Source organism: Gavia stellata, chromosome 24, assembly GCF_030936135.1.
Source record: "Gavia stellata isolate bGavSte3 chromosome 24, bGavSte3.hap2, whole genome shotgun sequence".
Classification (NCBI taxonomy): Eukaryota; Metazoa; Chordata; class Aves; order Gaviiformes; family Gaviidae; genus Gavia; species Gavia stellata.
In genome coordinates, this window is record NC_082617.1 from 11065513 (window position 1) to 11209237 (window position 143725).

At 39.9% G+C, this 143725-nt stretch overlaps 5 protein-coding genes across 6 annotated transcripts; 2 read left to right on the top strand and 3 right to left on the bottom strand.

Moving 5' to 3' along the window:
* Window positions 1-2462: 2462 nt before the first annotated feature.
* C5 (complement C5) lies at window positions 2463-31236 on the bottom strand. The gene is made up of 41 exons (XM_009809789.1): window positions 31172-31236; window positions 29946-30138; window positions 28846-29008; window positions 28167-28237; window positions 27451-27542; window positions 25267-25349; window positions 24694-24784; window positions 24266-24371; window positions 23383-23509; window positions 22913-23028; window positions 22622-22822; window positions 21815-22018; window positions 21121-21330; window positions 20789-20938; window positions 19753-19882; window positions 19376-19441; window positions 18583-18783; window positions 17849-17939; window positions 17283-17359; window positions 16498-16637; window positions 15589-15810; window positions 14935-14995; window positions 14239-14328; window positions 13760-13972; window positions 13535-13610; window positions 12485-12644; window positions 11914-12009; window positions 11470-11641; window positions 10412-10617; window positions 9454-9606; window positions 9030-9092; window positions 8128-8209; window positions 7421-7472; window positions 6627-6729; window positions 5403-5477; window positions 5201-5306; window positions 4914-5000; window positions 4448-4537; window positions 3845-3928; window positions 2867-3005; window positions 2463-2592 (listed from the first exon to the last, which is right to left on the bottom strand). The coding sequence occupies exons 1-41, from the start codon at window positions 31234-31236 to the stop codon at window positions 2463-2465; spliced, it is 5037 nt and encodes a 1678-aa protein (XP_009808091.1).
* Window positions 31237-36097: 4861 nt separating this feature from the next.
* CNTRL (centriolin) lies at window positions 36098-70214 on the top strand. The gene is made up of 42 exons (XM_059828779.1): window positions 36098-36142; window positions 37627-37768; window positions 38513-38699; window positions 38795-38988; window positions 39812-39868; window positions 40743-40862; window positions 41749-41974; window positions 42448-42557; window positions 43583-43777; window positions 46335-46488; window positions 47151-47371; window positions 48059-48235; window positions 49219-49353; window positions 50804-50949; window positions 51418-51625; window positions 52584-52763; window positions 53075-53254; window positions 53827-53943; window positions 54377-54521; window positions 55259-55398; window positions 55882-56068; window positions 56325-56635; window positions 56954-57162; window positions 57342-57534; window positions 57905-58035; window positions 58170-58310; window positions 58430-58556; window positions 59057-59221; window positions 59998-60157; window positions 60879-60994; window positions 62067-62284; window positions 62696-62853; window positions 63114-63187; window positions 63866-64054; window positions 65020-65245; window positions 65556-65761; window positions 66062-66202; window positions 67579-67854; window positions 67967-68029; window positions 68594-68797; window positions 69140-69247; window positions 69715-70214. Exons 1-41 carry the CDS (start codon window positions 36102-36104, stop codon window positions 69236-69238), a joined length of 6669 nt encoding a protein of 2222 aa, XP_059684762.1. The 5' UTR covers window positions 36098-36101; the 3' UTR covers window positions 69239-69247; window positions 69715-70214.
* Window positions 70215-71095: 881 nt separating this feature from the next.
* RAB14 (RAB14, member RAS oncogene family) lies at window positions 71096-88077 on the bottom strand. Its single transcript, XM_059828800.1, has 8 exons — window positions 87940-88077; window positions 79777-79835; window positions 78335-78388; window positions 76632-76809; window positions 75409-75475; window positions 74421-74508; window positions 74066-74096; window positions 71096-73184 (listed from the first exon to the last, which is right to left on the bottom strand). Exons 2-8 carry the CDS (start codon window positions 79826-79828, stop codon window positions 73007-73009), a joined length of 648 nt encoding a protein of 215 aa, XP_059684783.1. The 5' UTR covers window positions 79829-79835; window positions 87940-88077; the 3' UTR covers window positions 71096-73006.
* A 9914-nt stretch (window positions 88078-97991) lies between these two features.
* GSN (gelsolin) lies at window positions 97992-125628 on the top strand. Of its 2 annotated transcripts, none has more exons than XM_059828685.1 (17): window positions 97992-98010; window positions 113300-113501; window positions 114456-114610; window positions 115744-115905; window positions 116138-116287; window positions 116571-116660; window positions 117607-117739; window positions 118205-118293; window positions 119119-119334; window positions 120159-120292; window positions 121101-121191; window positions 121695-121865; window positions 122816-122990; window positions 123268-123392; window positions 123941-124018; window positions 124676-124736; window positions 125221-125628. In XM_059828685.1, exons 2-17 carry the CDS (start codon window positions 113309-113311, stop codon window positions 125388-125390), a joined length of 2193 nt encoding a protein of 730 aa, XP_059684668.1. In that variant the 5' UTR covers window positions 97992-98010; window positions 113300-113308; the 3' UTR covers window positions 125391-125628. The 2 variants fall into 2 exon arrangements, with proteins under 2 accessions (XP_059684668.1, XP_009813793.1); XM_009815491.2 differs by lacking the exon at window positions 97992-98010 and adding an exon at window positions 111889-112070.
* A 1986-nt stretch (window positions 125629-127614) lies between these two features.
* On the bottom strand, window positions 127615-143648 carry STOM (stomatin). Its single transcript, XM_059829063.1, has 7 exons — window positions 143315-143648; window positions 136171-136274; window positions 134915-134987; window positions 133110-133192; window positions 130371-130574; window positions 129748-129882; window positions 127615-127851 (listed from the first exon to the last, which is right to left on the bottom strand). The coding sequence occupies exons 1-7, from the start codon at window positions 143646-143648 to the stop codon at window positions 127660-127662; spliced, it is 1125 nt and encodes a 374-aa protein (XP_059685046.1). The 3' UTR covers window positions 127615-127659.
* Between the last annotated feature and the right edge of the window lie 77 nt (window positions 143649-143725).

Sequence of the window (143725 nt, forward strand, 5' to 3'; positions counted from 1 at the left end):
AAAGCAAGCTTTTATGCATGATACAATGCCGTGGACATACCTGGGCTTTCTTTAAATTTAACATTGAAATCTGTTCCATTAAGAATACTAACCAAATATAATTCCATATGAGTTCTGAATATTATTGTAATTTAAGTTATGCTATTGTTACTGTTAATTGTTCAAACAATTTTTACCAAGACTGGAGGGTTAATAGCCAAAATACTGTCTTTCTAAAATACAAGCAGTGAGAAACATACTACTACTTTTGAAATAGTCTATTTTCTCTATGCAGATGGGTGACATACCAACACTATCTCTCAGAAGAAACACCAAATGCAAGAACATCAAAAGTATTTAAAATTGGTTGAAATATCTCCTATAACAAATAACAATTAAGTGTCTAGAAAGAGGACTTACCAAACTGGTTAATGACTGAAATTCTTAGCACATCATCAGCAAAGGGAAACTCTAGATTTAATCTCTGTCAAAGTGGGACTCCCCTGTATCACATGCTTGGTTTTTCATTGTAGTAGCATGACTATTTTCTTTTTAATACTTCATTTAACACTGCCTTCTTTTAACCTTAGACTAACAACATTTACATTAGTGTAAGTGGATTTTTTTCGTATTATTAAGAGACTGAAACAGCTGCAGGAGGGTATAATTTCTACTTTTGAAACATAAAAATCAAGAAAAGATGACATTTTCTTGATAATGGTTTTGCAGAGCAAAACATCACAGGCAGTTCCACTGTTATGAACATGCAAATTGCAAAATAGTTATTGTATTCTGAATATTGGTCTTAATTAAAAAATACCTCTTATAAAGCAGAAGGCATTTTTTTTTTTTTATCATAACAGGCCTGGTTTGACAATGATGTATAAGCAAAACAATTAGCACTCTATCTAACATAAGCAAGGAAGACAAGGTAGCAGACTGCCCAGCTTGTTTTAATATAACAACAGACTTTGCAAAAATATTCTTAAGTAAACTAACATACCCCTTAAGATCTTCCTAAGTTTGAGATAAGTGGAAAGTTATTGTGTGACTTTATTATTTGTAAAATATCAAGGTTTTTATGAAAAATAGCTTTGCTTTTGCAGCATACCTATGCAGCGCTTCAGAAAAATGCTTTTTGTCTCATCAGACAAACTGTCATGGCATATCCAAAACATTCCATTGGTGGTTCTCAAAAAAAAAAATTCCTTAGAAAACACTATTACTCCCCTGAATATACTACTACCACTTCACAAATAATAACTGCCTGTGCAGATTCAACAAAATTGTAATGAAAGTTCTCTCTTTTGTACGCAAGTAAGATTTTAAAAAGCTTCTTCTTGAATGTTTTACTTATCTGGAGAACTTTCCATGCCAAAATGCTCTGCAGATGACAGTATCTTCAACACACCTAAGCATCACTTCATAACTGAAATGTCACCAAATATAGTTAAGGTCTTTCTGACTGTTTTTTAACATCGTAACTTCAGTTTATTGATTTATAAAGAGTTACGTTGCCCGTAACAGTTTCAACCTACAGAATATGAACTGTAAGCTTCCAATATGTTTCATTTCCATTGCAGGGGCTGTTTGTTTGGGACACACTGCAGTGTTTCAATACACTGTTAAAAGTAGGTTTTTGCATTTCAGACATGGACTGGAAGAAACCAATTCATTAAAACTTAGTAAATCTTCAGGACTGTTTAATATAAAAATCTATTACTCCAACCACATATTGAATGAAAAATGTCACTCAACATGTTAAGATAAATGCCTGGATACTAGGCTGGGTAAAAAAAAAAGCAAGATTTTGTCATCTGCAGGACTAAAGGAACTAAAAAAGCTCAATGGGATCAGGAGTACCCGGCTTCAGTATGGCTCTTGGTATAATCTAAAATAGCTTTAGCAGTCGTCTTCCATCATTCTTACACTACAGTACTTCAATGAAGTTGGAAACTGAACGTTTAAAACAGTCACTACAAAGGAACTGGGGCTGCAGTAAGGTTTTTTTTCCTAAATACTTGGATGCTATTGCGATAGGATAGATTTTTTTTTTCATTTGCTTGGAAATTAAAGTTGTAACAAAATTATTTTATAAACAATTTTATTTTTGCCTTTTTTTCATGAAAGAACGGTTATGTTTTAATAAAACATCAGATTTTAATACTTCTAAGTGTTATTCTGGCACAAGACAGTATTTTCCCTGTTTGTTTTTACAGTCAATCCACTTCACTTCATCTGACTTCAAGTGTCTTTGCAGTATTCTGCGTTATTCTCCCATCCAAGCCTAAAAATCATATTTTGAACATTACTATGTTATAAGAACATGGCTATGAAATAGAAGCAAAGACCATTTTTCAAGATGAACTACTCATGAATGTTAAGTTCGGAAAAGAATTACTAAATAGCTGAGGATTTTTTTTTTTTTTTTTTTTTAAATGAGATTTGATCTATATTTTTAATTTAAAAGTTCTCCAAGTAAATCAACAGCCACTGATGATAAGATCTTCGGCAAAATCTTCCATTGTATTTAAAAACTCCTGACAAAATGTACATGCTGTATTTGAAGGCCACCACTCAATCCAAGTCCTGGAGTCCAAAGGGTACTGGAATCTAAGAAGACAACAGAAAATGATCATTTTCTGCTAAAATTTGTGGAGGAAAATGTCAAACAAAAAAACATTTACCATAATGAAATTGCTTGCTTTGTGTTCGTAATCCTGTTTTAAATGTACACATTGGAAAACACACTGTGTAACAATTGGTTGAATACTTAAAAAATTACATCAATTATATACTACATAAGAATTATTACATACAAACACTTGCCACTTCACAGCACACTTTAAGATTAAACCTCTGCATATTCTGATAGTAAATTACTTACTTGAAATTGTAACCAATGCTTATCTTTAAGGCTTCTTTTCCCATGATCAAATACTGCTCTCCTGGGCTCAATTCAACATCCGTACAGGTCTTCTTTTTAACAAAGGTTATTTCATTATTTTTTTGAGCAAAAGCCTGCCCTAAAGTAGAATGTCAAGAGTTGGAAAATTTCACAGAGAGAATTTCTAGTCATTCATATATGAGACAGGAAACACCAAAATGTTTTACAGTAGAGCACAGCCAAGGGATCTATTTGCCACTAGTTATACAACAGGAAAATTTGATTATATCAAACATGTTTCTTGTAAAATATTTTTAAAATTAAATTTGAATAGTAAATAAGCCTCATGCACATTAAATAATTTTATATTATAGTAATATAATAGTATACTATACAAGGGCATATCGGGTACTTAAACTCAGAGGAAAAAATGAGTATCAGCTTCAGTTCCGCAGGACCTACGAGCAGCTACCTCTCCCCAAAGGTAAGACAGTGAGTGCCCAAGAGCATTCTGAAGTCCTTTCTCCCAGAAGCAGAAACATGCCCAACCTACAAAAATCTAAGAAAAGTTAAGGCATGGCATATCCTTGCATATTACTCTACTTTAATCACTGTATATACAGTAAGGGAGGGCATTCTGTGGAATGAATGAGACATTTAAACGACAGCTCACAAATGTAGTAATTGATTATGGAATATGTTCACCTTGTTTTGTCACATAAAGGACATTTAACTGATTACAGTTTAGGTTTGTTAACAACAGCTGTAATACAGAAAAGGTGTTTAAAAACATCAAGCAAAGACTGCCCTTCTTAGGACACAAAAGAATTCTCAAAGACTGTATTTGAGACTTCGGTTTTCTACTCTCATGGAATGACTAGGTTTGACTGTTGATTTTTGTCAGCTGCTTCACTGGTCTCAACCAGACAGCTTTTACTCGAAATATATTGATAAATGGATTAAGAACAGGACACTCACCTCTTTTATAGAGATCCAGAAGAGCTGCAGAATACTTTACAAAAGAACCTTCTTCACTGCGAGATAAGATGTTCACTTTATAAACTGCAGAACAACACAAAACAAACTTTTTGTTATTACTTGTTCCTACAATACATACTAAGTACCTTACAGATGCTCAGATGGAGAATACGACGTCGCTTTACAATACTAATTTCTGGGAAAACGATGGCTATAGCTATATACTGTATGGCTAAGAAATATTAACAAGTTCTACCCATGCTCTCATCTGATGCCACACAACTTCCTCTGACCTCAAAGCCACATGATCACATTACAACAGTACCAGGCAAGAGAAACACAGTGCTTATTAGTGGAACTCATCAGATCAGGCTTACTGGTGCATGAACCCTGGTTATGTGACTTTTATTCAGCAGAGGGTATGGGCAGCACTTACTCTTCTCTGCTCCAATATATCATCTCCATATACTGTATGCCACCGTCAAGCCTGCTGAATTTTAATCACTGAAGATCTAATTGGAGCAAAATGTTTTGCAGCAGTAGTAAACAAGTAAACACTTCAATCTGAGCATGTGAAACAGGTAATGACAATTCAAATATTACCATATGCAATATCATTCTGGCATGCAGCTTCTCTCCTGGTATCAGCAGTTATTGACCGATCTAGTCTCTCTTGTACTTTACTACACTCAGCTACATTGAGAGAGAAAAAATCCATTGTTAAGACAATGTCATCACATGTCCTCATATAAAACATCATGAACCTTGACCTGTTTGGGATAATCTACTGTAACTGAGAAACACCGTAATTATGGGATTGCATGCTGGAACAATGACTATTGAAAATACCAAATAACACCCTCAGTCACCTGAACTTAATCCAGTCACACATCCATTATCATACTGCACACATGGTTTTTAATTTTTTTTTTAATGTAAAATTTGGCGAGGACAACAGCTGTGTTCTTATGAGGATTTTTTTTCCTTGTGTTTAGTGTGGTTTTGTATAAAGCACTACACTGCATTTTCCCACCCCGTGAAACAGGAAAACATCTTAAAAACAGTTTACCTTCCATGCATTTGCATTCATCTCCTTCACACAATCTCACAAGTTTTTCATTTCCATAGGGGTTATAAAATATAGTGCACCTTTTATCTACAAGATCCAAAAAGAAATAATAAATACATACAGAAAAACAAAGTTCAAGATGTCAGCACTGAAACTTTGTGAGTCAAAAGTTACCCGAGTTTAAAATAACAAGGATTAAAAAGCTGTTGAAGAAGGAAAAATGTAGCCTTTAAGGAGGAATAAAGAGTTAAAAGACAAACATGAATCTGAAGACATGTCACACATACCTGGTGCATGATATTCATACACAGTGAATATGGCAGGATTTAGCATTCCAGCCTGGAAAAGCTCACTTATTCGGAACTCAACACAGAGAAAATTATTAGCTGGCACCTATTTGAAAGACACATGAATTAAGGAGCTCTAAAGGAAACAAAATTATTCCAAAGAGTTGAAGTAGTGCTTACAGTTACGAAAAGGGTAACATACAGAGTCTATCTGCAGAATAACATGCCCATCTTTTATTTCATAGTCTGCTATCAACTGATCAACTCCACTTGCAAGCTGTAGGGGAGAAAAACAGAGAAAAATCTTTTATATAAGTTAAACATTTTTGGATGATCTTGAAGGTTTTATAATCGGTAGCTTTAACACAATTCTGAAATGTAAAAACCCCTTATTTTAGGGTTGTCTCTTTATGATGCTCATACTCTCACTTGGTTTTTTGGTTTTCTTTTAAGGAAATTATCCTTTTACTTATTACATGAAGATAGTGAAGAATTACTTGAGTCCACGTATAGTATCCTATTTCAATCTTTTAACTCCAACTCTGATTGCCTTTAACTAAAACTCACACGCTTGTCACAGAATCACAGAATCACTAAGGTTGGAAAAGACCTGTAAGATCATCAAGTCCAACCATTACAAAAAAAAACCCCAAACAAACAAAAAAAACCACACAAAAACCCCACCACCACCCACACACAAAAAGCACCACACAAAAAACCACCCACACCACACAGCATCATGCCCATCAAGCCATGTCCCACAATGCCACGTCCACACGCTCCTTGAATACCTCCAGGGAGGGTGACTCCACTACCTCCCTGGGCAGTCTATTCCACTGTGTTACCACTCTCTCAGTAAAGAAATTTTTCCTAATATCCAGTCTGTATCTCCCCTGGTGCAACTTGAGGCCATTTCCTCTTGTCCTGTCACTAGTCACTTGGGAGAAGAGACCAGCACCCACCTCTCTGCAACCTCCTTTCAGGTAATTGTAGAGAGTGATAAATAGGAGCTGGATGACCACAAGCACTACAGTTAAGATTCAGTTCACAAACTTTAGCCAGCTAACAGTTAGGTGTGTACACTAACAGTGTTCCCTTTACAGTTAGCAGATACGGCATCTCCAGACGTTGATTCACACTACCCTAACAGATGACAACCACTCTCTACCCGCTCTTGTCTTTCCACTAACAACAGAGGGAGCCTAAATGTCAAACTTTAACTAGATGTCTAGCTTCTGACTCTATCAAAAATCCATAATCTAGATTTAGGTAGATTATTTTCATTAGTATTAGAAGTGTTAGAAGCAATGAGGACAAAATGATATAAATCTGCACTACTACTCTAACAGAAAAGGATGAAGAACAGTAAATATTATAGTTCTGCCAAAAAAACTTCAGTAAAAGAAAAAAGTTCTCTAATACTTACAGTAGATAAGTCTTCTGTATTTGCTTCCAATCCACTAACCAAACCTATGTCCATCACGGCATGAGCAGACCCTGACTGCGGCTCTCTCACACCGGGCCTGTACCTAAAATAGATTAAAAATAGTATTAGTTAAACATAACTGAAATTAAAAAGGAATCTTCAAATGTGATCCCAGAAAAACCTAAGGAAAATTCTACCAACATTTAGACCACAGTAAACCCGTAATGAAGCAAACAGTCCAGATGAATCATTTCCGATTTATGCCAATATCATGCATAAAGAAGCTTTTCTTAGTATTTATGTTCCAGCAGAACCCATATATAAGTTAAAGAAAAACTCCCTCCCAAAGAGACCTTTGGCTCTAATTCTTTTTACACACATACATAAAAGGGAAGAAACAGGAAGAAAAGATCAGAAGACCATGTGCAATTCTTAATAAACAAAAACATTTTAATATCTTAAAGAATAAAATAAATTTATATTAAATATGTCAGTTAATGTAATATTAAAACAATAACTAAGAAAAAACAAAAGACCAGAAAGCCTTTGTAACATTCTTAGATTAATTTCATAATGCATACGTAGACCCACAGTGCATTTGCTTTGCACTGCTCCAATTCCTTAACATGTCAGCTGGGAATTCCACCTTTGCAAGGAGGAACATTGAATGTTAGGAAATCCAGGACATTTAGAACCAGCATTTAGTTAAATGAAACCTTTAAATGCAAAACAGTGGCTCAATCACTGGGAAAGAAAAAAACCAACCAACCAACCACACCATCAGCTGTACTTACTTTGCACAAGCCTCTAAGCGCCCAAGTGGCTCACCATCTTCTCTTCTGTAACCTTTTCATATCAAGTAGAGTCAAATAAGTAATTTTATAACTCTTTAGAAGCAGTATTCCAAAATTCTCATAAAGCATTTTCATAATTGAAAGATAATTCTTTAAACTGTTTTGGTGGCTATTTTTATAGGAACTCACTGTCTAGCCACAAACAAGTAACGTTAAACTTCTTTTATAATTCAGGTGAAATGACAGCTTTAATGCTTAGTGTACTGTATTGTGTACTTATGTTATTAAAACTACTTCATGGCAAAAGCTCAGAATGTGATCATAAACCCTGTTGTAACTGGACTAGAATTCTCAGTACCTTGTAGAACTCACTGTAACACCCCCCCCCATCCCACATCCTATTTCTTTCTTCTGCTAGAAGTTTGTATTCCTCACTCCCCCAACTGCAAAAACTCTTCCACAAATGCATAAAAATGTACCTCACAGAAATACATTCAAAATTAATTCTATTCACAAAAAGGCAATAGTTTCAAGAAGGGCTAAAAAGGCTTCTAGAAATTTATTTTCCAGTTTTGCATTTCGAAAGTGGCAGAATTTATTACAGTTTCATTCTTAATAAAAATGACTGTGTTTAACAAAGTAGGCTTTTTTCCTCCCTCCCTTACACTGACCTGAGTATTAATATTTAAAACCATATTAACCCTTACCATCATCTCTCTTTGGAACAATCTTCAATTCAAAGTTACATGACTCTTCAGAAGTACCGATTATATTATATACTGTCCTCACCTACACAGATACAAATAAATTAGACAAAACAGAAGTATTAAACAATCCTCAAAACTGGCATAAAACTGTGAAAACTCATAATACAGAGAATATAATACTAGTAAAAACAAGTCTGTACAGCATGATTAGTTTTGATGGACGCAAAGCAGAGTAAATAAATGATCAGCACAGGAATAAATGGGGAATTCCTGAGAAAAACCATACCACTCTTGCTGGTCGTATTTACAAGACTAAAAATAATATCCAAACAAGTCCTGATATTTTATTAATATAAATACTAGTATACAAGAATATGTACATTTCAGATGCTATTAAGTTTGATGCTAGAAGAGGCTATGAAAGATTAGAAGAAAATATATCACGGCATCAGCTTAATATTTAGGCATACAAAAATTATTCCTTTAAATATTGCAAGAAAACAGTTTCTCAATGACATAGCTTAATAAACTAAGAGTAAACCAGAATAATAGATAGTTGAGCAATTTCTCAAAATTGATCACTAAGTTGGGTCTTCCCTGTTTGGTAGTCTAAGCAGAGACAGTAACAACTGATGAGCATTAAAACTAAGTCAATCATCTATTTAGATTCATGGAACAGAAAACCTCTGATGCAAAGGAAAACTTCACAACTTCTCTCTCATTAGCCATAAGTCATACAATGGCTTGTACTTAATCTAAAATATAGCCATAATGACATCCATCATTTCAGTCTAAAGGTAAGGGCAACAAATGGAATAGTTTATGAGAAATTTCAGTTTCTTTTTCAATGTTGATATTAACAAACCAGAGATTCCATTTAAAAAAATTGGTTGTACGCTTACATTTACTGTAGCTATGCCAGTGCTGCTTCCAGTGCTTACATATATGTCATCATCCAAAGGTACCTAAAAGATTGATGTTAAACAAAAAGTTTTAAGTTAATAATAAAGATAGTGCTATTAGCAACAATTCAGGTCAGATGATCTGCTTGTCTTTTCTACATTTTAAATACATATTAAGGCCCGATGCTACAAACAGATTCTACAAAAAAAACTTCATAGGAACAAGCAGAGATACTAAATTTAAATGAATATTCAAATGCATTAAATTTAGCAGATAAGCAAAGTCCTTAAACATTTGCTATACTAAATTACTACCAGTTTATCAAAAGAAAAAGCTACTTTAGTAACAATTTCAAAGTTCAAATAATTAACAAGTCGCTAAGAATTCTGCTTTCATTTTTCAAAAGCAATACTATTTACTCACTGTCATAGTTCTTCCCACTAAATTATCTTCTGTCAGTTTAAACAGATGAAGGTCTCCATAGTTTTTGTATGCTACCTTAACATTCATGTCCAAATTAAGCCGTTGGACAAGAAGGGAATATTCAGTCAAGGCCTCAAGGGCATTAATTGTGTCCTGCCAGAAATCAATTACAGAGAATTAATTCCAGAAATTTAAAAAAAAAGTGAAATTGTATTACAAAGCCATTTATTTTCTGCCACTTAAACAAGATTATAAATAATGGTAACCATTACTAGCTAAACAGCTTAGCATTGTCTCAGCAGTACACTTAACATGGTGGTAACATATTTAACATGGTGGTAACATATTTAACACTATACTCATAGACATATTTGTGCAATTTAAAGAAATGCATGCAAGTACTAAAAAGGAAGCAAGCAAATAGCAATAAACACAGCACTCATCAGTTTCTTCATGGATTTTTAATAATTTTAAAAAGGGAGGTTGCATGAATTGGAATATTCTATATAGTATGAGTAGTTGGTAGCGTATTAGAAATCTGGCAACTTCCACTTGACTTTTAGTCTGTTCATGCATAGTAACACAGTTTTTACAATGAAAAAATGCATACCTTCTTACACTGCATTCCATTTTTGTGGAAAACATGAACAACCATGTCATTAAATGAAATATTCTGTTTTATAAAAACTTGGGAAAACAGTTTTCCTCCTATGATTCTTTTCATTCAGCAGATCTGAAGTCAGTGGAATCAGCTTGCAAACTTCTATTTCTAATAGACTTCATGAAAAGAAGTCGTATTTCCCAGAGACAAAGAATATCATGGCAACAGAGTCATGTGATACTAGTGCCATACATAGGACATCGAAGTTGTCAATGTGGTCATCTAATGATACTACCCTCTTAGGACGTCTCAGATTTTGGTACTTGAAGAATGAGAACAAAATATATAGAAGCTCACCTGAGTTGAATAAAATCCTCCACCATATCTTTGTTCTTCAGACAACCATTTGATGATTGGATTAGCATAGTTTTTGTCCCCTCTTAGCAAAGTAGTAAGCAAGGCATATGCTGTAGTTTCAACCATTTCTGCAGTAACAGAGCTGGGAGTGTGTTGGTCTGTTGTTTTGAAAGTATCTTTCCAAAAACGGTAAATAGGAGGGTCACCTACAAAAGTATAAATGGAAGGTTTCAGATTGAAACATAGCAAACAGCTCTCTCCAGACTACACAAGGTGAAGTATTGCCTACTCAGGTCAAGGAGAAAAGGAGGAACTCACTCTGTGTTTAACAGGAGATGAAGATACACTTGTCTTACACTAGGAAGTCTGACGTTTATACTAGAAACCAATGACAAACAGACCTGATGCAAAACATCTGATGCATACCGCAATATTGCTGGTCCTGAACAGTGATAGAGTGGCCAAACAAAGAGAATACAGATTATTATTTTTTTTTTAAAGCCACTTTCAACAGACAGGACAAAGCTTTTCTATTCCAGTAGAAATCGTTACTTGGCAGAGAACAGTCCAAGTCCCTTGCCTGTGACAAAATACACTAAAAAGGAACAGCATTCAAATGAGACTACAAAGTCCCTCATCAAACAGTGAGAAGTTAAGAAGAAAACCCAACACAACAAAAGTGAGGGCAGTGGCAGATACTCTGAGCCAAGGAAGAGAGTGGACACATCATAAGGATGAGGAGGCAGACAAAAGGAATCCACTACAGATACCTGCGTAAAAGGAAAGCCTATAGAGAGAACAAACATGATACAATGGGGAATGACAGAAGCCTAGCTGACTTGCACACTGCTAATGCAATTACACTGTTGAAAAGCTGAAAGCAGGGTTCAATCTAGCAACAATACTAGGCCACACAAGACTAAAAATTCACTTATGCCAAAGCAAGCATCACCGAAATTCACTCTCCAAGCAGTGCCATCAGAGAATTAAAAAATACTAAAAGAACAGCCTACCTGAGAGCCAACTACAGTACAGACTCTGAGAGAATTTAATAATACCTATGACAGATGCTTCCTTCTTCAGTGCAGAGAATGCCAACCGTGCAGAGTGATGGTTCAAATCCACAAGAGCTAAAGCATACGAAGTTATTGCCATAGTAAAGGGGCTTTGAGCAGACTGCACATTTTTCATCAAATAATCTCCTGCTTTATTTTTAGCATCATGGATTTTCTGAAAAGATGAACAGGCTACAGCTTACTAGACTTATTTTTAAAGAAACACATCTACCAAGACAGTACAGGTATATATAGTATCTTCTACAGTATATCTTATTATAAAGTGATCCAGAATTTCATTATTATTCTTTTACTGATTTTGAAAGACAAAAGACTAATTAAGCAAATAAATCTTAATCTTTGAAATTGAAAAAAGCCTCGTGAAGAAAATGGAAGAAATTAGAATCCCAGAACATGACAGCTGGCAGAAATAAAAGTATTATTTACCTGAGTAGGACATATTTTAATTGACTTTTCAATTCCAATAACAGAAAATGCTGTGAGATACAAAGATTTTTCTTCAGCTTCTCTAGGTAATGTACCCTACAAAATCAAATATGTAAACATAATTAAATAGGAACAATAGTTAATTTAAGTAAATTTTACAGTTTAGGTGAGGAAACAAATAGAAATTCCTGTAAGAAATATCAGTTTGTTTTAACCTGAAAATATGTTGACTCTTTTGAAGGTAATAGCTTATTTGTAAAAAAGAGACAAAATTATATAAACTTATTGGCAAATTAGGACTATTACACTGTAAAATCAACCTACATAATTTTTTTCTAAATATTAAGAAGTGGCAAGCAGCTACTTTTAGTGGGAAAAGATAAAGATAAAGGTTTGCAAGGTTGTGCTGTTCTTTAAATGAATTTAGAAAAATGCAAATTTAGCAAAATTGTCTTGAATAGGTGTTCTGGTGAAATGCAGCCTAAAATATATCTTGCATTCCTAGAATACATGACCTCCTGGTAACTTCAGCTTTTACTGCACACGCACAGAAAACATTTGGTTTTCATACCTGTAGTTTCACTGGTTGGTAATTTGAAAATTCACTGAATGACCCATCTGGCATTTGACAGTTATCAATCAACCACAGAAGTGAATTACAAACAGAAATTTGATCAAGATTTATATATTGATTAACTTGTCCGAGAATCCTTAAAGCAAAAGCTGTCAACCTGCCAAGGAAATCAAACAGATCATACTTGTTTTGATTAGCAGATACTACCACATTGCTAGAGGCTAGACACAAATTTGTACTATTTATGATTTAAGTATGCTACACACTCCCACAGTTCAAAGAAATATCGCAGATTAATTTTGAATCTAACCTAACAAACGGGCAATGATTACTCAATTTTAAATTAGGATCAAATTCCACGTTTCAGGATATTAACTCATTACATCCCCAGAAGATTACTTTTTCTTATGCACAGAACTTAAGGAAGATGCTTTTGAAGCATCTTATTCCTTCCTTTTATAAGCCAACTGCATTTGCCATTGTGAAAGGCAAGACAGTGACTACATATTTTGCCTAATTTGTAATGGCAGATTCTGTTTTCCATAAACAGTACTACCCTCCTGTTTGATAGCCTTTAAATATCATATTTGTGTGAACAAAAGGTATGACTATTTTGCCCTTGCTCATGTCCCTGTACTTAGCTTTCCTTCTTCAAAGTTGGGGTGCAACCTTTGCCTGAGCTTATGATTCTGCAGGGAACCAAGGTCTACACAGTCCTTTTGTAAAATTCCCAAAAATTTTTGTGAAAGTCCCAAAGAAGAGGTTTCAAAACTGAGCAAAATCCTACAAATTATCTCGTGTATGCCTACTCCTAACCATTGGCCCGACTTGGTTGTAATGGTGTGAACTATGGACACAAATAAAAGATTTAGCAAGTGAAAACCAGGAATCAAAAGATATTATTCAAAGTTGCAAGCGCCATTTAAATCCACCATCAAGCTCACCTCTCACGCTTACTAGAAAGTATCACCCTTTAAAAACTAGTTGTAATATGAAAGCAAACAAGCCTCCTCCATCCATTCCAATCAAAAGACCTTTTTAACTCACCATGTGCTAGCTTGCCCATTCTTCCACATGCTATACGAGAAGTCAGAATTTCTGAATGACGAGATGCTTACAACTCCTAAGGGATATATTAGGCAGAAAATAAGTTATGGAAAGAGATCTATATTAAAATTGTATTTGCTCACTCAGATATATCATCTTTCTCATTCAGCAAAATTTATGCACCTCTACAACTCTGAAGCAAGAGAAGCAGCTATATTTTTCTACCTTCTTTCATCTTCCTCCTCATTTGAGTTCTTGAAGTTAAGGTTTCAGGACCCAGTAAATGCCAGTTATGTGACTCTTCCAAGTAGTGAAACACATAAAATACTGGGGCAATGCTCATAAACTCTGCCTCTGCACTGCCCTTTGGCAGATTAGTAAGAATACTAAGACCACTAGGACTGAGGATTGTGGCAATCGCTTCACCCATAAGATGTCCTATGGAAAGAAAAAAACAAAATTTATTTAAATGAGAGATCATGAAAACGAATCCAAGGGCAGAATCTGACTGATACTTATAAGTGATCATTCTTTATGAAGTATTTAAAATTTGACACAAAAAGATGATCTGCAAAGCCTTTTCTCAAAAGAAGGAGAACCTAGGAATAAATTCAGGCAAATTTAAATAAAGGAGTAAGTGGAGAAAAAGAACATATATACAGAAAGTACATAGGCAGTAGACTAAAAGTTTCAATTCAATTTACCTTTTACACTGACACTTCTATCAATTTTTGTTTTAGGGACCAGATTTAGTGGGATTTTATATCGAAATTCTTGTCGTCTCTTGATTGAACCTATAATTGAAAATGTATATACATCATGCTGCACAATCTAAATCAATAGATGATCCACATGTAATAGCCAGATTTAAAGGTCACAACTATCTGAGAAGTCAGCAACAAAAATACCTATGATAACATGAAAACTAGAAATATGCCCAAATGCACATGCAAACAATATCGGCCTTTGAAAAAGAACACATGCAAATACTTTAATCTTTCTTTTGCCTTTTTTGTTAAGAAAAAAATCTGATCTGGACCTAAAACTTTGTGTTTTCAGATTCATCTCTGGTTAAATGGGAACATACTCTATTTTCATTAATAAAGCACCTGCTCACTGTTTTTCAAGCACACTGAGAAAAGCTTAGTATTATATCATAGTAAAAGATATATATAAAGGTTCCTTTAAGAAATTAATCCAAGAATTTTTTTGAAAGACTAGCTATTTTGAGATGGATTAGTCAGTCAATGAAAGGACAGGAAATCCTTGGAAGGGACACATGAAGAATATTTCAGGAAGGAGAAATGCCAGTTTTTTCACATTACAGAAAACTTGATCGTCATGAATCAAGAATATGGAATAATGAACAAAGTAAAGACATATATGATCAATTCCCTTACCATAAACACCCTGTGGATCCAAAGTGAAACCTGCATGAAGTTCTTTTGTAACGCCTTCTGGCTGAAATCATTAAGAGGAAAGAATCAGAAAATCATACCACTTTTCCTTAATCAAATATATTAGCTGAAACAACAGTTTAAAACCATACTATTTTTGCCTTCTATATAGCCTTCTCTGTAGTTGAGCTTTACTTAACTGTTCTACATCTATTCTACATACATTTAAGCTAGTGTTCTATCTCCCAAAATTCTTGAGAAAATTTAACAAAAGATTTAAATAAAAGCTTAGGAAAGTATAAAATTACAAAAAAGTGTTTTTCAGTGAATCATGCTTAAGCAGTTGAAAATCTGAATCAAGTAACTTAGAATACAGTATTCTCCTTGCTTAATAAATTATACTCTATCTATTTATATACATAATCTTTCCGACAATTCTTGTAATCAAGGTTTAAAAATGTGCGTACTCAAATACTCAGTCATGCATCTTTCCACTGCATACACCTCAGCGAATTCAACGACACCATGTGATATTTTGGATTCTGATAGTATTAAAATAAATCAATATTTATATATTGATTTAATACATTTTTATTTCTTGTGACTGAATCAATATGAAATTCAAAAACACTACAACATTCTGATTTTTTTACTTACCATTACACGTAATGTTTTAACAACAGTTTCGCTGTTCCTGGCTGTCAGCAATGTAAAGTTGATAGTGTGAAGACCTAATTCCAAAGGAAGTATTCTGAATGTAACTGCTGACGAAGAACCACCATCTAAATTCTTAAAATTACAATTGCGTATCCTCGATCCAGTAGTTGCAAAATCTCCAAAAGAACAGATGCCATTGCCAGCTGCTATTTTAACACAGAACTGAAACATTGAAAGATTTTAAATGTTTCACTTCCATGACAGGTACAACACCAAAGAAATATTAAAGGCACTGAAATACTATAATGAGCATTCTATTACTGTAATACTCTTTTCTGTTTACAATGAGCAAGTGTTACTAGCTTTGGAATGACTATTACTTCCACTAGACACACTAACAAACGTTCATTAGCAACACCAGGGAACCACTATACTAGATTTCATACACATACCTGCTTCATACATGTACCTTTGCACGCTTTTCTTGAATTTTTTCAATAATAATTTTGCACTTCTGTTGGAACATAATTCCTTAAAAATAGTCCTTTTATATTAAATCCCTAGACAATGTAATCTGTGAGCTCTGGAGGAGGTCATTAAAGAACAATCCCATCACTTTTTGACACTGTGTCCAAATAATTGGAATAGAAATATTGTATTTTAACTTTCATGAAGCAAAGTCACTAGGCAAGAGCATAACAACACTGTAATCAGGGGAATAGCTGGAAATTAAACAATTAATAATTGGATTTCATTGTTACACAGTTATGTAGAGCATACATAACACTAGCTGAAGGACTGGAGACATCTGATCCAAGGGTCTGTTTATGCTGGTATACTCGCAGGGGAAATGCTTTTTTAGTTTATTATGTTAATCTTTCCGTAGAACCCACTAAGACCACAAATTACCTTAATTGCAGAAGCTCCATAGTTATAAACTGATCCTTTTAACTCAATTTGTTCTCCTCGCACCACAGAATAAGGAACATAAACGCTCAGGAAGATATCTTTTACAACTTGCACTTCCAACGGCGTAGTAACACATATACCTAAGAAAATGAAAAACATAAAATCTGGCTCTCTTATCCACCCTTCTGATAAACAAGTTTGGAAAAGTCTTCATGCACTTGTCACCTTTACTGATGACTTATTATTTTTCAGTATGTACTTTGAAATTGTCCAAGCTTTTTTAAAAGCAACCAGGCTCTTGCTTCCTGTTCCAAGTTGCCGTCTCCCACTCTTTACACATACTTGCTGACATACCAGTCCTTTGGGCTGCTTCTTCTTCCCAAAGCGAGAAAGAAATTTTCTGTTTGGACTACCATATCTATTGGAAAATTTGTTTCTTCCTCTCCTCAAGTCCCTAAGCTATTGACAGCAGGACACTGTAAAGTTATGCCAGGGAAAAATCATTGACTATTTGTTCTTATATTCCTCTTAGCCATTTATTATAGGCCACTGTGAAACACAAGATAGGCTAGACAGACCTTTGTTTTCCCAGCCGCTTACATTCATAACAAGAAATGAAGTACTTTCCTTAAAATACGTATTTTGATGCTTTCTTTTCCTCTTTATCAACAAGAAAATGAACACTTTAGAACATACCTGTCAACTGTAATGAGAGGTTCTGCAAAATCCAAACGGAAAAGCTCCCTAGTTCTTTAGCTACAATCTAATTAGGTTGCAGTACCTACCTTTATCAGAAATGCCAACACCTTGTACTTCCCAGGTAGTCAGCGAATCAGGCAAGGTGATAGACAGAGTCTTTGACCTGCGTTTAGAAGTGTTAGTACATTTATACATTATCAATAGCCACCTGTTAACACCAACAGCTAATCAGCACAAAGATAGTACATACCCGGAGCAACTCCTGTATCTAAGAGAAACTTAGGTAAGACAAGATATGAGAGCATATTTAGGAAACAGGACTTCTGGATTTTTGTTTCAATATGAGAGCATATTTAGGAAACAGGACTTCTGGATTTTTGTTTCAATAAACTTGGGTTTAGTCGACTTTACAGAAGCTGGTGTTTAGCAAGGCTGAAAGTGAAAGGAAAAGTGACTCAACAATCTGGGCACCAGACAGCATATCCTGCACAGAGGAAAACAGGGCAGGAATAGTTTGTTTGTGTAAGACTGCATTTTAGCACACATCCTGGGTACAACTAAGGCTACCCAGCTTACCTCAATTTTAGCATTTACTTTCTAGAAAACTGATGACTAAGTCAAATGTTGGTAACTGATTTCAGAGAAGTAGTACCTTGGAGAAACTTGGTGAACTTCCCATAACCAGCTTTCAGGGAAGTAGCTACGGACTTCTGCCTCATCCAGTTCCAAGACAGCCTCAAAATCTGAAGAACAGAAATAATGCAAGTAAAAAAACCCAAAAAAACAACCACACCCACTACCGGCCTTCCACCAATGGCTTCAAAATCATTATCTTTTGTGATACTGTATTCTGCTTACTTGCCTCACGTTAGTCCTGATAACAAGAAAAAAAGGTATCTGAATACCCTCAATCAAAAGTCTGTGTTAATCCCACTTCATCTATTTACACATGTAAATACCTGTCCAATATCTAGACAGATTAACTTGTTAACAAGCAGTTATAGGGAGAGAATGGGAGACAAGAAATTTCACACTCCCACTGATCCATGTTACCCATCGGCTGTTTTGGGCCTGGGCAAAGGATTCAAATTTAGCATTCAAGTTTAGCATTGCCTTCACAGGCAATGATGCTCTCTTATTGCAGTTCTGCTTGTTCTAAGTGTGGGTGAATAGAATATAGCTTTTAACAGAATAAAGAACTGCTCTCCTACCCCTCTTTAGGAATAACACAACCAAGGTCTTTGGAGACCAGTAAAATTCTTTCTGGAATAACCCTGACAGGTAATAGGGAGGGGTTAATAGATTAACAAAGCTCTGTATTTACCCATATTCTGCTGGAAGTGTTTCACCACATATCCACAGGAGAGTTAAAGCTCTTGTACTTACGCATTCTTGCCAATATTAGAAGCTTATTAGGCTCCTCCTCCCGCAGCCTGTTTGCAAATTCACAGCAATCTCTGAATGCAGAAATGCACTTTTCATTACTCCGAATTCGCTGAGCTCTATCACTGCAAGTCTCAGCAACTGGATATGCTTTTACTCCAGCCATGCAGCATTTTCGAATTTCTGGATGTACATATTTGGATGCTGAAATAATAATAAAATAATTCCATTCCTTGAGATGAAGTTTTTATTTCCAAATGCATCCTAACTTGTTATACTGAACGTATTTTTAAAACTTGCAGAATTTCAGTGAAGGTACAGATTTGAGGGTGAATATAAACTTGTCATTTTTTCAAAAGCTAGTGATACACACTTAATCACTACTATTCTGAATTAAAAATATAAATTAGATAAGAGGAGTTTTATTACATTTTAAGATTTAACAGTCAAAGGTTCTTCTGACAGGCTTGGACCCTGGCAGGTGGTCAGCGGGAAAGACTGCTATATGGTAGTACTGTGAGTTTTCAGGCTATGTCTCTTCAGAAAAAGAAAAGATCTTAAACATATGCTGTATTTTCAACGCGTACTTAAATCTTGCTGACTTCAAATTCGGCATATGGCTAAGAGGCTTTATAAATGGGGTCCTCTCTAAAGTCATCTTCCATATTTGTCAGTCTCTCTCCACTACATTAAGTTAATAACAATAATTAAAAGTAGTAAGCAAACACTCAGATTCTTGATTTCTAATGGATGTGATTTTTTAAAAATAATTATATATTTTAAAAGATTTTAACACCTTCTTTGAGTATCCGCTCCTTGAAGTCAGCCCGTTTGGTTCTTAAGACTTCATTGCAAGTTTCATCTGTTCAAAAAATAAATAAGTACAAAAGATATGACCACTTTGTCATAGCATAGCCCACTTAAAAATAATTCCATAAAATAACATTCAAAATTTGGGAGACTTTTTTTGTTTACTATTTTAATTACAGAAAAGTATTTTCATTTCAATTACAATAACTGATCCACAAGTCATAATGTCTTCCTCCCTCAAAAATCATTAGTATATGTATTCCCTCTTAATTTAATGAAGTTCCAACATAATAACTGAGAGTCACAATAGAATATTTCAGAAAAGAAAATCCACAATTTCATGCTTAAACCAAAGAAATATACCTGCTTCATTTGAATCATCAGCATTTGCATTAGTTAAAAATGTAAGCCCAGCCATTCGGAATACATCAATGTTGTTCTGTCCTCCTCCAGCACCACACCCAAGGTCACTCTTTTCCAAATGTAGCATTATCTGAGGAAAAAACACAGCAGCAGCTAACTAAAACGTGGAATAGATCATATGATGAATGAGAGAGTTAGACCTGCAGAAAGGCCACTTTAGTCTGGAAGATGTCCTCACAATACACTGAAGAATACCATTTAGCAATATTTGAGCTAATTCAAGCACCAGCACCATCACAGCTGCTTTCTTGTAGCCCACATCAAAGAGTCATGCAGACGAATCAAGGTGGAATGCTTCACGAATGTGTTTATAACAATTCTGATATCCAGATCAGCTTATTTAAAACCAATTCAACAGTGCTATAAAACAGATTCAAATGATCCAAGGTTGGTGCAAAAGTGCTCTCCTATTCTTCTCCTATGTATTTTGTATCTGACTGTTCTGAAGTATTAAAATACCACCAATGTTTTATCATAGGAATGGAATTCTTTCAGTGACAGATGATATGTAGGTTTTACTTCCACACACAAGTATCTAAAATTCTACAAAGACTGAAAACCTCTATAACCCACTGAACATAATAGCATTTACCATATCATTCTACCAGTATGCCTCAAAAACGTAACCTGAAAAGATTATAGGAAGAACCAAGTAGGAGAATGTAGTCTCCATGCCTCTTTGATCAAGGAACTCTCTAACACTGCAACCTATTTTTGGCCAAGTCTGAAGGCTTCTGATGAGACAGTTCAGATCTGCCTTTAAAAGCACAATTTACTTTTACCGGAAATCAAAATATTGTAAACTAATTCTTTTTATAATTTTGAACTGTCAGATTTAAACCAGCAAGTTTTATTCTGGATTTAATTGCTCTTCTGCATATTTTCAGGCTTACTGAATGCATGACATATAATAGCTATCTGAATATGAACATGAAACAAATAACAACTTGTTTTGCTTTTGTGGCTACCACTTAACTTTTTCCATTGCTTTCTTTCCCCTTCCTGTGACTCCATATACTGCCTTGTCAATAGATGACAAAGCAACAAAGGAATTGAATTGTGTTTTCATGTTAAGCGATACAACTTCTGCTGGGTTCAGTATCTGTTTGCTTGATTGCAGCTTAATCTGTAAATTGAAAACAAATATTGGTAATTGTAAAAGCACATTGTTCCAAAATAAATGCATGTGAAGGCAGACACTGTAATTGAAGTCAAGGAAGTGTTAAAGAACTTGTGGAAGTCCAAGTTAAAATCTGACCATAAAATGAATGCACAACCACAAATTTTAGTGCCTATTTTGCTACTCACATCAAGACTATTCCCACACTTCTGTTCCACGTTCAGCCAAACTGAATCAGCTACTAACTCAGCAGTTTCTTCTCCCATGACTATGTAGTAAACAACAAGACGTGCTGAAGGAACCATTTCTTGGGTTATCTGAAAAGTTAGATGCTCATATGCCAAATCCTCAGTTCTCTTTTGAGTTCCAAAGCTTACTATCTTCCCTTTTGACATAATCTATAATAGAAAAAAGATGGAGAATATAAAAAACCAAATTTTATCTTTAATATCTTTCTTACATGTAATAATTACTTGTTTTTAGATATAATCTAACACACAAAAATGTGTTTGGGACCAGTGGGTCTAGTTCAAGGGAAGGCAGCTCTCTCCCTCATGCCCTGAAAAGAAGTGCTGTCTCTGTGCATCTTTCTCTCCCTCTCTATTTCAAGTCCTGAAATAGCTCTTGAGACTAGCACTACTTGTTCTTAATCTCAGTCTACGTCAGATGAGAATACAAAACAATGGAGACTCAATATATAATTTAAACATGAGACCGTTACCAATGTTTTACTGTAAGACTGACAGATTGTATATGGAAGGAGCATTGTCTGAACCGCATTTATTCTATGTTGAGGATAGTTCTTGATTGCTGATGTTTTTCATCTATGACCATATATTAAATCACAAGTCAGTATTTTATGTGGAAACACCTGTTACTTACCAAATAGCTGTAGTGATGTATTTTATGAATATACCGACTATGTGGATATACATTAACATTTATGAAATCCCCTACTTCTAGTATTTCGTGGCTTGAAGCCCAGTCGATATATAGATAACTCTGACTTAACGATGAATAAGCTTTTGCTTCATAGGTTTTACTTGCTTGGTTTTCATCTGAAAGATGTGGATCTGCAGTTTTTACCTGAAAAGATAATAAAATGTCTGAAAAAATTTTTAGTAAAGAAGGAAACAAACACTGCGTGTCCTGACTTTTGAATAGTTTAAGTACAGAATTATACTTAAGAAGATAAATAATTACAATATTAAAAGCATTCTCAAACATATTATTCAGAGGTATTAATAAATTAAAAGCCAACACACAACTTTCATGTTTTCTTTAATAAAGAGATCTATAAATATCAAGTCAAATATAAAATGGTAGTCTAGAACCACATACATAAATAAATAGAGCAGAAAAGGTTAATGATATGCCTCCCTACAAAGTGAGGGAAGCACTCTCAGAGATTTGTTTTCACACAATTAATTTAGATTTCTTGTTTAATAATTATTATGAAATAAATATGTGACAAATTAGGATATTTTGTTTCAGAACAATTTAATAAACAATTTAATAGAGAAGTAATGTTTCATTATAGCACTTGCATTTCATAACTGCTTATTAATAGTCTCTAAGTCTATAAATTCTTAACTTTTGAGTGTAATATCTTCCCATTAGTGTTGTACATTTGCAAAAACACAGAATTAAACCCTTGAAGACATAAATTAATGAAACGATTTAACTCACTTGAAACTCCAGTATTTTGCTATCAGATGGGATATTAACAACAAACAAAGCAGTTCCATCATTCATGCTTGTTTTCCTTCTCCCAGATTCTGAACCCTCTGCTAGCAACTCAGTCTCATCCATTTGCTCACTCAATGATTTTGCAGTGACAGTTACAGGGACATTTCCAACAAAGCGATCTACTGTATCTTTCACCTGCACCTGTTCGTCAGAATAAGACTATAAGAATAAGACTTCCACACTATGGGTTTTATGTTGTAATGCGCAACAATACTGTTTATGTTAACTAACCTTAATGCGGAATGGAAGTCCAGGCTTCACAAAGAGAGGGGTGGCAATCAAACTCAATTTGTAAGGAGATACAGCAAATCTGACTCCAGCAAATTCTGCTTCACCGCTGAGGCCACCTAACAAAATATTATGCCCTTTTTAACAATCACATCCTAGAGCCTGTATTTTCTCCACTTGCCTTCAAAGGGCAGCACAACCTGTCTGTTATAGTGAAGTCCTTGCACCTAAAGAGTCACCTCCTAGCACTGTTGTGAAAACAAATAGCCAAAAAAAACCAAACCCCAACATGTAAACCCTGAACATTTTTACAGTGACGGATGGGCTGTTCTTCCTTATAAGTTTTTGGAAGAAGGATTTCTGAATACTAAAGAAAGTCTGATACTAGGAAAGTTATCCATATAGTTTTGTTTTCTAGTACTGTTTACATTTGCAGATATGTTAAAAAAATAATCAATTAAAAAGCAACTTACCTGTAGACTCCAACACTGATGCCACAATATATAAGTATGACCCATCCAGTTCTTCTAGACTTTGAAACCCTATAAAACTCACTGCTTTCTTACTGTTAAAATTGATCTCAGCAACTCCATTTTCGATCTGGAAGGGATATATAAATCATTACTTTACAGTCAATAATTTAGAAATAATGTATAGATACACTATACACAATTTCTAACTTCAACATGTTTCTGTTCATTGTCTATTTTCAGTGGAAATCAAAGTTGGAGATGGAGATATTTTAATGAAGAATAACTCTTTATTCCCTAAAATTACTGATAATTAATCAACCAATGGCACATATTGCAAAGTCTGCATGCAGGCCCAACAAGAGGTAGGAATAACACAGAGATATCTTCACTAAATGCGGAAAGATAATGCCTTTTATCATTCTTCAATGACTAAATCAAGAAGGCCAGACGAAATGAGGGAGGGATAATTGTTGGAGAACAGACTCCCCATAATACACCAATACAATTTTGATCTGTTTGTCTTCTATCATGATTTCGTATTACTACATCGATCCTGTATTTGATTTCTGTTGTTTATTCTGTAATGGATAGCATAAAAGTTATTTCACAGAAATTTCAACCACACAGTTTGCTCAAGTGAGTAACTGAACCAGATTGAAATTACATTCTGTCTCAGATGCTGCCTCTGAGTTTCATTTTAAAGTGCATTTCTATGACCCTGATGATAGGGTTACATAGGAAAAGTTGACACTGAATAGCTGTTGATGTAAACTAGGAGTTGGAACCCATTCTCATCAAGTTTAATGGGAAAACTTCAGTGGAATTGGATCAGTCCTGAACTAAGCATATGAAATCTGCACAAACTAGGCTTGCTTCTTCTTACCCTAGTTACATGCATTGCACGAGGCATCATTCTTTTTCCAGTGTCTTCAATTATTCCAAAACGAAGGAAAACATCAGCACTTGCAAGCCTTTTATTATAAAAATAGCTGAGAACAAAACAACAATATAAATGCTTTTAAGATTACTTTAATGGCTGCAACAAAGCATTCGTTTTTGAAGAAGAGTAACTTCCTAGGCAAGAGATAGAAAACAAACGTCTGCGTAGCTTTAAACATTTCTGTTGAAAAACAATCACTTTGTAAGAATTTTAAAAAGGGTCACTTAGTTCTCTTACAGAGCAGAAAGGACTGTGATGATAGGGCTTCTTGAGGAAGTAAAAGAGGAAACTTCTGGACACGGGAGAATCATTCATCAGGTAAAGAAGAGGAGATACACACATATTTAGAAATCAAAGCCAAATTTCCTTACCTAGCTTTCACCACAATCCTGAAGTTCTCAAATTTATCAGAACTAATAAAGTTACTTTCTGGCTCTATGATGATGGAAAAGCTTGGCATTGCTGAAAATTGAGTAGAAAAGAAAGCGACTTAGACGTGGTTTTATACAGTAAGCCACAGGTAGTCAGAAAGACGCCTCTGTATAGCCATCAAAGAATCATGTCCGTTTCAAGTGATTTGAATTACAATATTATAGCCCCAAGACACAGCTGTCAGCTTGCCCACAGTGAAGCACACGTTATAAAGCCCTAAGTTATCTGCCATTGCCCTGGCTTCACATTTTGCATCAGTGCAACTATGTCAAGATGACGAAGCGTACTAAAGAATAACTCTATTTAGAGGAAAGTTGTATTAATACACCGATGTGCTTGAGTAGCTTGAACCGACATTGCTACTTGGCATTACACTGCCTCCCATTGCTGTGTATACGCAGGCCAACATTATTTCAGGCATTTCTGCATTTTCTTCCCCTGTGTTGTATAGCTGTTCTCTATAAATTTCACTGAAAAAACATATAAAAATGAAGGTTCACGGCACATCTTACCATATTCCTTAACTTCAAATTTGGCAACAGCTGAGGTTACGAAATTCTTCTTATACTTGGCTTCAATCTTCCAAATTCCATACCTAAAAAATGTCATCAAACATTTTTTAAGATGAAAATTAATGTCAAAGACAAAAATTAATATTACTACTTCACAATACTTCATGTCAATAATTATTTAGAAATAAAAATTCTGCACCAAGTTTTTGCACATGTTCAGTGCCTACTTTGAGAAGATTCTGCTTTGATATTTTAATAATTATTTTAAACTTACTTTAAAGCATTGAAATAAATTAGAAAAGAATATGCCATTACTTATACTATGACTACTGTCAGAATTTTTTGGCTTATAGTTAGAAGCAGAGACACATTTTCAAGACTGCAAATGTAACCAAGATCATGAAGACATTATTTGCTACCTTCTTTCACTTGCCAATTGCCGCTCCTGAAGTTAGACAAATGCCTGTTTGTGGCTACAAGTCTGTTTCAATGCGGTCAGCAGGATTAGTATGTATCACCTACCTGATTTACCATAATTTGGATGATGTTTCTTTGCCACTAGAAGCACTCAAAAGGCACTTGCTTCATTTCAAATTGCTTTACTTAAACGCACAGAACTTCTATGGGCAGAGTATATCTAAATGTGTGTATGTTCCTATCCTACCATTCAAAGAAACTGGATCTCATTTGGTTTAATTTACATACTACATCCATTTCATCTCTGCCAGTTTTGTAACATAGCTAAATTTGCTCAATGTATGTGAAAAAAGTAGACTTTTTCCCTAATAAAAATAACCATGGCCAGAGGGTACGACCAATTATCAATTCTTTGGTTAAATAAAGGCAAACTCAATACACTTACCCCATTTGTAAGGTTATAAAGGACAATAATAAAGAATTCAGAAATTCCACAAAAAAGCAAACGTTATAAGGAAAAATTTAGAGTTCAAGTTGGATCAAGAAATTAATAATAATTTGACATATACATACTATTAAAAAGGATTAAGCATGTTAGTTATCTTCTTGCATAGACAATCTAAGCTGTAGTTCTAACATGCAGTACCTTGTACTTCAAAAAAAAAAAAAAAAAAAAGGGAGTCCTTCACATCACCATCTTAAATGATGTAAAACAAAGCAACAAAGCTCTACTAACAAAACTTTGTCCTGTGGCCAAAAGCAAGTGGTTCACAGTGATTGGATCTATCAGAAAGGTCATCTTGAATAAAGACCATGTTCATCTACAAGCAATCAGATCTTGACTGAGAACGAGTACATGTATCTACACTGAAAAATGTATTTGTGAGATATACTAGCCAAGAACACGCTCCAAAGGACTCATGCAGACTTCTATTACGGTCCTTCTCTCTCTGACTAGAGCACTGAGGCACAACTGCCATTTACATAATAATTTAGAGAAAATCAGTTCCCACAATCTTTTGGCTGTATAGCACCATGATAAAAATTATGCAAGTCTACTGTTAACAGGTACTTAATTTCAAGAAGGATACAAAATTAATTTTTACCCAGACTGAAATTATTTCTAATTTCCTGATGAAAAGTAAATCAGTCAAAAATCGATTTTTCAAGCACCTGCTCGCATCCTTCTGCCAACTCAGTGAATCTTCAGCACCCTCTCAAGACTAAAAGGAGAACTGAAGAGATATTTATTTTGTATGCTGCTGTTACTGGAAAAATGCTGGTGATTTGTATGAATATATGTATGAAATATGCATGTTTCCCCTGTTTGAAATCAATACATCTTTGACACTGTTTCTATCTCTACAGTAGAAAGCTTTAGTTTTTATTAATCTTACTTTTTAATTGAGGATGACAAACCTATCACTAACTGTTCTTTAATTTCAGTTTTATCACCAGTATTTTCACTCACTACATCTCCTCACTTTCTCTCATTACAGTGAGCATATGCCATCTATTTGAAAACGCAGAGAGTAAGCTTCCCACTTCACTTCAGGAGACAAATGTTAGTTTGGAAGTCAACTGAAAAGGACCATACTTGGTCACCAGTTCCTTATTTATACCATGGTTACACACTACGTGAAATGTTAGAAATCTCCAAGTTTCAAGTCACATACACTCCGTGTATCAAGCAAAAGACACTCTGACAGTCTTTAAGAAAAGGCAGTATTACATCAATAATTCTCAAAAAGCATTAAATAAATCTACTTAGGATTAGGAGGAATCTTGAAGTCAGGAAAAGAAACTATTCCAGTAAAATCTTCTTCTTCTATAATATCCACTTTTACTCCTTCAGGATCCTTTAAATTATAACAGGAAAAAATCAGCAGTTACAGATCATTCTTTTCAAAAGGAAAATCTTCATTCAGTGATTTCAGTGGGAGCCTGGCTGTAACACATTTTTCTGAGAGTTTTGCCCATTTCACAGCATGAAAATATAAACATTTTTAGAAACAACTCAGACTGAAATTCTGATAAAACATTCTACCATGCTTCCAACAATTAAAAGCTGTTACTACACAATGCTTAAAATTGCTAAAAAGTTACTGTAGTAATAACCCTACTGTTAAAGGCTAAAAAATATAGTATACTAGATATTATTTTTATATCTTAAATGAAATAAACAACAATATGAAAACCATATATTATTAAAATTCCCTCAAAAGTCCTTTCCCCAGATATTAAAGATTTAATTCATATTTTTTCTTTTTTTTCCCATTCTGTAACAACTTCAGATGTAGGACTTGAAAACCTCTATCCAACTGTGCAAAGTCATTTTTAGATCTTTTAAAAGATGTCTGGCTACCTGCTAACACATCTAACAGTTTTATTAAATATTGATTGCAATACCGATTTACCATCTAACTACATTTATTGTTTTTGTGATCTACAGAATATTAATACTGAATTCAATTACAACTTACCACAAATGTTAGGACAGTTTCTCGCCGAGCTGGCTGCAGTTCTTCATTCAGAGAGTAAACCCTGACTTTCACTGCAAGAATTATTACAATAAATCTCAAAGTCATACCATTCTAGAGATTTAAAAAACAAACAAAAAACCCACAACCCCAACCTTTTATCCTTACTATGTTTTTAAGCTTTTAGTATTTATAGAATGCTCTTGACCTTCTGTCAGTATGGTGTCCAAACAGCATTTATTCGTCCTAGTAACAAGAGACTCTGCATCACCACTTTCTTTACATTGAATCGTCACAGTGCAATATAATTTTTTACCATCACAGTCCTAGCAAATCTCTTCTCTAGGAAAAGAGCTCAATCTACATGAAACCAACGATTCAGTCATCATTTCTTCACAAATATTTTTAACATATTCCCAGGAAAATCTTTCACTCTTTGTGCCACAGATTAGTCATTTGGGGTGTAGAGAGCAGGGACTGTGAGGATATTGGGAGAAGTGATTAATTTCTACTGTATGATTAAATAGTTCAAAATATTATTCTACTGATTAAGAAATTAAATAGCAGCCGATGACAATACAACATAATGAAGAGCTTAAAGGACATTTAAATCCTAATTCCTTGGCAAAGTCAACAGACTTTAAAAATTAAGTATCAGCCAAGAGAAATAAGCATTATTTACCTGACTGATCAGGAGTATAAATTGGTTTGTCTGTATGAATAAAAAGAAACCCATTCTCGTAGGAAACAGGAATTTTTTTTAATCTTGTAAAATGTGGAGAAACAGCTTCCAAATACACATACTTGACTGAATCCTCTGTTCTTGGTATATCTATTGGTTGAAGCTGGGGGGAGATGAAATAAAGATTTTTAAAGAATATTAAAATATTTTTCAAGTATTTTTTTCTACAGTATTTTTTGTTGAGAAGAGTATCTAAATAGCAATTACTAGCCTGTTGTTAATTATTATTAAATAAAAACATCAACACCCAGAAGGGCTTATTCTTGCTTACACCATAGATGACGGTCTGGAGTATTAAGCTACAAAAAGATATTTTGAAATTTTGCATTTTATTTATGTCCAGAACTAAACTAGCAAAGTGCAAAGCCCAGTTATGAGGTTATGAGAGTACAAATTGTCAGACTTCCATTTATACACATGATGAATCTTGGCCACACCAAAGTTGCTGTTGTGGTTGGTAGTTTGGCGAAATAGCTATTTTCAGTGAAAAGGAAAACTGGGCGAGAAGCATCTCCTGGGAGGCATCATCCAAGATAAAACTTATTGGTCATCAGCTCTCAGTAAAAATCTATTTAGCTTCCCTCAGTCTTTGCTTCAAGCAAATCGGATAAATAAAGCTTTATGGTGAAACCTGGGCCCCTTTGGAGCTTGTCACTGACAAACAAGACCAAGTCTTGAACCTCAGTTTAGTTATCATTTTGGCTTACTCTGAACACTCAGATGACATATCTTGTCCACATTCAACACTCCCCCATTCTCTCCCTTCTTATTTTTTAGAGTTATGCAACTATGATAATGTTTCTAAAATAGCCTGAGTGTATGTTTAACTTTGGAGTCACTCCTTTACGCTGATTTTATCAAATGTAAATTCAATTATTTCAGACAAACTAAAATGAAATAAATTACATGTGGCAAACAGAAATTGGGGCACAAGGCTTCCCATCCCAGCTTAAACAACTGAAAACTTACCATAATCTTTTTTAATACTTATAACTAAATGTCACAATAAAAACACTGCAAGAAAAGTCTGAATTCCTTACTGTTAAAGTTACAGCATCTTGGAATTTGTTGGCTGGAGTTAAAGAAATGCGGCCAGAAGAATAAAGAGCAAGCTTATCAGGAAAGCTTCTTATGGCAATATTGACTGGAAATTCCTTCTCATAACCAAAAGCTTGAACTACGACTTTCTCAGATGCCCCAACTCGGAAGATCTTTGGTGCTGTAAGGACATAACTGTATATGGAATATAAAACAATAAAAGGGTAATGGAACTGTATTTCTTTCAGATTTTTTACTTCCATTTGTAATTCACTTACGTACACACCATTAAAGCAAACAAGATAATCAGACTGAGTTATTCTAAGACACTAGTTAAAAACAGTAGAGCCCCGGTCAGAATAATTTTTATGAAAACTGTAATGTAACATTACCAAGTAACAGCTTAGGTAGAGTAATGTTTGTGGATTTGATTTTGCAGACACACAAAAGGCTGTCTACTAAAACAGGCTATTACATGGAAATAATTATTCCTTTTGACAAATTAAATGCTGAAACGCTAATCTTCCAAATAGTACACTTGTGTAGTTCTCCCATCAGTAAAGTTCTTACTGAAATAAATGGGGCAACTTACAGTAAAGGCCAATGCGAATAAATTTTTGCAGGATTACTTGGATTTCTTCAGTGCTTTATCAACTGAAGTATGCATCATTCCACAAAAGCACAAGCCAGGCTTTAGTACCTGGCCACATAATGTATCTAAAATATATATGAAGTGCCGTTGAACAACACATTTGCTATATGTGCATCTTCTTTTTCTGAAATGCCAAAAGCACTTAGGTTGGCTGCTTTCTATACACCATTGTTAATAGATGTAAGAATCAAAAAAGCACCGCTAAGTACAGTTGTAAAATACACATTTAAGTAAGGGGGTTTCATCAGACCTGTAGCAAAGTATCTGTCTTCAGGCACTACAGAAACGCTAATGAGCACCAGCTTTATTCCTTAACTTTTTTGCAGGTTTATCTTGTGGCACATAAGGAGATTACTCTACCTCTTTCCTTGGCAGCAAATACAGTAATTCCAGAACCGTCAGTCCTTTTTCTAGCATTAGTCCTACATACACTAGTGAGAATTTTGCTTGAGAAAACACATCAATTTGGACAGTGCCTTTTGTATTGGCGCTACTTAAATTCTGCATCTATTTACCTAAAATAGCGGATAACAATCAAGTAACATTTCCAGTAAATTCTATATTTGCTTTACTTACGTTTTCTCTTGGCTAAAAGTTCTTCCAGAAAATAGCAAAACAAAAAATAATATTAAAACAGTCATAGCGTCTATGACAACAAACAGCAAAACATAGATACTAATGATTTTGGATTAAACTCTGTTTGGCTTCTGCTGTGGATGAACAGAAATAACACCAACACATTTCACTCATAGTTAATAATTAATTGCAGATCATGTTTTACTAAAACATTATTGCCCCCTCCTAAGGAAGCCAGCACAGCTGAATTTAGGAATTTTTTAATTTACCGTTTCAATTTTTGAATACGTCCAGAGCAATCCTACGTCAGTCCTAACTTTCTGTCTGTTTGATAGCTACATTAAAAAAAAAAAGTTTTCAGAGGTAGTGAAAAAAACCCCAACAAACAAAAATTAGATTGTCTTTCAGAAAATAATTTTTATTTAAATAAAAGTTATTTTAAATTTGCATCTGAAGAAAAAAAATCATTTAAATTATATAAAATATAATGCGCTGATATATTTAGACCAGAAGTTTCCATTTTTTGTTTTGAAATAACTCTTCACTTGCAAATTTCTGTTAGTCATTTGTATTCCTGATTATGCCAACTTTCTGAGTACTTCCATTACAATAAAGCTGCGATATGAAAATATTAGGGCACCAAACATCTACAATGTATACTATTTTAAACAGCATTTGCAAAAAAACCCTTGGCGACAAAACCTTTGCATGCCTGATAGCTAAGCATAGGACCTCAACAAATAAGTTTATGAAAAGTTAAACTAAAGTTGTGCAAGAATTCTCAAGTTTAAACAAATACTGTAGTCAACATTTACGGGAAAGACATTTACAGAACTATTTCTGATCAATAGAAAATTAAATTACAAGAAGGCTAGCTTGGGCTTCTCAACAAATGTAATAAACTACAAGGGAAGCAACAATATATAGAATAAAATGTTACAAAATATAAGGTGCTTAATATCATTAAAAATAATAGTCCAAATACCTATTACTAAATACCAAACAATGAGAATTCATACAGTAAGTTTACATGGGTGGTACATAAACAATAAGGAGCAAATAGTAAATAACATTGGAAAACATTTTAAAAGCCTAATAATATCCTGAAATTATGTTTTTTAAATCTAATCATGTCCCTTCCTATTCTTTTTCAGATACGGCCTACTGATTTTTCAACACCACATTTAACACAGTTGTATAGATTCAAAACTAACACAGCCCAAAACCATTACAAAAGATTTATTTAAACACCTGTGTGAAAATAGTGGCAATTTAGCCTACTGCATTGAGTTGATCATCATCAAGTGCAGCGTGTATTTCCAATGCTACGTACAATGTTCCAGAGTAAAACCCATCTACACACTACTTTACACCGACAGGCTAACATGTGATCCATACATACGGATAAATAAAGCACGGACAACAAAAACAACGATCACGAAAGTAGGTTTTGTTACTTATACAGTGACTTGGGCTTTAATTAGAACAAAACCCCTCAGACTCTACCCCTCCGCAGCTGAGGGCCGGGCAGAGGAGAGACAGCCGCCGCTGAGGTAAAGCGCCCGCTGGCGGCGGGAATAGCAGCAAACGCAGCGCACGCGCCGGAGGGGCCACCACCGGCGGGAAGGCTGCGTTAGGGAGGGGCGTGGCTTCGCGAGGGCCTGCCCCGCCCCTTCCCCGGGCCCGTTCACCCCTCGGCAGCCAACAACTAGACAAAATGGCGTCGGCTCGGCTCCTCGCGCCGGGCTCTTAAAGGAGCCGCAGCACCGCGGGCCTGGCGGCCGGTGGAAACGACGAACGGTCGGCGGAGGAAGGGAGGCGGGAGAGAGGAGCGCTGAGAGCCGGTGCCTTCACTCGGGGTCGCCCAGAGGCCGCCCTGCTTGCCACTGCCCCGGTGGCTGCGAGCGGGAAGCGGTGAAACGGCGTTACCATGTCAACGCAGGTAATCAAAGCGGAGGCCTGAGGGGAACCGCCCTCGGCGGGAACCGGGATCCCCCTTCCACAGCATCGCTGCTCCCCGGCCGCTTCACTGCGGGCTGGGGGCACGGCGCTGCCGCGCAGCCCGGCCCCGCGTAGGGGAGCTGTGCCCGGAGCTCAGCCGGCAGCACCGTGCCGCTCTGGGTGGTCGCCATTCTGCCAGGTGCGGGCCGGCCGTGGCGGGAGGGCGAGGAGAGGCCGGTGGCTCGGCTGTGGTGCCCGCGGATGGAGCGGCCGCGGCGGGTGTGCAGCCGTTAGCCGGGGAGGGAGGGAGGGAGCTGGCCGCACCGCGGGCCCCTCTGCTCCCCGCCGGGGCGCGGGGTACAGCCGGGCACGCCTCCGCGGCCAGGGCAGCTCGACGCTCCCCCCTTCCCCGCCTCTTCCAACGTGAGATTTTTGTCGTGGTTTTCATTGCAAGGGCACAATCTGTTCTCAAGAAACCGGCTGCATTAAAACGTCTAACTGCTCTCCTTAAAACATAAAGAAACTTCCCAAAATAGCTTTTCACTGTCTCACCACCATCTTGCCCCCTCTCTTGCCCCTTCCAGTCTCAGTTTCCTGGCCTTGAATGAGTTGTGCCTCCAAGTATCGGATAGACAAGAGGGTCCTTCTTTCTTTCTTTCTTTTTGAAGATTGAGGAAAAAAATGCATTTTAGTGAAGAAAATCTTCTCAACTTAAGACACAATGTAACTCATATAGCTCAAAGGTCCCTTAAAAGCATATGTTTCTATCTTAAAGACTATCTTAAAATGTGCTTGTTTTGTTTACTGGGTCTAGGTTTTAGTAAAAACCTGCCCTTTGAAGATGGTTACTACAAGGCCTTTCACGCACTGAACATGTGCATGACTGCTTCTACACTTACCCTAGGGAAATATATTCGTCACTGGGGGAAGTTTCTGTTAACATTCTGTGGAGTTTCCCAGGCAGTCACGGACTAACTTGTTTGCAGAAAGAGGAGCACTGTTGGAATGCCAGTGCTAGACTGATTTTAATTTTTTTTTTCTCTGTTGCCTTTTTTTGATTGTATTTGCTCTTCTAGCTGCAAAGTGGGTGATTTCTAGCTTTGGTAAAAACAATTGGGATCCTAGTCCTCTCTTTCTGTCCTCTACCAACTATGTTAGTCTGAGTTGAGAGTATCTCCAGACCTGACAGACTATGTGTAAGCCATAAATTGCAGGACAGTTACAAAGATGAGTTGCAGAACAGAAAGCAACTTCAGCCAGTTCCTGGTGGTGTGCTGTAGAATGGTGTAATTAAAGAGGTATACCATTCCTCTGAGTATGTGTTAGCCCATGAAAACTGGAAGCTGCCACCCATTGGAGAATTGGCTTAGATGTGTTTTTTTGGGACCATATCATTGCTGGAAATATTTTCTTATGCTAAAAAGACAATTTTGATGGCATGCAAACCATTAAGATTTAGACTTATGTACAGACTGATGTTTATTTCTGTTCTTCCAGATATTGGTCATATGATACTTGGTATTTTTGGCAATGAAGAAAGGCTTGGTAAGAAAAGCATTATGTAGAAAAACACAGATGTCAGCTTTTCGGACACCTAGTTCAATGTCTCCTGTCAGTTCAAGTACCAGATCACCATCTCCTCTTGGCCAACAGACATCTCCATCTGCTTGCAAAAGCACGGAGTGGAGGCACCAACAACTTGATGTTACAGCAGAAAATGTAGAAACTGCTTTTGAGTATAAGTTTCATAAAGGTATTGTACATACATCTATACCAGCAGTTATTTATACTAAAAGTATAAAAAGCCAGTGTTCTGTGAACTGTATGATTAAAGATTTATGATCTGTTGGAAAGAACCCTGAAACGTTTGCTTTCATCTTTTGGTACTCAAATGTGGAAACGATAGTAATGAAAGCTGTGTAGAATAATGAGACTTTTACTGCTTACATTCTGTGCCTGGGGGAAAACTGGCAAAGGGAGATGCATTCTGTGCCTGGGGGAAAACTGGCAAAGGGAGATGCATACTGTGCCTTTTTCAAAAGGCTATACCTGCTTACTTTAACATGTCATTTCCTGTAAATGCTTGTGGTGTGCTGTTTCTTCTCATCCCTCATGAAGGGGAATAATTTTCAATGTTTTCCCAGTATTCAGTGTGAGGTAAAAGACTAATATAAAAATCGCCAATTCTTTCACTACTGAAGGTAGTTTTTTCTGTTTAATTTTAGATGAAAATGGTGTTAGTGCTGGAGTTAGATACATTACTGAACCCCTTATAAAAGGTCTGTCAAAACAGGAAAATTTGTCATGTATAAGCTCACTGAATCTTTCTTCCCCAAAGGATGGGGACAAGAAGTTTAAGGTAAGTTATTGAAAATAACGGGTAATTAAAGTTAAAAATCCATTTTGGTTTATTTTTTAGTAAAGGTCTAATTTTAAGTGGATGTATACAGCTATATTATGTTAGCCTAGTTCTACAAGCAGCTTTTATTTAAAAAAAAAAGAAGTCAGTGGAGACTTGTGCAAAAGAAGAAATTTTGGATCACTTAGAATGAAGTTTAGAATGCCATCCATTTGTGTAATTTTTTAGCTTTTGGATTGTGCTGGGTTTCATGGTGTGTTTTTTTTTTTTTTTTAAAATGGCAATTTCCCTTTTTTTGTGTAGATGAGACTGGTCCACTGTAAATTTAAAATCTAGTTTTCCTCTTCTAATACTATAGAAGACTGTACCTAAAGCAGGGGTTTAAAATGCAACAGTGAAACTGTGATTAATAAAATGTTAAATACTTTGTATTTTTTAATGAATAGATGGTTGTTAAAAATAGAAATCTGCCTTTCTCCTTAAAAAAAGATGAAAACTAATAAAGCTGTAATACTAATGGATTAATTTTCTGTTCTATAGTACATAGAAAACTTGGAAAAGTGCTCTAAACTAGAGACACTAAATCTTAGTAACAACCAAATAGAGAAGATTGAGAAGCTGGATAAACTGATGAAGTTGCGTGAACTCAATTTGTCTTGCAACAAAATCAGGTAAGCAGAAACACTAACGGTTTTGGTATGCCCAGGTACAATAAAGTTGCAATTCTCTTATTGTTTAAGTGAGTTTTCTCACAGGTGTGAACAGTTAAGGTGACTTTCCCATCAATTGTATATCAAGACTTAACAGGCTTTGGCGAGATCTTCTTGAAAAGCACAAGCTCTTAAGTATTAGAAAGGTAAATAGTTGTGGGAGGTGCTGTTAGTGTACTGTGGTTGCAGTTAAACTTGTATTCCTAGGAAATCAAGCCAGAAATGCAAATTTCCAGATACCATAATGAAGAGTGTAGAATAACCCAATTAAATGCATTAAAAATTTAATTAAACTTTTACTGCATATTATTGTGGGTAAATACAAGAAGTTTTCTTTTAGGAGAGGAAGCTGAATGGGCTTGATCAGGCAGGCTGTAAACTCACTAAATTGCTTTTTCACTTTCACTGTTTTGAGTCTGGTATCTTTTCTGAGTGGTATAAAAATGTTGAAGAGTAGTGGCTCAGGTAATAGCAAAATTCTTTGTTTCCTTTAATTTTTCTGTTAGTGGTTGATCTTTACATGAGACTGACTTTGCAGTAGACACACTGCAATTTCAGTAGAGAAGTTAACAACAGGAAGTAAGCAAGGCACTAGCATTTTTACACATTGCATTCGCACAACTTCCTCTCTCAACAGGAATTGAAACGGTCAGAGTAGCTTTTAGCTACTGTTGTATCTTTTCAGACTTTAGTTATATATGGTTGGTTCCTACTCAAAAAATAGCACTGTCACAAGTGCACATTCTATTGTACTTTGTTATAATACTTGTATCTTTAGATAAATGCCCCAGTAGACTAAAACCTAGTATGTTTTCCTCACTAGCTATATAGTGTTTTAATGAAAACACTAAAAAATGCAGTTCTGCACACTGTCACTTTACAGTTGATCCTTCCTTTGTATGGAAACATGTATGTAGACATGGCTCTTAGAGACATGGTTTAGTGGTGGACTTGGTAGTGTTAAGTTAACGGTTGGACTCAATGATCTTAAGGGTCTTTTCCAACCTAAATGATTCTATGAGTCTATTCTATGATTCTATGAAAAAAAAAAAAACCTAAACCCCAAACACCTTTACTTTGGTTCATCTGTGTCCCATAACATTCTCAGAAGAAAAGGGGAAAAAAAATTCCATATTAAAATGGAATTACCACCCATTACATCTCTTAACTTTAACATTAAAATAATTTTAAAAGTAAAGATTTTGCCACAGTGAGCAACAAAGTCTTGCTGTGAAATTATTTTTTTTGTCTTCATGTAGTACTTGGAAGTAAGCTGGTGTAATTTAATTTGAATTGTGAGTCCATGGCAGTAAACAACTGTTTTTGCTAATCTCTTGGATGATAATTATTTGAGACAGATTTTGCTGTAGTTATCCATAATGCCTCAGTTACGCTGTAAATTTGCTATGCTTCATGGTAAGTTATGTTTTTCTTCTCATTTTCAGTAAAATTGAAGGTATAGAACATATGCAGAATCTACAAAAGCTGAACCTTGCAGGAAATGAGATTGAGCATATTCCTGTGTGGGCAGGGAAGAAACTGAGATCCCTGCGGATCCTTAATTTGAAACGGAATAAAGTATCATCAGTAAGTGATTATAGTTAGGAACAATAATTGTTAATGAAGTGAACTAGTACATTTACATTGATTTTTGACTTACCTGAATAATTCCTGAGTGTCTTTGTGGAAAGTCTGTTGTGAAATACAGCCATTGTGAGGCTAATAAAGTTGTTTATCAGAAAAACTCTCCTACTGTGCCAGCTATTCAAAGCATAAACCTATATTATGTTGTTGAAGAAATCATAAGTTTTTTGAAACTTAGGAAGAACTTGGTGAAAATGTGAAGACTTGCATGTTATTGGTGGTGTCCCTCATGACAAGAATTATATGGTTTTGGAGACCTGTAAATAATCTATTTGCTTATATTTTTGTATTTAGGACATGACTAGGTTTACTTTGGTGGTCCAGGTTAATTTCCATGTTTTGCAGCTACAGAAGGGTATCTATGAAATGAAATCACTTAATATAGTTCCTGAAGGAATCATGCTACTTAGGAGGAGAGATGAACCAGCTTTGTTTGAGTACTCCTCATGACAAAAGCTCCCTTTTCTTATGAATAAGTCTGGGGGAATGGAAGGTTATATATATCCATAATCATAGTACTGTGTATTTTGGTAGGTTTTTAGAGATTCCACTTTAGCATAAACGTCAAAATAGATCCTTTGAGATGGACCAAACATAAAACATTCTGTACAATCAGAAATTCAGTAATTGGGGTTTAATTGTTCTTGGAAGGATGTCTAATCATTGTTCCATTTGTCTTTGATTTAGCTCCATGATATAGCTAAACTAAAGCCTCTACAAGATCTGACTTCTCTATTCCTTGCTGATAATCCAGTTGTAAGCCTGCCTCACTACCGCCTGTACACCATATTCCACTTGCGAGCGCTGGAAAACTTGGATGGACAGCCAGTGACAAATCGTGACAGGCAGAAAGCACTAGAGAGGTTTAATTTAGGTAATAGTAATGTGTTAGAACTAAAGCGAATGACACAAAATTTAAGTTTAGAAGGAAAAGATTTTCCATTCGAATTTTTCTATTTTGTTTTTCAGAAGAGATAGAAAAATTAGAGAGAGAGTTGGAAAACACAGTAAAGGAGATGGAGAACCTTAAACTTAACCAGTCCAAAGTGCTTGAGCAACTTCACCATCAAGATGAGGTCAACAAATCATTAAAAGAAAAGACTTTGCAACAGAAACAAAGCTATGAAGACCTACAAAGGGATCTGGACACTAAAAATGAATTGGTAAGACAATCACTTGCACTGAGTAAATATTTGGAATAGTTTTGTTGTCAGGAACAGAGTTGTAAATATGAGAGCTCAAATGGCTGGAGATTAAAGAGATACAAAACTTAGGCACCTCAACTTTTTAGAGAGTGATTATTCCTTGACCAGTAGTTCTTCAATATTCTTTCTGTGGAAAAAAGTAAGTATATTGAACCAGCAATCAGTATCACTCTCATAATGTATGGTTTATAGTAACTTACTTGTCTCTAGTAATGTTGTTTTGTTTATTTAAAATTTCGTCAGTTGATGAAAGGTTAAGTATCCCCTAGCTGCTAAATTGCGGATGTACTGAATCTCCTGCGTTGTCTGGACTTTAAAATGCTGCTGCAATAAGGGAAAAGATTAAACGCTTTTACAAAAACAAGGTGTATGTCAGTAATACACCTTGATTGTTATTTTGGGTAATGTCCTCTAGTTTACTTGTACTTTATTCACGTAATCCTAAAATCTTAATGTTTGACAAGCATTTTATAGCTACCAATGAAAGATATGAGAGAAGTCCTATTGACTTGAGAGTGCTTGGTTGTGAATGACCTGATGGGAACTTAATATATTGGCTTTTATCTTACTTGTTAGACTTGGCTTCTGAAATTTTATCCTTCAGAATCTCTATAGCTAATATTTCTATAGCTGTTTCTTCTGTGTACACACACACACTAACCAGCAGCCTATTTCTCAAATGTAGTTTTCAGTATAGTGAGATTTAGCAGCATATATTTTGCAACTTAACCCACTCTTATCCTTTGGATGACAAACTTCGCTTGCGTCTTTCTTCCTTTAGCTGGTGTATTGGTTTGTCACAGTTCCCTTTCCGCAGAGCCTTTATTCCTCACTAAAGGTAGCCCCACTGTGCTCCTGGGTTGCATGGTTATTTTTATTTCTAGAATTTATTTGCATGTTTACGGAAGTAGGATCATTTGTATCAAGTGTTCCAGTGAGACTTTATATTCACTGTTTTGGATGCAATTTTCTCGATTTTTCTTTTTTTTTTTTTCCTTCTCTGAAACACAGTTAATTATTGCGTGACATGTATCAGTTTTTAAAATCTTTCTTTAAGCCTTTCCTTTATTCCAGTCTGTTCTATTTCTTTTCCTCCATTAGTTCTGCTTTCCACTGTCTGTTGGAGTTTTGCTGCATGTTCTCCCTCAGGTATTCAGCGTGAAAAGTTGATTTGAAAAGAAATCACATGATGGACCTTTAGTTAAAAAAACCAAAACCCACCACCTCAAAACTTAACTAGCACAAGGTTAAGCTAAACTGAAATGCATAGGCTTTATACACTTGACAATTGAGATACTTTGTTTCTTTTACAGACAATGAATGTTAATAGTTCTCGCTGCTCATTGGTAGCAGTAAATACATTTGTTATTTGGCATAGATTTTGCTAAAGGATTGTACCCAAATTATTTTTTATCCTAAGTTAGTGACAAATCTATTTTCAGCCTTTGCACGTAAACTTAAAAGGCCTTTCATGTGATCATTCGTGTTACATTAATTGTGGGGTTTTTGTCTGCTCTTAGTCATCATATTGTATCTTGTAATGAAGTTGCACTTTATGATATTCTTGATCCAAAATACACCATCTTAACTTTTTCTGATGTGAGCTTTGTTTCTAAGTTAATGTCTTTGCCCTGCTCTCTATTGAATTGGAATGTATGTGATAATGATTACACTTGAATGAATGCAACTTACTTTGTTTACTGGTTTATTAGTTAAAGCAGAAGACAGTGGAGCTGACCCGAGCTTGCCAGAAGCAGTATGAATTGGAGCAGGAACTGGCGTTTTATAAGATTGATGCAAAATTTGAGCCGTTAAATTATTTTCCATCAGAGGTAATAATTCTAAAATAATAGACCTTTTTACAACTGTTTCTCTTGCTTTTCAAGTTGGAAAATAGAAAACTTAGTAGTTTTTCTATACTCCTAATAGATATTGCTTTATTAAGAGTTATTAGTTATGAAATATTAAAAAAAAAATTTAAAATCATGTTAGAAGATTTGAACTAAACTGATTCTGAGTGACATTTGATGTGTTGAATATTGGTATACATACCTAGATGCATATGTTTTAGCTAAGTAGAGTCAGTGAACAAACATTTCATTCTTATTGTTAACCAAACAAATGGTAGTCCATCCTACTGGCTTAATTTTGGGGGGCCTTTCACTTGGAGAAATTCCACAAGCGAGAATGTTCTTGAGTTAGGTGTATTAGAATTTCTGTCCTTTTTCTGTTGTGTTTTTTTTTTTTTTCCCTAGTAGAGCTAACCTCTGTCATACTTGCAAAAACAACTGTAGAGATACCTGAATGAAAGGAGTCTGCACAGGGAATGTAAAGATCAGTAATCATTAACTGCGAATGATTTTTTTAAGTTATGTTTGAGTAAAGTTTAAGTGCAACAATGTAATGGACAAAGTATAATCTATATTATTAAGTCTAAAATATTAAGAAAAATTCCTCCAGTTAAATATCCATTTGCATTACACATTTGCAACAAACCGATCATACCCCAATTGGATTTGTTTGGTTTTAATTCCATTATAAAATAACAAGAATGACCAAGGCCAAACAAGTCAACTGTAGTCAGTTTTCTTCTAATTATTCTAATTACAAATTGGTTTTCCTTTATATGCTTGTTACGAGAATTAAATGTATATTATGAGTTGACTGCAACCATATTTCCGAGATAGATACAAAGACATACTGCTTCATACATTTCAGGATGTTGAACTTGATAATGTACCTGGTGAAAGCCCATACATTGGTAAGGCCAGGTATAAAAGAAATATGTTTATAAGAGAAGGCTACATAGCTAACAAAGCTAAGCAGATGGAGATTGGGAAAATGCAACTAGATGAAGATGACTTCTGTGGGAAATCCCAGCTGAAATTGCAGCTCCAAACTCTAGATGAACTACTAGAGGGTAAAGAAAAAAACATTCATTCAGGTAAAATCTTAATTTTTATTTGATAAAAATTAGAATATATGTATCAGTATAGTTTGTTCCACTGATTAAATGCTTGACACATATTTGACATAAGAAGAGCAATAGTGTGTCAAAGGCTGTAAGTGCTGTAATTTCTAAACATTGTACTTGATGTATTTTGGGTCAAAGCTGTTACAATTTCTTTTTGCTATTATTTTAAGATAACTTGGGATGAAAGGATTAAATATTATTGAAAAGAGAATGCTAAGTAGGTTTCATATTTGATGCATTAATTTAATTGTATAAGACTCTTTAAAAAAAAATTTAGACATACTTTTTGGGAAACCAGAATGTATTAGCTTTGATTATCCCAGTTTTAAGAAAATGCATCCTGGTTAACGTGTTAACAGAAAACATGCGTATCAATGTTATACAGAATATCATAATGTATTTGGGTTGGTTTTTTTTGTGTGGTGGTTTTTTTTTGTCTGCAGCACAAAGAAGATTAGAAGAACTGCAAAGTGCAATAGGAAATGCAGAGCAACAAGTTTTGAAAGTAACAGGGGAACTGCAACAACTGGAGGATGCTCTGGCTCAGAAAAAAGTATGCAAAGAAGTTGTTACGTGAATAGCAAGGGAAAGTGTTTGAAGCAGTATTGATATAGAAAATATAACTTGTTTTTCTCCCCATTCTGTTTTAAAGGGGCCATTGTATATACGTAAATCCATTTGTCATGCATCAGAAAAATCTTACAGGTTTTAGATAGCTTATTTATAAACAAGCTGTCAGAGTTGTAGTGCAATTAACAGCATCTAAACATGCTTGATGTGATGCTGCTGCTGATTGTTAACTTTCCTCAGAATGCTTTGGAAGAGTATAAATATAGATTTGAGTACCGCAGTAAGCAGACAGTTAAGGGTCACTGCATGACGCAGCAGGAGACTTGGATTTGAATTTGAACTTACCTTCTGGGTTCCAATAACCATGAGCTTATAGCACCTTTAAAGGCTTAGTAGATGGAACGGAAAGTAACAGAGCAATGTTGCAACATCGTAAGTGCTGATGACATGACATAAATGTTCACGAGAGAGGAAGTTTTACCTGAACCTCTCAGTATAATTGTGTGGATAATATATCCTGATTTATCAGAAAAGGCCTTTCAGGAAGGGCTGTAACTGTAAACTTGCCTTAAGATCAGTAACGAGGATCTTTCACATTTTAACTTAAGAAGTCGTAACTGTGGGAGGGGGTGGAAAAAAGACATTCCAGGTAGTCTTCTTAAGACTGCAAGAAGGAATTATACAAGAGACTTTTGAAGTCTTGTTTGAAAACAAAACACTTCAGGATGATGGTCAAAATGAAGGTTTTGGCATTTCCCGGTATGGTAGACGAATGTTATAAAATTTCTAGTTACCATATGCAAACTGTCTTTTCTGATTCTTTTGAGAAAATCCTAGGAGTTTTTGTTATCTTAAGAACATAAAGAAGATTCAAAACAATGACTAGATCATTTTTAGACAACCTGTTAGGCTAAACTAGCAGTCTGATTTAACTTTTTAAAAATGCTCTTGATCAGATGTGTATTTCTAATTAAACTATTTTACCCAACCCCCTAATGGTATCTCCAGTTATCACAGGCCAACAAGGAAGGTCTTGAACAGCAATTGAGTGAAAAGATACAAGTCCTGCATCAGCTACACAAGGAGGCTTTAGAACTGGAAAAACAAATGGAGAAACAGAGAAGAGAAATAAGGAAAAACCAGAAAGAGCTTGAAGACTTGCAGAGTTCTCTTGTGTCTGTAAATCCGGAAGATCCAAGACATGTAAGTAAAACTGAAACCTTAAGTTTTTATGTATTCATGTACTGAGAAATGTAGTAAAGGCTACTTTAACAAATTGCCATTCATTTGCGCCTGTTTCATGAATTATATATTCTTTTGCTATTTATCAATTTCTTTAGCTGTTATATGAAAAACATACAACTCCTCACAATTAAAAACAACAATAAACCAAACAAAAAACCAACTTTGGTGAAACACTTGGACAACTAATTTTCAATGCAGTTGCTGTACAGCATGGTAAGAGGACAACTAATTTTCAATGCAGTTGCTGTACAGCATGGTAAGAACTAATCTTTATGCTTTGCAAAAACATGCTGTGCAGAGCCTTGGAGAAAACTGCATAAGAAATCCTTAACACGTATTTTTGTAGAATCTGGCCTTAAAGGTCCGTGTAACTGCTAGAGGCCTATAGCCAAAGTCCTGCTTTGGCAGAGAGCTCTTGCGTTGGCACAGAAGTCTGTTCACAAGGGTCAGCCTAGAAGAAATCTCTGGAGCAGCAGATGCAGCTCACCTGGCCGAAGTGGTGACAGCTTATATTAGTAGTCCAGCCAGTGAACTGCAGACAGCTGAAGGCACCAGCAGCTTTGGCTTTAACTGTAGACCGGCATCCTAAAACTAGAATAAATTTTCAGTAAATAGTTCTAATGCTGAAAAGATTTATGCTGCCTTTTTGGTGGGACTAATGCCCTTTCTCTGCTGTCACGTACAGTCCTGTCATTACTGATAGATCCAGCGAGCTCTCAGAGATGCATGTTACAGGGTTACACAAAGCCGGATGCACCCAGAAGAGCTCTAGCTTGATAGTCTCATTTTCCGATCTCCAGGGAAGCAAGACTTTTGATTTCTGAGTTATTACCTGTGTTGAGATACAGCAAACACTTAGAGAAATTTTAAATTAAAATGAAATGGAATTACTTTTTTAATAGTGTTTTTAAAAAAGCTTATGTGTTTTTAACTGAGGGCTTTTCAGGCCAGCTTGATGCTTTCAAGTATGCAAAGGAAGAATTTTTATGCTTGGCTCCTGTTTTCAGCTGAGGCCTGCGAAGACTTTTAAAAAATGCATTTTGTTCTTTTTTCGCCCCCCCCGCGCTGTTCAGTCATAGAAGGGCTGTGCGCGTTTGGGGCAGGATCCCTAAACTAACGGCCGGGCCCCTTCCAGGGAGCGAGCCCGGCCCTTCCCGCAGGCCGGCCCTCGCTTCGAATCACAACACAGGAAGCGCTGGCCGGGGCCAACCGCCTGCGGAGCGGGGAGCGGGGAGCGGGGAGCGGGCCGGGCGAGCGGCGCCGAGCGCCGGCCCCCACGCTCCTCCGGGGCTGCTGGGCGAGCAGAAGCCTTCGGAGGAGGCGGGAGACTCTGCTTAACTGCTTTCTGTGCTGAAGATACCGGTCCTTTAGTCAAATGAATTCTAGCTCAGGGGTGGGGCGTTTCGCATGTGCTATCGGAGGAAGAAAAGACAAAGGCAAAGCTGTAAGTGTTTGGCTTTTTTAAACCGCGCTCTTGTGACATTCAGCAGCTGCGGCAAAATGACTCAGCAGCAGCACCTCTACTTGGGTTTTACTTGTTGAAATTTCACTTTTGAAAGCCGAATGGTAGTTTGTCTTTAGCAAGGTGACAAGCTGCATTGTACTAACGTGAATGTTAAAAATAACTTCCGGTTTAATACATTAAAAATACAGAAAGCTATGTTTTTACCCATTACTTTTGTTATAGAAGCAACTTTATAAGTGATTTTTCTGAGAACTTGTATTTAAAATTTCTACTGCCAGCTCGATTTATTTTTTTGAGTAGTAAGAAAAAGGTGCTGTTTATCATGATGGTATAATTCTGCATTTTTCCAAGCTTTCTGGCATTTGAGTCATTCATGAGTAACTTCATACCAGTGAGAAACAGGTAGCACTATACTGCGTTGATAACAAAGTTTTGTGTACAGCTGAAACAATCAGCTAAATTCATACTAAATACACAAAGTCCTGACCAAAGTCTGTGTGAGCTGTGGGCACGGTGTATTTCCCAGAAATATTTAAAAAAAAAAATAGTCTGCTTTAAGTAAATCTTAGCGATAAAGTTGGCGTGACTTGCTGGTTGTTCAGAGTATTTTCCTTCGGGTGGTGACCTGACATGTTCTAAAGCATCATCTGCTGTGAAGGCAATGCAGGATGACAGGATTAAAGCTTCTGGAGAAAATCATGTTTGTTCTTGACTGAAAGAGGACATGGTTTAACAAAAAGTAAAGGCAGGAAGAAAGGTAGTAGCCATGAGTAATAATTTATAAATGCAGGCCTTATTAATCATGCCTGGGCAAGGGGGAGACTACTAATGATGCTGTTATTAGCACGGATTTCTTGCCTATCTGGGACTCTTTGTGGGGAGTAACGAGGAAAGATAACAAAAAAACCCGCAAGCACCACAACATATGCTGCACTTGTGACTTTTACTGCCAGTAGTAAGACGTTGCATAACTGAGCTAAAAACTTGATTTGGCTTTTTTAATCTGTATTGACATTGTCCCTCTTCACCTTTGCAACTGTTAATTTACAGGCTCACATGAAAGCTCAAAAAGCAAGTAAAGAACAGCAGTTTGATGTAATGAACAAACATTACAAACAGCTTGAGAGTCGCTTAGATGAAATGCTCTCTAGGATTGCTAAGGAAACCGAGGAAATCAAGGACTTGGAGCAACAGCTCACTGATGGTAAAATTTTCTTTGTGTCTTACAGTATTTCTTGTACTTCGGATAACATGACAATTGAATTGAGGATTCAGTTTCGTTTATTTTTGCTTAAATGAAACACAGAGTATGTAGTAAAAGGCTGAAAAACTATTGTTAACTGATCTAAAAGGAGACTTTGGGTAAATTTTTTTTAGTATGTTCCCCTCACTTGTACATTGTTGGGGAAGGTAGTTTGCAGGGGTTTTTTTCTTTCCTTTTTTTTTCTGAAGGTGGAGGGAAGTTTTGGAAACTGACTTAATAAAGTCAATGAACTAAATTTATGTATACGTTTACTATACACCTAGTCTATGTGAAAGTAAATATCCCAGAACAGAATATGAATACACAAACTGAAACAAAATTGATTTAGGTGTAAAGGTACAAATATCATCTTAGGTGGGAGGCAGGAATGCACAAAGAATTGCAGTTTCTTTTTAACTCTTCCAGTGGTCAGGTTAATGCGGTAATATGGGAACTCCTAGCCTTTAAAACACAGGCATTTTCTGGTTGAGTTCTGGTTACTTGTTATTATTACATATTCCAATAGGTGAACATCTTAAAGAATATGAAGAAGGGCGGTTTTGTTTGTTTTGTAAATAAGTGTGGTTTCTTAACTATCTCAAATTTGTTTTGCATTTCTGCAGGTCAAATAGCAACAAATGAAGCACTGAAAAGGGATTTAGAAAGTATTATCATTGGATTACAGGAATACCTGGAAAGTGTTAAGTGTCAGGCAAAACAGGCCAATGACGAATGTAAGGAGTTGCAGAAGGATAAAGAATCTTTGCTAGAAAGATTGGCGGATCTAGAGGAGGAAAGAAACAACCTGGAAATAGTTGCCATGGATGCAGAAAATATGAGAAAAGTAAGGCTTAATACTGTGTTTCTTCCCAAATTCAGATACCTAAGAATAAACTTGAAAAAAATAAGCAAATTACCAATTGGGAATAGCAAAGCACAGTTCATTGGGCAAAATAATTTTTTGATATGGTAACTTTAATTAGATGTGCCCATGCACATTAAGAACCGAATTCAGCCTTTAAAAACAGTTGCAAGAGACATACAGTAAATCTGTACTTTATGGAAGATGTCTCAGAAAGGCAGGCTTTACCTTTCAGACATTACTAAAAATAGATTTGCAGTCAGTATCATAGCGAATTGCATTAGTAAAAACTGTCTGGACACTAGCTGAGGATGTGCGTATTACTAGCTTCTATCTGTCCGATCAGCCAATTACTTAGAGAGCTGTCTTAGCATCCTGAAAAGTATTTTGTAAACCTTAATATTGGGGACAAATGTGTATCACTGTAAGCTACACTTTTCTAACATGAGTGTAGATTTTTGTAGTCTGTCACATAGCATTACCTTTGTACGTAGTAGTGCCACCTAGCTTTAAGTTTTAACGTTTAGTGAGTAGGGTTAGTGTCTATTTTGATCTATCTGCTGTCACATTGATGATGAGTTCCTGAGTAACAGAGGAAGAGAGGCAATGTACTCTAAGAAATCCTGGCTCTCCTGTGTACATACTTCTAAAATGAATGTAAAATTCCAGGAAATTACAATGCTAGAGAGTGCACTCCAAGAACAGCGAGAAATAAATGAATCACTTAAAGATGCGCATGGGGACATCAGTGCCTATGAGGCTGAACTGGAAGCCCAGCTAAGAGACAGAGAAGCTGAAGCCAATCAGCAAAAAGAAGAATTGGAAAGACTGAAACAACTTAGCCAGGTAAGAACAGAGCTCTTGTGCTGCCAAAGGGATAATCTACCCCGGGACGAGGGACGACCAAACTTTCCCCCATACCACATCTCCAACGTTGACTTGCAAATAATTGTTGGTGTGCCCCCAAATGGAAGGTGGTATCGGTTTGCTAGGATTTATAACTTTGCATTGAAGCAAGGTACAGATCATTTGGGGACCTTATAGAGAATATTCGCCATAGTTTAAAAGAAGATAATAATCTGCATCTTTTTGGAAAGATACAACTGTGCACACATCAAAGAAGTGACACTAAAGCAGTCCTGTGAAAAGTAGCAGGTCAAAGACAAACTTTGCCTTTGCTCTTTGTAGTAGAAATTGAGTTTTATAGCAAATCTTCTTATTTTGTAATATATTATGAAGTAATAGCTTTCTGCTGGGGAAGAACAATGTATGCTTTAATTTGTACGGCCTCATTTTATCTTACTGTTGGGGATCCTCATTTGGATTTGTGGATGATGATGATGTACAGTAACTACTACATTGTTTCAGCTTCCATTCGTCTGAAATCAACATGGTGGGATTTTTACAAGATGTATTCCAACTGCACGTTCCAGACTGCAGGCAGAAATGAAAATGCAGAACAGTAAAGTGTGGTGTTCTGTCCCCAACCCTTCCAACTCTTTTAGTTTTGATGTTTCAGGAAAAACTTGGAAGCTCCCTGTAGAACACTGGTAAAATATAAATCTGTCAGTTACCTGGTGGGTAGGACATGCTCATGCTAGGTCTAGATTAGAATTTACAGTACCAGTCATGATGATGAAGATGATGTTTTAGGAAATACACCTGTTATGTATATATGGTGATGGGTTAATTTGGGATGGTTGGGGTTGTTTTGTTGGGTTTTTTAGGAGGTGGTGTCATTGTTTTAAGAAATACAGCTGTTGTGCTTTTGTGTGACAGGCTGGGGTTGGGTGCGGGGATATTAATCTGAAGGTTTTCTGTGTTTGTAGATGGAACTGTCAGCCCTGCAAGCTGAACTTGAAAAAGAAAGACAGGCGTTAGAGAATGCTCTGACCAAAGCACAACTAGCAGAAGAGAAGGAACAAGAAAATCACAAGCTCCTGTCTCAGTTCAAACAATTGCAGGTGAAGTATTTGTTGCCTTTAAAAAGTTACCTGATACAGAGTATGTTTCCTCACTCCCCCAAGGGGAAAGTGATAAGAATTGTAAAGGATTCTGTATGAACCTTGTATTGTAGTTCAGTAGTATTTATAACTTTAATTTTCTCTTCCAGATACCCTACACCATAGTCTTTTATCTGTCTATTTTAGATATTTGGATTGACCTTTGAAATAATTTCAGAGCTGCTCAGTTATATTGCAGAGGAATTGATAAATTGTTGTATGTATCTTAATTTGCCACAAGCTTCATCCAGTACATGTCAGTAAGAAAACTGTTTGGATGCAGAAGAAAAAAACTGATCCAATACCTAAAGCAGAATTTATTACCTCTGTTTAAAGCTGTGAGGAATCTTGCTTAATTGCCACAAAACAGTAATGGCATCCAAGTACAACAGGCAACAGAGCTTGTGATCCTTGAACTCACAGGCATTTCATGAACTGCATAGGTGTACAGAAACGCCTCTACTTTTAATATAGTGTCACAGATCAGTGCCTTATCTTAACTGAGATTAGAAACTGAGTGTTCCTCTTCCTAAAGCTGCTGAAAGGCTCAATCAACAGGATTTCTCTAGGCAAGAGTAATATATTAGGTTCAAGAGCTTCAAAATATGGCTGGCAAAGAAACCCCTTTAATTTTTTTTTTTAAAGTGCTGAGTGATTAAAGCAGTTTCTACCATTGTGGGAAGGCTGGGTTCAGTCCTTCTTTGTATCCATCAGATAGATCCCTTTTTCCCATATCACATACTCCTCAGAGGATACAATGACCGCCAGAATAGAATAATTCAGTTGGATCGGACCTACAATGATCATCTAGTCCAATTGCCTGACCATGTTAGGAAGAGCTTATAAAGGATCAGCTTATAAAGGATCCTCACCAGACATTAGCACTATCATTTTTGCTGAAGCTTGCCCATGTGCAGAGAAGCGTTCAAGACCAATGGGGTCAGGACAAGTGTGACTCCTTGGTCTAGTGGCTGGGACACCATCTGTAATTGTTCCATCCTCTATTGTGGATAGATAGTGTGACAGGCTTGTGTATGTCACTGGACTTTGTTTCTCTAAAGACAGTACTTCCTTAGTTTAAGGAAAGGAAAAGATAATTTTTGAACCAGCATTTAAATATTTTTCAACATAATCTCTGCCTTTCAGTTTCCTTTGTTTTGGGTGTTCTTGTTTTGTTGTTGATACTGGTTCAGGCCATGCTGAAAAAATGTTTGGACTCCTTATTTAAGAAACAGAAAAAGAAGAAAAAAAACCAACAAAAAAAACAAACAAGCAAACCCCAACCCCTAAAAAACCCAACAAGAAAAACCCCAAAACAGATCTAGGTATTAAAAATTCTAGCTTTTACCATTTGTGCATTTGTTTACTTATGGTTGTGTGGGTGGGGTTTTTTTGTCTGTTTTTTTTTTAGGGAGACAATAATATCCTGAAACAACAGCTTAAAGATCTTCAGAATCAGCTAAACCATGCGGTTGGTAACTTAATTCATCCTGAGGAAGTCTTAGCTCGTATAAATGAACTCAAGCAAAAGCTTCAGACAGGAGTTGGAGAGATTAAGTGAGTAAAATAAAAGTACAAACAGTGTTAGACTTGTGCATGTGAAAGTGGTAAGTACATGAGAGCGAAAAGGTACCTGTGCTGCATCCTACTGAGTGCAACTTGGGGCAGTTCAAACATGAACTTCAGCACCCTGTGGTTGTTGAGAACATCACCTGAGCTCAGTAATTACATTGCTGGGGGAAATATGCAGTCCTCTTGGGTTTCACTGCAAGGGACAGGGCAAACTTTTTCTCCCCTTTGACCCCAGCAACAAAGAATGGTAATAAACAAAGACAAAATGGTATAAATAGAGCCAGGGTGGAGGTCCGTCTGTGCAGTGTAATGTGTTCAGTGCTGCACCTGAATTAATTTACATTGGATGTCTTAAACTTGCACTATTGTATTAGGCTTTATTATTTCAGTATCTGGTATCACAATTTAAAGTCATTATTTTCTGTCTTGGAACCTGGATTGTTTCTCTTTCAGATGTCAGAATTCAGCTGATGTTTTAGGGAAAAGCCTTGCAAATCTGCAGAAAGAATTTAATGATATCCTTGCTGGTGTTCAGAGGGAAAAAGAGAAAGCATGGGCTAGACAGAGACAATTGCAGGAAGAAATGATATCCCAGCAGGAAAAACTGGAAGAAGTACAGGAGAAATATAGACAGGCACGTATCAAAACAACAAAAGCAAGAGTAAGACAATTTCAGCTTAGTCTAAGAGCATGCAACTTGCAGCTGAAGGATCAAGTTTCGCTAAGGATGTAGCTCTGCTACCCTCTGTCTTTCAGAGAAGTATGATTTTACTGAAGGTAGACAAATTGAATACATCTGCTTGTCAGAAACACATTTGACAACTCGCATCAGAGCAGCATGCTGTTACTCATGATTAGGAATACTAACCATTATTAGAGCTTTGATTTTCCTACTATGCACAAATGTGTGTCATGTAGTAATTTGTATTAGAAAGAAACCCTCTAAACAGGCAACAGCTTCTTGAGAGAAAACAAATAATTGACCGCTTCCATGCTGTCTATACTGTGAAATTCTGGTTAAAGCAATAAAATACATCAGCCATTCTTGCTTTCTTTTGATTAGTGTTAAATTGGATATTTGACAGAACACATGCTCCTTTGCAACCTTTTGTTGGCTTTCACTATATAAAGCTTGCAAAAATGTTGCTTGGAGAAGAGTTTAATGTGCATTAAAACTTCCACAATCAATCTCTAATTTTAGTTGTATAACAAGGAGAGTCCCACTTTTGGTGTTCACGTAACAGTGGAGTCTATTATTTTATTATTTTTTTATTTTATTAATAGTCTTTATGACTTTTGCCTGATTATTTGGTGAATTAGCATTCAGACTCAATGATATGTCTCGGAGGCAACAAAGAGTTTAGTTATAGGTAGAAAAATATAGCCAGTAACCTCCTGGAAACATCACTATACATACTAGTACCAAAATAACTTGGGTACTTTTAAAATGTAATAGTTACAGTGGCAAAGCAGTTGTTCTTTCTTTCTCTTCTGGTACAAAGCATGCTGGTGAGTGCATTTCCCAAAAAAGTTATTTCTATAAATCATTAAAATTGGGTGGCTTTTGGTTGAAAAAGTATATATTTCTGGCTACTCATTTTAAACTATTTCACTTATAGGTTAAAGCTGAAAACAGGCAGAATAAGAACAAGGTCCATCAGTTAGAGAATGAAATTCAACACTTACATGAAAAAATAAAGAGCATGGAAGAAATTCAGGGCCTTGCTGATCAGCAGCTCCAAGAGGCAGATGAAGAGAAAGAGACTATTCTTGCTCAACTGGAAGATTTAGAGAAAAGGGTAGGAATGAGTAAGGACAAGTCCATGCACTGCGTTTGATTGCTCAGTAAAAGAAGATTCAAAACCTTCTGAATTACTTTGCTTTCTAAGATAGATCAAATACAGAAAGGAACACAGAGATTAAATATAACATCTTTCTTTTCCTTGAATTTTATTGGTTGTCCTTGCTTTAGTTTTTTTTTCCTGTTACTTCTACTCATACAATACAAAATGGGATGTTTGTGGGGAAAAAAGTCATATCAACAGAAAGCCTTTCTTCCATGCTGCTTTTTACTTAAAACTTATAAATCCTATTGTTTTCCTGGTTTCAGAAAAAAATAGAAGATGCCAGAGCACAAATGCAGTTTGTCAGTCTAGATAAAGAACTGAAGGAATTGAAGAGAGCAATCATCACTTCAGATAAACTGGCAGCCACAGAGCTCTCCATTGCTAAAAATCAGCTAAAGGCTCTTCATGGGACCGTTCTCAAAATTAATCAGGAGCGAGCTGAGGTAAATCAACATTAATTGCTTGTATATAAGCAGTGCTTTCTAATGCCATCATAATGGGAGCAGTCCTGGTGTTGTCTTTTTAAATTCAGCTTCAGTGCTTTATTCTGAATTGTCCTGCTGCACAAGGAGCTCTTGCTTCGGACAGAGTCTCACCTTGAAATACAGTAGATGAATGCCTGATTAAATTTGGGTATGAACAGGCGTTCTTGCTGAGTGTTAGAAGGTGAGGGAGAAGCACGTTTCATCTCATATTAACTGAAAGTCAAACAATAGATAATACGTTGTTACGTAAGATAGAAAAGCAAAAGAAGGGACTATGGAAGTTTGTTCTTACACTGCAAGTTTTTAAAACTGGGAACCATTTTTGGCTACATACTAACATCTCCTCTGTAGAAATACTCTAAAGTTAAAGGAGAAATACTATTTTACATAAAATTTGCCAGTTTCTGGAATTCCAGAACAGACAAGTGCTAATGTTTCTTACTAGTCAGTTTTTCAAAGCTGCATGAGACATCTGCAAGCTTGTGAAGTATTCTTGCAAACTAAAGCTCAAACTAAAATTTCAATTTTAGGAGATTGAGGAAGCCGAAGAGTTCTGTGCTGAGGCAGCTCGTGCAGCCCGTGATCTTGCCAGAGCAGAAGCAGAAATAGAATTGTTACAACAGCTCCTCAAAGAGAAGGAAGAGCAAGTAGGTTGCAGTGATGTTTGCTCTATATTATAGGAGGAGGATAAAATACTTAGAACTATTTAAGTGAGTTTTTGGAAACACCATGTTTAGAGGTGCCTGCCCCGCCCTTTTTCCTCAAGTTTTGCCGAGTCACAATGTTCTTCCCTCCCCTGACATCTGCCAAAGAACAAAATGAAAACTTCACTGACTAGAGTAGCTGAGTTTTAAGGAAAATTATCACCTGTTTACTCAAATGCCTTTACGTGGCTATGTCTGTAAGCCTCCATCATATGAGGGGATGGGAAGAACAATTTTGTTGCATCAAAGTGGTACATGCGTTTTGCTAGATGAGCATTTTTGTAGGGATGGGTGAGCATGTTTGAAAAAAAAGTTTTGGCACAATCTAATTTAAACTGAAGTGTTTTGTTTTCATTTAAACTTATGTTTTAAATAGTTTCAGCATGAAATGGAGAAGGCTGGTGAGAGGAATGTTGCATCAAGCACTCAGAAGTTTGAAATTGATAAATTAAATGAAGCTATGGAGCAACAAAAAGCAGAAGTTAACCGTTTAAGACGGTTGTTGGATAATATCGGGACAGGTAATCTCTCTTTTCTCTTCACTCCTTGCAGATAAGCATGGATGCAGAATCTTCTCTATAATTCTCGCTGTTTGATTTGAGAAGCTGTTCAGACCTTCCTGTACAGTTCCTATACAGGATACATTCAGTCCTTAAATCACTGTGCTTCAGTGGATTCCCTGTATCTATGTATGTGAAGCAAACAGCAAGATAAAGTGCAGTTATGTGAAGTGTATGGGTCTTTGCTTCTTCAGATACGAAGAATGGAGGAATGGATGGTTAAGGACCAGCACTGGCACTAGCACTTTTAGGTTTCTAGCTTTGCCAGCTGACATGCCATGTGATCTTTGGAAATCTAGTAAAGTGTTGCCTCAGTTTGAAAATTAAAATGACAGCATGTTAGTTTTCATTAGTTTGTATTAACAACACTTTTTACAACTATTTAGAAAACACTAATTGTGTTATGCATTCAGTTTATACTGCTCTAGAACATTGTCAGAGACCTATATAGAAGGAAAAATGAGCATCAGTTACCTGTATGTGAACTTCTATTTCTGCAATCTTAAAATTACAAACTTGGAAGGGCCGGTGTATATCTACATCACTATTTAATAACGTTTAGTTTGTTTTGCCCAGCAATTCATTTTTTTAAATACTGTTTCAGAGTAACAAGATAACAATGAGGGAAAAGCAGAATGCAGTATTTATGACTTGATTATTTGCCTTATAATGCCTATAAAACTGTGATAAATTTACAGGTAACAAAGATGAAATTGACAACTTACAAGATGAAATTGCGGCACTCAAAGATGTGCTTTCACACCAGAACGATTATATCACCAGCATAGCAAATCCATTGAAAAGAAGGGGATATTGGTATTACATGCCATCATCACAGGTCAGAAATAAAAATCCTGTTATGTGGAAGTTAATTTGATACGGGAAAGTCTATTATAAACTTGCTAGGTCTGGGAACTTAAGAAAAAATATTGGCTGGCATATAAGAGAGATACTGAAACAACACATAGACAAACGTTCCCCGATAAAGCCTATTACTTTCTAGTAATAGGAATATAGTATATGTAAAATTTGGAGACATCTATTCAAAATGTAGTACTGTAAATTCATTTAGGTAAAGGTTGAAAGGGGACATTGCAGACAAACATTTCTTGCAAAACAGCATTTGTCTGAATCTAAAAGAAATGTTGTTAAAATATATTTAGTGCTGTCTTTTAAAGCAGCATCATACTTGGAAGTGAGAGAAAGCAGAGTATGTATAGCCTGTTCTTGAAAAATCAGTGCTTTCGAACGTCTACAACAAATAATTTATTTTACATAATTTGTTATTTCTAGATTAACACGTATTCTTTTTTCTCTTTAGGCTTCAACTCCTTCTTCCCGCAGCACAAAAGATTCTGGAGTTTGTTTACTGTGTTCTGGCACATCCCCACCCAGAAGAGGGTCTGGTCAGGACAGGCAGTGCAGGAAGGAAGACTTGCCCAGTCAAGGAGGATGTTGGGTTTATTCACCAGTCAGAAATAGATTGTACAAAACAAATTCTGGTAAAGGTAAGTCAGTCTTACAGTCTCAAAATGTTTAGGAGTGTACTAAAGATAGACTTGCTTAGAGATTGTGGTGTGTGGTTTGTTTTTTTATGTGCGTGAGTGAATTATAAATGTTTATTACTGTTGAACTCATTTTTCAGTTTAAGCGGTGTTTATTACATTTTTGTACATTACATAGAATGTGTGTTATTTTAAAGTGTGCATTTGAAGAATATCTTTTTACCGAAAAGTGATTAAAAATAACTTTCTTTTGGTAAAGATAGAAGAGCGAAAGAAGATAGCGAAGGAGATGAAGAAACTCGTGTTCCCAAAGATCCTCCCTTTGTACCACCACCTGGTACAGTTATTTACACAGTCCTTCCAGATGGTGCCCCTGTACCACAGGGAACTGTGGTTTATGGCCCTCCACCTGCAGCAGCAAGTGGAGGTTCAGTTGCTCCTGGATCTGTCATCTATGGCCCACCTCCTGTGGGAGCCCAGGTTGTTTATGGCCCTCTTCCTCCAAACTTCACTGTCCCACTCATTCCTGTTGGAGTGCTTCACTGCAACGTGCCTGAACATCATGATTTGGTAAGATACAGAGCTGTAAGCTGCATGTTTAACCATAGGCAACTGACTTATGAATGGATTAGGAGCATCTTTTAACATATGCTTTCTTGGAGGAAAAAAAAGCAAAAACCAAAACCTCATTTTCACAGATTAGATTAGTCCAGTTTAAAAAAAAAAAAAGTCTCTGCTAGGAAGGTTCTGATCTGAGAGAGCTTGCTGATGAGAATGCTCTATTTTCAGTGCTAATAGGCTGGTCTTTCTATCTGTAGCTGCTCCCATGTCTCAGGAGGACTGAAACAGAAAATAGGTCTTGATTTTTGTTCTGTTTCCTATATGTAGGAGAGTGAAGTCTCAAGACTAGAAGACACCGTGTATTATTTGAAGTCTCGAAAATACAAAGATAAGTGGTCAGAGGCAGCTGAGCATAAATGCAAAAAAGAGGTGGAAAAATTGCATCAAAACATTGAAGAACTTCTGCATGAAAGAGACGAGTTGGAACATGAAGTAGCAGAGCTACGAAGAGCAGCTCAAAAACATAACAAACACAAGTAAGAATATTGCACTAGAATGCATTTAAAGTAAGCATGTGGAAATACCTAAACTTTTTTCCAATAAAAGCCACTTTTGACTTGTTTACAATTAATGTAAATGGACTAGAACTTCAAAGAGGCTCCAGACCTCTGGCATTTTGTATTTTAATTCCATGTCTTTCTTCCTGACCTTTTAGGGACTTTATTGAAGGGTATACTGATAACCTTATTGCAGAATTGCAGTTAGAAAAGTCTCTTAAACATCATGAAGATATTGCAGATGAAATTGAATGTATAGAGAAGACCCTCCTGAAACGGCGAGCAGAGCTTAGAGAGGCAGATAGGCTGCTTTCAGAAGCTGAAGTGGAACTTGAGAGCACACGGGGGAAGGTAAGTAAAACCACAACTCAATTTGTGTGTTGCGTTAAGATTGTTTTAAGCAGAGGATTTTGTTTGTCTAAGCAGTTTATTTTCACTTGGATAACCTGCAGCCTCTTAAAGTGCTTCTATTTGAAAATAAGTCATGGGATAACCTGTGCTAAAAGCAAATGTTGCAGTCCTTCTCAAAGAGGATGAAGCTTTTCTGCTCTGGACAAGAGAGGAGAAAAGGTTCTACTTCATGGTATACAAAGGGAGAAAGCTCACATGGAATATTTAGGCCAAGAGGAGGTCATCTTTAGACAGCTAATCTGCAGGTTATGGATGTGGAAAGCATAAGGTGGGAATGTATTGTCTCAATTATCTTCAATTTTTGCTCTAGACTAAAGACACTATTCAGAAGTACAATCATGCCAAACGGCATTTGTCCCGTACTGAAACTGAGGCAAAGGAGCTAGAGCGAAGGGCTCAGGAAATGGCCATTAAACTTGTGAAAGCAGATCAGCAATTAAGGTACACTGTTCTTGTGAATTTGTATCAAATGGGGATGAGGAGAAGAACAAGATTCTTTCAAATATCAAGATGGTGCTTTTGGAGAGGGAGAGCTGTTAAAATGTTAATATGAAAAGACATAAATGCTTCTTCAGGTTATTACAGGCAGATACAAGGGATTTAGAACAGCATAAGAGGGAACAAGAAAGTATTTTGAAAGAAATCAACAAAATGGTGGCTGCAAGAGACTCTGAGTTCCAGTCATTAAACCAGAAGATAGAAATGCTAACTGAAAGGTAAGTATTTTTAATTCACCGTAAACTGTATTAGATAAAATAAAGATGTCCTCCTCCAATAAGTTGCTGCGTAAGGTGTTCTTGTTTCTTTTGAGTCATGTTTTTATCCTCACTGTCAGTCTTCAGAAGCTTCAAGGAGATATTAAAGTTGCAGAAGGTAATGAAGAACATCATCTCCAAATCCTTAGAGAAGCAGAAAACCTTCTTCAAGGCAAGAAAACTGAACTGGAAAGGTTAAAAGATCAGGTAAGGCTTACCTTACTAACTCCGGGCTATCAGTTTTGTTGGTTTTGAGGTAACTGAAAGCTGAGGAGAGTCTTAAGTTCTAAACTGCCTTGTCTGAAGAATTCAATTCTTAAGTTTATTTCAATGTTGGTAATTTGAATTCTCCTTGTTTTGTCTCATATGATCATATGATCCCAATCTTGCTGGCGTTTCTGTATAGTAAATGCATAGTTTCTGCATGTTACTGCAGAGTTCTCTGACAGTTCTTACTGCATTTCAGAATAAGAAACTTAACTGTCTGAGGTACAGGACTGCACTGTCCAGATCAGAACTCAGTCTTTAGTATTGGCTATATTAGACAAGTTCAGCAAATGATCCCATCTCTGATGGATCCTTACGTGTTAAGCAATTCAACTAAATCTCTGGCAGGGAACAGTGTACTGCACTTGTTGTTCTGCAGGTGTGTAGCTACAAAAAGAAAAGCCTTCAGATGCTTCTTCTGTTAAACTTCTACATTGTAGATTACTGCTGAGCAGCAAGAGCTCTTATTTCTGGAGCAACAGTTAAATCAAAGAAAAGAAGAGCTCCGTGTCCTTCAAGACTGTATTTCTCAAAAGAAAGGTGACCTCAAAGAAGCTCTTCGAGATGGAGAGACTGAAGCAAATGAAAAACTACGCCAAATAAGAGTAACTTTTCCAAATGAGTTTTCAATTCATTATATCTCTGAAGAACAGCAAAAGAAAAGAAGTGTCAAAAACATCCCATAAAATTTCTACAAAATAGTTTTGCTTTCTATGACCTTGCAAAACCCACTGAAAAATAGAACAAGCAAGTTTACAGTTTTGTGTGACAAAGAGCTTGGTCCAGATGCACAGCTATGAAGTAGAGCTCCCTAGTTCCAGTAATATTTACAGAACTGGTCCCTTGAGAACTAAACTATATTAAATAGAAGTCTCTGAATGACTTACTGTTGCTGAGACAAGCAGCTTCTAAAGCAAGTCAGCCTGATCAGCGTGTGTAAAACACAATAAAGCTGGCGTAAGTCAGCTGTCTAATTCCATCCCCATTTACCTAGAAAGGATTCTGTAATTCTTTTCTGAAATGAAGTATCAAGGTTAATTACATTTTGTGGGTGGTTTTATGGGGGCTTTTTGTCCAACTACCTGTTTTAGGGCTTAACGTATTGTTTGCCTGAGTGACTGTTCTGGTCAGACTTGTAGATCAAAATCTTTGCAAGATTACTAGTATAAATTGTCAACAAGCAAGACTTTAATTTAAATATTACGTATTTTTTGTTTGTTTACACCATTACCTGTAACTATAAACTCTGGAATTAAATTGACCAGAATACTGGTTAAAGTATTTTTTAATTTTATAAATATTTAGAACTTCTATTTAAAGGAAAACTTTATTTAAAATGACAAATAATGGCATTCCTTTTAACACTGATATATTTCCACAGGAAATAAAACTACTTCTGGAAGAACTTAACGTTGAGAGGAAAGAACTGGATGTCCAGATTAATGAGAAAAGAGCACAGCTTTCCTTCATAAAGAAGGATGTTGGAAAAGAGGAAGAAAATCTTCAAGGAATACTTGGGCAAATTACCAGGCATAAGATAGGTATGTCCCAGTATTTTGTGCGGAGTGGAAAGAAACACATTCTGAGCTCTTAGTTGTACATTGCTGCAGTCTTCTGTTCCTTGCTCCTTTTTAAATGTTGTGAATGACTGCAGAGAAAGAGTTCCCTGTAATTCTCATAGTTTATAAAGAGCTGACTGATACCCTTTGCTTAAGTTGAGGCAGTGCTTCGTGCTGCTTTGTATTTGGGACGGGAGTTTTCCGTGCCAGAGAGAAATGCAAACAAATTTGCTGACAGGACTGATCAGGTAAGTTCACACTCGAGCACTGTGTGGTTATGAGGTATTAGCTCGTTGTGCCGCATTCACAGAAGAAGAATGAAACAGCGGGATGTGTGGGGAAATGGGGTAATCTCCTTCCAAGCAGTTACATCCTGTCAGATTGGGGGAAGTATGAGCAGTGGCAGTTTGCAACTGTTGTACTTCTGAAATATTTTCTTCCATTGTTTAGCAGTCAGATGCTCTGTCCCAGACTAACTCCCTAGGGAGTAGGAAGAGCAGGAGACCTAGGGACCTGCAACTTGCTGGCAGAACAGCATCAGATATAATACCTGGTGTGTCTGACGCAGCAATTGAAAATGTGAAGAGTTTTTACAGGAATGATATCAGTATAGTGTCTCTTAATTTTTCCTTGGTGCCTTTTTTTGCAAAGAGAATACATTTAATGTGCTTGTAATAACCTTCAATTTCTTTCATCTTACTAGAACTGAAACATGTTCTGGAAATGCTGGAACTTGAAAACAATGAACTTCAAGGTTTGAAACTACAACATGACCAAAAGGTCAATGAGCTAGAAAAGGCCCAGGTTGCAATTCTAGAAGTAAGTATTTCTTCTGTAGCTAATATAGTAACTGGAAGAAGAGATCTGCATATTCTGTGGTTCTGTTAAGAGCTGGGTAACAGAGTCCCTACACTTTTTAAATCAATCAGTTTCTAGTCTGATTTCAGCTTATAGCAGAAAAGTCTTAAGTCTGTTTAGGCCTTTTAAAATAATGGAGAGAGGGCAAAAAGACAGAAGGCTCTTCTGTGGCTGTAGAATGATGAATACTGTTTTCTTAGCATTAGTTTCTGGAGTCTTTTTATCTGGATTCTATCTGTCCTCACTTGCAAAGAGTAGGCGTGGAAGACAGTTTACTAACTCAGCTGGATGATCTTCTCTACCATTAAAAAGGTATTTTAGCTCAGCTTGTCTCTCCTCTTTGACGAATAAAGACAGACATTCAGCTTCGCTACCAGCAGGCAGAGAGATCAGCGGCATCCGCTTGGCAGTCTCATAGTAGCTACAGGATTGTTAGGTTGGAGTCCAGGATAGCCCTCCTTTACTCAGTTGTGTAATGCCAGAGAATCCAACATGAGTTTGCTGAGAGCATTTATAAGCATATGTAAGCAGATACTGCATGCTGCTTACTTTTTAAAAGACTTTACTACTTCTCTCTGTACTCTTTCTGTGAAGGACAGGGAGAAGAAGGGACCAGTCGATATGCTTGGTACCTTTCTGTTACCACGCTTAAAGTGGTCACCTTACTACCTTACCTGAGCATGTCGCAGCCCTTAAAGTGGTCATTCTCTCAAAATCCCTGTGATGAAGGGATGTGCTGCTCTCATGGATGGGGGAAAAATGGTGGTTAAACTATGATGGAACAAAGAATTGTACCCCTACCTTCCAGTCCTCGTGCTCATATTCATCATAATCTTCATCATAAGTACACTCAAATTAAGCTGGCACTTTAAGCAGTTACCCTTGTTCTAATGCAGTAGTTATAGAGGGCACTTGAGCCTGTATATGATCTCTGTGAATGAAAGCTTTTTAAACCGCTGCAGCTAAAGATGTTAATAACTTGTTCTACTCCTTGACCATATAAATGTGTTGTTCACAATGCCTTCTTTTGTAGGAGAAGTTAAAATTGGAGAATATTCAGAGATTATTTCAGTGTCAGCAAGGGGAAGTAGATTGGCAGGAACAACTACTTGAGAAAGACCGTCAGGAAAATGAACATCTGGTTTCTCAAATGCGCACTCTGCAAAATAATATTGAGTCTTTGAATAAAGAAAAGGAAAAGCTTGAAGTCGACTGTCAGAGTTTGGAAAAGAAGTTGTCACAAACCAGAAGGTGGGGGGGAATATTTTTTTCTGCAAAGATCAGAAGTGATGGGAAGTGCCTTGAATGTCTGTTTATCGTAATTAAAAATATAGCTGTAACTTTGAGGTGCCCAATTATACAGAATATGCTGTTCCTTACATCCTGCCATGGTTTTATTTTAAGCATGTCTACAGCAGACTTACAGAAAATACTCAGCAATGAAGCTGATGAATGCAACAGCATTTGTTACATCATAGCAATGCAGTGAGAAACGTTATGAAAAGCAAAATGTTAAGTCTTGGAACAGGACAGCTGTCTTGCTGTTAGACTACTAAGTAGCATCACCTTGAGCTGAGAGAACTTTTACTGAAATGTAGTTGGTTTTTAGAGTCTTCACCAAGTACTTCCAACAAACCAAGAATATGTGTTCACATTTTACAGAGACTTAACCGCTACTGAAGATAGCAGCAGAACTGCATTGTCCAATGTAGAAAAAATGGAATTGGATGTTAAAAACCTGCAGCAGGAGGTAGATCTACTGAACAAACAAAAAAAATCACTGAGTGGAGACATTATTGTTGTACAGAAAGATCTTCAAGGTAAAGATAAATTTTTGGTTTTAAGCTGTAACACATTTTAAGAGAAGTTGTGTTAAAAGACACACTTTAACTATACTGTATGATATTAAATATCCAACATGTTCCAATATCTACAGGCAGAAAGTATTTAACATGTCGAAAAGATGGAAATTTTAGAAACTTTTTCTATTGTTTATTCCTTATTTATGAAAAGAAATAATTTATTTGTATAGGTATTTCAAATTGCTGATTTTGAAATCTGTCGCCAAATATTTTTCTAGAAAAAAAGGAAGAACTAGAAACACTGAAAGGAGAATTAAATGACTCCAGGCAACAGCTTCAACTAGTAGAACAGGTTAGTTTTAGTGAAATATGTACTTACTTTCAGGTGGTGAGTAGACTGTTGCACAGAAACAAGGGGTGTCATTTATCACAACGGTTGACAGTCTGTCACCTGTTTTTCATCCAGGCACACTGGCTCAAAATGAGACACTTGCAGAGCTAATAAACAAGGGCTAGTTTATTGCCTTGTTCTTGCTGAGTTTGGAGTGGTTTGGCCTACAGTAGGTGCCTAATCAAGTGAGATTTCTGGTTTGGGTTTTATGTTTTAAGTGGCAGCTGTGATGATTCTCCTAGTCGGACTGTTATTGCCAACTTAGAGTGTGTGGCTTTTTTTTGGTTTTTGTTTTTGGGTGGTTTGGTTGTTTGGTGTTTTTTTTTTTTTTTCTGGATTTTTTTTCCTGAATTTATCTTTTTTCTAGAAAACCAGGCACAGAGCCAAAATCACCCTGGTTTATTGTTTTTTAGGAAGAACATACTTTTTTTTTTTTTAAAAAAAAAAGCATCATCTTGTAGCTTTTTATCTTGTGGTTCCTACTGTGATAATTCACTCGCTGGCTGGTTTAAATGGAAGGCAATCTTCAGTGTGATTAGGGGTGATCAGTTATGTTCTTTCAAATGCAAGCCTTTCAGCCAGAGAGCTGTTAGTTTTACCAGCTGGTTATGTCACTTGATTTTATGTTTTATATTGCAGGATTTGAAAGAAAATACAAGGCATCAGGATGAGTTGCTTAGAGAGCAGGCAACCCTGAAAGAAGATATCCTAGAGTATTTAAGGAAACGTAAGGATTGCCAAGAGAGACAGAAAAAGAGGGAGAACCAATTGCAGCAGCTCCAGAAAGAGATCGAAGAGAAAGAAACAGAACTAGCCAAACAAGAAGCGGTAATGAGCCTGCCGACTTGCCTCACTTTTGCCTGATCTCTAAAAATAAGACAGGCCAAAAAGTTTTGGGTGCAGGTTTACAAATAATATACCAGTGCTTTAAGAAACATGAAGCCTCATTTTTAGAGGAATAGCAGTAAACAAAGCTTCAATGTTGTTACGTTTTAGTGAAAACTAGTGTGTCACAACAAAGGACGGTGTCTTCCTTCTTGGCAGGGTCATCTTATACTGAAGTTATACCAAAACTGCTGTAAAATCAGCACTGACCCCCGAGTGCAAGAAGGGCTAGTGCAGTGGAAGGCACCGTGCAGTGTTGTGTCTTGGCTGCAGGTGCAGCTGATATGGGTGAAGAGATGGACTAGTACAGATCACTCTATAATTCTGTTTTGTCAGCTGCCAAGATCTAGCAGCTGGGTATAGTTCAGAGAGCTTCTTCCCATGCTGTCGATTTCTCTTGGGAGATGAGCAAACTGTGTAGTGTACCTGAAGTGCTACGATGGATTTCAAGTGAAACGAATCAAAACTTAACTCCAGCTGCATTCTGTAATTCCAAAACTAAGCAGAAAAAATTTCAAGGCTTTTTTATCCTGAAGTTTCCTTTTGGTTTTGAGTGGATTGCTATTGGCAGCTAGCTTTTGTTCTTCTATTCTGTAGTATTTCTGTGCAAAGCCTATCAGCTGTTCATGAAAATTAGGGCTTAATCATATGTCCCTGTAGTAAAATAATTAACTTATGTTGGCTGAGCAGTTTCAACAAAGTGTTAACCAAAAGAAAAACTGAGGGAGCTGTACTGAAAATAAGAGAGGCAAGAAAAATTGCTGAACTTTTTTGTCAGTAGGGAGTATTAGACTACGTTTCTTTCCAATTTATGCTGCTGTAAGTTCTGTGATGTCTTTTGGTGATGGTATTTGTTCCCATTGAGTTGCTACTACTTAAAGCTTGAAGTCGTGGGGTGTTTTTGGCAGATTCTTCATCGCCTCAAGCAAAATTCAGAGCGTGAAGGAAAAAAACTGGAAGAATGTACTGCTAAAGTGAAAGACCAGAAAATACTATTGGAAAAGGAACTAACAGATCAACAAAAGAAACTGGAGCAGGCAATAGCAAAAGTAAGGCTGGCAGAAGAAAACCTCAGGAAGCTGGAAAAGGAGGAGTCCCGATGTGCAGCACTTGAAGAAACTGTCAGAAAAAGCAGTAAGATACATTGCACAAATAAATTGTTACCATCTATGGCTTCTAAGTCTAATGAAACCAACAAATATTTCTGTTAATCTCACTTGGTTTCTAATGCAGCACCTGGATTGGCTCTTGATCCTTAAATTGACTTGCTCAAAGAACTGAAATTCTAAAGCCAGCTGGTGTTCTGTCCCCTCTCACCTTGTGTCAGTGTTTTTACAAACCATTGCTCAGCAAATTAATGTGTTTGAAAAATGCCTCATGTGTTTGAAATATGCCAGGAGACTTACATTTCTGCTAATCCATTTTAAAAAAATGTTCATTACAGAACATCAGCTCTCAGAAAAAGAATTACAATTACAACAAAAAACCAGAGAAATACAGTCTCTTCAAAAAGAACTGGAAGTCTCCAACTCTGAGGTAAACCACCTCCAAGATCAAATAGCATCAGAGAGGAAAAAAGCAGAAAAACAAATCTTGAGTCTAAAAGAGGCAATGAAAATGCAAAGGATGCAGCTTGAAAGAAAACTGCATGTAAGTCCTGGCTGAGGGGAGAGTGTTTGGGGATTTGGGTTATTTTTAAACTGCAAAATGGTAGAACACCCGTTTTTATTGTAGGAGGAACAAAGTAATGCATTAACTTCATTACTAGACAGAACTTGAGGCAACCAAGCTCCGGTATCTCTAGATTGTGCTGCAGAACAGCTCTCCAGTTACTATTTAATGCTGTTTCTGCCTCTCAACTTGAAGAAATTGTGTTACGTGGGTTCTCTTGATTGATTTTTCTGCAGTGGATGCTCACAGTAAAAAGGCGATCTTTCTGCATTTTCCTAGGAAAAAAAGCAGGAAAATAACTGTTTGCAGAGTGATAAAGCAACTGCTGAACAAGTAGCACACAATAGCCATGAAAGAGCCAAGCACCTTATTGAGAACCTTGGCCAGATCCAACAGGACTACAGGGATCTCCAAAGCCAGGTATAACTGAGTGGCCAAATGCAGGCGGATTTGAGGGAAAGCTGCATCTTCCAGACAAGTTTTTATTGTAGTGGTTTTGAATCTCTTTCTCTCCACTGTATCACGGTTAGAAATAGACCTGCTTAAAATTGCTGTGTGATTTTCCCAAATTTGGGAGAAGTTAAGCCTTGTTAACAATCAGGAGGATCAGGCAGCTCAGTAATCCTGGTTTAAAAATGAACACACCAACTCCAGCCAGTCGGTCATGTGCAGAGTTCTCGGTGTAAGGCTGCCAAGCTCTAGAACAGTATTTCATTCTTCAGATCTTGATTGCCGTGGCGCAGTGGCACAACTGTGTGGCTGCCTCCCTGTCACATGGAGCATAAGAGGCACTGGAGAATTACTGACACTAGGAAAAATTTCTTTCCTGAGAGAGTGGTGAAGCACTGGCAGAGGCTGCCCAGGGAGGTGGTGGAGTCACCATCCCTGGAGGCGTTCAAGGAACGTGTGGACGTGGCACTGCGGGACATGGTTTAGTGGGCATGGTGGGGTTGGGGTGGTGGTTGGACTTGATGATCTTACAGGTCTTTTCCAACCTTAGTGGTTCTGTGATTAGGCCAGGTCAAATGGATTAACCCCTCGTCCAGTAAAATGATGCCTGAAAAAGAGACCATGTTCTTTAGAGGTGGGCTGAGTGTGGAGGGGGCTAGTCCTAGTTATTCGTGAAGAGTAATTAGATTTGGATGCTCCCAAGACACATAGCAAATGCACCATAGTGTTTGCTGTCAGCTCAGTTTAGGCAAGGCTTCAGTCAAGAATTAGGACTCCGGCTCCTGTTTACGTTAAGGTTTGGCAATAGGAACATGGCATAACTAGAGTCATAATTTATGCAAATCACTAAATGTTACCAATGTTCAAAGTTACTCAGTAGACACTTCACAACTTGTTAGTGCCAACCTGCGCCAGCATTTTCTTCTTTTGATACTACTTTAAGTTAAAAGGTGATGCCATGTAGTCTCATTCCTTCTAGTCCTTTAATAAATCCTTAATAAATTGTTTCTAAGCCCTTTAAAAATAGGGTCCTTCAGAGAAGAATGCTGTTAGCAGCTAGAAAGCATTTGAGGAAGACTATGCAAGACCAGAGTATGAACAGGTTTAAGTTAACTGGTTGTGTCGTGGTCACTTCAGCTTCGTGTATCGCCATCCGAGGGGCTTCATAGGCAAAGTTAATGTCAGAACTAGGGCTGCATCTGATCAGAGGTCTTGTGATTTCTGACTGCAATAGTCAAAATGTAAACAGTTCAGAAATAAGCCTTGTTCAGTTACACAGGAAAATCCCTCTGGATTGATGAACTTGTAACGTGACAGCGAAATGGTGAGATTGTTCTATGATGCAGGTTAAAACTCAGGAAGACCTGGAAAAGAGACAAAGGGAAATTGAGAACGCAGCAACGTTGCTTGAACTGGAGGTTGAAGATGAAATTAGGATGGGGTTTACATCTTCAAGCCCATCTTCTCTGGAACCGTTGGAAGATTTGGAAGCCTCTTCTGAAGTAAAGGGAAGTCTGCAGTGGGAATCTGATAACTCAGAGGAGACTGCTCTGTTTGCTACTGCTGACAAAAGACTCCTCTCAGTGGAAGAGAAGTTGAATTTTTCTAAAGTCTTCTTAATGGTAAAATGCATTCAAAAAGTATCATCTGCTGCTCGTGCTGCAGCTGAGCACGTCAGTACAGGTACCTTCAGCCGTAACGCTCTGTTGCTGAATGTGCTTTTGTTTCCAGAAGGATGAACAATGGCGTGGAGAGGCGCTCCGAGAAAAACTGCAGCATCGCGAAGATCGGCTGAAGGTGGCACAGCTCTGCCCAGGCCTTGGGTCCCCCTCAAAAGAATCTCAATGCCCCAGGGGTGGGGGGGCCTTCTCCAGCTCTGGCGTACCCCTCTGTACATACTGATGAGCTACAGAGTGTCTTTGGGTGGGAACAGTAAGAGAAAGCCTAGCAACTGCATGTTGTATCAAGATTAATAAGTTTAATTAACAGTTAATTGGCTTTTTGAGTATTCCAACATGATTCCCTCATTTACATCGTACTGTAGTATATAGCAGCATGACAAGTGACAGTTCAGGAGCACCCGTGATCCCTTAAAGCACAGGTAATGGCCACGTTTAGGTAGCACACCTCCCTTGCTCTCTCCTCAAGCAGTTCATGATAAAGGCCACAAACACAGCGCTTATTTCTGACTTGGGAGGAGGTGAACTATTTAAAAATAATTTGCAGACCCATTGCCATTTGCTTGTGGTTTGAGACTCCACCACTGCATCCCTATGGCTTGGCTTTAAGGTCATCAGACTTCTTAAATACAGTCTTGAAAATGACACTAGCTGGCTATAAATAAACTACTGCTGTGTTTAGGCTCAGCTCCGGCAGTGCATGTCCAAGCAAGTGGAAGTGTTGATCAGAGGAAAGCGGCAAACAGAAGGCACCCTGCACAGCTTGAAGCGACAGGTTGATGCGCTGGATGACCTGGTCAGCAGCACTTCTGCAGATGCACAGTTTCTAGCCCAAAGCTCGACTCTAGTATCTCTTAGCGATGCTCTGAATTTAACAAAACCACAGGTAATGCTCTGCTGTGCGCAGGAATTCTGGGTTTGGGGGTTTTTAATAATTTTTAGCTCACTGGTAGTCTACTACAGCCATATGCTCGCCCTCTTAGAGGCACGCAGGGGTTTTCTGAAGGTGGGGTGATTGTACTGCACGCTTGGTTACTCTGGCAGTAGCTAGCGTGATTGAAAAGGGTATGTTTTCCTCAAAGTTGTTTGGTTGGTTTGGGTTTCTTTTTGCTTTACCTTACCTTTTGTTCTTAAAAATTCCAGATTTTTGTTTTTTAAAGATTAATATGACTCTGCTCATTGAAGACATTAATTTATTACTCAGCCTTACTTTTACTGCTTTTTCTAGGCTACTCTGAGAAGACTCGCACACCTCCCCAGCAGGCCAGCGGCTATTTCGGTGGCGTCTCACATGCTGCCTTCCTGCTCACAAGGGATTTCTCAGTAAAGCCCAGAGGTGAGACACAGCTTCAGCCCGGCTGGAGCTTGGTGCCGAGTCAGGAGTGTCTGGAAGGCTGAGGCTTGTGGGCTGTAGGTGGTGGTAGCCCAAGGGTGGGCATGGATGTAGGGCTGTTCTCCCACCATGTTCTCCCTTTCCTGGGTAAAGCATTCCTGGGATTGGTATCCTGGCACTCAATGCTGTTTTGGCTCTTAGATACGTATTTTCAGACAAATTGTGGGTGAGAGCTGCTTGGGAACTCTCCTGTGATATGGAAAAACTACAGCTGTGTTGACCAACTTAAACATTAAGCTACTGTGATCCTTGATCTTGCAGTAATGCTTTTCTGGCTTTAATACATGTATAGCCTAGCGTCTAAGTTTCAGTTACAGCTAGTTACAATACTGGCCTGGTACTTCCTTGTTCTTTTGTCATGATTTAAGTTAAAAATATGTATGGCAGCTCTTGAAGCTTTTCTTCTACAGGTGCTTCCATGAAGCCACCAGCATGCAGGAGGTCAGCAGCCCATCAGCACAGCCGTAAGTGCTGCCAAACAGGTCAGACCAGGCGTGATCTCCTGGCCCTGGGCAGAGCCCAGTGCCTCAGCTCTCCTCTTGGCAACCTCAGACCTGCACCCTCAGTTACTTCTACCTCGCCATTTCACAAGCCTTTTCTAAAGAGGCATTTGCCACGACTGACAAACAGCTGGCTGTGTGGCCTGCTCTGTACTGTGAAGTTTTTGTACAACTGAATAACTGAGCTTTATGTATATAAGTTCTTTAAAAAAAACTTGATTTAAATGTGGATTTAAATGTGTCCAAAACAACCACTTCTATTTAAGTGTAGGTATTTGTCAGTTTCCACTTTAAAGAAAACTTTTAATAAGGCCAGAGTTGTCCATGTACCTGTTGTCAAATGCATGGAGGTTTTAAATACAATTATTTTTGAGTACTTCCTTAAAATAAACTTCACTGTGGGATGCTTACTTTTATCCAGGGTTGTTTGTTTTTTTAAAGGTGTTCTCAGGGATACACAGCCACATGCTCTGACTCTGTAGCTCTTACCTGCAGAGGGTGGGAGTTGTCCAGTATCACTATTTATGCAGTTGTAACCACTGCTGGCTACTGCATGTAAGCGTTCAGCTGCCTGCCCTTCTCTGAAGGCTTAGCTGTATCACTCTGCTGGAGCATGTGCCATCATTAATGGTTCTGTAACAGAGTTCCAGGCACCTCCCTCTTTAGTGGTGGAAAAACCACTTTGTAAAGCCTTCAGGCAGCAGGAACAAGGCACCACAAAATACTGGACACATCATGTCCTAAAGAACATCTCTTCCCACTCCAGCGGGAAATCTGCACAGAGTGACTCTTCCCCACCCTTTCCAGCTAGATGGGCTATGATATCATTCTCCATCTTGCCCTTTCTCATCTTCATCATTAATACAAACTTCTATGCAGCAAGTGTCACCTAGCAACTCTATCACATTTCACTGGGAATAAACAACCCCAACTAGCTCCAGCCCTTTGTTCTGGGCTCTAGAAGAGGCTGGTGGACTCCTCTGCTGAAAAGCCTGTGAAGTTTTTACCCCTTCAGGTCCCTGGTGAAGGTTAAGCACAAGCAGTTCAAGCACTAACACCGTCACTACAAGGAATTCTTGCATAACCTTGGGCAGCACTTGCATTCCTCTTCCCCCAGTTGAATGAGATGCTTTTCTGGAGAACAGAAGGCCTGACTGCAGCAAGGGGAAGCGCCTGCTTGGCAGCTTTTGCAAGCCAGCTGCTGCAACCTCAGACTGAGGAGTGAGAACAGCAGCAGCCCCCAGGAATGAGCCCCCTCAGCAGGCGCCAGAGCAAATAACACAAGCCCCTGTAGTTTATCTAGATACAGGTACTTTATTTACAAATATTTAGATTAATAGCATTGTTACATCAAATGAGGAGTACAGCAGTCCAAACAAACGCTTTCTGTGACAGAAACAGTAAGACCGGCTGTAACTTACTCTGGGAGTACAGGTATTGCACCTCAACAAGCTGTAGGCATTAGAACATTGACTCCACGGCAGCAGCAGGTCGTGGTCCCTGGGCAAACCCTTTGCAGTACAGCCTCGGTTTAAGCAGGATGCATTAGCTGTAGATCTTGAACACACCCATCTACTTAAGAATATTAGTTAAAAAAGGACTAACCAGACAAAACAAAGGGACAGTGCACAAGTTACCCAAATCCTATTGTCTGCACATTCCAGTTTTGGCTTTTATTGAACATTGACTGTACAATACTCTGGTACCACTGTTTACTTACAAGTCTGAACATTGTATAGTTTTTAGTGTCTAGAGAGGCATTTTAGGACTACTTTGTATTTTAAACACTGCAGTAAGACTAAAGGTGGACATTTGATTGTGGTTAAGCACTTACCCCCTCCCATTTTTAAACCCTATGTGCTAGTTTCCAGGTGAAACATGGCAGTACTGGATGTAGAACCACACATTCCAGCCTGATGCCACAGCAAACCCCACACGTGGTTCAGCAACCTCCCCACGTGCACCGTCGCCACTTGACAGGGGTTGTGTCACCCCATGGAGGATGGACTCAAAGGCTCAGTGAAACAGCCCAAGTCTTAAACCCTCACACGGGGCTGTTAGAAAATACAACAGTAGTTAAAAATCCCTAGAGAGCACGTGCATTGTTCGGACTGTCCAGTTCAGCCTCTGACCATTTAGAAAGGTAAAGGTATAAAAGCGTAAGATGTGCAAGAGACCCAGCCTTTGTATACGATGCAAGGCAGGTGATGAAGCCCAGTAACACAAAATGCTTACGGAAGAGAAAAGCACGTTAGCACGCTGCCGACTGCACAGAACAGGATTAATAAGATGGCATAGGTATACCACAGTGCAAAGATGAGACAGACTCCACTAGTGTTAGTTTCCGCATCAGGATTTGAGCTCCCCCAGCACAATGTCCGCTGTCGGCACGGGGAGTTAAGCCTGCATTAGTGATCTGCAGTCACAGCTATCTCTGTACTAACGGGGCAACGTGCTCACATACAGGTCATACTGTACAAACCGGTATTTTCTTATATACTGTTCTAATGCCAGTAATCATTTTCTTCATTAAAATCATATACACAGGATGTATTTAACTGTTAGCTCAGTTCCTTCAAATTTTATACATATTTACGTTCTGTTAACAAAGGTAAAGGATAAAAGTGGCAAAAAAATGACATAAAGCTATGAGCACAAGAACAAATGGATTGTTTCCCTGTGCAAGTCGTACGCTCCTGCGCCAGCCCACCCCGACCCCCACCACACCCCACAGGAATTCTTTCACCAAAAGCACATTGTTACAGAGCCCCTGCTACCATCGGCAGCCATTTCACAGCAAAAACTCATCCTTTACTATGGACAGCTCTAAACAGTTAGAGGTGGGGAAGAAAGGCCAAAGAACCGTAAAATTAAACCGTACAAGACAAAGCCCTGCGGAAGTGTAAAATCATGAGTCCAGCATCAGTGCTCAGTTTAAATTATGTATCGGTGACACTATCACAAGGACAATCAAGAAAAAAAAACTTCTAGATTTACCATGCAGGAGAGGTTTTATTACTCTACTTGCCTTTGATAACCTGATTACATCTAAAGTTGTTTAGCAGTTTAGTACTGTGTTAAACTTGTCTCAGAGTTTTAATTAAACCCAGTAAGATGTACAGAAGACAGGGAAGCAGTCAAAAGCACCGCTTCTGACAGACAGAGGTGAAAGGTCAGAAATGGAGCCATGAAACAGAGGTCACTAGCAGCCGCAGCCTTCTCTCTGGGGCTGGGGTTCACTGGTTAGTCGCCCCCCCTGCGGAGCCGATGGTTTGTGCTGTACACCCGATTCTGCAGCGTTCAGATCCAGGCTTCCATCTTGGATATTCTGGTAGATTTTCTTGGCAGCCTCCAGGAACGCGTCCTCAACGTTCTCTCCGCTATGAAGAAAGCGGCAGGTGTTATTTAGGCTACACTTCAGCAAAGCAACGCAGGTTACGGAGGCAGCTGGTTGGACGCCCTTGCTGGGATTTGACAGGTCACCAAGTAGGAGCTGCTACCGTGCCCTCTTACAGGCAAGGGGAGCTCACAGTACTTAAAGCGGACATACCACAAAGTTTGACAGCCTATCCTTGGGACAGCCTTTGATAGGGCAATTCACTCCCTAGCCATGAAACCTGTTAGACTAGCCAGGAATAAAAAAAAAAAAATACACACCAAAACACTGAGTAGCAAAAATAAGCTAAGGCACCAAGTCACATACACAGAGCAGTTCTGAAAGAGGCTGAAAGACAGGGGAGCTACTACTAAAGCAAAAACCTTTTTGTTAAAGAGTTCCACGAAGACAGACACCAGCTGGAACCACATCTATTAGCATCACTGGAGATCTGATCCCCTGCTTTCCAACAGGCCCCCCGTTGACACAGCCTGCCACAAGCACAGTGCAGCAATTCCTCCCAGCGACCAGAGGGACTGGCTGTTGCTACAGAACTGGCGTACAGCTCAACACATCCAAGGCAAGGAACGTCTAATTGGGAGCTACTCTCACCCACATGTACATATTCTATGCTCAAACGGTATCTTAAAACTAAATCAGCTGACTTGAATTCGACGAGTCTTTGCCTGAAATGTAGCGAGAGGTGTAATTTTTAAGTTACCTTCAAGTCAAAGCTGACATGATAATGACCTAAAAAATGGGGGGGGTTTTTGCACTTGTAAAACCCTACTGTACCTGAACTCTATGGCTGTACTTAGTCATAACCAGTATGTTCCTCTTAAACAGATCACATCTGAATCATTACTCTAGACAAAAGTAACTTACGTTTTTGCACTTGCTTCAAGGAACAATAAACCTGTTCGGAAACAGAGGTTTAACAGTCAATGCATGACATACTTCAAACAGCCCTAAGTCAGTCACATCAAGACCTTCAGATTACATGCAAGACACTATTTTAGTACTAAACAGTATTTTATGACTAAGTTAAGGCATCAGGACACAAGCTGATTTCTGGAACTAAGCACAGTTAGAGTTAAGCCAGACTATCTGAGGTGCAGTAGAAGTTTGTACATATAATTACATTACTTTGGCAGCGTAAGCTTGCAGCTATCAATGCTGAAGATTCGCTGTAACATTGCTATCTTGTAGAAAATGTAAAAGCTCAAGAGAAAAGACACACCATTTTCTTCAGCAAATTGTTTGGCTTCTTCATATGTAACATCCCTCTGTGCTTCCAGATCTGCTTTATTTCCTATGAGGATTATCACCTAGTTCAGAAGGGAGAAAATTAGTCTAAAGCTAGTAAGCTTTTTCCCTACCACCCTCATTATTAGTAAGACAAAAAACCACCCACAAAAGGAAATATGCAGAAAAGTTTAACTGCAAAAGCCGTGCATCTTCAGGAATCACTGCTCTAGCAGTGCCCGCTCTGTACAGTCAGGAACAGCGTCTCCCGCTGTCCCTTTCAAAGGCTTTCAGCTGTTCTCATGAGATGAGGTCCTAAAAAGCAGTAGTCCTACTCTTTATTCATGAGAGTTGTACTCTGAACCACTTCTTGCATTTGTTTAGTCATCTGCTAATCCAGCCAGAATCTTTAAAAGTTTTCTTTCATCACAGCAGAGAGTCCTCCCATGAGCTTGGTGCTGAAGTAATTTAGGAGCATTCAGAAAAAGACTGAAGGACAACAGTTTTGTGGTATGGACAGAGAGACACAGACGAACCTTCTTCCCCTATCCCTCTAGAAGACCTGGCCAGCTTTTGCTGAAGATCAAATTTAGATTCCAATCTAAGATGAGGTAGCCTTCACCTCATTACTACCACAAAGCAAGAAGTAGTAACAAAAGTTAAGGTCTGTCCAGAGTTCATCACAATTTTGTCTCCAACTGCTGAAAACAGGCCCCTGAAAGGCAAGTAGCACAAGACTTTTAGAAGAAACCATTGCTTTCCTGCACAGGAGCCTACACTTTCCCTCCAGCTGCAGTAAGGGAAGAGAGTCACAGGTACAGTGCAAAATGGGGACAGCAGGATAACTCAGAGCTAAGTCACTCAGAAAACACAGGCAGCTTTTTTAGAACACTGCTACCCCTGCAGATGCTTTGGCCTAAGCCTTCCACCTCATGCTTAGAGATAAGCAATCTTGGTTTTAAGCTAAATAAAGTCCAACTTACAGTATTTGGATTGGTGAGGTTCCTTGCATCTGTCAGCCAGCTGCTTAAGTGATTATACGTACTTCTTCTGCAAAGAATCAAGTGAGTACAGTTTAAACTACGGTGTTTTTTAAAATACGTAAGGGCCAACAGCACAGTCAGCATCCTTTAAACACACTAACATCTGCCATCCCTACTCTTCTCTCCATCCTCAAGAAGGACAAACCAGCAGCATCTTCTTTGGACTCACACCAAGGTTTCAACAAGTCAGCTTTAAACCCACAGAGCAACTCTTACACCACAGGTGGGAAGACAGACCAATTCACACTTCTGGCACATGGTAGTTTTACCATCTTCACAAGGGCAATATTTATATTGTTTTGTGTAGAACACATTAAAGGATTTCCTGTCAACTACTCTTACGGAACACTGTACAGTGGAATAGCATTTTGGTAACAAACAGCACATAAGATTATTTATGTTTTGCTCAAGATTTAAGCGAACAGAAGATATACCTGTATATGCAGAAAAAAAGAGGTGCTTAAAGAAAATCAAGAACAGCCCCAGAGGAAGATGGGAGACGTGTGAAAGCAGAAGTATTTCATGTTACACATCTGATTAATTATTCTTTTAGCAGCATCTTTAATTTTCATCTATGAAAAGAAGGGAGGACAGCTTCTATGCAGCCTCATTTTGTTGGAGGACTAGCCCATGAAGAGGCCCAGAAGTCAGACTTCTCCGACGCTCTCATCCATACAGTCTGCTACACACGTTTACATAGCCCCCTGCAACAGAGGTAATATTCTGTCCTGTGCCTGCTCCAAGAACATTCCTGCCAGGTAAGCAGCAGTATTCGTTGCCTCCCAGAAGGGAGAAATCCATGCACTGAAGAGCAGATTTTTAAGTGCAAAGCCTGTTCTTTAGACAACTTCAGCACAGGCAGCCAAGGCCTGATATGGTAAGATCCTCAGGTCTGTCAGCAGTGAAGTTTTCCAAGAAAAGCAGCTCACATAATTCCCTATGTTTCATTTTCAGCTCTGTAAATACTTAAAGTATTTAGATAAAGAAGCGTGGTAAGCTTCACACAACAGGGTACAAATCCATCCAGACAGAGACAGAGTCCTTTAAATCTAAGTCGAGGGGACAGACAAGACAGCACATGTAAGGCTGTGGTACCCAAACAGCTTGTCACACACACACACACAGAGCTACGATACAAGATGTACCAGTCCCCAGCACCTCACCTGGTAATGTCGTACACCATGAGAGCTCCTGCTGCTCCTCTGTAGTAGCTTCGTGTGACAGCCCTGAATCGCTCTTGTCCTGCTGTATCCCAAATCTGTAGTTTAATTTTTTGGCCACTAACTTCAATTATTCTTGTGCCAAATTCAACACCAATTGTGTGGGGACAGTCCGCCATAACTGTCATGAAAAATAAGAGCAAAGATCAGATCTTTCTAGTACGAGGTTGCCTTCCTACAAAGATATTACTATCACCAGTTTTCAGTTATCTTTAATAGATTTTCAGTCTCTAAGAAAGCATTTTTACAGCTACAGTACCCAAACTGTATCACTTAACCAGAAATAAAATGAAGTATTTCCTCAACTGCTGTTAGTTTTAAAAACAGTTATAAAATTCCTTGCCTTCTCTGATGCATGTACACTGATGCTGTTTGGCCATATATATCAGAAGGTATCAAGGCAGTTGATTCTCAGTCTATCCTTGCAGAAACGGTTAACTATTTTAATGCAGTAGGAAAAAATAACTTTTAGGGAATTACCAAGATACAGTAAAAGTCTGTAACACGACTTCAAAAACAAACATCCAAGTTGTTTCAGACAGGGTAACAGCATGACTGTCCACAGGAAAATGCCAGTTTCATAAGTAGCTATCAACACAGCAAGTCAAAATCCAAAAGACAATTTCTAGTTATAATTAGCTCATCTTTAAGAAAGATCAAGAAAATACAGAAAGGATGAGTACCTATTCAAGCTATGTACAGTTAGTGACAGTCTTGTAGTAGAGGTGTTTGGCATGTTAGCTTGTTCGGTTGTACCGCTTCAACTTAACACTGACAGACTAAGAACAAGACACATCCTCATCAAGAATTTGACCATATGCAAAGTAGTATTTAAACAATTGCCTGATCCTGGATTTTGATTAAAAGCAAGTTAAAAAAAAAAATCCTATTTTTACTAGAGCACAGGAACATTTTAAACTGTAGCTTGTACCCACTTATTGCCGCATCTTGAGTAGCACATGGTAAAGACTAACTTTGTACTAATAAATACCTACAGACTTATCCATTGAGTGTGAGCTACATGGGAAGTCGTAAGAGCTAGTAGCGGCTGCAATCTCCAATGCAACACTCATTAAGAACTGAAGCTAATTCTTAATTAGTCATGATAGCATACATGAAAAACATTATAGTTGAGACAGACTGCAGAAAGCTTTAGACACCATCACACAGGGCAGCCCGAGTGTCATGAGTCACAGCAGCTACGGAGAATGACAGAGCTACGTAAAGTGTGCAAACAAAGACTCAAAGACAAAAAAGAAACCTTTTTTTCTTTGAGTGCTTAAAAGCACTAAAAACCTCCCAACTGCTTGCAGTTCAAGCTACACCAATACTGAAAACATGCAGGTTTCAGGCAAGAAATTTCACTTTGTTCCGTATCAAAATTCCCCGGAAAAGCTGTAAAACTAGACATGGTCTTCCCACTCATCACAGGTAGGATTGACTGAAGCAGCAGTTTTGCCATTGCTACATCAACGTTTTGTTTCCACATCTGCAGGAAGTCAAGCCAAAAATCTGACTAAGTACAATAAAACCCATACAGATTAAGACAGATGCCACATCAAGCTCATGCATGACAGAAGCAAAAAGGCAGGAAAGAGAGATGAAGCATACCAGTTAGAATAAATATTGTGAATTGAAATACTCACACTTCTTTTCTGTAAATTGATGAAGCAAACAGGACTTTCCTACACCCATGTCCCCTGTTACAGAAAGAATAGTTAAGGCTGACACCACATCATTGTTGTAACAAGCACGTTTTCTTCACTCCACACAACAAAGGGTACAGAGACAGGCAGCTGTTCCCTTCTCAGGCCTAGTGGGCAATGTTTGATACCTGGCTACGGTCCTTAAATTTATCAACTTTTGCACTATAGTTTTGGTAACAGGTACAGGGTTGCAAGCAAGGGTGGAGCAGAAAACTCAAAAGAGAAGTTAACTGTATTACTAATTTTACAACTGTATTTTACAAGGTTATGAGAAGTAGACCTGTAAGAAACTGAAATGTAAAAATACACCTTTTGAGTGTTTGTCCTGCTCCTGTCTTACTTGCAATGACTGGTAAGGACATCAGAAACACTGACAACCAACCAGAGCGCACTAAGAAATTGCTTCACTTCCACTGATCCACTTACACAATGCTAATAGTGAAAAATAGCAAGATCTTTTAAGAACCAACTTTTCCACAAGCTGAAGCTGTCACAGCAGCCTGACTTACAAACCATTACAATAAGATTGCAAATCACTTACACCTACACAAGATCATTAGGAATGAAACAATTAACAGCAAGACCAGTTCTTCCAGGATAGTAATAAATGCAATCAAGTCCCTGACTCTAAACAGCCAAAGAAGCTGCAGCTAAATGCAACATTTAAACACAAAAATATAGCCTGACAGAGGATTAGAAGCCTGTCTAAAGCAATAGATTCCAATTAATACTTGTGTCCAACATAGATTCTAAAACCTTTGAGACTAATGATGCCAGGCAGTCAAAGAGCTACAGCAAATCTGAATCAACAGAACATCCCAGTTGTGGTGACTCCCATTTCAGTTTTTTTCCCCCCCATTCCCACTGGATTTAGCAATTTTTCTAAATATAAACTTGATTTGGGGAGAAAGGGACCAGAGGCACATGTTTTTAGAATGCCTTTTTTTTCCTACTGCTATGCAGAGGGCCAAGCGTTATGGCCCTAACAGTGAAGATATGCAAGAATACTTAAGTATGTATGTCAAGAAGAACGGTTATTTTTAACAGTAACTCAGCGATAAAGTGAACTCAATACAGGCACTGGTACTTGCCCCACTCCCAGTTCACCTGCCACCAATCACAGAGCTATAATTCTGTCACACTCAGAATTACAAAGTGGCACACAAAGGCATTTGCCTTTATATTGTCAGCTGCTAAAGCTTTAGCGCAAGTGTGGTGATCTGTGAGGGACTGAGGTTGGACAAGTAACTACTGAAAGTATCTCTACTATACAGCAAGTAGCACGCAAGAGAAGTCAGCGACAGTAGAGCCACAGGGTTTGTAGGTAGGCTGTCACACATATACACATTGACATAAACAGGTATGTGCCCAGTGATACTTACCAATAATGATGTACTTAAAGATGTAGGAATAGTTGTAAGGTGCAGTTGCCATTGTGGCACTAAAACAAAAAAATAGAACACATCAGAACTGCTACTTGTTCACCAAACTCCACCCAATTAATCCAATTTAGTTTATATAAGCAAACAAAACCCCCTTCCCCTTCCTCTCCCCCCCCAACTATCCTTTCATTCACAGTTCAAGTTTGTATACTTGCCCCCCAGCCACTGAATTAGTGCCAGAGACATTCAGCAAAACTCCTACATCAATTGCTCTGAACCCCTCTCAGTAAGGCCTCTAAGTAGAAACATGCTCTGCGTAGTACTGATACTCATTAAGTCTTTCTGTATAAAACTGAAAGCTGTTGAAAGGCTCCAGTAGCTTTTTGCTTTGTACAGAGTCACTGAGTAGACCAGCACTCGCTAGCCAAACAGCTGATACATGAACTGAAAATAAAATCTGACTCCAAAAGAAAAAGCTGAAGAGGTTTAACAAAACTAGCAATTTGGAACCTGCAACAGGAACAAAGGAAACAGTCCAGCTTACATCAAACACCTAAGAATTACTCAAAAGAATGCTGTAGTAGCCTTAACTGGGGTCTGGACTACTACATTTCCACGTCACAGAAGTGGTACAAGCCACAAATCAGATGTTCAGGAAGTTAGTTAACATCTCTGTGGCTTTGTCAGCATCCTAGCTTTACAGCAAGGCTTAGCAGTTTCTCTTTTTTAACCAATAGTCAAAATTAGACTGGGGCAAGTACTTCCAATATTCCAGAGTTTTCTTATGCTTTCCTAGATGTAGGAGGAATTACAACTGGCTTCAGCTGAGTAAACCTGCAAGGAGCAATAGCTGACTTGCCAACTAATATGTCAGTTAACCAGAATTAGAAGTCTACACAGCTCAGATATTGCCAGTTAACATAAAGGATGCAAAATGCCTGCTTTTGTCCCACGTTTTAAGTTAAACTAGATATAAGGTGATCAGTTAAGCAAGTGGAAAATTTCTGCTAGGAATTCACCATTTTCTTTCCTGGTCCTGCACGGCAGATAGCCAGCCATCAGAAAAACACGGTACTTTTTATAAGGAACACTGCTTTAGCCTAGAAAGATTTTCAGTCATGTGTCATTCACATGACAAATGAAACCGGTACTGTAGAGAAATAAAAATGCAGGAAAGCTTACAAGCCTGTAGCTTTTTCCAAAAGCAAAGTGTTGTTTCCTCAACCACAATTAATCTGTAACACTGTAGTTGTAAGAAAGAAGGTGACTGACAACAAATCTCAGTCACAGTACGCAGCCAACAGCCACCACTTCGCACAGCAGAGGTTTAAAGCAAATGCTCTTATCTAGACCTTGGAGGGGGAACAACTCCAACAGGCAGATAAGAAGAAGGGTTTACTGTGTGCCAGTCGCTGATCTGCACCTTGCCTTTCCTTCACGCTTGGCTCATAATATGGAAACTCAAGTCCTTCTACCCCAAGCAGTATGCAAAGAATCTACGCTAAGTCCTATATATACACACACACTGTTCTACTAAACCAAGTTTAATCCAAGACAGTAAACAAAAGACAATTTTGGACAGTAATTCTTTATGTGTTGGCAAGATAGAACTCCACACCAAGTGCTGCACAGGTTCCAAGAACAGTCATTTCAATCAAGAAAATTTCAGAGGAAACTCTTCTGCTGTAGTAGAGGGAAATCTCATGCAGCTGTCCCACACCACCTTTGTCCTCCTCGGACTCTGGCAAATAACCGCTCAGTGGACAGACCACTTCTTACCGCTGTACCAGGTAAGAATTCACATCCATGACTGAAAAAACACACTGCCCTTTACCAAACAAGCCAGCAACTTCACTGCCTTATTTCCTGGAAGATTCGAGTTATAGTATCAGCTTCAATACGTGCACTTATTTTCAACTACCAGCAAATCAAGGCAAGTAACTGCTCCATACCGAGTTCAAAATTAATGTGTCATTGTGGAAACATCCAATACTTCAAATCTTCTGCACACATCTTCACATATTACGTTCTTCCTCTTCTCCAGCATGTCCCAATAGCAGTAACATTCAAACTGAGAATCTTCTGATCCAATCCACTTGTTCTTACAGGATACTCAACTTGCCACTTGCTTTCTAAGTAAAGCTAGGGGGACTGTATTCATGGCTCAATTCAGTTTGATAGCAGACAAGGTTAAACTGGAGGATTACAAGGTATGTAAGTGGAAGTAAAAAAAAAGCTTGAAAAGGCCATTTTATATGTGCAAGTACTTCAGGAGGACAGCATGAACTGTACTATTTTCCACAGAAAACAGGTGGGTGCCACAACCACAATACAGAAAGAAAGACAAAGACACAGAGCACTAATATGCATCTAGTCCGAAAGATCTACGGTGCATTCCAAGGATGGTAATATCTAGTAACTTACACTGTTTTTAAAAAAAATTCAGCATCGTAAACTCCCAGATAGGGAACCACTCGTTTAGCTATGAAATCTGTCCTGCAGAAACCCAGGTGACCTTCTCTTCCTTCATACTACTAGTTGGCTAAGGAATGCTAAGTACTCAGAAATACTCAAAGAAGTTTCATGTTTCTGAACACATGACTTTACAATATTCCTGTATATACCAAGTGAGGGGAACACATCTCACTATCCAAGCTTGTAAGCAGCATCACTGGATGATGAGGGAAACTTTTTTTTTTTTAAAAGAATGGACAAACTGGGGACTCAGTGCATGCCATATCACTAACTGAATTCAAAATGAGTCTCTCAACTGGAATCTTTACTGCTGAACATACACCTGTGTTTATTTGACAGACTGTTTTTGCTTGCTAAGATATGTCAGTTTTCATTATATTCTTTAAAGAAGTCTAATTATGCTATTTCAATATAGAAGAAACTGTCACTGCTTTGCAACATATGCATTAAAATCAGTTCCCACTTCAAAGCAAGAGTGAGAAAACCAAATTCTGTGCTTGGCAACATCATCTGCTAAGAAATGGGTGAGATGGGAGGACCAACTTCAAGCCAGGTCTCATTGTTAAAACTTCACCCTCATTCTTACAGTGACATTAGGCCCTTAAAGGAGGCGAGAGATACCACACCCCACTGTCTACAGCCAGACCTAGCACACTCTCCACAGCTTAAAGAAACGGATTAATAGCAATACCGGTAGATAAATTCACTCGTACGATGAGTCCAGACCTTCTCTCAAGTCCCAGAGAGTTGCTGGAGAAGTTATCATGCCCAAGAGACATACATACTGAAAGCTTGCAGAAACACAGATACCAAGTTTAAACACAATTTTGGAGTTAAACTGGAAAAAAGCAACACTTTGGTATTACATTTATTCCAAGGGTGATGTTACAGAAAAGATTCTGAAATACTCTCAATTATTACTAAAGGTCAGGAATCTTTTCTGGAGAACAGATGCCTTTTTTAAAAAAAACAACCAAATAACAAACCTTTAAACACTCAAATTCCAGTAAGGATAAACAGGAATCCAAACTGTACTCAGATCTTGGATTAAAACTGATATTCCAGAAGAACTCTGTGCTGAAGGGGAAAAATAAATGCAACAAACTAAACACAGATGCCATGGTGAGAATTCAGCCTTAGAAAAGTTACAATCTCAGCATTTACTACAGATGAAAGAAGGAAGTCTAGACAAGAATAGTGCACAACAGGATTCAGTAAACAAAAAATATTAGCTACATGTTAATGCAATATGCTGATAGCATCAGCCATCTGTAGAAACTGTAGTTCTACCTCCACTTCACAGCCCTCTGTTCCAGACACGTGAACCTTAATAATCCCAACAAGGGGGTTTGGGGTTTTCCTCTCGGGAGAGCACAGGGACAAGAACTGCAGGACTGCAAAAGTTGCACATTAAATATATGCAACTTACCTTCAGCCACAGCTGACAATTTACACAATGTGACAAAGTTAACCAACCATGAATTTACTGTTAACAGAAAGTAGAAGAAGTTTAGCCTGGAAGCTTGGTCTACCTGCCATCTTCCTTCTGGGAAAGTCTGCCAACTTATAACAAGTTTCGGCTCCCTTTTCACAGGTAACACTTCCCCAGAGTTTAGAGCATTATTTCAGGATGGCAACTAGCCAGACGATCATGCTTCACTATACACAGATTGCTGCTAGTTTCAAAGCCTATACAATTAATTTCTGTATTACAGTTAGGACTAGAAATTTTACAGTGAACAGTGTCACCACAATCCATTTTCCATATATCAACTTCTCCCTCAGAGGCATCTTTTTATTTTATAAAAAGTTAAAGATGGCCTTAATGAGATACTAGTGACACCTACGTTTCTTCCTCTAATCAACAAGCACTACACAGGTATTTTGACATCTCACTGAAGCCGTCTCTCAAGTATCAGCATACATCTGTACAAACTGAGATAAGGTTGTTCTAGGCGCATTGCCATAACATTCTTTATCAGAATAACATAACTGTAAATATCATATCCAGACCAGCTTTCGTGAGACCCATGCAGTTCCTTCTAGCTCAACTCAAGGACATGGTCAATTTTAACTCCTCAATGGATATTATTTGCACAGAGAAATTTCACAGCTTTATGCTCAGCAGGAAGCAGGTACGTTAGTAGAAGAGACTAGAACCTGTACGCACAGGTTTTATTTGACACTGCATGTGGTTAATACCATCAGCTGGCCAATCCACACAGACATGATACCTCTGAAAACAGCTATCAGCTTCAAACTGAGGACTATTACATGCTCCCCTTAAAAACATACCACTCTGCAGCCAGAGGACCACTGTTTAGTTAGTCTGAAGCAAGAAGCATTTTGCATTTCATCTGGCCATCTAGGTGTTCTTTCAGTCGTTCCTCAAAGATGTGCAACAGAAGAGGATCTCACAGTTGAAGTCCAGTTCCCTTCTATAAAAAGGTAATGCCATCACAGCATTCCTTTCACAAACTGAAACAACTTTTAAAGAGCTGTTAGTTTTTTCATTTGGAAGAAAATATTAGTTGCATATAAGGGGAACTGTATGCAACCAATAATAACTATTATTTAGAACAGCTTCTAAATCTACACAAAATGAATAGGTAGTTATTCTCTTTCCCAGGGCACAATCTTCCTTCTCTTCCCTACACATTTACGTAGATGTTAATTAACAGTGAACACTGAGAAGAGATCAATAAGGGGGGGTGGGAAGAACTGGGGAGAGGTAGAATTGTTTCAATTCATAATCACACTATTCCCCTGATGAAGACTTTTGTCAAGAACACAAAACAACACAGTGTAACTGGTACTTTACCTTAGAAGGCTGCTAGAAATACAGTCTATAATTGCTTCAATTGTGGTCTTCTGTAAAATCACACCATATTGGTAACAAAACTGTTACTACTTTCCAATTAATACACCCAAGCAGTAAATTCCCATAAGTCTGTTGTCCATAGCAAGCTATGAGGTATATTACAATTAAATTTCATTGTGGTTCTATGACTTCCACACACCAAGGACATTTAGGTCTTCCTAAACATATAAACATCTCTGCCCTCTTTAAGATGATGGCCCCACAGCCTCCCTGGTCTGTTTATTTATTTATTTTTGCATGCTTGTCTTTAAAAAGCCCTCTTCTGAGACTGATCCCTGAGGAGTCTCATTAGCAGCCCAGTACTTTCTCTTTCACGCCTATCTGACAACATCACTTGTTGCTGGCCAGTTCCTCTCTCACTCTTCAGCTCTCTAGAGTCATCCTCTCTAGCTTTCCCCATCTGGATTTCATTAAAGCATCTGATTAGCACAAAACAGTAAATTTGGCTGAACTGATCTTTGATCAGACAGTAACCTGACAAGCTTCTTATGATCTGCTGTTTAAGAACACTTTGCATCTCCTCATTATTTCCATGTCCAGTTATTCTTCCTCTGAAAGCACACAAGGCCTGCATGCTATTGGGCTCAGACTAACAAGCTTGCAGCTGTGCAGAGCCCTGTTTCAAGCTGTTCTTGAAGAAGTGCATTTGCTATATTCTTTAATCATGTAAAACACCATAACTCAGCCTGAGGCCTAGTACATATTTCTAAAGACTTCACAAGCCTTCACTTCTCTTCCTATATGAGAACTTTGACTTTATTTAGTTTTAAATCAAGGCTATGTATCATACTATCTTCACTTTCTGATTTTCCTCAACAGCTCTCCAGTCATACACACATTGTTTTGGTTATCCTTTTAATGGTTTCACATCCTGCTCCATCAAGTTCCTCCATTTTGTTTCCTAAACTTCCTGCATTTATATGCACACACCTCATTTCTTACTAACCACACCCTAGCACCATAGCTAAATTAAATATTGCATACCTGTCCTCATCAGTAAGAGCACTTTCTCTGATGTCCATTCTCTCAGCCATAGCTCTTTACCCATTTGTATATCCTCATTTATTCTATTTTCCTCTTCCTATAAAAGAGTCTAACCTGTAGCACACGTCTGCGTTCACAACAGGAGAATCAAGTTCCAGAGGTATCAGCTAAGTTTAGGGACTGCAGAAACCAGAGGAGTTTTGTTACAAGTCTAACAAATCACAACAACATGCAACTGTCTGGAGTCACCACCTTGGAAAACACAAGAAGTCACAAACACATTTTAGAAAAAAAGTCAGTAAGGTCTACCTCCTTTGTTGCAGAAAGATACAGCAAAAATGAGAAACAATCATACGCAGGTTCCATTAGATGCACAGGAGTAAGCAAGTAATTTTAAAAGCTCTATTTACATTTTAAATCCTAGTACCTCCAGTATAACAGGTTTGTTTCAAGCCGCTGTCCTTCACAATAGCTTTTTTTTTGTTATTCACAAAATGGAAAAAGGAAAATAGGAGCTTCTTCTTTCCACTCAGATTTATGACATTTTCAAATCCCTACAGGAAGACAGCAAATTCCTTTTTAATCCATATTAAACTATCTGGTATTTAGTTATTAAGTCCCCCAGGGTTGAGATTTTCTTCCCATTCCTGAGCAATGCCCAAGCACAAGAGGCCCTCAATCCAAACCACGATAGAAATCAATCCCAAAACCAATGCATTCTGTATGACAACATCCAGCTACTGGAAAAGCTGGACTTCTGACTTGGGGTCTGAAATGATTTAGGATATAGGCAACCTGAGTAAGTCTTGTTCACAAAGGGGTACTTTTACCTCTGTGGAAAAAAAAGTCAAAGAACAACATAGAACCACTCTGTTTCAGAGGCCTAGAAAGCAAAGTAACCTCCCGAGCAATAAAGCCGTTGCCAGAGAGACCCCAACGCAGACAGACACCTTTTCCTGGCTTCACTGTAAGGATAATCAAGTACAGTTTTAATTCAAGACAAAGCTACCCACAGACGTTATAGAAACCTTAAGAGTGTACTGCCAACAGGGAATAGACAACTAGGTGAAAGAACAGAACTTCATTCCTCTGTTTAGTCCGAATAAGCACTGACAAAAGAAAACAGAGAACAAGACTAGAATACTTTCGTCACTTTCTCGACTAGGAAGTGGCATTCCCCTCAGCCCTCACTAAAGTTATTTTTCTGTCGAAGTTCATGACAGCACGGGTCAGTGTAAGAATCAGAAGTATGGATAACACTGCACATCAGCCACATACACAGTATAACATATACATGCAGTAAACAGCCCACGTGCAACTGCCACTATTAGTAAGGGGCACGTATATTATACACCGCATGTGCACGAGTGCTTGATGGTGGCGTGTTACACAGGGAGTGTGCAGTGCAGAGGAGGACCGGGAGGCGGTGGCGACAAACAGTGCAGCAGCGGCCTAGCTCCTGCCCAGCCAGCCTCACCCTCCTCGGTCCCAGACAGACCAGCAGCCCCCTCCGCTTTCTGTCCGTCCCCGGGAACGAGGGCGGCCAGACCCGCCGAGGCCGGGGGCCAGCCCGCACCGCCCTCGGAGGTGGGCAGCGGCACACTGACGGGGAGGGCGGCCCCGACTAGGCCCCGGCGCGGGGCAGCAGCAAGAGGAAGTGTCCCCACCCGGGCCGGGTGGCGGCCGGGAGTCTGCCCCGGCTTGCCGGCGAGAGGGCGGCGCGCCCGCCCGAATGGAGCCCGCCGGCGGCCGGGGACCGGCGCGGGGCCTAGTGCTCTAGGCCCGGCCGGGCAGAGGGGCGCCCCTCCCCGGCTCCTCCGTACCTGGGTTCGGGGAGCGGGTGGTTGTGCAGCGTGGCTCTGTCGGCGGCAGCCCGGTCCCCCCTGCGGGCACTGTAGCGCTCTGCTTCAGGCTGGGCAACGGCCGGGCCGGGTCTCCGCCTCTCTCCGGGGCTCCCTCAGGCTCGGCTCCGCTGGCTCCACTGCGCCCCCATCACCCCCCTTATCCAAGATGGCGGCGCCCCTCGCACGGGGTTTCCCCTCCCACTCTCGACGGGCGCCGGGCTGCACAAAGGTGGGCGCGAGAGGCCGCGCCGGAACCAATCGCGGAGTCCGCGCGCCGTAGCCGCCCCGCCTCCCCGCCGGCGTGCGGGGCGGGGCGGCCGCGCGCGCCCGCGCTCGCCGTGCCTGGGCGCGCGCCGAGGGGCGGGCGGGAAAGCGGCGGGCGGGGCGGGCGCGCGCGCCCCCTCAGGCGGCGCCGCCTGCGCGGGTGCTCGCGCCCCCTCAGGGCGGCGGCGGCGGGCAGGCACCTCGGCCCGCAGCGCGGGGCGCGTCCCGGCTGAGGCCGCGGGTGGGGGACAGAGGGAACGCATTTAGCACTGAAGGACACCTCGGCTTTCCCAGCTTCTCGTGGTGGAAAAGTGGAGCGATCCGCCCGGAAGCCCCAGCCCGCCAGAGAGTCCTGCTGCCCCTTGGCCCGCGCTGTTCCCGCTTCCGAAGTCACTGCTGCAGCTGCCTCCGAATTGTTACAATTATCTTCCAATTCCTATTTTTAGATAATCTCGGGAACCAGGAACATTCATAAAGTGTAAAAACAAAGACTCCCAAGATATTTCACGCGCTATCTAGAAGGATGACTTCCATGTTTCCCGTCCTGCCTCAGAATCCCTCCAAAGCCGGTCTCATCCGAACTACAAACTCACGGTTACTGAGGCGCGGTTATTTGTTCTGGGAAGGTACAGACAGGAGCCGCGTGCTAAGGTACAGGCACACCGGACGGTTATGCTCCAGCAGAGTCCAATATCCAGAATCTCTAAGGAATCTCTACGCCCTGCATAAAAACGCCTTCCATAAAGAAAAACAGACGGGTCATTGTCTTGGCGGACTTAGGAAGGTTAGCTTTACAGTTGGACTTGATGATCTTAAAGGTCTTTTCCAACCTCAACGATTCTGTGATTCTATAATCAGCGCAGAGAGCTCTGTTTCTGTTTCCAGTTTCCAGTAAAATTAATATGATATCTCATTTCTTTTACAATGTCCTGTGAAACGCTCTAACCAGTTTGTTAATTTTGGCTTTGATTTTTTTTAAACAGGCTTTTTAAACACTTGTGGCAGGCAATACCTAAAAACGCAAGATGCTGCACAAATCTCACAGCTCATGGGATTAAAAAAAATATTAAGTGGTTGAGGAGGTGAAAAAAATGTAATAAAAGTAACATTACAAGGGATTCTACGTATAGCCAATTCAATAAACTTACCCAGATTCTCAGCACAGCATACAAACTTTCATTGTATGAACACAGAAATTACAGAAACATTTAATGAGTTCAGACATTCAAAATTAAGACTCCTGGTATTCCAGATTAATATTTGGATTTTTAGTTTTATATTGTGTTTAACCAAAACTCCTTTGCGATTGTCTTTTTTGGAAAGCTTTAGGACATACAAACCTGTCAAAGGCAGTTACATCTCTATTTAAAGAGAAATTACCAGGAGAGCTGCTAGAGGGCAGGCACACAGCGCGCTTTCAGGGGATGGTTTCTGCTTTTGAGAACGAACAGGGCGCTTCGTCAGCTTTGGTGCCACAAAAGCCAAGAGCTTCAGTGAAAGCAAGTGGAGGGATTCTACTTATTTTAGAATTGAGAGCTGATTAGGGCTTAAGTGTGATTGAAAAGACCTAATGGTTCTTCCTGCCCAAATACATATTAGACATTGAATCTAAACAATGTGATTTCCTCTCCTAACAGACTGCTAGAGGACAATGAGGATTTTATTTCAGTCCCACACATGATGGAAAGCATCAAATTCTGTTGCGTATCAGTGTTCCAAGATTTAAATTGCCCCTTCCCATAAGGCAGCATGCCACCGATATTAACATTCCTATGGAAATCTCTTTCTGTTTTCCATCTCCATGACCATGACATTACTAATTCCATTTTCTTAGCACAGCAATGCACAGGGAATCCTCTGCTTTCTGCAGTGACTGTTTTCCATGAATCACCCACCCCCTAATTATTACTCAGCCCCTACCAGGGAGGCACTGGATGCTGCACTCCACGTCATCTGGGCAGAAGGCTCTTACACAAGGTGAAAAGCACAGATGAAAAACAACTAGATTGGGTTTTTTTTTTACATCTACATGATACCTAAATAAATCAATCTCTGAGTAATAAAAACAAAGGACTCAGTAGAAAGATTTAAAATCTGATAGCAATCTACTACAGTTGTACAACTACTGTCAGTTATTTTCAGGGTCCTAACTTTTAAATGGATAACACTGTGCAACAGAAACGTTTTCAAGTTTTGCAAGACCTTATATGGAGCGACTTTTACTAGAAAAATAGGTCAAAACAAGTCAGTAAGAATGATTTCCACAAGAGGGAGTCTTTAAACGGAAAATGATCTGACTATTTTGACCCAGTTACAGTTTGGCTTCCTGTCTTTAAAAAAATACAGTTCCTTTAAACATTTAGTACTTCCCCAAATATTATTCCATTAACACGAACACAGTAACATTTGCTTAACAGGTTTTACCATTCAAAATTCTTAAAACATCCCACAAAAATCCATTGACTACTTTTCTATTTGTGGTTCAGTCCTGGTAGACTTAGTCCACTCTGCAAGCATAGACAACGGCAGCTGGCTTTCCTGTCGGGTTTAGGAACCCCGTCACCCTGTTCAGAACTTCTCGCCTAATATAGCAGCAGAACATTGCACCTCTCCTGCGATGCTAACAGGACAGCACTTCTCCCCTCCAGCAGCCACAGATACATCTTCAGGATTACTCAACAATTCCCAAAATCACTGTAATGGTTGTAGAGAACATATTTTAATCCTGAACAGAAATTAAAAGCAGGTTTGGAATATAATTATTGTTATTTCTTATCTTCAACAAAGAAAATTAGAAGCTGTTACCTAACTATGAGTAAAATCGGTTAATCTGAAACTCATATTTCTGTGATCTACTCCCAAACATATTTTATATAAAACTGTCTTCAGTTGTCAGATGAGGTAAGAGGCAATACCGATTTGTTTTAAAGGTTCTGGTTTTGAATCATTTTGTATGCTTTTATCAAATATTCCTACAAAGTTTAAAGTACACAAAAGATGTGAGCAAGACAGAAGATTGGGTAATGGCATCTGTATTTCTTCTTTGATTCTTTTATTCTTGTGAGTGCTTGAAAGCCTGCAGCAGATTTTCAACAACAGTTATTGAGAAAAGGCTGACTTCAGCCTATTCATTCTGAACATCTGGACAAAACCTAACAACAGTAATTAAAACCCACTAAATTGGTAACAATATGAAATTGCTCGAGATGGAATACTGCCTATCGTCCCACCCTTCTTTGTGGATTTCTGCTAGGTCAATACAGCCTGCTCTTGAAAAGCCTTGTCTACGTGTCTCTTTCTGAAGTCTCTGTCAAGAAAGAACGGCATCCAAATTTTCTGGTCACATGAGCATTGCTCTTGGATTTATTTTTTTACCACAAACCTCAGGAAAAATAAAGACTTGGAGTTAATACAGTTGATAGAAGGTTTGAGGATTCTGTTCTTTTCAAATAAATTACATACAATGATCTATAATATCTGCTTCCTTGTTTTAGAACGCATCCTTGTAAAATACTTTTTAAATAATGATACATTACATGTCAGCATTCGTGAAGAACGTGGAATTGAACGGTCAGAAAGTTACAGTCATTTTTTATCCAAAACACTTTCTTTTTACTGAGGACAGCAGCAAGAAGGCTTGCTTTAACCACTCCGCTTGGCCAGAGACACCTCCAGGCTGGGAAGTTTTGGTCCTTACCCAATCTATTCAATCCTTGCCAAAGTCTGCTGTCAGCTACCTCCGTATGATCCTGCTACCCCTAAAGTCACTGGGGGCAAAACACAGCGCTCTCCCATTCCTGGCCCCAGGAAATACAGACCAGCGGTGTATCGCACAGCTTGCTTACCACACATGTCTGAGACTGGAGGAAAAGGGTCACCATGCCTTCTCCAGGCCTCTAACACTCCTTTTTAACATAGCTCAGCCCGAGGACCAATGGACAACAAAAAATGAAGCAAGCACATTGTAAGCTTCCAGAGCAGAAGAGGACTTACATCTGCTTTATAGCTGTTCCTACGAGAAACACTCAGTGATCCCTTTGCAACAAGCTGCTTTAAAACACTCTAAACAACCAATTTTTTTTTTTTTTTTTGCAAGACTCTTTGGCATTTCATATCCCTACTGTTGAAAACTGTCAACTCTATTATTTTAATCCTACAATACATTCCCTTCCTAGTATTGTTCCAGACATTCTCTGAAAACATAATATTACTTCTTATATTTTCAAAATTCTCTACCTTTGATATAATAAAATGTATTGGATCTACCTATTACACTATAATTAATAGTTTTTCCAGTAATCGGGTTTATTATTATATAATTCCAAGTAAGTGCTTTCAAAACAAAACAAAACATAATCCTCACAACATTCCTATGAAGCGAAGTATTCTAATCCCCATGCTACAAACACAAAAACTGAAGATCAGTGTGATTAAGGGCCTTGCCCTAGGACACAAATACACCAAAAAGACAGAAATAGACGCCAGGGTTTCTGATTCCTAACTCCCTGTTCAAACCACGGCTATGCTCCCACTTTGCTGGGACCGTTGCTTTAAACAAATCACTGCCTCTCAGTCAATTTTGTTTCCTCTATTAAAATAGATTTTCACAATGAAAACAGCAAAAAAATTAAGAACAATATCATGAACTTCTATAACATTGTTCACCCAAGAAGCTTGAGAAACTCCACGATGAAGATCTTTTAAAGCCCCTGTGAGGCAGTTAATTTACTCAATCACTTTGTGGATCTACAGACCTACAATGCCTTCACGGCTCAAAGTGCACGTGCACAGACAGACATAACAGCGAGGCGCCATTAAACTAGCGAGCATTTGTCTTTCCGCTGCAACCCAGAAATTTTCACACACTCATCAGCATCTGAAAATATTAAGAGCTGACAACAACAAAGAAATGCAGAAAACAATGTAGAAAAATACATTTGAAATCACAGAGGAAGCAGGCCTTCCCCAGTTCTGTATGCATGGAAAAACTAGGGAACCTTGTGCGTGGCAGACAAGCTCAGCAACTTAGAGTAAAAGCAAATGTCAAACAATTGGTCACTAGTTCCTTATTTGCAGTCACGACAGCTGCTGTGAAGTCATAGCACAGGAACTCAATACTGCTATCACTAACCCAAGTTTGCTTATCCTACAGGAACTATTACTTCATACAGTGCAGTAGAAACATTATTATAATAGAAATGATCCATGAAGTGCAGCTACAGAAAACAACCACTGCTGGCACTTACAGGGCAACATGGAAGCAGTAATTAGCAACAGTTAGGAAAATACGTTACACAGCAGCAGCGATGACCAGATTGTCAGAATTTAAACTGTCACATCACAATCACAGTCAATAAAAAGGTAGCTAAAGTAAGGTATGGTTGTTCAGACTCGGTTTGTCTGTCTGTCTTCTTCCCCTGAACTCCAACTTCTTTTTCTGGCTTTCTTCAAGTTTATGTAGGCAAATACAGAAAGAAGCAGCATGGAATTTTTCAGGAACTCTTTTGAAATATACTTCTATGAGAGTTGATCACATAACACTGGATTGGTCTGAAATGACTCATTGGTCTTGTATTTCGAGTTGCTAGGTTCTTCTTTCATATCTTACCATTTCAGGTCTGTGGTGTCTGTAGAAATGTCCCTGTGGTCAATTTTTTTTTTAGTTCCTTCTTTTTTTAGTTCCTTCATCTCTTGTAAAATAGGTAGCCCAAAATCATGTTTTCACTGGCACTTATACAATCTCAAAGCTTCAAATTAAACTTATTAATAAGTTAAGAAAATTTGGGCGAACCGTAATTCTGGTGTAAGTAGATGCAGATCACTTGGATTCCCTCTGTTAATGTTGTATTTCATTGAAGGCAGGGAATGGAAGTACAAAATGGAAGCATACCGCTTTGCCTGCCTGCCTGCCTTTCAACACTAACTTTCAAGCATGGCTTTCAAGTACACATAGCAGTGACTCCAGCTGCCCGGGTCAGTGCTCAGCATAACTCCTTCTGTCCTCACTAGAGCTAAAGCTGAGCTGCATTGGCTTTATTTGACTTATTTTGGAGATCACATTTACACTCTGATGTCTGGTTCACTTCTCCTTTAGTTTAATCCTCAAGGCTGCATTCAAGCTTGTATGCGTCATTTAGCAAGTAGCTTATATCTTAGCACCAAAAAAAAATTGTTACAGCAACAGAACTGTCTGCAAAATACCAGCATCAGCCTTTCAAAGACATGCAAGTTGTGTGGTTTTCCTGGCTGATATGACAACATACCCATAGACCAGATCTTAAAAGTGGTGAAAGAACGTGTGAGTCAATTGTCTTGCACCAATCAGAATTAGATCCATGCAGAGCTTCTCATGAACAGAAAGCAATAATTGAGGCTAACAACAAATACCTTTAGATATTTGTGCACAATTTCAAGGTATTTTCTTGCTGAAGGCCAATTATGTAGCAGTACTTTGCAAGTGCAGAACGTAAGGCTGGCAGCACAGGGCAACAGTTTGCCTCAAAAAGTTTACGCCCTTCTCCTTCACAGTGAATCCTGAGGCTCTTCCAGACATCAAGATACTATCTTGATTCTGCTTCAGATACAGATGTAATTCCACATCCCACTCTCTGTAGTGAGAGAGGTTTCTTCCTGAAAAGCAACTATCTCAACTGTTTCAGCACATAAAGCTCACATTTTTACATGGTCAACAACACAGCTGTAGCTGCATTTCCAGCTGAATAGGTTTGTTGTAGAAACTGGGACCTAAAATTTCCATGGAAACATTACAACTGTAACAATCCTTTTTTTAAAAAATAAAAAAATAAATTGAACACAGTCTTTTTAAAAGGTTGAATCATTTTACATTAATCATATTTGACTGACAGTTAAAGAATTTTTGGTTTAGCTGTGTAACGATTATGTTATAAATGCAATTCATATTATGCATTATAATATGCCTCTTTTTGATTAAGATCAGAATGAAACATTTATGTTTGAAATGAAAACACATTTTGAAAGAGCAGAATTTCTCATAGTTATTAGCTCTAATGAGGAGCCCGTCCCTTTGTAGCTCTAAATAGTACCTTTGCTTGATATGAACATGATGCAGAACATCAGGTAGATAATTTGTGAAAACAGAATCCGTGTGACGGTGTTAACAGTGTTAGTACCTCTTTGTAATGTATGTTCCTGATTTAATGAAAGGCTTACTATTGCCCTGGTTATGCACAGTTCTACCAGATCATAGAATCAAAATGGCAGATAGTTTTTAGCCCTTCTAAAATATTCTGGATAATAATGGTCTCATAAAAGGATAACAGCAATCTTCTTCAGTTACAGCGATGACAAAGGAGAAATATTGACCATTGGCTTTTATCATTAACCATGTCATTGTTATGTTTCCATGCAATTCCAGCAGCAGCTGAAGGCATTGTTGATGGCACAGAAACTGTTTTTGTAAAAACCCATACCAGGGTGGCACTGTCTCGGTACAATGCTTCTCTCAAGAACACAAGACTGTTCTCTGATTACATGATGTAGAAAGAAAAACAACAGGCGTCTGTGGCCTGCTTGTCTCAGATTTACCACAACTCACTTGTAGTATCTAGGAAAAATACATTAAAAATGCAAGAAGTTAGAAATTTCAGTTGTTCTGAGTAATGTTGAAAATATATTACTAGCTCTCAGATGAGCTACCGCGTACAACGTTTCACAAAAATTGGTTAATAGTAAATTGATTTTTAAGAATCGTGTTCCTTTCTAGAGCTTCAACACAGCCATGGGAGGAATGAATCTGCTCTGTATGATATATACCAAGTACCTGAGCCATAAAGTCCACGTCTTCGTGTGTGTAGTGTTATAACTCATCTGCTGCTGATAGACTTTGGAAGTTAAACGTTATGTGAAATTTCTTAGGAGCCTGAATGTGTTATCTAACCAATAATTAGAACTTCTGTTACCCATGTTATCCCAATCTGCCTACCAGATGCGTATACACAATATGCCCAGGGGCACTCACTCTTGCCAAGAAGATATTCTGGGGTACATTGTAGCTAGCAAACATCAAGTATTATCTTCACACAGCTCATGGCCAAAAAGCCATCTATGTATATATGCACACACATATATATCTGTGCATGCATATACACCGTATCTTAGACAACTGGCTGGAGGGAGTCTGCTTCCATAAATAGGTGGTAGGAAGGAAGCGGTTGCTGGCCGCCATGGCAATCGCCAGGGCCAGCCCCAGCAGTCCTGCTGGTCCTCCCTCCCACCATTGCGGGAAGCAGGGATCGCAGGCTATGCACATATACTAAAGCCTCCCAGACCACACGACTGGTTTATTATGACATTAAACCACTGTATCGTAGAATGATGCTTGATTAGTGACTGTATACTCTGTATGGAGACTGTACTACAAGTTTCTTGTACGTGTGCTTTTGTATGGACATACCAATACTTGGATGAAAGTATATAAAAACAAACAAGAAAACTCATACAACAAATGAAATCATTAAAACAGTATCTGGAATTGAAAAGGTGGGAAAATGTGGCAGAAGCAAACCCATTTAGAAGAACTCAGAGTAATGTATCAAGAAATAGGGAAATACTTGCCAGTTAGTGCAGTTTTCCACACCACAAGCAAAAACTCATCTAAACAGAAAAAAACCCAATCCATCTGCCTTGGATGTATTTCATGAGACAGGGATAAAGCCAGGAAAAAACTAGTAACATCCAGAGAAGAGAACAAACCTCAGCATATCTTAACACACTCAAGTTAAATGTATGAAAGAAACGTGGAGAAGGACGAGTTGGGGAGAGAGGCTGTGGACACGTAGAGTTGGCGAGGGGTGAAGCGGAGTTCAGAGACAAGCTGCTTATCATCCTGCAATATCCTTGCAAAGAGGCATTGACCCTGTGTGCGCTCACAACCCAAACACCGCGGACACGGCTTCGGGCGGCCCCACAGGAGCCTCCCGCAATGTCAAAGCCATGGCCCCACAGTGCTTACTTTGCCTTCAGCTCCCGCTGCGTCGCCCAGTTTTGGGTGGAGAATCAAGTCTTCCAGCACCACTCACTGCCTTGCTGTAGGACAACGCAGCCGCCGAGCCTCCCACGGTACTGAAATGAAGGACTGCTTTGTTTGGCAGGCTCCACGCACGCCTTGTTCCTATGGGAGCAGAGGAGAGTCACGGGGCAGCCTGGAGGGAGAAGAGAAGGGTGAGGGAGCACCAAGCTTTCCCCAGATTTGCTGGTGAGCGTTTCCCTGTCCAGGCCCGGGGATGGCACGCCTTGTCACCCCTCTGTCGTGGCCAAGCACCGACGAGGCTGCCCGCCGCGTGTGAGAAAGGGAATGAAGGAACAACCTCTCCCTCCAGCCACCCCGGCCCGGGGTGCGGCTCCAGCGGGGAGGCCGCAGGAGTTGGGGGCCCCGCGGTGGGCACGCCTCGGCCGGAAGGCAGGGGAGGCCGGACCGCGCGGGGGGCTGAGGTAACGCGCGGGCAACAAAATGGTGGCCGAGGGCCTGGGCAGGCGGAGGCAGGCACCGACGCTGCGGAGATCACGGGCGGGACCGACACGCTGCCTGGCTTCGCCGCCACGGGCGGCCCCGTCCCCAGGGCCGGGCCGGGCCGGGACACCCCGCGCGGGCCCCGCCGGCCGCTACCGGCAGCCGCGCCCCTGGCGGCGGGGGGCGGTGCTGGGCGGGGGCGCGCCGCGGCCCGCCCCCGGGTCTGCCCGGCCCTGCCCTGCCCTGCCCCGCTCCGCTCCCGGCCGCTGCCACTACCCCCCGAGCGCCAGCAGCAGGTAGGGCCGGGCTGGGGGCCCCGCGGGGCCGGGCCGCAGGGAGCTCGCCGGGGAGCGGCGGCGCGGGCTGCCCGCCCCGTCATGGCGCGGGGCGCTGAGGGGGCCGTGAGGGGGAGTCTCCTCCCCGCGACCCCTCCGGCTGCCGCACGCCTGGGCTGAGGGGAAAGCCGCGAGATTCTCGCCCAGGGAGCGCGGGGCGGCGCCGGGGGGCGGCGGGGGCGCGGAGGGAGGCGGCGGCCGTGGCGCCCCGAGGCTGTCAGCCCCTCGCAGGAGGGAGGCGGGCGCGGTGCGTCTCCCACGGCATCTGCGAGGACGGCGGCCAGGCTGCGTGATCGGTCTCCGTGACTCCCATCAGCACAACGCCTCAAACTTTGCGGTGCCTCAGTGTAACAGTTGCCGTCCTTCGGCGAGCTTGGCTCGGCGCGTTAACCCGCCCGGTGAAGTCGGAGAGTCTGTGGGTGACACACCCCGAGGAGGGAAGGGGCAGAACACCCCAGCGCAGCCGGGCTGGGCCTGCGGGGGCTGCGGGGAGGAGCAGGGCCCGGCAGCGGGCAGGGCCCGGGCTGCCTCCGCTCCCTCCTCGCTCGGGGAGCGTGTGAACGCTGGTGAGAATAGCGCAGGTCCCTTACGTGATGGAACAGCGGGGGTTTTGTTTGTTTTGTTCTTTGCCGGGGGAGGAATGTTTGAAAGCTGTATTTGAATAGAAATTCAAAAAATGTAGACACTTAAAACGTATTTAAAATGTTTCCTAGGAAGAGTGTTTTAAAAAAAAAAAGTTATGGGGATGACTTGTTTCAAGGAGGCCTCATTAGTAAGTAGATCCTCTTTGAATAAAACTGCTTTGAATGTTATTCGCTTTTGGATGTAAAAAGTCCGACTTTGCTAACAAGGATGATACTAGCATTGTTTCCCCTTAAGTCTCTTGTTTTTCTTACTCATCATTACAATTTCCATTTTCCACTACCAACTTTCTGCATGATGCAAGTTTATCAGCAAAACAATTTCCTCTGCTGGGGTATGGCATGGCTCAGCTTAGGGTGTCCTACTCTGGAGTCGAATGGGGGCGGGGGTTCCTTAAACATCTCTCATCCTTTAGGTTTCTCAAACTGTTGTACAGAACACTGTATAACATCCGTCTGGACAAATGAAGCGAAACCTGACTACCGAGGAATAGGCCTCGCACAACTTTGGCTATTGCAACCGGTGTCTCTTGTCCATGAGATAGTTTATTCCGTAGTCCCTACTACAGAGAGGTGAGAGATCGAAGTTTAACCCATACCACGAGCAGAGAGAAGCAGAAGTCATCCATGTTTTAACATCTGCTCCACAGGATGGCTGCTGCTGGCATTACAGCCGCCTCCCTGCCCGCCCCACTCTGTGCGTGCTAGGTGTGGTTTCAGGCTCTGGACCGAACTCGGCCGTTCACCTCCAGAGCAGATAACGAGAACGCTGTCCTCTGCGCTTATGCACCAACCCTGAGTGTCAGTGTTAGTTTATCTGTACCATCGATGGGCCCCGTCACAGGACTGACTTGCTGGAGGGGTGAGAAGTCCAGCTCCATGGATTTCACTAGAATTCAGCACGAAGATAGGACAGGAATTGTAGTGGTGACATAGGTGGGTGGTGAACTTCTTAAATGTTAAGTGTTTAAGTACAGGGAGGGGTTTTCCAGTGGTTGTCCGAGTGTTCAGATAACAATTTGTTTTAGTGAGAGCTGAGTACCTGCAATGTCCCCAGGAGAATGTCTCCTGCTCTCAGAAAAGTGGAGGCTTTCTCCAGCTGGATGAAATTCCAGTGCTATAGGGGAAACACTGGGGAAATTGAACCAGCCATCGATCTTTGGCCGCCTCTGAATGTCTAAAGGGTGAAAGCAAAAATGCCACTGCTAGTTTCAACTTTGATTTTACAGGCACAAATCCAACATGTTTGTGAATTTGTTCCTTTCATCACTGCAGCAGGGATGTGAGATAGCGTTCCACAATCAGGTTGCATGGTTCTGATAATGTTACCAAGGGGGAATGCTGCCAGCCCCGGCTAAAAGACTGTCTGTCTGACGTGTTCCAGGCTGGTTTTGTAGATACTTTATATTCTTTTGTGAGTGCTTCTGCCACTTACTGAGTTTGTAGCGTGGTCAGCAGTGTCTTTAAGGGGGACTGCTTCTGTGGAAGAGAAGAGGTAAGAGCCTTCCTACAGGACAAGAAACAGCAGTTAGCTGTTTTCAAAGACCCATACTGAACCAATGCTTCCTCCCACCCCAAGTTCAGATAAAATAACTTTTTCTTGTAGGTTGAGTGTTTTACAGAGTGCCGGTGGGAATGAAATAATTCTTAAAATAGCACTGTGATGTATTTTATTACTCAGGATTTATATCTGGTTTCAACTCAGTTTAGAAATACAAGCTTTCCATTTTAATTTTAATTCCAGTCTCAAACATTAGCAGCATGTATCTCTGAAAGAGGATGTTGGACAGGAATGTGCAGCTTCACAAACCAACCATTTCCCAGTTCTGCTTTGGAATCCTGACACCAAAAGAAACAGGTTTTTTTTCTTTTAAATACGAGCTGAAGTGATCAAGTTGCAGATTGGTTGCAGTAAAGCAGAACATGGTTAAACACAGATTTAACGTAGCTTGGGCACAATAACTAACTACTGTCTAGGAAGAAGCAGCTGCTCTGGGTTTTTGTTTGCTTTCACAGCACTTGGGAATTGCCATGTGAGTAATCTAGTTCTGAATATATCTTTGCCTGGTTGGTATCGAATGCTTTTCATGAAAAGGCAGAAAATTCTGATAAGGGCAATTTGTCAGCTACAAGTTGTGTATTATTTCTGTTGATTATATTTGATATCCCTTCTAAAAATCTAACCTGAAAAGAAAATTTTATGTATTGTTATTTTCTATGTCCACTGGTAATCTCTTTTGAATCCTTTCAAACTCAAGACTCAAAAGATGTCTTGTGCAGTGGCTTTCAAAGGTCACTGAGGTTTTACATTAAGAAAACCTGAAGTTGCCTTCTTTTTGTGCAGCTTATCGCTTTGTGTACTTCTGTCTGTCATGTCATTTGTTCTGCTTCTCACAGCATTAGTTCAAGTCCTTGTCTTTTCAATCCCTTAATCATTAATTAATCACTTCAGACACTAAGATGACGAAGGGAATTGGAAAGAAATGCTCTGGATGATTAATTCTTTTCCCATAAAAACAATAAACTTGCTGGAGTTCTCAGCTACGAGCCATGCTGGAACTTTTTTTCCCGTATCAGACAAAAATTCCCTAGGTGGGGATAGTGCACAGCTATTGAGCCTAAAACTGTGTTTTGTCGGTTTGTGAAGTATATTTCTGCAGGAGGCTCCACAAAACAATGGTCGTGTGAAAAGGCAGTGCAGTCAGATCCAGTCCTTGGGGCACAGGAGCAGGGAAGCTGTCACACTGGTTCATCAGTATTTGTCTCTGACGGCAGCTCGCAGCAGATGTTTAGACAAAGGAAGAGAATGGAAAAATGCACAGGCAGTTTTTCTCAGGTCTATCCTTGTGACTTTTGGCAGTCGAGAACTGTCAGGATTAGGGATTTCCTGAATTGAAGGTTGCATTCAGATATATTTTTTTAAAGTAAGGAGAATAAAAGTAAATGAACTGGTGGTAGGAGTGTCTGAACAGACTTTATACGCACCAGACCTGGATTTCAGAGGGTATGCTTCTGCCTCATGTCTGCTTCCCAAGAAGTCATGGACATTGGCAAATTTCCAGTATTTACGCTACGTCCTACAGTTTTCAGCTCCCTGATAGCAAAAGTTCACTGATTGCCAGGGTAGATTCATCAGGCCTCTTTATTAGCTAATTGACACACTGTTATGTGACTCTTTTTGTACACATACCGGTATGTTCATACCCTCCAGATAGAGCCACACTGCCGGTACTTGCCTGATCATAGCAGTGAATGCTTCTCTTGCAGTAGCACAAGTCCTGTTATGTCCATGACTGTACAGAGACGCTCAGAGTAGGTAGTCTGCTGATGTGGGTGTGTATCCAGGGCACTGGAAGAGAGCTGCCTGATGGTATGTCGCTGTTAAATCCCATCATAGGTGAAAGCAGATCAGACTGTTCATAAGATGTCAACTTTCAGTACTTCACACCTGCTCAGTGAAGGAAAGCATGGTCAGAAAAATTAGGAGAGGAAGTAGCAGCCTTTAAGCATTTGAGCGTAAACTCTCAGCAGGATTGCCAAATATTTATCTCTGATTATCCACTGATGATTCATTTGCAAGGTGAAATAGAGCTCTGACATCAGTGGAGTTAAATAGAGCCGCAGCAGCTTTTTCCTGGGGTGCTTTGCAGTGCTTGGCAGCCTGAAAATGCCAGACCGGAATCGCCATGCTGGATCACTGACACTCAGCTGAGGGAGAGTGGTGGTGCCGCTGACACTGGAGTGGTTGATTTGGTTGGTATTCTGGGGATTTCTGCCTGTTGACACTTCCCTCTGGAGAATAACCTTTATTTTAGTTTGTCTGTTTTTCCCCACTTTGGGGCGGACTGTGACTTAGCTAGTAACTGCATCCTCAGTCAGGATATTCAGACCAGATTGTCAGGTTTTTGGATGAAAATTTGAGAAGTGATGGTGACAGGGTGGAAGTCTTAGACGGTCTGGACTCTGAAGATTTTTTTTTTTTCCTTTTATTGTTTCAAAGTGTTCTTTTCTGACTACAGGCTGTGGTGTTGGTCTTCCTCTTCTCTTTTGTCGATCATTCACCTCCCACTGAGAACCTGAAGAGCTGGAACTGATCTCAGCTGATGTCCCAGCACAATTGGGAGAGGGAGAAACAACTGTTTGTCTGTATTAGGAGCTAGTCAGTCAGTGGGATGCCATCCAAAAAAAAAGTTTAAACATATGTTATTTACTGAATGTTTCCACACACAGTAAAAATACAGCTACAATTCAAAACAGCGTCTTTAAAACACTGGAGGAAATGAATCATCCCGGGATCTTTTGGGATGGATGGAGGCTGCTGCGCTGAGAGCTATCACCATTAGGACTTTCTCTTCTTTCAGGCTGGCTGCTTTGAGAATGCTTGTGGTTCCTCAACACTGAAGCCTAAATCCTGCTAAAAAGAAAATAAAACCCGTCTGTTAATCACCAGAGGCAGAGCTGCAAACACTTTGCTATGAGGAAGAAGGGAGTATTTTGGCGTGTCTGTTTATAGCATTGCCCTCTTGTGGCTGTGCAGTGGGGCTGTGGTGGCAGCTGGTTTGGGGGGCGAAAACAGCCTTTGTGAGAAGGTCTGTCTCGTCAAGCCAGAGTCATTAATGCTGTGGCCACACCTGCATACGGTAGGAGAACCGATAGCAAAATGGAAAGGGGAACTGTAATATCTCTGTGTGTCTCCACACTGATTTACTCGGAAGTGGGTGTTTGTGAGAAAACTATTTCATGTGAAATAGGGGTGTCCTGCCTCCTAGTGCAGAGCTGCCTGCACTTATGTGTGCTGGGTGCAGGACTGGAGGAAGCTTTTGATCGTAGCAGTAGGTCAGTCTCTTTTGCCTGTCAGCAGGTAAAGGCAGGTACCAAAAACCTACATTGGTTGTAACTCTCAGCCGTGCTTCATGTTCTGATCATTGTTCCTGATCTTGGAGAAGCACCTTGATTTTGAATGTATATTAAATGAATTAATTTCTGTTAATTCTGAGTTGCTTCATGTCTCATGTGGAGGTTTTTGAGATGGAAAGATAAATTCTGTCTGGAGCTGATTTGGAAGGCGGGAGCTCACTGCAGCAGAGTTTCTGTGCAGTCACTCCAGTCTCCCTTGGTGGGCTTACTGTAGGACTCGGAGGTGCTGTGCCGCATCGGTGTGGCATAAGGCAAAATTTCATCTACATGACTTTTACTCAGATCTTTTATACTCAACCCTAATATTTGCATGTACTTCTCTCGGCTTTGTCATACATGTAGCAATGGCTTATTGTAAGTCCTTTCACCTAGTCGCCTGTGTCTGATGCTACACCTACAGTGCAAGGCCATGTTTCATGCTTCCCTTTTGGACTTGTTTTAGGCCATCTCTTCTGGTTTCCAGCTCTTCTCCGGTTCTTCTGTATTACTTGGTTCTTCTTTGGGTTGTGGATAATGGATTGAACAGGCTTCTGTGCTACAGAGGAATGTATTGGCTAGTGCTGAGGGGAAAAACAGTTTGCGTAGAGTTGCAGATCATTTTCCCTGTACGCTGTCAGGACCTGGTGACTGGAGGAAGAACATCTGTGTCATTTCCCTGCAGCTGACCACAGGCATGTCTTCACTGCCTCCATTAATGTGTTTTGGCTATCACCACCAGATCTCTCTATGGGACATAATATGGGATGGTAGTCATATTTTAATGTACTGGATTATGTCTTATGGGTTACATAAGCACTCCTTTAAGATATGTTTTCAGCACTGAACAATGATTTGTGTTTGAGTATAATTCAGGGTTCATTTTTGCTCACAACGGAATGAAAGTAGTCAGTGGATTCCACTGATCCATATGTAGCTATGCTGTGTGTATTTAAGTGCATGATTCAGCTGTCACGTATGCTCTTAAGGTAGGGCTTTTAAACAGTTGATTGTATCAGCAGATTTTCTCTGGGTGTGTTTCAGATGGGACACCTATATATTCTCCAAAAGTTTTTCCTGTGTAAGTAATAATCTTGCTGATTTACATCAGTGCAACTGAGAAGAAACTCAGGCTTTTGTGTTGAAGTTTTTAGCCTTGGTGCATTGGGCTGAACCCTCTGTGTTTACTAAGTGGATCATATTCAAAAGGTAGAGAGACCAGAATAGAGCTGACATGACTCATAATGCAAACAAACAGCTGGAAAAAGTGAACAATACTCAAATCATCTGGGTGTTCTAATTTGCTAAAGTGGTTTAGTAGGAATTTTAACTTAGGAATGCAAAAACCTACTTGCCAGTTGTACAGATAATGCTGTACTTTGTGCTTAGGACTGTTGCTCTGAGATCTTCCTGGAATCAGATACCTATTTTAAATGAAGGGGGAAGCTGCTGAAGGGACAATACCAGGTTGATTTTTTTAGATTTGGGGCTGGCTGTGGCTATTAAGATGTAGCTGCTAGGAATACCATTAACTGTGCTGCTCCTCATACAGAGAACTGAAATAGTGTATGGAGTCACGATGTCTAGGGTAGGAGGAGCTCTTCCATGCCAATTTTCCTTGTCCCAAACAAGCTTTGTTTACTAGCTTCTTGAACGGATAGAAGGAAAGGGGTTGTTTTTACTTTTACATGTATATGAATTTAGGGCTGTTTGGAGACTGAAAACTGATCTGATCTGTCATTTTAGGTATTTTTCAATACCTGTTACCTTGGCAACAAAGCTGAAGTCCCACCAGATTTATTTTCAGTGGCTAACTGAAGAGTTAGTCATAATATATACTGTTTTGGCAAGGAGGCTATAAGGAATAGACAAGTATTTCCATTTTCAGTATGCACTGTTGTCAGCTGTTAATACTGTGCTGAACTGTTGTCTCTGTTTTATGCAGCATCATGTCTTGAGTTTTTTATTGTCAGAATTTGAATGATTCTGTAGTGTTCGCTCTCGCAATCTTTGTAAATTAATCAGAGTTTTTATGGGTTAACAAGGGATCAGAGAAAAAAGAAATGGCTGCGTGGGTAGTCAGAAAGTATAGATTCTCTTCAAAGTGTAGAAATAGCTAAACCTGAAGCAAGCAAATAACTAACTATTTGTGGTACATTTGATCTCTTCAGTGTCATTATTTCAGTGATCTGGAGAATGCAGCTTTTACTCTGGGAGCATTACTGTCGAAGTACAACCTGTTGATTTTGTTGGGATTGATCGTGCTGGTAGGATTGTATGACTTTGCTGCTCACACAGTGACTTAGGTTTTCCTGTTGTTACAGCAGAAATACAGTGGCGATTTACTTCTTCTGGCGCTTGATATAGGAGGTCTGGAATGCTGTGAGACAAGGGAGTCTCTCTTTTCCTGAGGAGATATATTATTATTTCTTTGGAGCAGTCTACATTCACCAGGCAATTTTTGGCAAATAAATAGAAGGAAAGAGAGAATTAGCTGGGTGGAAATGCAACTGTTTGCCCCCAAGGAACAATAAGGATTGGCGCACAAGAAGCTTTTTTGCAGCGTGAATGTTGTGTGGTTACAGGCTCTACTAAGATTTACTGTTCTCCCCATATTTTAGAAATTCAGTCTGTTTGCAAGTTATTTTGATGCTCTGTAAGTATTACCCGTTAAAATAAAACATACAGCCTTTGCCATCTAGAAATGCAGAAATTGTTACAGAAGTAAGCAGCAGGTGTTTTAGATACTCTGTGGTGTAATATTATGTTGGCTGCAGACCTTCCTGTGTGGGCTTTGTTTATGCAGCAAGTTTAGACAAATTAACTGGAACCTATCATGAACTAGACACTGGCGCTGCAAATGAGAAAAACCACATGGCATTCTGGCCTACCACCACTTACTTCACAGTCTCATTTAATTCAGCCAAGCTTTCCTGAGCAGCCCAGTGCAGGTAGGTCCTTACTACATTTGTGGGTATGTACATGTGTGAATTGCCACAAATTAACTGTAGGTCCAAAGGAAAAGTTATGCTAATTTTTCTCTTGTAAGTGGTCAGTTGCTGAATAAAAGCTGCAAGGAGAGTAAACTATTGAACAGTGGGTTTTCGAATGTAAGGGAGACGGAGTTCTCTCTCTGATGCGTTGTGAGACAAAGGAAAATAAGCCCCCTCATCCCCACAAGCACTGTTTCTTTTAAAGCAGGGTGCTGTTAATGTAGTGATCAGACCTCTGGGTCTCTGTTTCATGTAAATACTTAATTAAAATGTCTCTTTCCTTTGCAAGATGTAGGCCCCGTTACAGCTGAGTCTATTTAAATGAAGCACTGCGCTTATTTATTTTTTCACCCACTATTTTTATCAGCAATTTTCCACCTCTTCTTTTCCGATTGCCCATCTTCAGTAAGTATCCAGAAAAAAAACATCCAGAAGCATCACTGAATGGCTTAAAAATATATATGCTCTTTATAGTCTTAGAAACATCAGAGTACAAAGTGTTGTGAGGAAAGCCCCGTAAGCTAATATTTGCTGTGTCATAATACAGAGGATGTGTCAATAATAGAGGAACTGGCTACTAAATATTTACACCCATTCCATTGTATTTAATCTTGCTTTTATAGTTATTTAATTTAAAAACTGTTAAAATATTATCATTACTGTCTTGTGCATTTTGTGTTCTGAAGTACTCCGGCAATACCAGAAGTCGAAGGACGTTTTGGCTGAGTGTCTGTGTTCCTTCAGCTTTGGTAAAGCTGCTCTGAATGTTTGACGTTGAGTCATGATCAGACTGGAGCCTAACAGAATAAAGATTTTTCTCTTCTTTTTTCCTCCCTGGATGGTATTGTCTTGTAGAAGGATACTTTAGATAGCATCGTTAGATGCTTTAGATGGTGGTAGGCGTGAAGATGCGGCAGTATATGTGATGTGGAAGAACTAGGCATTAATTACTCCCTCTAATGGACTTTGTAGTGTGATGAGACTAAGAGATTCTGGGCTCTGCGTCCACAGGTTTTTCTTGAAGGGAACAGGACATTCCTTTCAGTAGAGTTGTGCTGGGCCACATCTGAGCAGTGCAGAACTGAGCACCTTCTTGGCAGAAACAAATTCAGAGGAGAGTAAAGGCAAATGGCAAAAATGCTGATCACATCAATTTATGAGGGCGTAGAGTGACTGTGTGACAGATGAGTGGGAGGCACAGCCACAGAGATGACTGTAAAGAGCATAAATGGAAGTGTTTAGAGAGGGAGGTAAAGATAACCATTTATTACAAGTTGCCGGGTGGAAATAAGAAAGGTGTTTTGGAATGGGTACCAGGAGAGAAAACTACTGAGTCCTGGATTGGCGGTGGTGGAAGCATCAGCTGTTAGGGCTTCCAACAGCACCACAACAGAGAGGATGCACAGCAGGGCAAGAACATCAGGTTTGCTAAGCAGAGAGACTGCGTGGTGTCTCTGACTTTTCTGGCCTTTCCTCTGAAGCAAACAGCTTCCAGCCTCAGGAAAACCATTTAACACTTTCCTGAAGAAGCAATCTCTTAAGTTCTGCCATTGGTCTGTGAGTCAGATGCAGACTTTTGCACAGTGTCAGCTTCCCTCACATACCAAGTCTCGTGTTTTGTGTTTGGTAAATAGGGAGTATATCCCTGTAATTATTTCTGTAGGCCAGTCTCCATTATATGGCATTCTCAGCTAGGTCTGTCGTGATTGTGTTAACTGCACATCTGGATACCATAATAAGTTGTTGTCTTCCACTGTTTGCTGAAATAATAGGACTTCTTAAGTTCTTGTTTTTATCATTATGCAGCCAAGTGTCATTTAGATGATCCATCTGCACTGAAATCCTGTATTCCAAGCCCTTTCCTTAAATAACTTTCCTTTGCATAAGACATTGGCTCTGCATAGCAGCCTTTCTGTGACTAAGCTGGACAGTTTTATTAACATCAGCTTGAAATTTGCCCGTTTCCTATGTTTCCAACAGAACATCCTTTTCAGTAGGGTCCTGGCAATCTCATCTGGCATATGCCCTCAATAAAATGTCTAGAGCACGTATTTCTCTGGCTTGATTTAACAATGCAACATTTGCCAGTGCATCAAGACGAGTGCGGCGAGCAGGGCGAGGGAGGTTATCCTCCCCCTCTACTCTGCCCTGCTGAGGCCGCATCTGCAGTGCTGTGTCCAGTTCTGGGCTCCCCGGTTGAAGAAGGACAGGGAGCTGCTGGAGAGGGGACAGCAAAGGGCTACGAAGACGATTAGGGGACTGGAACATCTTTCTTTGAGGAAAGGCTGAGGGACTTGGGTCTTGTTAGTCTGGAGAAGAGAAGACTGAGGGGGGATCTTATTAATGCTTATCAATACTTCAGGGGTGGGTGCCAGGAGGATGGGGCCAGTCTTTTTTCAGTGGTGCCCAGTGACAGGACAAGAGGTAACGGGCACAAACTGGATCATAGGAAGTTCCATCTAAACACGAGGAGGAACTTCTTTCCTTTGAGGGTGGCAGAGCACTGGAACAGGCTGCCCAGAGAGGTTGTGGAGTCTCCTTCCCTGGAGATACTCAAAACTCGCCCGGACACATTCCTGTGCGATCTGCTCTGGGTGACCCTGCTCTGGCGGGGGGTCGGACTGGGTGATCCCCGAGGTCCCTTCCAACCCCTGTCATTCCGTGATTATTTGCTGACAGCAGTAATAAACCATACCAGCTGTTGGAGTGTATTACACTTACTCCCTTCAGACATACTTCAGATTAATTTTTACCAAAGAACACTATAATATACAATTTATTCATTTTAGCCCTCTTTCCCTCTTTTGCCTGTATTTACATTCTGCAACTAGTTGGAAATGCAAGCTTGAACTGAGGGCAGAACTTATAAAATGCCAAGTTAATTAGAAGACCAAATAAATTGTTTTTCCAAAGTATCATATATGCTTATGAGCATATATCTGTAGGTTATAATATATCCTAAAATGAGATGCTAACAAAAAAGATTATCCTAGGTTTTTTCACCTTCAGTCTGTGAAGTTTGCCCAAGTGTGGCACTACACAGGTATTTATCAATAAAAAGTCTGAAGTGTTCTTCCATTTGGAAGGGACCCATCTCTTTCTAATGTTACGCAATCCAGGCATCTTGATTTGGGAATGCTGCAGCTGCAGAAGCCTTTCACAGCTGGCTTCCTTGGAGTCAGCGTTCCAGCATTCTTTTCACTGGGTCTTAGACCTCTGACACGCTGAACTTCCTTCACAGAGATCAGAAATACCAGCAAGACTAAGACATTGTTTTTATTATCTATTTCAGCTTGAGAATTTCCAGTGAAATTTTCAAAGGTACATTAAATAAATCAGAGTTTGCCAAGGTGACATTTCAAAACAAAATGCATCAGTTTGGACAACAGAGAAGCAGACTGTTCTAATGAGAGAGAGAGAAAGAGAATATTCTCCTGGAGAGCAGAGAAAGCACAGACAAAGTGGGGTCTGAACTTTCCGTCAGGGAAGTTTTGTTGTGGTCTTCTGTGGTTGGAGGATTTGGCCCCTTATTTAAGCATCTTTTGAGAGATTGTGAAAATGGGAACCTGTCATAGTTTAACCCCAGCTGGCAACTAAGCACCCCACAGCCACTCGGTCACTCCCTCCTGGTGGGATGGGGGAGAGAATCGGAAGAGTGAAAGTGAGAAAACACGTGGGTTGAGATAAAGACAGTTTAATAGGTAAAGCAAAAGCCGTGCAGGCAAGCGAAGCAAAACAAGGAATTCATTCACTCCTTCCCGTCGGCAGGCAGGTGTTCAGCCATCTCCAGGAAAGCAGGGCTCTGTCACGCGTAACGGGTACTTGGAAAGACAAACGCCATTACTTCAAATGTCCCCCCCTTCCTTCTTCTTCCCCCAGCTGTATATGCTGAGCAGGACATCATACGCTATGGAATATCCCTTTGGTCAGTTGGGGTCAGCTGTCCCGGCTGTGTCCCCTCCCAACTCCTTGGGCACCCCCAGCCTGCTCGCTGGGGGGGGGGGGCGGTGAGGAGCAGAAAAGGCCTTGACTGTGTGTAAGCACTGCTCAGCAGTAGCTAAAACATCCCTGCTTTATCAACATTGTTTCTAGCACAAATCCAAAACATATACTAGCTACTATGAAGAAAATTAACTCTACCCCAGCCAAAACCAGCATAGAACCTCAGACTGTCAGTAATTCATCCCTGGGTGTGTTAAGAGCAAAAGAGTAACCAGCAGCACAGCCACATATAGGCATTAGTTACCTTCCTCCTAGCACTCTTGTTTCACCTTCCAGGATATTCATAGCCACATACCAGAGAGCATGTCTGAGGCAGGTCTCTGCGCATCCCTTGGGCAGTGTTTGGCAGGTGCTGTGTCAGACACTGCTGCTTGCACCTCCAGGAGCCATTCCACCCCCTGGTAAGAGCATAGGGCTGCTCTTTTCCTGGGACGCTGCAGTGGAAAGTGGGATACAACTCTTCCTGCACAGCTTACTGCAAACACTTGGCAAATGTGGATTGGCTTGCTGAAGTGTGAGACGGTTGGAAGAACAAGCTCTTTACTTGGTTTGCGACGATCAGCCATACTGTGTTGTAATTCCATTGAACTGAATATTCCTGTCACAGAGTCTTGCTACCCCCTCAGTAATATTTGGTGGTGAAATTACTGAATTAGCTCTCGTTCTGTCACCTGCCAGACTACTAATGCCCTTTTGCTAACACACGAGCTGGTCCATCTCAAACCCCTCCAGAGTGTATTACTCTGATAGTAGCTTGTGTGGAGATTGTATTCAGGCGCAAGACACACAAAGCACATGCTGAATTTTGCATCTTGCTCCTCTGACAAGTTCAGAGAGATGAGGACGTGTTCCCTCTATCCTCAGGTTATTCAGTTGTATCCTTTCAGTGCTTCTCTGTTGTTCTCATCTCCAAAATCTCTTTCTCTGCAGCCCTTGCCATCTGGAACAGCCTTTCTGTTCCTCTGCGTCTCATCAACTTTCCATTTATTTGCAGTTTTCAGCTGACAAAGTGTTGCCTCTGTTGCTGATGTCTCTTAATTTCTTCCTCTCGTTGGCCTTATGACTAGATGTTTGGCTTGTTTCAACATAATTGCACTGTCGGCTGTAATGGATAGCATATTGTCTTGAGTTAGTGCCTGCTGGGATTAAGCATCTGTAAATGGCTGAAGGAGTCTCAGGCTTCCAAGAGGACTGTTTGCACAAACATGTTACGCCCCTATATTGCAGAGGGGGTGGGTGTGTTTGTCCCTGATAAAAGATTGGCCTCTGCAGTTCATCTTCACTAGCAGCAAGAGGAGGAGGGAGTTGGGACTCCCTACAGCTTCTGCAGAAGGGAGAAGCCCATTTGCTGTTAGAAATGGGCAAACAGGACTTCAATTATATTTTTCTCACCATTTTTTGCACAATGGCTCTGAAGCTGAACTGTGTTAGCTCCATGTCTGTTGCAGGGCTTGGATATGTTGTTACAGCAGCTGTTATGCTTTCAGCTGTGGTGAGTGATTAACATCACAATTAAAGATTGAAAAACTTTCATTTTTCAATTGCTTGTAAGAGTCGCACTCTCTTTTAACTCTTTCTAAGGAGTTTTTCCAGTTTTATAGTGGGAATTTGGGATAAACTAAGTCAGGTTGACTGAAATCATAACGTTAAAAGTTCATTGTTTTCCATCTTTGTTTGATAACTGATTTCAGCTTAGGAGTCACTTTGGTAGCTAACTTGCTATTTTGCTTTCTGGTTTGTAACATTCTTTATTTCTGCCTTGAAAGCTGAGCATATTGTACTTTTGTCCATCAACTGCTGTGAACTATCTTCTTTGTCAAAATACTGGATGCTTCTAATATAACATTTTAATTTTTTCTTCCCTGTAACCTGATACCACTCAAAGGCATGCTGTAATATACGGACAAACTTCCTTTGCCAATGCGACAGAAATGTTTTATTTTCTTTCAGTATTACCAAAGTGAATTCTCTTATAATATAGTTAGAGAAAAATGTTCATTATGTTTGTTAAAAGAATGGATTGCATATTCTTAATACATTGCATTAGTATGACAATACACATATTAAACCAAAATTGCAATGTCCTTAGGACAGGTTATTGTGTATATTAGTGTAATTCCTATAAGGTGACAATTACACAGAAGTACTGAAGTAATGTGTCAGAACAGAAGAGATATAAGAAACCTGTTAATTATCTAACTTTGATGATATTCACAAAATTTTCCAGAAAGAGCTGGATAAGATAACGCAGGTTTTAGGAAAACTGTAAATAATGTTTGTGCAAGATGTACGGCGTGTAGTTAAAAGGGGTTTATTTCCTACAGTCTTGAACGTCATGCAGTGTTTATAGAAAAGAATAGTCAGCAAGGGTATTAGTCTTTTCCTTACATGCCATATTAAAAAGCTATAAATTAGTAAGGAAAATATGTAGAGTGAAATGAGGAGAGGCAGACAAAAAACAGAGAAAAGAGAGTCTAGGAAAGAGTAAGTCAGGAATAAGCCAGGAATTAGAATTGATTGGAAGTGAAAATTAACAGTGATCGATTGAGAGACCTTCCCCCCACACTTTTTTTGTTTTTCCTTCAAAATTCAGTGCAAGAGGAAAAGGAAACTTTCCACTTGTTTCCTGGAACAATAGTTAAGAGATCAGAAGCAATATAATTTAAACATGTGTTTCCTTGTACTATGCATATTGAACAACATTCTCTGTCTCGCCCCTAGCCTGTCAGCATGGTGGAACACGCTGAGTTTTCGAAGGCTGGGAAGGAACCTGGCCTTCAGATTTGGAGGATTGAGAAATTTGATTTGGTACCAGTGCCAAAAAACCTGTATGGAGACTTCTTCACGGGAGATTCCTATCTGGTGCTGAACACCATCAAACAGCGGAATGGGAACCTCCAGTACGACTTGCATTTCTGGTTAGGTAAGTCTGAAGGGGCAGCGCAAGGAGAGCTCTGTTCCTCTCACTACACCAGCCTTGTCCAGTAAGTGTTACAGAGGAAATAAAAAGCAGAACTGGCAGTACGGTGAGAATGCAATTTTGGGTGCATACAGTGCTACTCACCTTAAATATTTGAAATGGTTTCTGCAATAGTGAGTACAGCCTTCTCTGTACCTAGAAATAGCTTTTTTCTGATAAAGATGACAGAGTAAGTCCCTGTTGTCCAGAGGCTCACAGAAAAGACAAGATCTCAGATGAAAGGGGCTGCTGAAATCCTTTCTATTTGAAAGGATGGAGGTCGGGTGTTATCCTCCTGACTCAGTAAGTGGGATTTTTCCCCCTGAAGTTCAGACCTCCTAACTGGCCTTCTGCAGTAAATGTCACTGAGTAATATGTCAAGGCTTCTGCCACATCCTGCAAAACCGAGACTCTTTGACAATGTCATAATTAAAACTAAAGTTAAATGTAAGATACTTGCATGGTGGTTTGTCATATCTGCCTTCTGTCAATAGGTTTTCCACACCAAAGAGCTCCAGAGAGGCAAACTGCTGTGGAACTGCTGCTGCATTAGTATCTACAGCCTTCATAAAGCCTGATAATGTCTTTGTGCAGATTCATCTGTCTGTGTCTTTGCTCCATAGCAAGTTTCCTTCCAGGACAGGGTGGAATGGCAAAAGAAAAGTGAGTGATACCTATCAAAGAGACAGCTGTGAAGCAGTGGGGCTGCAGCAGTTACGATGGTATTGTAAGCCTGCCAGAAAAATATGCAGTTTACACTGCTGTTTGGGGTCATTATTAGAAAAGTTTGGAAATGGCTATTCCACAGACCTTCCTGGAAACTAAACTTCCCAGTAATCTGCTTTCTCCCTGGTGTTTCTCCACAGTTGAATGTAGAGGCCTGCATTCCCTCCAGGTTGTTGCTTTTTCATTTCTTAGGAGATGAAAGCTCTCAAGATGAGCGTGGGGCAGCTGCCATATTCACTGTCCAGATGGATGACTACCTTCAAGGGAAGGCTGTTCAGCATCGCGAAGTGCAAGGCCATGAGTCCTCAACTTTCCTGGGGTACTTCAAATCTGGCATCAAGTACAAGGTAGGTGATGACTGGGTCTTTATACTACCAGGCTGAATCAAGTTTGCAAGAAATGGCATCCTGCCCACTGCCCAATTCTCAGAAGAATGAGAACTGCCCTTTTTCCAGTTGCTTAAAAACCATTTTCAACCAGATGTTTTCAATGAGTTGGAACTGACAGGGTGGAGAACAGCAGATCCCAGTGGGAGAGCTTTGGCTGAATTACTAATACACAAGCAAAGCCCTAGGAAATTTTAGGAATTGAGGTTTTGTTTTTCTTCGAGAAGCAGAGAAAAGAACAGTCCCAAGACATCTGGAATGAATTTAAGAGACAGCAGTCTGAGTTAATGGGAAACGCCTACCCAGTAGATTTAATTTCTCCCCACTTACATAACAGAGTTTCACCTTCCCAGTCTCTTTTTCTGTGCTTAGCCCACCTCCTTAGCATACTTAATGTTTTGGTAAAGTAGACAAATAGTAGTGGGTGTTGCTCTTCCATGCCATTTCAGTGAAGTGGAACAGAAGAAGTAAAAACAGTCAAGAACAGTTATATTTGTTAGGAATCCAACGGCACAAAGTGATATCAGATCGAATGCTTGCAAAGTGCTTACATTTCCTCATGTCTAAGACTTTCCTAGTCTTTCTGTTTTGCTTATCTCCCACTCATTTGTTGTTATTTTCATTCATTTGAATTTGGTTACGCTTTTTTGAGGATAACTGACATGAGTCCTGTTGCTTACATTGATAAGTAATTCCAAGTATCTCTTTATCAGCAGAGAAAGTGAATCTTGAGGCTGGGATAATTTCTGGTAGGCAGGACATGTAATACACATAGAAATACACTCTTCACCCCACCGGTCCTATTAAAACCTACTAATACCTCAGCTTATTGTGATCATCTTCAGATTTGGAGATCTCCAACTGAATTGTGTCAGTGTCCCTTAGATGCTATGGGAATGGATAGCTGGGATGTATTGATAGATACATGCTATACAAAAGCCCAGCCTGGGCAAGCTAGCTCTCTCTGCAAGCTGCTGCTGACCCTTTTTCCTGTGAGAGGCAAAACTTGCTCACTGAGAGCAAAGCAGTAGGATTTTCATTTTTTCTGAAGCAACAGCACAAGTGTGAATTGTTGTTTCTTCATTTTCCCTTAGGCTGGTGGCGTGGCTTCTGGCTTCAGACATGTGGTTCCCAATGAAGTAACTGTGCAGAGGCTTCTGTGGGTCAAAGGCAGGCGAACAGTCCGAGCGACAGAGGTCCCTGTGACCTGGGAGAGCTTCAACACAGGGGACTGTTTCATCCTTGACCTTGGCAGTGTAAGTACCATGTAAAAGACAGGTTTAGCCGACTTTCAGGGGCAGGAGATGTCTGATTAGTTCACGTAAGGATTTTTTTTCCCCCACTTTGTTGAAGCTATCTCAAGTGTTGAGCATTCTGAAACACTGTTTAGCCAGTCTAACATCTTTCAGTCTCAGCCATACTGCCATCTCGTCTAGAGAGGGCGTTGTTACGCTCTGACAGCTGCACGGTCTTTCTCTTTTCCCCCAGAACATCTTTCAGTGGTGTGGCTCCAACAGCAACCGCCAAGAACGGCTGAAGGCCACTGTACTGGCCAAGGGGATTCGGGACAACGAGCGGAATGGTCGCGCCAAGGTCTATGTTTCGCAGGAAGGATCAGAGCGGGAGGAAATGCTTCAGGTTATTCACTTTGTCCATTTCTTTGTGCTGGAGAGGGAAGGGTGGTGTATGGAAGAATGGGTGGCATGGGTAGATAGGCCTCAGTAGTGTGTGTCTTTACATATGAAGTGTTAGTGGTATAAACACTCAATTCAATGCAGACTTGGTCCTCTGCATCGCTGGGACATCAGAGTATATTTTCACTGTTGTTGATCTATAAATTTCTTCTATTTGTTTTGTGGCTGGAGCATCTGGAGAACAGAGATCCTCTGGACTGGCTGGTAATGTTTTTTCTCTCTCACAGGTCCTGGGACCAAAGCCCAGTTTGCCGCTAGGAGCTTCCGATGAGACCAAAACTGATACAGCCAATAGAAGGCTGGCTAAGCTCTATAAGGTAACAAGAAACAGGTGGACTCTGACAAATAACCTTGTGGAGAATGGAGTGATCTTTGAGCAATTAGATGGAGCTGGAATAGCAGAGGGGAGCTGAGCTGAGTCCTGCTCCTGCCTCGCTCTGCTGTTAGCTTTTTGTGAAGTTTTATGTATGAACCTTGGTTGCTTACACTGCATACTCACATGCTTTCTATTGTCTTCATCCCCACTTTTGACTGCAGTGAGAGAGCTGGGACCTTCCAGGAATTTTTGAGGGAAAGGCAGAGTGTGAAATGAATGGGGAAGAAAGGGAGTTTTCCTTTGTGTTATTAGGCATTGTGTTAGGAAGATGACAGGAAAGAACTAGAAATAGTGAGCCTGAGAGCCAGGATCTACCCCTTTCTACATCCAGTGAGCATGATGAAGCAATGATTTGGAAGGTAGCATTTTCCATCAGCTAGTGTAGAAGAATGTCCAAAACTTTTTGGGAGGCATCTCTACAGCAGTCTCTGGTAATGATGTGGTGAATATCTGCCAAGATGGTTTGTAATGTAGACCTTTATCCGTTAGTAGGTACAAGAACTCAGACTATTAAACCCACTTGACACAGGGAGGCCTATTCACAGTTACCAAGACTGTCCCCTCCAGTTCTTGAGTGCAGTTGGTTTGCTTTAGAAGATATTTCTTGGCTGCTTGCACACCAAGGATATTTACCATTTTGGATCAATCTTTCTTTGGTCCCAGCAGTATCTGCTTTGCTAGAAGTACTTGAAATCTTCAGAGTAAGTGTTATGCTTTTGTCGTACTGTTGCTGTGTCAAAGTTATCCTGTTTGAAAAACAATAGTGCCTGAAGCAGCCAATCCATTCAAATTTATTTCCCTTCCACTCCCGGAGTTTTGGACTATGGCCATGAAGCTGGAGGGGAACAGATGATGCCATATCTAATCTCCATGCTGTGTTATCACAGGTCTCCAATCGGGCTGGGAACATGGCAGTTTCGCTGGTGGCAGATGAGAACCCTTTCTCCCAGGCAGCCCTGAGTACAGATGACTGCTTCATTCTGGACCATGGCACAGATGGAAAGATCTTTGTTTGGAAAGGTACCATAGAGATGCAGGTGATGAAGCTGATTATACACGCGTAGGATCTTCATCCAGTTACCAATCCCTGTTTCTTTCAAGCTGGGTAGGGGAGCATACACTTGGTGATGGAGCATTTCAGGGCAAGTTCGGATAGCATTAACAATCTCAGAAAAGCACCCTCATCTGAAATGCCAGGTGCTGAGGTACAGGGTCTTTAGTGTAGAGAATTAAAGGAAGGGTCCTGGGAGCCAGGAAGAAAAAACTAAATCAACATCATAGGTAGAAAGGCAATTATGCTCTCTCAACCATCACAGAAAGGCATAAAAGAGATTGAAAAATTGTCATTTGCTATTTGGCATCATCTAGCTAGAAGGCTGGGCCCTTCTACTGTTGCAAAAGGTAGAAGTACAGGGGACAGTTTCTTCTCTGGGTATGCAGAACTTTTTAAAAAGTTGACCTCTTTTCTCTCTATTTTCATTAAAGGCAAGAGTGCCAACTCTGAAGAGAAGAAGGCAGCACTGAAAACAGCTTCTGAGTTCATTGATAAGATGGGTTACCCGAAACATACCCAGGTAAGGACGTGCAGCCCACCTATGGCCAACCCCCAGGCACCACTGGGGTTACTTTTCTGCCACACAGGCCACTGACTTCACAGCACGGCTCATGTGAAGTGTCACTAGCAGCCTTTCAAGTAGCTCCTGGTTTGGGTGATCTGCTTTTCTGCAGGGAGATATTGCAGTCTTGCTCCTGGGCTAACACTGTCCTTAAAATAGCATTTACCCCAACACAACTAGTATTTAACATTTCTTCCTCTCAGATACTTTTTTACCTTTTCCATGACCTCTCTCCAAAGAGTGAAAAAGAGAAGGCATAGATAAACCTGCCCTTCTTGTTCTTAGGGAGATGATTCTAAAGGCTTGACATCCCTTCAGCCTTCCTTAGAACTCACCTGAGACTGACTCTGCGTCCTACAGCATATTGAGACCCATATTGTTGATTGTGATAGTATGGACCTTCCAGGTGTAGTTACACAGAGGCTTAAAGATTGAATAACGCTGGCTTGAAAGAAAGAGATCCCTTAAAACTAGTGGTCACAAGCAGCAGAAAACAGATGGTTTGTGATGTGTCGTTTCTCTTGGCAAAGATCTGCCCATAGATAGCTGGAGGTACTATTGATTGCTGTGTCTCTTGATTATGGCGTCAGCGAGACCTGACATTGCTCTTAATACTGCATCTTGGCACCAAGTGTTTCACTGCTGTGATCTCAGAAGGGATGTACCAGGCAATTCTCTGTCAGCCTGAAACCAGGGCTCACATGAAGCAAGGAGTAGCCAGAGCTGGAGCTTTGTAGGATGGGGGGCAAGGCTGCTCCTGATGGTCTGGCTCATTTGTTTCAGGTCCAAGTCCTCCCTGAGAGTGGTGAGACACCTTTGTTTAAGCAATTCTTCAAGAACTGGCGGGACAAGGACCAGACAGAAGGACTGGGGCAGGCTTATGTTTCTGGTCACGTTGCCAAGATCGAGAAGGTACCTTTCGATGCTGCCACTCTGCACACCTCCAAGGCCATGGCTGCCCAGCACGGAATGGAGGATGACGGCTCTGGCAGGAAACAGGTGAGCAGTGTCAGAATCCCTTTGGGAAGGTTTCCAGAATTTTCCTTGCTGCTTGATGGCTTTCCTACAAGAGCTGCGAGACAAATGGAGGCCTGAGGCTCATCAACACTGCAGTTTTGTAAAGTCTGGGGGAATTTTTAACACTGGAAATACCAGCAGGGTCTTGAGAGCCCTGCAGCTAAGCGGTGTAGATGAGCTGTTAATTTTGACCCAAAAATTCCCCTGGGGGCAATGCTTCACCCAGCAGTGTGGCCCCAGACTTCTTTCTCATTCCTCCTCCTCCCTGTTATTCTAGCTGTTGCCATCACACGTGTGATAGGTGCTGAGACAATCACCTGGATGCATGCATTTGCACATCGAAGCAGTGGTGGAGGTGGGCTTGAAAAGGGCCGAGTACTCCAAAAGCCCACAGAGATCCTAGCCAACGTTAGACTTTTCAGAAGTCCCCAGTAAAGCCTAAAAGCTCTATTCCCGACTGACTAACCGAGAGAAACTGAAATGATCATGTTAGGTACAAAATGGGCCTCAGTTCTGGCAGTGCTGACTGCAGTAGTCTGACTCACGTTTTCTCCGGGGGTTCTGGTTGAATCCAGTCAAGGTTTGGGAGCTCACAACAGGATAAGCTCCACGTGCCCTGCTTCCAGGCCTGGCTGCCGGCTGTGGAATGCCAGGCTTCAGCGGCGCTCCCCAGCAGATGGGGCTGCAGGGCTGCGAGTTCTGGGAGGCGAATTCGGGAAGGAAATGGAATGAGCTCTGTCAGGATAAGTCTGCTTATTCTGCTGTCACGTTGAACTCAGAATATTTCTGCTCCTCTCCTTTTCTAGATTTGGAGAATAGAAGGCTCACAGAAAGTGCCAGTGGATCCTTCGACGTATGGCCAGTTCTACGGAGGGGATAGCTATATTATCTTGTACAATTACCAGCACGCCGGAAAACAGGGACAGATCATTTACACTTGGTAAGAACGTTTTCCTGATGCAAGTCAGGAAACATTGGGGCTCCATGTGGGGCTGAGAGTTCACTTCTTTCAAAATGGATCACTGCTGGTTCCCACTTACAGAGGATCCTCAGGGGATAAAATTTCAGTCTGGATAACCTTCCCTTGCAAACAAAACAGTACCAGAGGTCTGGAATGTTTTGTTTGAAGTGGGACAATGGGAGGAATTACTGTGCTAGAATTCCCCCCCCCCCCCCCCCCCCCCAGTAGTAGTTACTCCCTTCTTCGGATCGAGCTCTAGTTCTTTTTGCAGAGTTCCTACATCTTTTGAGACCACTTTAACTAATTTTTGATACTCTGCCACCTCGGCTGGTGGCTTGTGACTGTTACAGTTCCCAGACGATGCCCTTAAAGGGAGTTTTTCAGCAGGCAGTCTCACGGTGGCCTTCTTCCTGCTCGTCAGTGAGCAGAGAGCGCACAGGCAAGCTGTCTAACTGAAATCAGAAAGGATGCAGTCTGTAGAGGGGCTGCATGTATACTTCTTGATAACAGTACCAACAGGCATGTTTTAAACTAGCTGCTAGAAAGATAATGGGAGATAGGCATGAAGATACTAAAGAATCTGTGCTTATTATCTAGAAAACGTTCCTCTCTCTCTCTGCAATCACTGTATTACAATATAGAATAGTGAATTTCTTCTTCATGTTGAATGAAGTGCTGCAGAGGTTTGGAAACAAAGGTTTTCCTTACCTCTTCTTGATCTCTGTAAGGTGTACGTGTGTTGGAAAAAGGGCTGAAAATAAAACTCAAATTTTGCTTTATGTTTCAGGCAGGGTGCTGATTCCACTCAAGATGAAATTGCGACCTCTGCATTCCTCACAGTACAGCTGGATGAGGAGCTGGGAGGCAGCCCCGTGCAGGTAAAAAACCCAAACACAGCCAACTAACCAACCAACAAACCCAACACTGTGGGAATGAGTAAGATATATATTATCTTGTGTATATAAGATATTATCTTATCGTATTATCTTATATGACACCAATTGGCAGTGGAGAAACCCAGTCATGTAGTAGCCTGCAGCCACGGTGTAGGTATTGTGGAGTGGTGGTGTGCCTAATCTACACTCCAGCTATTACACAAGAAAATTTTACAAGTGGCCTATAGACGGGTTTTTTACGGCTGTTTCTTGTTATCTCTGTGCCAGTGGATCACTCACCAATTAAAATGAAATGGCAATTGTCGAGAGCTCGGTTTAAACACTGGTCCCTTTTTGTGTGGGAGGTAATAGCTAAGCTCCCGTGATCATCTAGGTGCGATGTGAATATTCCAGCTGGAAAGTTGGTTGTAAAGGCCATTTCTAGTACATCTTGCGCTACTCTTCAGCAGCAGCTTAAAACTGACAGGAAGTTTCTTTTTCTCTAGAAACGAGTAGTGCAAGGAAAAGAGCCACCTCATCTGATGAGTATGTTTGGTGGAAAGCCCTTGATTGTTTACAAGGGTGGAACCTCTAGGGAAGGAGGCCAGACAGCCCCTGCAGAAACACGGCTCTTCCAGGTCCGGTCCAGCACCTCGGGAGCTACCAGGGCAGTAGAGGTATGCGGAAAGAGAGCCAACCTCCGTGTTGTGTGCATAGGCTGCGATGGGAACACCGTCCCTTTGAACAGAACAAGGGCCAGGTTGAGCTTTCTGATGTAAACTGAAACACACTTTGAAAACTTTACCAACTGTTGAAAGATTCCTCTTTTCCCATAGATAAGTAGTGATAATCATTATTTTCTAATTAGTTTATAAATATCACCTTGAATACATTTAAGCTATTTTCTCCTAAGTCCCCACTAGATGCTGCACCCTGCATACTATGATACTTTTCAGACTGTTGAAAACCATTAGGATCGGCCATTGTGACTTGTTCTAAGCCTGTGTGACAACAGTGCTCACGACAGAAACTGCTAAATACCCTGTCTGCAAATAGAACTTGTGCCAGGACATAGGTAAAGAACCCTACTCCTTTGACAGAAAATGCACACAACCCCCCCCCGCCCTGTGCAACAACAAAAGAGAGTCTAAATCCCAGCCAATAGCTACACGTGAGGCAAGAGCACTGTTTTATGACTGCAGCAACTTCCTAAGTTTCTAGCTTCAAGATGGCATATCCTCGTTGACATACAGGAAATTACGTTAATGATTCATCAGCCTCAGCAGCAGGGATATTGCTCTACAGTGGTCTCCTCAGCAAGCTGTTAAATCTCCTGTCATAACCATAAAGACTGGCAAAACGATGGATCCAAGCGTTCTTGCCATAGGCCATACGTATCTGTAGATTACGCACAGAAACACACATTTATTTACTCTTCTCATATGATTAAGTCTAACTTATCACTCGGATACAGGCAAATATACAACATATCTTATAGCCTTACATACTTGTATGGAGTATCTTGTTTGCAGTTTATTCAATGATAGGTACTGATTTTTATTTTGAAATAATGGGCTCTGTGTAGAGGACAATTACATCTGACACGTGCAATGTTCTTTCTTTTCAGCTGGATCCTACTGCCAGTCAGCTGAACTCCAATGATGCCTTTGTCCTGAAAACTCCCTCTGCTGCTTACCTTTGGGTTGGCCAAGGAGCCAGCGATACTGAGAAGTCGGGAGCACAAGAGCTGCTGAAGACACTGGGAGCTCGCCCAGTACAGGTTTCCGAGGGCAGAGAGCCAGGTGAGGGAGGCACAATGGCATCTGAGATAATTTCTGTGTAGCTGTATGTTCTCAGTAATTATTTCATGGTTATTTTCTTTTGTCTCCCAGAACAAGGAAATGCGGACATAGGCACAAAGGGGCTTCTCCAAAGTGTCTTCTTTACGTTTAACAGCGCACTCATGTTTGTAGGCCTTTGGGACTTCCTGACATAGAAGAGTGTTTCAAGTCCTGCCCAAACCATACTCCTACTGTGGTTTCCATGAATGGTTGAAGCATCAGTATCTCTCTTTTTCAGATAATTTCTGGGCAGCGTTGGGTGGAAAAGCTCCTTACCGTACCTCTCCCCGGCTGAAGGACAAGAAGATGGACGCTCACCCCCCTCGTCTTTTTGCATGCTCCAACAAGAGTGGACGCTTCACTGTGAGTAGCTAAGAAGATAGTCAATTCATTTAACATCCGTCTGACAGAGCTGGGAGAAACTCAGTCCCAGTCTGCTCTGAGCCAACCAACAGGCTGTTACACCTTATCTTCCTGTGTGGCGTTGCCTCCAGAAGGAAAGCATTGGCACCATTTTTCTGTGGAGCCAGGAGCTCGTTCTGTTGCTCTGCTGTGTCAGCACAGCAGCTTTCTGAAGCATCAAACTGGTCCTGCCCTGGTTAACAACCAGCATTCAGACTCCTCAAATTTTAACTCATGAATCTTTCAAGTAAAAAGAGGCAGCATTACAAGTCTTGGGCATGAGTGAAAGACAGTTCCTCTAGGTAGACAGAGACTGATTTTGTATTCTGTGGTCTAAGAGCGCTCCTGTGACATAGCCTGAGTCGCATGGTCCAGTGCCACGCCAGTGTCTAGCTTAATGCAGCTCACCGACTGGAGGTGAAACTCGAACCTCTGTGAACTGGATTTCTCCTGTAAAGGTAAAATGGTGCTTGAAGTACATGCTCATCTTTTCACCTTATCTTTCCCAGATTGAAGAAGTTCCTGGAGATCTGACTCAGGATGACCTCGCTACAGATGATGTTATGCTCCTTGACACATGGGATCAGGTATGTCACAAACTGGCTCTAGATTGAGACCCAAATTACAATAGCTGGAAGAGTTGTTGTGTGACAGGGTCCTTTCCTCTTCAGGCGTGAGAACAAACCACCTCACTAGTGACATTGGACTTACACCCAGAACTTAAGAGTTGGTGTCCTGCCGTTTCTTTGGTTAGCTTAAGGGCTGAAGAAGATGGGCTGATGTGCATCGTATGTACTCCCCCAATCTGTAAACTTCTCGAGGGCGGCATCCTCGTCCTGGCTGGAGGGGACTGTGAACCAGTGTTAGGATTCAGCAGTTTAAGATACTGACACATTTCCTGTTATTTTTCAGTAACACTGGGCGTAAATCAGCCAAAAGGCAACTTAAGAGATGAATTTTGTATGTTTTAAATAAAAATGTTCAAACGTCTGCTACTTTTTCCTGATGTTAAGCTAGTGTATAATTTGTTCATGTGTCTGGAATTTATGCAGATAAAACAGTCAAAAAGCTTCTTATCTACCAATAGCTTTAGTCACATAGGTCAATGATCCAGGCGCACCAACCCAAGTATGTTCTTGTTCTGTGTCACACGCTGTTCACTGAGACTTTGTCTAAATTATCCTCTTTCATAAAGACACTGATTGTTGCTGAAATAATTCATATCGGGCTTTTTTTATCTTTAGGTCTTTGTATGGATTGGGAAAGATGCCCAAGAAGAGGAAAAGACTGAGGCTTTGAAATCTGGTAATGTCACATTTTCCTCTCTGAACTAACCGTTTCTTTTCCCACTATCTGATTGTAAGGCAGGCAATTTAATATACTGAGAAACATACCTTAATCACAACATAAAATTCAATGTTGTGATCAGTCAGAGATCACAGCTCTCAAGAAAGGAGGATCCCCAAGATCAGCATAAAGAGCTGTAGCATTCAGTCACGCTGTGCTCAACCCCTAACGCTGAGAAAGCATCCTTCTGTGGGTAAGCGGGTGTAGGCTGCCGCTATATTACAGCATTTTAGAATCCTTGTGTCAGTTTTCTACAAACAAGTGCCAGTCTTCTACCAGGTGTAGATAAAACCACACAGTGAAAACATTTGTGGGTTTTTTTTATGAACAATCTGAAATTGTATCTATCTCTAGCATCCACTTAGCTATGGTTAAGCTGTTTCAGCAGTTGCTCCATGAGACTTGGACTCTCTGAGATTTCCTTCTACTTGTGTGTTTCCAGCTAAACGGTACATTGAAACTGATCCAGCCAGCCGAGACAAGAGAACTCCAGTCACGGTCGTTAAGCAAGGGTTTGAGCCGCCAACCTTCTCGGGCTGGTTCCTGGGCTGGGATGATGACTACTGGGCTGTTGATCCTCTACAGAGAGCAATGGCAGATGTGGATGTCTGAGTAACGAGTTTTTCTCTCTCTATTTTTTTTTTTTTTTTTTTTTTTTTTTTTTACATGGAGCAAGTTTAGTGCCTTCAATGCCTTCAAAAGCTACTTCCTCCTGCAGGATGCATGCTAACAAGGCAATGATGTTAATAGCCAATTAGCTGTGCAATAATTACCAAAAACAATCACGACCAGTCATCGACCGTACTCCTTGCTTTGATTATATTTAATACAATAAAGCTTGTATGGAATATGTGAAGAATAGAAATGGTGGGGTTTGTTACCAAGAAAACATTAAACAGAACACATTTGAACTTGCTTGAAACAAATACACCTTAGAAAACTAAACTTTTGTGCCATCTTTTGTGCATGCACTTTTTACTAAATGGTTACAGAAATGACTTTTGGGATTGTTTTGCTTTCCCCTTGACAGAATTGTTAGCATTTAAAGACCCTGATAAATTAACAGTATTCTACTCTTTCAGAAAGTCACTCATTAGTAAACAGCATGTTTTTTTATTCAGGCTGAGAGCAAAAAGTGTGCTCCTGGTGTCAACAAGAATTCACAGGGGCAGCCATCTACAGCAGCAACAGTGGGAGTTACAAACTCGCTCATCTTCCCCACGGATTAACCTCAAGCTGCGCAGTTACTGTTTCCCATTTCAAGTGCGTGAGCACAGTAATGCTAATCATTACATCTTTGTTAACCATATTTCTCCCCCCTCTCCCAGCACAAAGTCAAGCTCAGCTTACAGTAACTAAAGTACTGACAAACAAAAGTACTGATGGGAATATTGCTTTTATGATGCAGAGGGAAAAGCACAGCGCAGAGCAAACAGGCAGAAGAGAACAGTGACAATTAGCTCAAGCCCCTATAGTGCTTGGGCGTCTTCTCCTAACAGTGACAGAGGCACAGCCTATCAAGGCACAGTTAAATAGATCCTGCCCTTACTAAAATACCTGTCAATACAGACCTGAGCATAGCAGAAAGGTGATAAAAAACAAGTCAGGAACTTTATGCTGGCCAGCGCGAGAAGAGCACTTTATCATTGATCCTGGCTTTTCGTTTCCATTGCCACCTCCCAATAATTAAAGACCAGATGCCAAACCCAGTGATGGGGTAGCCTGAAGAGCCCTCCCCCCTGTGCCGACTCTAATTCTTCTCATGTTAATCTGTAATGACATCTGCTGAACAGGAACAAACGATCAATACAGTTTAACAGGCGTACAGCTCAAGCCTACATGAACTGCAGATACCTAATACCAAAAGCATGTAATAAGTCCTTGGCATCACAACAAATACTACAGGTCTGCTCAGAAGCAGCATCAACAGGTAAATGGCTAATTTGTTACAACAGACACATAAACAGTACAGCATCTTCTGCTGAGCATCACCCCCCCTAATTACAGAGCTTCCGCTTCCTAGAGAAGCAGGTTTTAGACCTGGATAAAATGCAAGAGTCAGTACTTTGGCTTTTTTTAAATCATTTTTAAGGGAGACAGATAAAGGCAGACCCAACAACTTTTCATTCATAGAGAAGCATAAATCTATACAGGCACACTGCCGTAACAACACAAGAGCCCATCAGTGACTGCAAGCATATTCTATCCATAACTATGGCATGTTTATGCCATTTCTGTGTGGCAGAACAGAGACGGAAAGTTCCACGTCAGTAACATTAGCTAACAACTCTTTCTCATGAGTGGGGGACTATTGTAGGGAGCATGAACCTGATTTTCAGAAGTACCCAATATAGTATTCTCACTCCTGTATCGACTTCCATTACTCTTCCTTGTGTAAGCTAGAGAAGCAATCCGCATGGCAGCAATCAGATGACTTCCCCCCCATACAGCTACACTCCACGAGAATACAGTGGGGGCTGTTCCACTTCCCTTGCAGGGCTACAGACCCTTTTTATTAAAAGGACTACTTCTCTTCCCAAATGTTGGATCATCTCATCTTCACCCCAAATGGTTTTATATGCTATTTGAAAATGAGAAGTTCTAGATTAAAGGTGTCCCAGCCAGGATAATGTGGATACATGTTTATTCAAGATCACAATCTGCTTGTACTCATCTTGGGAGGTTTTCATTTTCAAGTAATACAGTTGTCCATATTCAAACATTACACAGAAGTTTTACTTACACTTCGTACCACAAAAGAGGTTCCTTAGCAAATCCGCTTTGTTAACGCCACCATAAGCTACAACACCCAGGGAATTCAGTGTTGCAAACATTCTCTGCAGCAAAAAACCCCACCCCAAACTCTCTCCTCCGACTCTGTCTAGCGATTTGCACCCATGATGCCCTGCAGCATATTTATGGGCAATGGGAAGACGATGGTGGAGTTCTCTGCAGCAATCGTGGTCAAGGTCTGCAAATAACGAAGCTGAAGAGCAGCGGGGGACTCCGTAAAAACTATGGATGCCTCTTTCAGGGCCCTGGAAGCATTCATTTCACCCTCAGCTGCAATTACCTGGGGAAGCAAAACGAATGAAATTGAATTAATTCTGGCACAGTCATAAACTAGAAATCTGTAGGGTGACTTCAGCCTTAAGTCATAAACCAAAGACAGCACTCATCTCTTTGATCGAGTGTCCTCCCCTTACTGTGTTCTTTCACCAGTTCTGCCTTTTCTCTGGCTCAGACATAAGCTACTCCTGTCCGCTCCTGATGCCCTGCGTGCCCATTCTCCTCCCATTCAGTATCAGGATGCCAGATCACAGAAGATGGCACCATGTCTTGAAAAGGCAACAGGTGAATTTGTTCTATTTTCAAAAACAACTTTTGTGCTTCTTCCAGCACAGCCTCTCAAAACCAGAAGGTACTCCCCGTATATATATCTGAAAATACTTTTTACTTGAAGCCATATTGTTTTGTCTCTACAAGGGCTTGGCAGGCAAATGGCATGTTTCTTACTGCGGAAATACCTTTTTATTCCCTCATTCCTTTTAGTATGAGCTCATTAGGGACAGATTTGTGGTCATGCATTTCTTTAGAAGCAGGGCCCTTCTGCATTGGGACAATGTAAATATGTTCTGAGTATTTGTAAAGGACAGCTGGATTGGAGGATGGTGCTTTTTTAACAGGTAAGTTATTGGTGAGGCAATTTACATGCGTGTCAGCACAGGCAAGTGCATATTCCCCTACAGAGTTCTACTGCAAGGGCACAATATTATTTTAAATGTTAGGATAAAGAATAATAAAAAAAATAACCTCAAAGTAATTAAGCTTCCAGGAAAAAAAAAGACAAAGTAGAAGTTAGTATTTGGAGCACTAATGTAGCCTTAAAGATCTTTTCCTAGGTGCACCACCAACTTCAATAATTGCTAGCCCTGAAGTCTAATGAAATTCAGTTTAGCATTTATTTCCCATGAAAATAAAAAACAAATTTTATAATTAGAACCTAAAGATAGGTTGAAGTTAATGAAACTCATAATTAAGTGGCGGATATGAAAATCAGTCATAGATACGTGCATAAAAATCACTCACACGTGTATGTGCGCGCGAGATGATCATCATAAGATTAGGTGTAATTTTCATGGCATTAGAGGGACTCTAGTAAACTTCCCTTTGCCAAGATGAAGTTTTAGTATTTAGAATGCAAGTTACATTTTTCTACCAGCAGGCAGCTCAACAGACCCCTAATACCTACCAGGAACCCTCACCTATCACCTTAGTCTATTAAAAAAGGGTTTTTTTTGACAGCTAGGGTTTTTGTTTGGTTGGTTTTTAAAAACAGACTCTACAGTGGCATCTACGGAGGTTCAAAATACGTTTTCAAGACAGGATTAACAAATGACCAGAGGAGACAAACTGCAGAGCACAGAACGCTAAGGGAGAAGGCTAACCTGCCTAGTCCTCGAAGAAGACAGCTCTAACTGCCCCTGAGGATTTTTTACTCCAAACCTGAATATTTAGTAGCACCTTTTCCCACCTCAGAAGGGAATAAGGTTTCATGACTAAACCGATCACTGGCCAGCTTAAGGGTGACAAAACTTAAATATTAAACCTGTTTTATAAAGTTACAAACAGAAAACAAAGGACTTGCCTAAAACCAGGGCTAGTCAGGAAAAAGCTGGAAGTAAGTTTGGCTTCTAATTCACTGCAGGCTGCAGCTAATAACCTCAAAATTGTTCTGTTTATGATTTGTGGTAAAAAAATCGAGATTCTGCATTTTTGAAGGAAATCTCACCTGCATAAGCCAAGATGAAATAGAGCAAGCACCCAGACACAAATTCACAAAACCCCTGCCCTGCACTCCTATTTGCTACAACACAATCTGGCTGAGAACCTTCATCCTCTACATCACCGCATTAAATTATTCATGAAGAAAAAAAATACATCCAAACCACTGTGTTGATGTTACTACCTTAGCTCTCGCCTCCCGGGTAGCTTCTGCTTCTGCAGCCATTGCTCTCTGCAGCTGGACAGGTAACTTCACATCCTTGATCTCCACACGTTCCACCTTAACGCCCCAAGGTTTTGTTGCGTCAGCAAGCATGTCCTATATAAGGCAGGACAATTAAGCTAAACCATCTACCCGGCTGCAAACAAATGTCCAAATTTGAAGAATAACCAATGAACTACATGTATTATCTTACAATTCTTGGACTTTAAGGGCTTTAGTATTTATATTATCATTTGATAATTACAAAAGCATAACTGCTGTAAACTAACAAAAAAACCCAGAGCTTGATTCATATACGGAAGGAATTCTGTGGTGTAATTTCCTTCAACAGGGGAGTATTGACATAACGATCCAGGGAAGCCCTCCTCTCCTGTATCCCTCATTCCCACTTGCTAGCCCCACTGGTCCATTACTGCTTTAGTCACACATTTTTACTATAGCTCTTGATACGGTTTTGCCTAAAGCTCCAATTCACAGCTTGGCTTATCACTTGGAAGGTAGAATAAATCCTGACCTGCAAGTTATCCGTGGGATTGCTGCTTAATGGATTGTTTGATGGATTGCTTAGGTAAAGTTGCTCATACCTGCATGCCATGTGCAATTTCTTTACGATCAGAGAGAATCTGAGAAAGGTTTTTGGTCCCCAGAACATTCCTCAAAGTAGTCTGTGCTAAGAGACGGGTGGCTGAGTCAGCGTTTGAGATATTTTTTACAGCATCGATGGCATTCTGAACTTGGTAATAAACCACTCCGTCTACATTAACTGTCACTGAGTCCTTGGTCAAGATCTAAAAAGCAATGGGGAAAGCATATAATAATTTAGCATCTATCTATTGAATATAATGATAATTATGTATTTGTTTTACTAGACAAACCCCTAGTTCTTCCAGGGTAAAGCAACTGTCTTGAAAACAAAAGGTCTTATACATGTATGCTGCACGTGAACATGTCTATGTACAGGTGCACAAACCTTCCAGTACAGCTCTGCGAAGCTAAGACTAAATATGGGATTAGAACGCTTCTCATTGAAAAAGACATTGTTAGCTCTGCCGTAACATTATTTCTAACTCACTTCTTCAAATTCACAGAGGGATCTGCAATTCATACAAGTGACAGAAAAAAAAAAGTACTATCAGAAATAATTTACACCAAAATACATATGCTCTTTCACCTGGGAAACTTTAACCTGTTATTCTGCAACGTATCATAACTAGCAACGTATCATAACTCCCCCACTGTATTTCGGTGAGGCTTATAATAACAGATGCGTAAGAGGCAGACTGTACAGGAATGCAAGAGGTATGCATAACGAAGGACCGAGGTAAGAGAAAAGGCTTCAAGAACATTAGCACTCAAAGTTGTTTTGTTTTAATGCAGAGATAGGAATATGGGACCACTACATTCAAAATGGGTTAAAGCGCTCTAGTTAAGAGCATACACGGGAAACGTTTGAGAGAGGCTCATTTGATGTTTCTGTACGGAGAGAAAAGGCTAATAATGAGGATCACTGCAAATACAGGACGCATCAGATTTTCAGTTGCATTTAACTTTAGCCACAAGACTATTGATTTAGCAAGACATAACTGCAGGTGTGTCAGTTCATAAAACAAGGGCAAAAGAGGCAACCTATTTAAAAAACAGGTGAGGGCAGAAGGAGTGTATTTCAGCTGCACTTTCACAGAAACATCACAAATGAGAGTTCCCCATACTGCAGGTGTGACTGCAGCTGAATGCAGTTTTCAATTACTGCTCACTCCGTAACATAGGAATGGCCAATGCGAGACAGCCACTTCTCTGCTAGCATCTAAGTTACTTCACAGAATTGCAGAAACTTTGTAAAAAGGGATGGCAGCATATGATGAATCTTAGAGAAACAGAGAGCCATACCCATGAGATATTTTAGAGAAGACTGCAAGGTTTCAGTGAAGTATGCCTAGCTACTAACAAAATTGGATTTGCCTGTCCCAATGGCCCAATGTATTTCAGCTGCATGGGGGTCAGCCTTACTTCAACATTTAATTAGAAATACCTCTGTTATTATCTAGCAGTTCATTTTCCTTCTTGGAGGTACTTCTGATTGAAATGCCACCTTGTGCTACTACATGAGTATGTGGTGATTTCTAGACAAGTTGCAGAGAAAATCCAGTTTGTGAACATCCTCGGAGCTAGATTCAAGTGATTTACTGAATTTAACACTTGTATGTTGAGCAAAAGATGTACTTGCAAAGATAAAGACAGATATTCTTGAAGGTTTAGAAGAGGGTACACCAGAAGGAAGCATTAATATTAACTGTATTTTAAGTTAAAAAGAGATTGAAATATGCTGCATGACCATGAGAAGAGGTGTCCTAATTCCATGTTAGACAATTACTATTACGTTATTTGACAAGAGAGCGGGACATGTGAGTTACTTAACCTTCAAAACTTACCTGCTCTGTCTTTCCCCAAACTACCTATTTTATCAGGCTTTCCGTAACAGCATAAGATAACCAAAGAAAGAGTATCATGCACAGAAATTATGATGTACAAATAAAAATATATTTCTGCTTTTACCTGCTGAACACAAACCAACCTAAATCCATACGCATAATTTAATCAAGTCAAAAGAAAAACTGTAGAACTGATGGCTTCTCTAATGGCTCAGCAGCAGCGGCAAGCACATTTTGCCTGCCAGTGGTTAGGTTTCCTCCAATTACCCTTTAGAACGTACCATGACAGTTGCCATTTGTCCAAATCTACAACTAATGATGAGCGATAAACCGACTGGCAAATATGACAGGAAACAGATGCACCAGACAGGCTGCATCAAGCATCTTTGTCTTGCAAAATACACCAGATACATGAGGGATACAGTTACAATCATCAACATACAATTGTTCACTAACTTATTTTTAGGGGGCTAGTTGTTTATTCTTTTGTTATCCATTGAGCTGGCATCACTGAGTTCAGCTAGCTTAATGCCACGGAGAGTCTGCTAAAAAATTAAGAAGTCCAAGGAAAAACAGGCTAGAAACAAAAGTAATGTTTTTGTTCTTTAGGACCTTCAAACCGGAAGACATCAGATGACATTAGGTGCAGTACACCTTCATAATGTTCCTGTGTATAGCGGGCACAGGAGCAACATGTACGCATTCGGGAGTGGACTGTTACCCTGAGTTGCTGTTAATAGCACTTGATTATATAATAATTTAATCCCATTATTTTAGCTAGTTCATACATCTAGATAAACTGGCATAGGAAAGATACTGGGAGGGGAAAAGGAAAAAGAAAGTGGAAAAAACCTGCAAACACTTTAGCAGACACAAAGGCAAATGCAGACTCACCTCTTGGGGAGGAATATCAAAAGAGATGGTCCTCATATCAACTTTGATGAAGCTGTCTGTGCAGGGCAGGATAAAAACCAAACCTGTACAAAAAAATCCGTTCAAGAAGATATGAAAATGGGTCATTAAAACACATGAAACTTCATAGAATCATTAAGGTTGGAAAAGACCTGCAAGATCATCAAGTCCAGCCATCAACTGAAAGAAGCTTAAATCCAACCACTGTAGCTGCATAGTGCTTTCTGTAACAAGCTCAGCAGCATGTTCATTAGTGGCTTTCAAACCAGGATAAGATTTTCAAAAAAGTGTGCTGAGAAACTTCAGGTCTAACTTAGAGATATTTAACATTTGGGAAAAAAACCCAGAACTGTTAACAGCTACTTTTCAAAATTTGTCCCACATAGTTAGTTGTGGGGTCTAATTCTGGCAAGCAGGCACTGTCAGCTGCCTTTTGTTCTGGTGGATCACTGTAATTCTTCAATTTTACAGCAATGTGGAAGTATTGCAAAACCTGGATGAAAATGAAGGGAGAAGCTATTGCCCTTTTCTGTCACTTTGAGCAGCAGGAGCAACAGCTGAAAATAACTTTCTTTCAGATCTCATCAGAATTTCTAATACACACAGAAAATTTTCAAAACTATCGAATAATTTAATTGCTTCTATTTCTTTTGAAGAACATCAAGCTTTCAGACCACTTGGGTTTTAACTGACATACTGTCGTGTTAAAAGGAATGCAGTTTCAAAATTTGTCTGTCAGAGTCCCAGGATTTTCACCAATTCGTTTATCAGAGTCCCAACAAAAGGACTTGCACCAAGCAGATGCACAAAAATCGAAATTAGTTATTTTATTGAAAGCGACAAAAACAGATTCGAGATTGCCGTTGATAAATTCACTAACTACAATAGTGCTACTAATTAAGGTTAATATTGCTAGCAAACTTGATAGTAATACAAGAACCCAGGGATAACTTTCACCCAGAGGGTGAGAGGCACAACGCGTACCCAGAGAGGCGTCCCTGCCTGGGGTGCATGAAGAGAACACAGCCCGTCGACTGGTCCGTCAGGTATCATCGAGCAGCTTCTCTCCCTCTTTAACAATCATTTTCTCCATCTTTTACCCCTAAAAACTACAAGCTTCCCCCCCCCCCCCCGCATATGTGATGCGTAGCATGATTTGGGTGGAGAGACAAGTGCTATAGTCATATATGTTTAGCATGATCTCTATAATCTTCATTAGCATATGTAGGCGTGTGAGCTGTTGATACACATCTCACCGGTAATGAGGCAAAGGTCAGTTATCGGACACAAAGCCTTTCGAAGAAAGAACCCCTCGGATTCCTGTTATTTTACTGTCTTTGCTGACCACAAGCAGGGCTGTCCTGCTTCCACTGGCTCCCCTCCTTATCTGCACCCTGTGTTAGCCAGGCAAGTCTCCACTCCCCTGGGTCGCACAAGAGATAGCGAGGGCAGTCTTAATGGTTCTTGGTTCCACCTTGTTATCCAAATTCCACACATACTAACCTACTTTTAAAATGGCACATTTGATGCCATTAATCCTCCCTTCACATTCTGTGCTTTTGATTCTACCTGAAGACCATGCATTAACTAAGGAGATCCGGGTTAGGCTCACAGATAATTAGTTTCCTATCTTCTCCATATGAAGTAACATATCCTCTTACTGGAAGTTACAATATTCTTGAGAAATCCCTTCGCCAGCCTAATGCGATGTCTCTAGACAGCTATTATTTTGCCGATGACTTAATTAGAATTCTTAATGTTTATTAAGAATGCTCTCCAGGACATACCTGGTCCCTTTGCTCCCCCTTTTCTGATGCGTCCAAGTCTGAATACGATGGCTCGCTCATATTCCTTTATAATCTGTAATAAATAGCTGGATGTCATGCAAGGGTTTCCAGAAGCCATACGATGGATTCCAAACTATGTATACACTAGTTTAATACAGTCTTAAGTCTCAAATGTAACATACATTTCTATACTGGCTGCTTTTGAGAATTTTAGCACTAAACTTCATTGTCAAAAAGCAAACAGCAAAAGGAACGATCAGGACAGTAGTCCACAAGAAATACTCTTCAGACTGTGGCACCATCTATCAACAGCAGAAGCAACAGCACGTTATCTGGGCAGGACCAAGCGGCCATCAGGAGTATCCTGGCAACACCACCACAAAGTGCAGTATATGTGACCCAGCAGAGATTTTCCAGCTCTAGTTCTGATGTGGTATATTAGCCAAAACAAAGCAGGAGTTATTCCCTCTGGTCTGGAAACTGAAAACATCAAGCTCAAAGCGATCACAGATGACACAGTCTCTATGAATCTGTCACATACAGCCACATATATTTACACACTTCATATTTACACACTTCATATTTACACACTTCATATTTACACACTTCATATTTACACACTTCATATTTACACACTTCATATTTACACACTTCATATTTACACACTTCATATTTACACACTTCATATTTACACACTTCATATTTACACACTTCATATTTACACACTTCATATTTACACACTTCATATTTACACACTTCATATTTACACACTTCATATTTACACACTTCATATTTACACACTTCATATTTACACACTTCATATTTACACACTTCATATTTACACACTTCATATTTACACACTTCATATTTACACACTTCATATTTACACACATACATAGATAGGGAGAGATCTCCTTAAAAAAAAAAAAAATCAGTCCTCTAAGAGTAATTATGCATTCTTGCAGTTATTCTGATCTTCCAAACTAGCTTATATACTAATGACAATTGGGCAGACGTAGTAAAGATGTCAATGCAAAAATCATTTTGACTAAATACTGTAATAGCACTTTTCTTTTTTGGTTTGAAGATTAATGCACTGAAATGTTGGGGTCTGCTATATACTGTCTGTCATCGTTCAAGAAAGAATAGTTAGATTAATTTGTGTTTAAAACAAATAAATAGAGAACAACAATAACCACTAGGAAGCATCTGCATTGCTTGAAGTTTTAATCCAACTTAGCAGTGACCAATTTTACCTTTATGCACATCCAGATCGATATAGGAAATGTAATAACAGTGAAAAAAAATGAGATGAACACCAGGATCCTTTCATAGACACGAAGGCCAGTATCAGTCCTATCTGCAAGAAAAGAGCAGAAATTTTCATGTTTTTAAAACCAAGAGTGCCTGTTAAAGAACGTGCCTACAATGGGATATTTATGTTGAATGCTTTTTGAAATAAGCCACTGTTAGCACTAATCCTCTGGCCAAACTCATTGCGTTTAGACCAGAAGACAAATTAAAAGCCAAATTCTGCTATCATTTTCACTAGTCTCTAGAAGTTGCACAAGATAGCTGAGGGCAGAATGCAGTCCAAGTAACATTTATGCAGAATTAGGTATGCTAACATTTAGACACAGACTCTCAAATGCCTCCCTCTTCCCAGTTTTATCTAGCAGAACGACCAATAGGCAGCGGTAGAAATCCTGTTCTTTTACTGTCTAAGAAAGTCAGAGCAACACTTGCTTAATGAGTGAAATGCAAATATCCCATGGCCTATCAACTCTAGTGACAGGACATTTAGAATTTGGTTTATGTTCCAGCTGCCATAGGTGCAGATCTAAGGAAACCACCACTCTCAGAACTGTTCTGTCTACGAAGTAGGAGAAGATGCAGCGTAAGATGAGCTGGACATGAAATAAAGCCTCTATAAAGCATTTCTTGGCCAAGAACACTTAGACAGCAAACATGATAGTTCTCTGTCATGAAATGACACCAACTGAAGGTACTTCCAGAATCAGCAACAAACAAGAGCTAGTGGTTTCAAATACTATACAGCTAAAAAAGCAGTGCACCATGACAAAATGCAGACGTGCTGGGAAGCATTCATAAAGCCACAGGAGGTTTCTTATCCTGCCAGCCAAGATTCCTAACTTGCTGCCAGCCAGGAGCCCACTGCCAAGTGGGGATATCCCAGGGTGAAACCGGGCACTCACAACCATCACATTCCTAGTGTGGAGATACCGAAATTCATCTTTCTCACGCCATCCTTTAACAAGCCAAAAGTACAAAATGCCAAGCAGCACCCACAAAGCTTGGAAAACCACAATTCTCACATTTAGATGAAAGAATGTTGCTTCAGGACCCTGCTTCCTGATTTTGCTGAACTGTAAATACCCCCTTACAGTGCTGCAAATATGCAAACGTTATCCTAACTTGATCAATGCCACAAATACTTAAAGGACTGGAGTCTTGTTATCTAATGGACTGCATTCAGCAGCTTGCTTAGAACAGAAATTGCATTAAAGAATCTAGAAGTTTTAGTTTAGTTCTACCTGGAATTATGTAATGGTTTTCTGTATTCACCAAACACAACTACAACTCAATCTGTACAACAAAACTGGCCAGTTATAAGAAATAAGTCTCTGAGTCTCCACCCTAACAGTTATTTTAAGTAGAACCCATTTTATTATAAAGCAAAATCTTGATTTTGAAAAATATCCATGGATTTTAACAACTCTAGGTACATGAGCAAGCATTTTATTGTGCCCGCAACTGAACTCAGCATTAGCAGCATATGCCTTGGATAAAGAGGGAAGCGATACTGATCAGTCATTAGCTATTGCTAATCTTGAAAGTGAGTAATAGCAAATAATAGTATATATTTTGCAAATTTAGATCCACAATATTTGACTAAAGTCACAGAAGTCAGCAAAATAACTGGGAACCAATATTGAAGTTTCTGGTCCTCTTTTTCACTGATTGTGGGTCTTAGAGCTACTCCTAGCCTTTCGAGTAAGATGGAATATGGAGGTGGCAGAGAATAACGTTTTTCTCTCACACAGTATCTTGAACTTTATGAAGTTACCCACCTGGCTTCAGAAGCTTGAGTATCTTATCTATACTTTGTAACCCTGTCACATGCCAGTATAATAACCCTCAAGGACATGTCATATCATGTGTCATTTTAAAGATCCTCTATGGAAAGTTACCTAAAGTTATTCCCCCACGAGTTTATTATTATCAAAAAGTGGAAATACCCGATTAAAGGAGTAATTTCCAGGCCTTCTGTGAAAGTCAAGGAAATGCATTATCCACACATATCAGCATTAAGCAGCTGTCAGCATTAAGCAACATCTATAAACTCATGAGTGAGGGGAACATTACCTTTCATTTAGCATCAAGGTATTGGTTAGCCTAAAACCATTAAAAAGTATTCACAATCTACACTGATAGGGTGGAAAAGTCTCTCTTTCTCTGTTACTTAAAAACTTTTATAAACCTAAAGGAGCTGAGGATCCTCCTTCAGTTCTACTCTACAGTTTAACCTCAAGTCTTCACCACCAACCACCTACCCGCTCTCACCAGAACTACAGCATGGAAAAAAAAAAATTAGCCATTTCCTCCCCTTTTGAACATGAAGGTAGAAGTCACAACTCTATGTAAAATTTCAAGAGTGAGTAAGAGCACACTTTATTTAGCAACAATGACTGTCCTATCATGTAGTATATTTCACAATACAAACAGGCAAGAGAGATGCTGTCTCGTGAAAAACTAGATGAAATACAAGAAACATGACTGGCATCTGTGGAATGAGCTTTCTTACTGCAATTTTTTAACATCTCATTCATGGGAGTTGGATAACTTCACCAATGGGCCATTCTTGCCAGATTTCTCAGTCAGGCTCATTGATACTGGATTCTAAACAGCAGCTAGTTCAACAGCACTGAAATGAGACTGACAGAGATGGTGCAGGTGTAACACGCAGCCTCAGATGCACCTCTCGCAGATGATGTGCACCCCTGCCCACCCAACGTGCTGAAAAAAAGAGATTTTACGCCACACTGAGTGTTGGCGGCAGCAGACCGCCTCCCAGCCCTCCTTCACCCATCACATATGTGCACCTATAACAGAGACAAAACGTATCTTTGGTTTTGGTGGGCAGTGTCAAAGAACAGCTCCAAGAAATATTCTTTTCACTAAGTCCCCACAAGACAACTAGAGAGCTACTGAAAACAGACTTTCAGCATATTTTGTGATCCAGAGGCAAAGCAAGAATAAAAAGCTCGTCTTTCATTTCTTAGCTGCATTGGTAGCATTCAAGATTAGCTAAAGAGAACTAGAGTAAGAAATAAGGAAAAATGGTTTTGTAGTGAGAGTTCTGCCTGGGAACTCTAGAGAACTGGGTTTTGCTTCTCCCTAAAGCCAGACTCCCCATGTAACATTTCTGGTACCATTATATAATCAAACTCTGAAAAGGAGAAATGCAATTTACTCCCTCACGAAGAAAGAAAAAAACCACACAAACAAACAAAACCAAAACCTTGCTCATACAACAGATGCAGGGTCATTAACAATAATTGCTGGGGATATATATATTTAAATATGAATATACTGTAATGCATGCAGCTGCTGAAAAAGCAATGAGAAAAACAATGTAACTGCTTCAAAAAAAAAAAAAGACACACCACCAAAAACTCGGATGATGTTAAAAACATACAGAGTACACCGCATATTCTCCACTGCTATTGCTGTTGGGAACTGTCCCTCATTTTAAAGGCGCTAGGCCTTGAAGAGACAAGGCCTAGAAGATATAATCATGAAAGAAAAAGACAAATGGATGATCGTATTACAGCTGTCACTACTAATCATAAAACTGTTATTAACCATAGGAATAATTTATATTAAGAAATAATACTCCTTAATGATGAAAACATCGACTTTGTTTCAACTATTCTGTGTTGGCCATGCTCAAAGCCCCAACGCCACCATCTCTAACCATTCCACTGGAATTTTCTTGTAAGCTAACAGACAAGCCCACAATCTGAATTTATAGCAGGCTGCTGGTGTGCAACTGAAGGCAACCAGTCAAAAATGCAGAAATTCTCGAGCAACTGTGCAACCTGAAGGCTTCTGCACTGTAGCACAATCACTTCTTTAGCACTCCTGCTTAACTTTTCATGGGGCCTTTATTATTTTTAGATACATATATTTAAGAAGGAAAACCGATTGATATTTCCTAGTTCATTTCCTTTCCTTGCAGGAAGACAATGTTTGTTTCATTACAGGATGGACCTCCACCCGTCTTGTTCCTCCATCAACTCAGTCATCCTCTACAGCACTGACTGCCATATGCACACGCAGCGATGTCAGATACATCATGACTTTGGATCATTCCACATTAACAGACAAAGAGAATCCCTTCAGGGCTGGAGATCCAGCATTCACACAATTTTCTAACAACTAGACTAAAAAGAAACGGGAAAACACACCCTGGAACTCAATTAATTGAAAGTCAAACTACTTATAAAATATGGGTGCTGCAGGTTCACCCAATGCTACCATTAACAGTCAAAGTCCACGTTCCAGAAATGGTACATTCTTTTCGATATGTATACTTTTTTTTTCCTTCCTTAAAAGGTTTTAAAGCTTCAAGTTTATTTCAAATAGAGTTTAGGGAATTGCAAAATATGATATAATTCCCAAGGGTTTAACACAGAGATACCAGGTATCAGCTAGGCCTCTGATTAAAAGCAAAACCTGGTTCTAATCTCAAGCAAGTCATAACTATCATCTTTTCTCTTAGAAAGAGTGTTGAATTTAGGATTTTTTAAGCAGATAGATACATGCAACTAACTGTTGGAATGATATGCTAAAGGCAGTATGTGTGGAACAAAATTCAACGTTTTCCATAACAGAGAGAGATTTTAAAATTGAAAAGAAATTATCAATTTCAGTCTGAAAAATTACATTTTGAACTAGCCATACCAATACAGGAATATGAGCTATAAAAAAAATAGAAAGCCTAAAAATAAATCAAAGTTACTTGAAAATAAGTAGTATTAGTATTCTAATATTTTATTAAATACAAATGTTTAATAACCTCTCTTCACAACTTCAGCTATCATGAAGAGTTACAATTTAAAAGCAACTATCAACACAGAGGAGTTGCAAGGCTTAATTAAAAGTCAGTCGTAAAGCAGTTCTCCGTGCTGCAGATGCTGAGGAGGCACAAGCAGCAGAGAGTCAATTTTTTAACTTGCAGTAACTCTAGCTACTCAATTTCAATTCTCTCTTGCTTGATTTTCTAAAGTGCCGAATATACAGTCATATACCCTGACAGCTTCAGTTCAAACACTTGTGATATTCTTGCCTTTTTATTATTACTAAAACCTCACACCTGGAATTTAATCAGAGGAATCTTATTTGTGAACAGTCTGTAATATATTATGTACCTCTTTAAGAAATAAACCACAAAAAGAAAGAATATTAAAAAAATTTTAATTCAATCAGCCTTCAATCCCTTTAAGGCTGACCGGAACAGTTACCATTACTTTAGCAGGAAATTATCACTTGGGTCATCAAACAGTATTAACAGTTTATAATAAATACCGTGCTGGAGGTTGAGATGGAGGGCGGAAGTTCTCATTACCGCTTGAGGTCTGGCATACACGTCACTTGCCGTTTACTTCCTTCTCCAAAGGCTACACAACCTGAACAAGCACATCACTGTCAAACAGCAAAAATGCGCCAGACTCCTACGTACCACGAGAGGAACACCGTGCACCGTGCACCACAGCCGTGCAAACAATCCACCAGATTTAAACCAAAATGTATATGGGAGATCAACTGGACTGAACACAAGGCAAGAAATACTAGATAGAGATCTCCACTTCCATGCTGCTTGGCCAAATCCAGGATAGCCAGAGAATGAATGAAGGGCGTTATCCTACAACAGTTATTCAGCTGTTTGCTAATTAGCAAACAATCAGGAATAATAAGGAATACTACTTTCAGTGAGAACTAAATGTCTTTTCAGATGCTTCTCAAAGCATTTCACATGGGAAATAGCCAAAATTATTACATCTAATAACCAAATTTATGTCTAATGCCATTTACTCCGTAGATACTTTATTATGAGAGAAATAATTTGTAGCCAGCTTTAGCCTCCGAAACAACGCATTGCACAGGAACTACAGAAGAAACAGCCTCTGTAGCATGTGAAGGGAAAGGCCTGCCAAGTCCCAGACGAGGTTAGCATCAGAGTGACCACTGTTAGGTATTAATAACTAGCATACTTACAGAATGAAATGCAGATACTCTCCAAGGATACAAGACCTAGCATGTGCCATTAGGCATGGGTCCCAAATAGATCCACAGTTATTTATGTAACAACTCAGATTACCTAGCCAAAGCCTTTGTGTATAAAGTGATCTTATAAATACATTTCCTTCTCCAGTTGCAAATAACAAAACCATAAAATACATCATGACCTTTCTGTAGTCTCTTTCTGAACAACACAGCTAACAGGAAAACACTCCAGCTTCCAGGGAGTTGTATGGTCTTAGTGCATCATCTCCAAAAGTTCCTGACCCGGGTTACACTCACACCTACCAACTGAAAGGCCAAAACCCGTTAGAATAATGATACCAATTAGTAAAAGTTAACTACATCTTCATTGCCCCACTTGAGGAAATATAATTGACTTTTAACTCTTTCTCCAGTCACTATCTAACGCTTTGCTCAAGTGAAGAGCACTAGTGGCATAAACAACCAGTCCCCAAATTCTTTCTGCTCTCATTTACTGGTGCAGTGCTTCGGGGATTACTTTTGCTGACTCTGCTCTTCATCACTTGTTTCGCTTTCCCCGTAGTGACACGAGTTACGGGCCAGGACAACAAAAAACACCAAAAAAACCCCACCTCAAGTTGCGCAACGGGGGCCAACTCTCAGCGATGCTCTTCCACCTTCCCGTGCGCTGTTTCTAGAGAGGTGGGAAGCGGAGAGCTGCGGCACCCGCGGGCAGCACCCCTGGCCCGGCTGCGGCCCGCCGTTAGCCGGGGAAGCCGCGGAGGGGCCGGCGGGGCCCGGCCTGCGCTGGGGCCCCGGGGACGGGGCGGGGGGGAGCCGCTGCGGGGGAGGCGGCGGCCTCCTGGGCGAGGCGCGCGGAGCTGCTGGGGGCCGAGCAAAGCGGGAGGCTGCCCGGGGGGCGAGGCGAAACCGCTCGTCCCTAATTCCGCAGGATTAACTTCGGTGAAGGATCTGGAAACTTTCCTCAGCGACTAGATACAACGCTAATTGAAACCGAAACGGAAAAGCGAAAAGCGACCGGCGGAGGGGCCGTGCCCCCGCTGCCCCCTGGGGACAGCCCCCCTCCCCGCTCCCTCCTACCGTGGTTACCTTCCGCCGGCTGTGCATCAAGAAAGGGGGTCGTCTCGTGGTCCGCCACGGCTGCTGGCTCTGGCCCCTCAGGGTTGCCTCCCTCCCTCAGCGTGGCGTCCCGCTCCTCAGGGTTGCCTCCCTCCCTCAGCGTGGCCTCCCGCTCCTCAGGGCTGCCTCCGCTCAGCGCGAGCTGCTCCGCTCCCCGCGCTCCCGCCTCGCCTCGCGGGGCGGCCGCCGGGAGGGTAGGGCCGCGGCCGTTGCGCCCTGCATGCCCGCTCTCCTCCATCGCAGCGTCTCCCACCGCCACCTGAGGAGACGAGGCGGCCTGAGGGGATGTGGAGGGGGCGGCCATGGCGGCGGTCACCCGCCCCTCAGCGACGGGGCTCGGGAGGCGAGGGACGGGCAGCAGCTGGAAAATGGCCAGGGGAA

Excerpts from the sequence above, each read along its gene's own strand:
- STOM (XM_059829063.1), bottom strand. The coding sequence starts at position 143,648 with ATGGCCGCCCCCTCCACATCCCCTCAGGCCGCCTCGTCTCCTCAGGTG. Across the intron at positions 133,193-134,914 it reads AGGGGGAGCAAAGGGACCAG|GTTTGGTTTTTATCCTGCCC; the intron begins GTATGTCCTGGA and ends TTTTTTGTACAG. Across the intron at positions 127,852-129,747 it reads CCCGGGAGGCGAGAGCTAAG|GTAATTGCAGCTGAGGGTGA; the intron begins GTAGTAACATCA and ends TTGCTTCCCCAG.
- C5 (XM_009809789.1), bottom strand. The coding sequence starts at position 31,236 with ATGACTGTTTTAATATTATTTTTTGTTTTGCTATTTTCTGGAAGAACT. Across the intron at positions 18,784-19,375 it reads GGAGCGGATACTCAAAGAAG|CATCCAAATATGTACATCCA; the intron begins GTGTTAAAATCT and ends TTATTATTTCAG. Across the intron at positions 6,730-7,420 it reads CGCTTAGAGGCTTGTGCAAA|GTACAGGCCCGGTGTGAGAG; the intron begins GTAAGTACAGCT and ends AATCTATTTTAG.
- CNTRL (XM_059828779.1), top strand. The coding sequence starts at position 36,102 with ATGAAGTTGCGTGAACTCAATTTGTCTTGCAACAAAATCAG. Across the intron at positions 39,869-40,742 it reads GCCTTTATTCCTCACTAAAG|TTAAAGCAGAAGACAGTGGA; the intron begins GTAGCCCCACTG and ends CTGGTTTATTAG. Across the intron at positions 65,762-66,061 it reads AGCTTGAAAGAAAACTGCAT|GAAAAAAAGCAGGAAAATAA; the intron begins GTAAGTCCTGGC and ends GCATTTTCCTAG.
- GSN (XM_009815491.2), top strand. The coding sequence starts at position 111,936 with ATGGGCAAACAGGACTTCAATTATATTTTTCTCACCATTTTTTGCACA. Across the intron at positions 113,502-114,455 it reads CGACTTGCATTTCTGGTTAG|GAGATGAAAGCTCTCAAGAT; the intron begins GTAAGTCTGAAG and ends TTCATTTCTTAG. Across the intron at positions 120,293-121,100 it reads GGACAGATCATTTACACTTG|GCAGGGTGCTGATTCCACTC; the intron begins GTAAGAACGTTT and ends TTTATGTTTCAG.
- RAB14 (XM_059828800.1), bottom strand. The coding sequence starts at position 79,828 with ATGGCAACTGCACCTTACAACTATTCCTACATCTTTAAGTACATCATT. Across the intron at positions 78,389-79,776 it reads CTTTAAGTACATCATTATTG|GGGACATGGGTGTAGGAAAG; the intron begins GTAAGTATCACT and ends TTTCTGTAACAG. Across the intron at positions 74,097-74,420 it reads ACAATTTGCTGAAGAAAATG|GTTTATTGTTCCTTGAAGCA; the intron begins GTGTGTCTTTTC and ends GTTTCCGAACAG.